The sequence below is a fragment of the Neolamprologus brichardi genome, chromosome 20 (assembly GCF_056152115.1).
Source record: "Neolamprologus brichardi isolate AB-2024 chromosome 20, ASM5615211v1, whole genome shotgun sequence".
NCBI lineage: Eukaryota > Metazoa > Chordata > Actinopteri > Cichliformes > Cichlidae > Neolamprologus > Neolamprologus brichardi.
The window spans coordinates 34547434-34689674 of NC_142123.1; the positions used below are offsets into that span (position 1 = coordinate 34547434).

Genomic DNA, 142241 nt, shown 5'->3' on the forward strand with positions numbered 1-142241 from the left:
TGTCTTTGTATTTATATATATGTATGTATATATATATAATATTCTGTAACTCTGTAACTTTTGTCGGTGCTGTGCTTTTTTGGAAACCGAATGTCCCAGAGGAACCCACCCGAGGGATTAATAAAGTTTTATCTTATCTTATCTTATCTAAAAGCGTGCTTTTGCAGCTCGGAAGTGAAACCAACTAGACTGTTTGATCGAAACTTAAAGTGTGGTGTGACGTAGAGCAAGTATATAAATAACTAGGCTTCCATTTGTGCTTCAGACCTGAGCTTGTGTGTTCATGTGTTAAGGTCTCCATATCCGGATATGTAAAATAAAGATCATTTTTTAAAGTAAAAGGACGACTTTTGAGCCGTGTCTTTCTTGGCCCTGAAGAATCCAAAAGAACCGGAATTAACAGGAGCTAGAAAAACTAGGACAGAAACCAAAACACAAACAGTCATAATCCATGATAAAATCAAAAGTAAAAGTACAAAACACTGAGTCACTGACCCAGGATCCTGACAGTGAGTATCTGATGGGCTGAATGCATCAGCATCTGTCTCACAGTTTGATTCACTGCTAAATCTATCAAAAGCTGCATGTTGCAGGAGTCCATTTCTTTTGTGTGATAAGACAAGATGTGTGTGTGCACATCTGTACATGTGTGACTTTTGCTAAATTTTCTAAATTATATTCTATATTGTGTCACTTACACAAACCTGTGTGTGTTATTTTCAGTATATTACACAAAGTGAGAATGAAATTAGGAAAACAGGTGAGACTGATTGCTGCTCAGGATATCTATTTATTTATGTTTATTGTGATATGAAATCATATTGATCAATACCCTCCAGCAGTGATGTCATCGAGGCTTGACATCCTGCTGGAAGTGACATCAACAGTGAGGATGTGACATCATGATGTCGAATGTGTCGGAACATAAAGGAGCAGTTATGGAAATCTGACACAAACAGAAGATCTGTTCCCTCCACATCCCGCATCATTGACAAAATCTCGTTCTGTAAAGAATCAAAATAAAGAAACAGAAATAAAATCAGAGGTCTGTGCTGTAAACGTTTTCTTCTTCTTCTCTAATGTAAAAAGAACAAACACAGTTCTTATAAAGACCTAAGATTACATGACTTTAGTCAATATAAAAACCAAACACATTTCATCAACAGTCCCACTTTCAGTTTGTACCTCCACGGTTTATCTCCATACAGTCTTCTCCTCCTCCTGCGTTGTCTGGTTGTCCACTGCCCCAGTTTGTGAAGTCAAACTGGGAACCATCACTCCACATCCACACAGTTTCCTGGAAGAATAAAGTTCAGTTTGTTCTGATGTACTTTGATGCATCTATGCTGAGAGTGCAGACATGAGACCTCTTACACCACTCGAACACAATGAAGGTTCATTTTGTTTGTGGAGGTAAAAAATGAAAAGAAAAGTCAAGTCAACAGCAACATCTGTCTCCAGGAACAAAGTCCTGATTAATCCGTCTGTCACATGTTGACCTTTGAATCAAACTGATGAATATGAAGAGAAAAATATGAAAAATCAGAAACAGCTGCAGCTCATCCTCTTTATCTATGAAACACTTACAGTCTTTCTGCCTCCAACCCAAGCTCGTGTATATGACCCTGCTGCTGTGTAAATGAGCTTTCTGATGAAGGTGTACTCATCTGTGTTGTGGAATGAGGCCAGATATCCACCGAGTGTCTTACAGGATCTCTGAGGAGGAAGATGAGGTGCACAGAAGATGAAAAGTGTGAGAATGCATTTAAAATCAAAGATAAAGTGAGTTTGATGAAGGCAGCAAAGAGAGAGCTGATGAATAGAAGAGACACGAGGAGGGAATGTTTGCTCTGAATTCTGAACATCACTGCATGAACATTACTGCACTGCATGTATCAGCATAAAGCTGTTAAAGGCTGTGACGCCGCAGCAATAATCAGCTAAGAACAGAAGAACAAACGAGTCCTGTGTATTTACTCATGCACTTCAAACTGTGTGTGAATATTAATATAAAGCAAGTCTTCTTTCACTGAATGATTCTCACAGCAGGAAGCTTTTTATTAGAACATGTGTCATATATACAGTGAGTGACAGCTGCTGTTATTTCTGATGTACCTCAGCATCAGTCCAGTTCTTCTGACTGCTTTCAAAGATGAAACAGCGACCTCCAAACCCAGTCCAACCAGTAGGGCAGGAACCAGCTGCAAAGTAATTGTAAAGGTAGAAGGTCGATAATCAGATTAATAATTCTTCAAAAGACAAAGAAAATACTCAGCCGTGCTTCACTACTGAGTCTATTTGAATTTAAGCTGATCAGGTTCATTTGACATTATTCCTTCTGTGATACGCGGTCACAGACTCAGCACTCTATGCCTTCATAACTATCTTGGATGACTTCAACTACATCACTTTGAATGCTATATTTCCAACTTTCACACAGTATGTCGTCTGTTTTACCAGCTGAGAGAGAACTTGTTATGAGGCAACAGGCAGATACGTTGTGAGCCCCGCAGGACATTGAGTGTATCAGTGATTACATAACAGTCTGCACAGACTCCATTATCTCAGCTCGGACTATACATTGTTATTCGGATAACAAGCCGTGGGTGAAAGACAACATCACAGCTCTCCTCAACGATAAAAAGAGGGCCACAGAGAGGAGGTGAAAAGGGTTTTGGTTTTATTGAAGGGCAAGATCAGAGAGGCTATGGACAGTTGCAGGAGAAAGCTGGAGTGGGAACTCCAGCAGAACAACATGAGAAAGCTCTGGAGTGGCATGAAGATATGTCTTTGTAGGTTCTCAGTCACCCAGGTCACGGTAGTCTAAGGAGCTTGAAAAGTCCTGAAAAGCGTCACTGGACTCACGCCATTCAAAAGCAGAGCTGAGAGCCAACAGGTTGAATTTGTTCTTCTACAGATTTGACACTGCAGGTAACGCTCAGCCCCCGACTGACTTAACTGTAGTCAGCCTACAGTCCAAAGCCACACCACTCTCTCTCCCTCTTTCTCCTCATTGCACCTTGGCATACTGTGAAAGTCCTGACACTCCTGCTCCACCTGTAACTTTTACCTAGGACCAGGTTCAGAGACAAATGAAAGACTCCACTAAAAAAGTCTGAAAGACCAGACAGGGTGAGTCCCGGTGTCCTCGAGGCCTGTGCACCAGTGCTGTGGAAGACGTCATCCCTCTTTCCTGTACCAAACACGCTCAGTCGTGTCTACGCCCATCTGGACCAACCGGTGAGCACTGTGAGGGTCATGTTTTTGACTATCCAGTGCATTCAACACCATCAGGCCGACCCTCCTGGGTGATAAACTGATAGTGATGCAGGTAGATGCCTCTGCGGTGTCCTGGATTGTTGATTACCTGACAGGAAGACCACAATATGTGCGTCTTCAACACTTTGTGTCTGACAATGTGATCAGGAACACAGAGGCAACACAAGGGACCATCCTCTCCCCTCTTCACTTTCTACACCACAGACTTCAGCCACTGCACAGAGACCTCCATCTTCAGAAGTTTGCTGATGACTCTGCAGCGGTTGGATGCATCAGTGAGAGTGATGAGATGGAGTACCAGGCTGTGGTCGACTCCTCTGTCACATGGTGCGGCCAGAATCATCTGCAGCTCAGTGTGACAAAAACCCTGATTGTGGACTTTAGGAGGACCAGGAAAGCTGCGACCTGTGTTTCAAACCAGGGGGTCAACGTGGACATGGTGAAGGACTATAAATACCTCAGAGTACACATTAAATAAACTAGACTGGGTACTCTACAGTAAGGCCAGAGATATCTGTATTTTCTGCGTCTTTTAGCATGTTTTGGACAATGCTCAGGATTTTCTATCAGTCTGTTGTGGCCATGCTGGGACAACAGGTTGAGGTTCACAGATGCCAACAGACTAAATAAACTGATCTGCATGTAATGTAATGTTGTGGGGATGGAGCCGGACTCCCTTAAGGTGGTGTCTGAGACGTGGATGTTGTCCAAGATAAGGACGATGTTGGACGACACCTCCCACCCACTCCACGACATGCTGGCCAGTTAAAGAGCCAGCACGGAAGCCCACACGCAGAATAGGTGACAACAATACCAGGAACTCAGGAAACCGACTGGATGATGATGATGTTGAACAGCTGAAAACGTTAAACTGTGACTGTCACCAGTTAACATGGGCGTGTTTCATCAGCAGCAGGTGTTCAACAGCTGCCGGAGTGAACATGTCACGGTCCCCGTGTCTACCCAGCCGGCCCCGCAAGGCTACATGTGTATTGTTTCTCTCTCACTCTCTCCTCACCGCTCTGCCTGGGCGGAGCTCACTGTGGGCTCCCACCCTTGGCCCACACACCTGTTCGCAATTAAGCTGCCATTATCTTCCCACCATTTAAGGCCGGGACGCTGTGCTTCTGGTCGCTGGATGATTGTGCGAGACACGTTAGTGATTCTCTCAGCTCCCGTGAATTTGTGCTTGTTTTTCAGACTGTGAGTAATTTTCCTCTCCTGTGTGACAGTTTCCCTTCCTGGACCTGTGACTTCCCCACTATATGGACGTGTGAGTTTCCCCTTGGACCCACGGATCCCCAGATTGTCCCCTTTCACCAGGCACGTGCAGAGGGGGGGTGGGAGGGGCTTGAGCACCCACCCCTTCCCTGATGGGTGCCCAAAGTGCCCTTTTGTTTGTAATGTTTGTGTGCGTGCGGAGTCCTGTCTGTGCCCCTCAACAATAATGTTTAACTATTAATCCCATTTTTACTAAATAAAAGGATCTGGCTTGCATCAGACCAGTTGTCTGTATGACTGCCGCAGTACGTGCATCACATCTGCACACTATCAGTGCCAAACAGCCTGGTGGAGTGAGGAGCTGTAAAGAGAAGCAGATGCTCTGTTTCTAAACGTGTTTTAAGCTTGTTTCAAAGATTCTGTACAGCAGCTTTAAATGTTTTCCAAAAGCACACATACACTTATCAGTATTTCTCACACTTTTTACAGTGTGGACCACCTGATAAAATGTCAAGCTCTCCTAAGTACCACTATGAAAGCATGAAAGTCATAAATCTCACAACACAAAATTAGTATTATTACATTAGTAAAATTAGTATCTGCAGTAAAGATTTTTCATACATTGTATACATTCTACCACAGGCAACTGTAGAATGTTTTTTATATTTTTTATATTATTAACTATTTTTATAGTTTTTTATTAATATTTTGTACATTTGTACATTTCAAGGACTCTTCTGTGTTTGGAGTGTATTTTTTATGTATCTGTATTATATTAAACACACACATTAAAAGTGAATCTCTGTCCAAAAAATGCACTCAGTTTACTTTTTACTCACTATGAGCATCAGTCATTATTCTCCTCCATTAATTAAGGTTAATGTATGTATTTTTTTTTTTATTCCAATCCATTCTTCTTTTGCAGCGTTTAAATAACCTTTATCAGATTTGATGGTTTTGTTACAGACTTTAAAAAAAGTGTTTTGCTTTTCTTTCACAAATGTGGGATTAAATTATTAAAATGTACAAAACAGTGATGTCATGTTTTCTGACCCAGGCACAGAGAGACTTGATGAATTTAAGAATCTTATGATTTAATAAAGAAATTTGCAGACTTGCACAGAGATGGTAAAATTATGATGACTGATAACAGAGACGAAGACAACAGACGAGGACAGGGAGGAACAGGAGTTTAAATGCACCAAGGAGACAGTCAGAGAGAACTCGGGACAACTGGAGACTTTTAAGGATGCAGGGACTGACAGAGACGGGGAAGACGTCCTTGTTGCCACCTCACAACAGTGATATAGTATGATGCGATGCCATATTAGATTCTTGATGAATGTGTGTTGTTGTTATTCAGCCTGGTGCCCCTTTTTAACTTTGAGCACCCGGCCCTTTAAACGTCTCTGCACGGCCCTGCCTTTCACTGGTGTTGTAAATAAACTCTGTGTTTAGAAACGTCAACCTGCTCTGCGCTTCGGTCCTTGCAATCGAACGTGACAGAACAGGTGTATGCAGGTGAACTCAAGAGTCGGTCGGGCTGGTTGGTGGTGGCATGGAGAAAATATCAGCTCACATTTATGTTACACAAACACAGAAGTTGGAGACGAGGAGAGAGGTTTTTGTTTTTGTCTTTTTTTCTTGTAATTAAAATAATTTTATTGCAGATAATTATGATCCGTATAGTCTATGAATTTGCACGAGCTGCAGATAAAGACTTTTTTAATCTTATTCAACTTTCAGACCCACTGGCAAACATCTGGAACACAGAGAGTGGAACATGTAAACAAATATAACCAGTTAAAGTAAAAACCAGTAAACCTGAAACTCCCCATTAAACTGACAACATCGTCGCCACTGCTGCTGTTATCAGTGGTTTGTTCAAACCCTGATGCCGCGTGAGCTTAATGTCGTCATACGTTTTATTCAAACGCTGCTCCCAGGGAGGTTTCTGCTGCGGGCCTGTTTTTAGTGGAAAATCTGGGAGAAACAGTTGCATTTCTATCGTGATGACAGAGCTGAGCATTAAAACACAAAACATGTGTCAGGATTTTTTTTATAATTGAGTTATTCACTCGATGAGTAATATTGTGGCGAGTACAAGCTCGTCCAGATGAACAGAATCAACTTTTTGATGTTTTCTTCGTCTTTGTTATTGTCATTTTCTGTTTTTCATCTAATCTTTTTCTTTCTGTCTCCACATTATAATGTTTTCTGTCCTTCTTGATTTTCTGTTCGACTTATGCAAAAGCACCTTTTGTTCGTTCAAATGACTTTGTAAACACTTTTTGAATTCTGTTTTTAAATGTCAGCTGATTTTAATTTTAAATGTCACTTTGATTGGTTTTATTTTTATTTTATCATTATTTTATAATATTTGTATTTATTTGATGACTAAATCACATTTTTGTTATTAAGTATTGTGATAATGATGTGCGTGTTCACTCAGGATCTAAAACCAACTGACCAAATCTTCGTGACTGATGATTTTTCTGATGATTCTTTTCAGCACAGAAAGCTTCATCTTTTAAAAATGATGAATAATTTTCATTTTCATTCACTTCAAAAACAAGTCTGAATGTACCGACCCTAAAAGATTATCTTTAGAAGTTTATTATTTGAGTTACTTACCCTGACAAGTGTAAAACACCTCCAGGTACTTATAAATGCCACCACACGGGTCTACTAGGTTCCTTGCTTCAACAGTACAGCTGTTTTTCCTATTACAGCTGTGAACTCAGGTCAAAGGTGAATCAGCAAAAATTCACTGTGTCATCTGAGAGAAGATGAAAAGCTGAAGAATCAGAGTCAGCATCTGTACCTGTCAGTTACATAGTTCCTGTTTTGTGACCAGGAGCACTGAACATTTTGGAGCTGTTTGACAGGACGTCCATCAGAGCACGTTGTGTTGTCACGGCGACCATAATTAGCCCAGGAGACGACTATAATCTGTCCTTCATCTGAGGAAGAGTTCATAGAGTCAAACTGTAACCATGGTGATATTTTTATTACGTGAATACTCAAACGTACAAAGAAAGATAAGTTGTGTTCTCACCACACTGAAGGTTTGACTCAGATCCTTCACATGTTACATTGCGGCCTGAAACAGACACAGATCCATCAGAAACTGTAATCATTCATGCACAGATTGGGTTCATTAGTCATTTCTAATCACAGGTTTAACAGAGTCGTTACGTGGGAAGCAGTCGTAGGTGGTCTCCAGGTATTTGCAGACTCCAGGATCATAAGTAATGTTTGACTTTATGTCACACTCTGTTTTTCCATCACAGCTGCAGGGAGACAGAAACAGCTGGTTTAAGCTCAAAGATATGAAACAAGTTACTTTCAGGTGATCATTTACTTCCTGTTAGTTTGAGTAAAGCTGTTCAACAGGTTTTAGTTTGTTTCTTCTTTTGAATCAAAGGCTCACTTCTACCATCCCACAGTGCTCACCTGTTCCTCACGTTGTTCTCAGTGTCACTGTGAGAGCAGGTTACTTCACCTCTACATTTGTACACAGCTGACGTCACAACGATCATTCCACCCACTGTTATACAGACACAGTATGAGAGAAAAGGAACAACTCAACACAACATGCAATAATCCAGGTTTAAGGCTTCAGTTTCAGACTCAGATGCTGCAGATCCATAAATAATGAGGATTGTTCCTCTGTACACCACCACAGTGGAGATTACATTAACTCTGATTAAGGAGAAAACTTTAAGTCAGTGTTTTTGTTTCTAATCTACATCAAATGTTTCTGAATTTTTATACACAGTCCAACATCCTCAGAGCTTTTGTTAAAGAATAAATGCACTGTTGGTTTGTTGATCAGGAAAATACCATTTAAACTGAAAATAAGCAACTGTGCATAAAAAGGCTGTAAACTATAAACAGTTAATCCAATACTTGTTAAGTTTGTTGAATTTAGCCTGAGAGTCTGAATTTGATCTGCAGTGAATTCTTGGACACTATTTTCCATCTTACCACAGCTCAGGCGATGAACACTGAGGCCGTTAGAGGTGACCACTCTCCCTGTGGATATGGCGGTCACAGGAGGAGGAAAGGAAACTTGAGCTCTGATAAAGCCTGAAATAAAAAATAAATGTATAATAATGTAAATGTATAATGTAAAATAAATGCTGGGCTTAAACCCGGGTCATCTTTTCAGAAGCCCGGGGTCTTTTGGAGTGTAATTTGTTTCATAGTTAGAGGCCTGACTGACAACTGTATAAAACAAAAACTACACACAATAATCGAAGCACATAGTGCACAGTCGTAAATTCCCCCTAATTTTGGTATCAATCAATCAATCAATCAATCAAGGCTTTATTCGCCACATGCAGGTGTCCCTGCAGTGAAATTTGAGCAGGTACCAAAGCAAATCATTGGTACTGTACAAATAATGTAAATATGACAGTTTATCACAAAAGATTGATCTCAAACTGATCACTTGACCCATATTGACTCTATCCAATCCTTTAAATCCAGATTAAAAGCATATCTATTTGATTTGGCTTTCCTGACCAGTTAAAACCCTTTTAAATTTTTAACTTTTAAATCTTTTATTAAATTTTATTAAATTTATGATTTTATTATTAATTTCACTGCTGTTTTTGTCTTCTTAGTGGATTTTGTATTTATCTAACTCTTCTGGTCTGTTAGTGCCTGATTTGTACCCTGTTATTGACTTATGTTGACTCTCCATATTACTGTGAAGCACTTTGGTGTGCTTTGGTTTTTAAATGTGCTATATAAATAAAACTGTATTGTATTACGTTACTTGTTCTTCAAGTGAATCAACAAATGGCGAAATGAAAAGCCGAACAACAACAACGCTGTTTCTTTAGAGAGTCTCAGCTTACATGTGTGTTTATTTCATATTTGTGAGAACGCCTCACAGGCATTCACACATTTCTGCTCAATGATAGAATTTCTGCTATGTTTGACTATTTTTGCTAGATTACAGTATTTCTGCTAAGTCAAAGTATTTCATGTAAATCATAGCATCTCCACCAAGTCACAGTGTTTCTGCTAAATCATTGTATTTCTGCAAATTCATAGTATTTGACACTGCAAAGTATTTCTGGGTGTGGATGAGGACGAGGGGTGCGTTTCCTTCTGAGGTTGGAACCCCCCCTCCAGACCTGCTCCTTAAAGAAGTGGAGTGCCCCCCCCCCCTCCAGTTTGCAATCCAAAGCCTCTATCCCTGATTTCCTCACACATGTCAACAAGGAGCCCCACAACATCCATAACCCACCCCACCCGCCCCAGCAGCCACCAGACAGGTTTCATTTCATTTTCACTGGAAACAGAAATAAGATTTTAAAAAGGTGTGTGTGAAGGATAGAGTACAGATTTTAGATCACACAAATACAATATTTAGTAGTTACAGACAGAAGAAGAAGAGGTGAGCTCTATTAATGAGAAAGTTAACAGAAAGGCTCTTTGTGACCAAAATATAAGAAGCAGTAAAACAGCATTTACCTGAAGTGATGAGTGAACAGGTTGCTGCCAGCACTGAAAGAGACAGAAAGAAAGCTCAGTGTCAGACTGTGTGTTTGATATCAAGTTTAATTCACCTCAAAACATGAAACAGAAATGAAAACCAAACAGGAGAAAGCTGCTGCTTTCATTCACACCTGGATTCTTTGAAAACTCTTTCTAAACAGCAGATTTCAATGACACATTTATTCTCTTCATGTTTCCAACTTTTGTCAATAAACTTATTTGTGTTGACAGTTTGAACTCTTCAAAGTAAATGATCAGCCATGAATTCCTCTCAGGACTCTGTGAAGCCTAACTGTCCTGCTGAGGTGATGCAAACATGTATTTAGGATGTTAGATTAACTGATCCAATAAAGCAGAAAGAAAAGCATGTCACAGTACAGCACAGTGGAAAGCTAGAAAAGGATTAGACTGAACATGTGCAGCTGATTTCATGTAGAAATAAAGGATTATCAGTGTGTTGTACTCACACAGTGTGCTGCTGAGTCCGGAGCAGAGCATCATGTTAGGAGATCTGGATTACAGTGAAGAGCTGATGGAGGATCAAACACAGAGCTGCTGGATTTACTCTGTTTCAGTAACACCTGTGATGTATATGCAAAGCACAGCCAATGGAAAAGCAGAGTATCCTCCTTCTCACGTGCAGGATGTTGGATGTTTGGAATGGAAAAAGTATGAGAAAAAGAAAAAAACAGGATGTGAATGTTAAATAAAAACAGGGTGCAGCAGGAACACAGCAGGAATATATTTGTATGGAAAATACTCATATTTACATGGAACATCTCCACATGTCTCTCTGGTCAGAGACCACAAACGAGACAGTGTTTGTGATGCTGAGTCAACAGTATGATATTGTAAGTGTTTAAAGAGAGGTTTCCATTGACTGTGACTGTGTGAAGAGCTGTTGAAAAAGTTCCTGAAAAACACAACATGCCATTGTATGGCAGCTGCACCATTGTACTAAGGGTTTGGAGCAGAGAGAGAACAGGGCCTTCATAAACACCCAAACCATCATCCAGGAAACCTGAAGCTGAAAACGCCGTTACACCTGTGTTTCAGTGAGTTGTTGAAAAAGGCCATGCCAACTCTAAAAAAGAAAGGACTCCGTACAACCGTCGAATATTTGGCTAATAATGCTCCAAAGTCTGAAATGTGAATTCTGAAAAACACACACACAAAAAAACTTCATGAGGAAAAATTTAAAAGTAGAATGGGAGGCAGAGCCTTCAGTTTTCAGGCCCCTCTTCTGTGGAACCAGCTTCCAGTTTGGATTCAGGAGACAGACACTATCTCTACTTTCAAGATTAGGCTTCAAACTTTCCTTTTTGCTAAAGCATATAGTTAGGACCAAACACTCCACTCCACGGTTGCCCCGTTGGTGGTCCTCCTTGGGTCCTCGTACTCTGGGGCCTGGATCTCCTCCATACCTGCTTCATACCCTGAGGGACGGGGCTATGGCTCCCCACACTCCCTAGCAGATCGTTACATGGAGAAACCTTTGGAATACAAGCGTTGGAATACAAACATTGGAGCTCTGTTTGTCATTCTGGCTACAGACTCAAGTTTGTTCTTATTTTCTTAAAAATCAGTGATGAATAGTAAAATGTTCTAGCTTTACTGAGAGCTTTTTTTAATAGTCACTTGGAGTGATTATTTTTCCAGGCTAAATGATGATCATCTAAATTAGTAAGATGGCATTTCCTTTCACCATTAAAACCCAGAATCCAGGATGTCAGGCTTGAACTGAAGACTCATCTTCTATTGTTGGAAACTCACATGTTAAGGATGACAATCACATAACAGGGCAGGAGTAAAGCAAACCGCATACGAGGACTCCCTGAGACCACACAGATGAGAGAACAGTATTGAGGGACAACACGAAATTAAGAAATGAAATGAAATTAGGCAATGTGTGTTGCAACCGTATCCTGTGCTGCTCAGCCTGAAGCAGAGCAGCATGTTAGAACATCTGGATTCCAGTGAGGAGGACTCTATTTACACTGTTTGGATTAAAGCTGTAATTTATTTGAAAAACATGTAAAACACAACAATGACAACATTTTCCTTTGCAGACCAAACATAGAGTTAACAGCACTAAATGAAAGGTTACATAAACTTGGCTCTGCTCACCTTAACATGATGCAAATTACCTGAAGAACAAAGGAGCAGAGCCTTACAGGAAACCAGAATATTTCAGCAGAAATGAAATCAGGGGACACGCTGGCCATGATGTGCCCACATCCCCCTTCACCAAACACACCCACGGTTGGATCACGTGACCCCGAATCCTCCCTTAGATAAGCTGCAATAGGGATTGCTTATCAAAGGGAGGATGATGCTGCACTGAGTGTTTCTTCTTCACTCACTATGTGTTTGTACACATCTCTTTATTAGGTATTATTAACCTCTGTCTCTCTTCCACAGCATGTCTTTATCCTGTCTTCCTTCTCTCACCCCAACCAATCACAGCAGATGGCCCCGCCCCTCCCTGAGCCTGGTTCTGCTGGAGGTTTCTTCCTGTTAAAAGGGAGTTTTTCCTTCCCACTGTCGCCAGGGAGGTTGTTCCATCCTTGCAGGAGTCCACTCTGCAGGTGGGGGAGAGACATAGGAGAGGTGGAGAATAAACTTAACCTGGGTGTCTGTTGTCTTGTGTAGTCTGGGAGATGATTGAATGTTGGGGTGGGTACAGTTTCCTCTGCGGTGGGGTAGGGTGTGGCTACTGGGTGACCCCTCGTCTGGGGATCCTCAGCCCTTCCCATGAAGGTGGCACGGATGCCCTTCCGGTGGTTCTCCTTGGGCTCTTGCACTCTGGGGCCTCTGGGAGTTTTTCCTTCCCACTGTCACCAATGTGCTTGCTCATAGGGGGTCGTATGATTCTTGGGATTTTCTCTTTTTACCATAGGATCTACTTTACAATATAAATTGCCTTGAGACGACTGCTGTTGTGATTTGGCGTTGTATAAATAAAATGTATTCAAACTCAACTGAATTGAAAGCTGAAGGCTCTGCTTCCCATTGTATGGAGCAATCACATGTAAACCAGCAGTCTGAGAGCGAAGTGCTCTATTTGTCATACGGCACTGTAAGGTCATTAGGATCAGATGGGGCCTGATTATTCAGGACCCACAAAGTCACTTGGAGATTATTTTTCCTGGTTAAATGATGATCTTCTAAATTAGTGAGATGCCATTTCCTGCGCAGCTTTTTCCAAGACTCCTTTTAGTTGTCGTGCAATGTTTGAATAAATCCTGTAAACTATATGCAAACCCATTGCCAGTTGACGGTAATAGACAGGGTGCGGCAGGAGCTGGGAACACATTTGTATGGAAAATATTCTGATTTGCATTGAAAATCTTTGTTCTAACTCACAAAGGTTAAAGTGTTTCGGTCCGTGGGTCGAAAGCTGTGATGAAATCAGCTCGTTGGAAAAACATCAGTAACCAAAGCTGAATTCCAAGAAAAATTTGAAGTGTTTAGAAAAAGTCATCCGTCATCAGCTGTGACTGTTTTGAATAGTTTTAATCAAACCTGTGATCTCATATGCAAAACACATAAAATTTGAAAAGCAGAATATCTTTCTTATATGGTGCAACTAAAACTACTATAAATGAATGGTTACGTAAACCTGGCTCAGCTGATCTTGACATGATGCAAATTACTGCAAGAACAAAGCAGCGCCACAGGAAACCAGAATATTTAATAAGAAATAAAATTAGGAAACACACTCACCATGAGCTGCCTGGACCCATCCCATTCCTCAACATACCCCTGGTTTAATGAAGCAGTCACCTTTTTAGTGATAGATCTGTGAAGGTTCTCAGTCATCCAGGTCATCGTAGTCAAAGGAGCTTGCAAAGAAAAGCGTCTGGACTTCTTTAAGTTGCTTGAAGACGTTTCACCTTCATCCGAGAAGCTTCTTCAGTTCTAAGGTCAAATGGTGGAGAGTCCCAGATATAAACCTAGTGGGAGTTTCCCCCCACAGAGGGACAAAAGGACCCCCCGATGATCCTCTAATCGGGACTCTCCACCATTTGACCTTAGAACTGAAGAAGCTTCTCGGATGAGAGGTGAAACGTCTTCAAGCAACTTAAAGAAGTCCAGACGCTTTTCTTTGCAAGCTCCTTTGACTTTTAGTGATAGAGTTCACATTTTTCAATGATCAAACAATAAGAACAAAAAACAGGTTGAAAAGATGAATAGTCATAGACAGGGTCAAGCTGGGAAAAGATTTGTATGGAAAATATTCTGATTTGCATAGAAAATCTCCTCATGTCTCACTGGTTAGAGACCACAGAGGAGACAGTGTTTGGGACTGTGGCTCAAAATGTGGAATGAAATTTATTCACGGGGATCAGTAACTAAAGCTCAGTTTCAAACGACACTGGAAGAGTTTAGAAAGAGGTTTCCATCAAACTGAACTGTGTGAAAGACTGTTGAAGTGATTTTTCAGAAACACAACATGCCACTGTACAGCAGCTACACCATCATGCAAATGATTTTACCCACACACAGGGCAGGGCCTGTCATAAACACCCAAATCATCATACAGGAAACCTGAAGCTGAAAAAGGCTTTACACCATTGTTTGAGTGTTTTGTGACAAAGGTGGCTGTAGCTCAGGTGGTAGAGCAGGTCACCTGATGCTAACCCTCATGCTAAGATGCTAACTGCTCTGTGACGTGGACGAATGATGGACAGAGCATAACAAAGTGCTTGTGTGAGTGACGCAAGTTGTACAAAGTGCGACATTTGAAAGGAGCCACATTTGTGCAGTGGCGGTCCTAGCCTGTTAGGCGTCCTGGGTGAACACCCCCTCTGGCGCGCCCCCCCCCCCCCCCCCCCACACACACACACACACACACACACACACATACATATGAAGAGGGAGAGAGTATGCATAGTATGCAAACGGCTACTAAACAGACATCATACTTCGTCATACAATGAGAACAGGACAAATCAACAATTGACACTGACTAATTAATATTATATTATTGTATATATTGTTTGGAGTTTAGTCTGTTACTGTTGCTATTTTTACCATTTCTTTTTGGAGCAACTGTAACCCACATAATTTCCTTAGGGATTAATAAAGTATTCTGATTCTGATTGTGTCAGGATGACCTGCCATTATCCAATGACACATCTGCTTAACTGCATCTTTTGCTCGTTCCTCCTTGTAGGAGCCATAATTAAATGTATTGAATTTTAAGGATCACTGGGTTTTCATTTGTTTGGTTGCTATGGAGATGTGTAACGGGAGTCACGTGGGTGCTAGCGGTGACATTAAGAGGGCGTTGTCAGTCTGTCTTTCACTGGTTTGATTTTGACAGAGAGGAGGGCTGGGTAGCCGTAGTTTTTGTTGACCGCAGCACAACAAGTTTCCCCTTGTTGCGTTAGAGCCTGTGATGTTTTATTGCTCTGTAAACTTTTCAAGCACTTTAATAAACAAGCAAGCAATTCCACCTCTCGCATTATTGCGTAAAGTTGACAGCACGTCAGGCAAATAGGCAGGCTCCATCCCCGGCCTCTAGCGACTGTGGAAGTCGCTACACTCCTCCTCTTCTTTTCTCTGTTTTTAAACTTTAAAAACGGGGTGTGTGTGAGACTTTAAATCAACAAAATATAAATTATAAATTTTAAATTGTTATTGATCCCTTTACCCCGAGTCCTAAAGTGTATTTTTTTTTTTTACTCTTAAATATTTATTGTTTGTTTACTTGCACTGCTGTAACTGGAGCCTCGTCGTCTCGTCTCTCTATACTGGACTGTATGTAGCTGAGATGACAATAAAGTTTACTTTGACTTCAGCAGCGAGCAGGCGCACCGAGGGCTCTCGCTCACTTTTCACATATAGAATTTCGAAAAAACATCGGTGCAAATTATAAGTCTGTATCATGATGTCTGGTGTTTTCGTGTTTGTTTTTATTTTGTTTTTATTTTGTTTTATTTTGCGAGTTGGTTATTAGATGCTGCTCCAGCCACCAGTGAATCCCTCGCCGCCCCGCCCTCTCCTCCCTGTGCCGCAAGCAGCAGGCGCACCTCGCAAATGGAGGCGCCCTTACTCCCAGCAAATGGGCGATAGAAAACCGATCAGTGCCTATGCCATTCCCAATATGCACTCGCATGATGTCGGGGCAGCATGAATACGAGCAATTTTTTTTTACCGATGCCCGTGATGCTGCCCCCCACCACGATGCCGCCCCGGGCAACCGCCCGTGTCGCCCGTATCTAAAACCGCTACTGCATTTGTGGAATGTGATGTTGTGGACCTAAAATGGTGACATCATATGAAGGCAGGTTTAACCAATAAAATAAAGCACAACTCAAATTTAGTATGGAAAATGTGAAACTAAGGCCAGGAGCCATGTATACTATTAGCTGAGATACAGGCAAGGAATACGGACACTCCTGGGTCTTTTTAGTTCAATGGTAGTTATCTGACAAGGTCAAAGGGGAAGACAGCACTTATACATACACAGAAGGGTAATGGGCAGATAGGATACACCTGGAAAACACAGCTGAACAGAATTATAGAAGATGAGAAAGAAAAGTAGAGACAAATATAAGGCATGTGCCTCGTATGTCTACTGGGCAGTGACCACTTGTAATTGTTTTTAGACTGTGAGGACAAGCTTTGTTGGTACCACTTTACAATAATTCAATTCAATTCAATTTTATTTATATAGCGCCAAATCACAACAACAGTCGCCTCAAGGTGCTTTATATTGTACAGTAGACCCTACAATAATAGATACAGAGAAAAACCCAACAATCATATGACCCCCTATGAACAAGCACTTTGGCGACAGTGGGAAGGAAAAACTCCCTTTTAACAGGAAGAAACCTCCAAAAAATGTATTTCAGTGTTTGCTATTATCCACACACACACACACACACACACACACACACAACAGCAGCCCCTCTCGCTCAGTTTTTGCATTTGCGCTCGCTCGCAATGTATTGCTCGCGCTCTCAACATTTCTGCCCGTGCGCGCTCAACTCTTTCTCTACACCGTTATATTTGTGCCACAAAACCAGCCAATCACAGACTTGGAGACAAAAAAATCTGATTGGCTGTTTTGGTCTCCAATCAGCTCGAAATGACGAAATGCAATATCCCAGAATCCATTTCGTCCAAAACTCAAACGAGGCAGTGGCGGAGGAACACAGAGTTGTGGAGTTTGAAATATTACTCTTTCTGGGTCACAAAATAAACTTTGAAGATATTTTCATGCGAGGATTCTTTCTGTGTAAACTTCAAATATCTGCTCGATTCATCAAGACATCACATATTTGCATAAGTGCTCTAACGTTTTCGGAGATGCCTGTGCTTGTGTGTTCGTGTGTTCAGGCCCCCATTTCCGGAAATGTAAAAATAAAGATAATTTTTTGAGCTCGACCACTGAGTCCAGTCTTTCTCTTTTCCACAATACAGGGGCCAATGGAATCAAACACAGTGAAAAGTGAAGATGGAAGGACATCAAGGGGGCTTGAAGTCTGTTTTATATGACAAAGCAGGACTCTGATGTCTTGTAATGTAACAGGAGTAAAAGAGGACCGAGTATCAGAGGAGAGCAAATTGAAAGTTTGATATTGAGAAGATGATGGAGAGATATCAGACCTGATGGCAGTGACCTTATTTCTGAAATAGTTCATAAACTCATTGCATTTAGACGTTGAGTGAACTGGTGCACAAGGAGCATCAGGAGAAGCATTACTCTCGATTGTTTTAAACAAGAGAAAAATACTCTGTTCTGGCATTTTCCACATGTCATTTAGTAAGAGGATAGATTCTTTAAGGTGTAACCTATAAACCTCAAGCTTGGAAGCTGTCGGGTGAGAAGGGGGTGTTTTACTTTTATTTTAGCATCAGCATCAATATTATATCAGAATCATTTAACAAGCATTGCATTAAACATTAATTGAAGCTATTGATATTACATTAACATTTGTATTACAGTGATTGCTATAACCTGGTGTTAATCTTCTACTTACAGGTGTCAGAATAATCATATTATCTCTCATTGCAGGTGTAAACATGATCACCTTATACACATTGCAGTTTGTTGCTCATTATACAGTTGTGCCCGAGTTAATAAAGGTCAAAAACTTCAGTCGGCATTATGACTGGCTGATCCATGGTGTGGGATGACTTTGGGCCCAGGAGGTTGCACGCGCTTACATAACACTGATATCATGTGATTCTTTGTGATTTTTTATCTAGTTATATCTTTTCATTAAGTTTTTAAGTAGTGGTAGTTAATTAAACCAACATTCATTTAATATTGCATGCCTGATTCAGCGTATTATACACAGGTCAACTTGATAATTTGCAAAAACCTTGCAGCTGTAATGTTGTGTCTCCATAAGGGACAGTTGAAGCTAAGGAGATGAGTGGGAGCCAGTGTCTGTCCTCGAGACGAAGAGAATGTTCCTTTGCTGTGTCTAAAGTTGTCAATATTGACTGTATTGTACCACCTGTACGCATGAGGGGGCGTTCTAATACCCTGATTTTCATAAAACAATGGTTGTGTGGTGTCTGAAGCGAGATTTGATGCTGTCTGCTGTATGGTGTCCATCTCCCACGCGTGTGTTCATTAAATCATCGTTTGACTTGACCCGGCTGGACCAGTGTGGGTATTTTTGGTTTTCCTCCTGTATCCATCCTCAATATTTGAATCCGTAACAAAGCCTTCCACAAACGTTCTAGCTTGTGACAATATCTCCTGAAATTACAAATGTTTTCCTTTATCCAAGAACAAGATTTCAAACATAGCACAGTACTTTTTTTCAGAGGTGCCACTATGGGCTCATGTTACTTAAAAATTAACACCACAGCCTTAAAAAACTTTACATAAAACTATGTCTGTGAAATTTTCTGTTGATTGTTTGAAATAAAAAAGTGAGATAAGAGCCCAGACAAAATTCTTCGGGAGGTGCAGCCGTTAGGGGTGTGGTGTGGTGTGGGGGGTATTTTCAATCCATAGCCATAACTAACTAACTAACTAATTATATATATATATCATGTTTAACCTGAGTATCAAAAGACCGCGGGGGGGGGGGGGGGGGGGGTGAAAACAATATGCCAGGAGTTAGCTGTGCTCACGGACTCTTATCAAGCCTTGACCTCCCGGTCAGCTATCGCGCTGGTGGATAACAGAGCTCTCCGAAAACGTGGAAGCACTTTTGCAAATTTGTGATATTTTGATAAATTAAGTAGATATTTGAGCATTACACAGCTACATTCTCGCCTGAAAATATCTTAAAAGGTTATTTTGTGACCAAGGGCAGTCTGGGGAAAAGGAGGATCACATTTGTTGCTGGTTGTCGGAGCCTGTGCTACTTGTAAGCGCGGCAATGGCGGAGGAGCGCGGCTAAAAAACTTATTACTTTTTCTGGGTCACAAAATAAACTTTTAAGATATTTTCAGGCGAGAATGTAGCTGTGTAACGTTCACGTATATTATATTATTCAGGTAAATATTCAGGTTACCACAAATTGTTTTTTCATTTAGTTGAACTTGAAATGTTTGTCAGTAAGTAAACAGTTAGTACTGTACAGTCAGAAAATATCAAGTTATTCTTAATACTGCAGACTTGCAATGTATAAGTTGTCTTAACAGCTTTACTTAGTTTTTTTGAGGAAACGAGTTTCCTTAATTTTTTTGGGTTCTGGGAACTAACAAGGCTGTACAGTGTACTCAAAGTGAGTAAGTTGCCCTAATTTGGTCATCTTACGTAACCTTGATCCAATTCTTTTGAGTTCTGGGAACAAATGAGCTTGTACAGAGTACTCAAAATAAATAAGTTATCCTAATTTAGTCATTTTTAGCTAAGCTTTACTCAATTTTTTTGAGGCAATGAGTTTCCTCAATTTTTTGAGTTCTGAGAACTAATTAGATTTTACAGTGTGTGCGCACCTCTACACCTGTTACGCCGGGCGGTGACTTCAGGGCTAACTGAAGCTAATATCCATGGTAGTACATCACCTCTGCCATCAAAACGGCGGTCGGACGACAGACACAAGGTGAGCATGAGCCATCAGACCGTTGATTCCGGGCTTGGAACTGAAGTGCAGCGTCGGCACCAGGTGACAGTAGCTGAATTAGTCGTAGGCACCGGGAATCTTCCCACATCCAAGAAGGTAATCTTTGGTACCTTCTCAGTCGCACTTGGACACCAGCCCTGGTTCCCCTCCTTCTTTTCTTCGTGTAGATCACAGACGTGTATGAGTGAGATTGCGACACTGACAGAGAGAAACACAAGGCTTAAATACACTGAGGGATAATGAGGGAAATGAGAGACATGGGGGAGACACAGACCTTCAAAGTAAAACAGGAAACAGACCAACTGAACATGAAAGCTTAAAAGAGACTGGGGGAGACAGAACATAGAGGCCTGAAACGCAGGACAGAAAGGCACAAAGAAAGCACAGCATGACACAGGAAGCCATATAACAAAACCATAACAGCCATAATCGAACCTGGGGTAATAATAATAATTAATATATTGACCAAAAAAGGGTTCAGAACATAAACCATGATATAAAATACAAAAGACTAAAAAATACTGGGTCTTTCAGTTTTCCACCATAAAACGTTTATGCAAATTTGAGACGTCAAGCAGAAGGCTTGGATGTTTGACATGATATAACCAGTGTGTTTGTGTTTATCTAGTCTACCTTTTTCTGACTGACAGATTTGTATATTTTATTGATCTGTGATTTTTACTTGTAAGTATCATTAGTTTGGTCAGAGGACTTTATAAAGTCTGCCTTTAAATGTACTTTTATTGCAAAATGTGCTCACCTCTTAACTCCTGATGGTGACCGGTTACACTGATTTACTGCACCATCTTGTGGTATAAAGCTCTCAGGTGTGTGTTCCTTTTCTTTCTTTTCTGCCTTAGAACGAACATTTCCTCCCTGGCATTGCAGGGTCCTGATTACGTTTCCATGCTCTTCAGTCCACACAGTGCAGTCCAGAAACAGCAAACTACTATCTATCTACCTAACTACTATTGCTTGTATCTTCCCTACTGAGTGCTATGTTTCTGTCCACTGAGCTGATGTGAACTGCATGTTCTTGGGGTTTGATTTTGACCCAGGTGTCCTCCATGGAGCTGTAGCAGTGGCTAGCTGCTGTCCCTTTGAAAGAGCCAGGAGCCTTACTTACTTTATATGGCACACCCATGTTTGTGTCTGTAGAAACCCTGGTTGTATTTAAATATGTGGAGGTGAGGCAACCCGTGACAAGCTTACTAGGGTGTATATTAGACTTATTAGTTACTATATACAGTAATGGATTCCTATACATTTCATCAGGTGACCACTTTTGTTGTAAGATTCAGATAATTATTTATTCAAAGTTTTTAAATGACATAACAAAGAAAAGTATGTCTTTGTGCCCCCCTCTCCCTGTTAATGCCCTACCTGCCCCCCTGGCAACACTTTGCTAGACCCGCCCCTGCACAGTTACCAGCTGTCAGCTGTAAAAAAAGGATCCTGGTGTTATCTGTCTCTCAGAAACAGTTCATAACTTGAACTCATCCATGTCACCTAAAAGGTAAACCTGTTTCTCCATCACAGCTCTGATGATTCAGTAAGGACGTCTCCTGGTTTCATCTTCATGTTTCCCTCTCACCACATATCCAAACCCACATCATGACCAGCAGCTTTACAGCTGTGGCTCCAGCAAACATCAGCTGATACTAGAAACTAATATTAAATAAATTCTAACAACAGCTGATCAAGCTTAAACGTGCTGCTGTTGTTTATCTGCTGGTCTCCTCTTTCTAGCGCAATAAACAAATAAGAAAGACGGACTTGCGGCAGAAAAGCCGATCAGCTGATCATTGATCGGTTTCATGTTTGAAGTAATAAGAGGAGAGGGAGGGGAGAGAATGAGAGAAGTAGATGCAACTGAGCAGCAAAGACAGAATAACTCCAGCTTTGTGTCTATTTTTTAGTTCTAGCTGACTTACGGGACAAATCGCTTCCTTTTCACCTTAGTATGGACTTCCAATGGCCAGTCCAGCTGTGGCTCAATATATCAGTTGTTAAGCTTAACGTGGAAATACTCTGCAAACATTCAGGGATGAACTTACACACTTTACTTCTCTGGGATAGTTTTCGCCGAGATGAAATGTAGCGGTAAGGAAGCATGTAGCGAGGCTCCAAATGCTCCAACAGACGCCGACAGGTCTCACAGACAACAGCCGCTCTATCACGTGACACATACTGCGCCGATGCGCCGAGCTGGGTTACGCCAAGTAGCACGTTTTGTGAGGTGATTTTGTGATACTTCGGATCGAATTACATTTTTTATTTCTCTCTGATATCTGATACAGTAATTTAGGTCAGTATCGGACCGATGCCGATACGTAATATCGGATCGTCCATCTTTAGTTTCTGATAACATGATCAGACCGACTCTGTGGAAGAGTTAAAGATCTACGACATCAGTGTGTGAAGTAAGTGTGACCTACACACACTTTCAGCAGCGAGCTTCCAGTACAAGTCTACGCTCAGAGGCCTGCTGTTACTGTAGGCTAGTACTTGCAGTTACTGCTCTTGCAGCACTGTACACTATAATGTTGCATAAATCTGGAGTGCATATGCTGTAAATACACTACTGGACATTGTGGACGTCCACAGTCACACTTCATGCATAATGCACTTTTTATATGTACGGACGTGTGCAGGTACATGTGTGTGTATATGTATACAAATGTATATTTAGTGTGTAATGTGTGTGTATATGTCCATACTTATAGATACTTACAGATATTTGTTACTCACATAGTAATAGTAATGGTAGAATAGTTACATTTACGTCTTGCATATTTCCAAAACCCTCTATCATAGTCACATGTATGCTACTATTGTATAAAGTCTATTACTTATTTGGTATTTGTTTGTATTTTTCTTCTGCTATCTGTTCCTGAGCTGAGGTAACGCACAAATTTCCCCGCCGTAGGATCAATACAGTCTTATCTTAATCTTACTTCATAAGTCTGTCTTTCTGAAAGACGCTGTGCAAAGTCCTACTGTTCTGTTTTAATGTGTTGTGGGGTCTTTCCCTCACAAAGCGCCTTGGGGCGATTGTTGTGTTTGCTGCTGTATAAATACAACTGAACTGAACAGAACTTCAAATTTCATGCAATGTGTGTTTTGGCCGCTGTGGCTACAACTGCAGCTTCCACCAGTGTGTGAATGTGCGAGTGAATGAATAGTGGAATTGTACAGCGCTTTGACGGCCCCGAAAAGCGCTGTATAAATGCAATCCATTATTATTATTATTGTTATTATTATTATTTGTACTATCAAACTATGAGTACTGTTAGTACCACAGAGTCCATGACCTTGGTGTCCTCAATGATAAAAAGCTCCTCTTCACATCCGACCGTTTCAACAGAGTCACGTCAGAAATTAGTCAGATCCCTGTCACATTTAACTCACACCATCCAGTTGATACGTTTCATTATTATAATATTGGAGGCAAATTTAAGAGTGAAGCAGGCGTAAGAATACAAGGGGAAAAAAGAAGAAAACATTAAGACAATCAGTGTTAAATCAGTTTTACATTTGGAATCATTTATTTTCTGAAACGTCTTAAAGGCCAAGTGTATATGGACACCGCAGACCACAACTTAACAGGTCTGGAAAGAAGATGTTGAATGATCAGGATGTTGAATGATCTTTTTCTTTTTGATTCATAATTGATTCATCACACATTTTCTTCAAAGAACATAGACGCTATAGATGCTATTTGGATGTCAGCGATTTCCTCCATTCAGTGATCTGGAAAACCAACTGAAAGAAAATTTATGTCAGAGAGTTTCATTACTGAACCCCAACGTTTTAGGAAACAGGATCAGTGCTGAACCACCTAAAAGCACAGTGTGTAAGGGCAGATTCACATTTCTCTCTAACTGTTAAATGAGCTAAACTTTTTGTTGTTATAAATGCTCTAAAGAGAAGTCTGAGGCACTTACAGTGACAGCTATAAGCCATCTCCAGGTACTTGTAGGTGCCAAAACACGGGTCTCCAAACACAGAGCTGCTCACTTTGACAGTACAGTTGCTTTTCCCGTTGCAGCTGCAGATTCAGGTGAAGGTGAGTTGAAATATGTTGTGTGAGAAGACAAAAGGCTGAAGGAAGAGAGTCTGCATCTTTACCTGTCAGCTAAATTGCTTATGGGCTTTGAGCATTGGACATTTTGGAGCTGAGAGGCTGGAAGATTCAAAGAGCATGTGGTCGAGTCACGGCGCCCGTAATCAGCTCCATGGATGAGTAAAACCTGTCCTTCACCTGAAGAAGAGCAAACGTTAACCTCATTTGTATTTTTACCGCATGAATCCAAAGACTCACAAAGAAGGAGAAACTGTGCTCTCACCACACTGAAGGTTTGCCAGCGAATCGTCACAAGTTACACTGTGGACTGACAGAGAAATAAAGCACATTAGAAACACACACATTCACAAATTTGAATACACTGAATATTAGTTTCTAATCACAGCTGTAATGTACTTGCTGGGAAGCAGGTGTAGGTGGTGTCCAAGTATTTGTAAATGCCGGAGCACGGATCAGAAGTACGGAAGGAGTTTGTACTTATTTCACACACCTTCTTGCCATCACACCTGCAGGGAGACAAAGAGGAGCTCTCGTCTTTTCAGGTGAGTTAAAGTGATCGATTAATGATTCCTCAGATTTGTTTACCTGCTCTTGACGTCTTTCAGAGTGTCTATGTGGAAACACTGTGTATTTGCAAGCTGATCTGCAGGAATGCCATCACTGCAGATTTCTGCATCTGTCCGCCCGTACGTAGCTGCCTGCACGATGATCACTCCATTATCTGTTATACAGAGAACGATGACGTTCAAACGGAGGGAATCACAAGGAATGCATGAGGTGTGCAGCACAAGAGAAACAAATAGAGGCTTTTTATGTTTTCAATAATCAGAAAATGTCCTCCTGTAGTTCTGTGGTGTTACAAGAAGTCTGAAAGGTCACATCAGTCACAAGCATAAACTGTAGTTTCACTGAATAAAGCACAAACAGAACCTAAACCTTAACAGGTTTTTTTGCTCCTCGGGTAAGACTGAGCTCAGTTTCTCATAAACACAGAGGCAGACTTCTATTTACAACCTGAGGAGTCGCCCCCTGCAGGACATTAGAAAGAATGCACATTACATCAGAACTGGGTTCACTTTTGAGTGAGAGTGAGGAGCTATGAAAAACATTTTTATGTTACCACAGCTCAGGCGTTGCACATTGTCAAGGCTGTCACAGGTGATCACCCTCACTGTGGACATGAAGGTCGGTGGGAATGGGCCCATAGGTCCACCTGGGCCCATAGGTCCACCTGGGCCCATAGGTCCACCTGGGGCCATAGGTCCACCTGGGCCAATAGGTCCACCTGGGGCCATAGGACCACCTGGGGCCATAGGACCACCTGGGGCCAAAAAGCCTGAAATGAAAAATGTAAAAAGTCCATAATTAGTGAGTCTTGGATAAATGTATTATGCTACAGCAGGGTCTTCATAAACAAATATGAATGGATTTGAAATATAGAAAACACAGGCCAAGTGGGAAATAATCCCAGTCGACTTAATGTCACCTTCATTATATGTATTTGTATTTTGTAACACTCCTCTGAACCGGCTGAGGAATGATTTCCTCCACATCAGTCGCTGATGGTCTGTCACCCAGCAATTTTGTGTTATTTTGTGTTGTAGTTATGCCCGTGCTTTTCTCTCCCCTATCTGTTCCCACGTGTCCCTGCGTTCTGTCTCTCCCCAGTCTGGCATGTGTCTCATGTCTGTGTGCACACGTCGTCAAGTCCGTGTTGTCATGTCTACGTTCCATTATGTTTCCTGTTTTACTTTGAAGGGTTCGATGTTTCCATGTTCAGTTTTACTTCCCCTGTAGTGTCATGTTCATTTGTGTCAGCTGTGTCTCTCCAGGTGTTTCCACTCCCTTCATTGCCCTTCGGTCTTCTTCGGTTCAGTGTCGGGTCATCTGTTTACCTTGTGTCACGTCACATCATAGAGTTTTTCTACAACTGCTCAGGTTCATGTTTGGTTTATTTCATGGGTGCGTTTTGCATGTCCCTGTTCAGCTTTATGTTCTGGTTTTGTATCATTGTTGTCATAGTTTAGTTTTTCCCAGCTTAGGTTAGTTTCACCCTTGTTTCACTTTGCTTTTCTGTCGTGTCTGCTTTTGGGTCCACACTGCAAACATACCGGTCTCTACAGGTCTGACTGGTTTTCAGTCACTGAAGCCTCCTGCTGGGTGACTCATGCACAATAATGAAGTGATGCTATTCAGATAATGTAAGAATGTTTAACTGTGTCGTTCCTGGTATGTAACCTGACTGGCTGAGCATGATGGAAGCGAATCAGACGTAAGTTCTGGACAATGAAGACCAGTCCCCATAATTCCGATTATCTAAAAGTGTTCCCACCACTAGTTTAACACCAGTTTCACAGGACACTGTTCTCTGTTACCGAACTGCTTTCACTCAGAGCTTCAATGAGTCCGAGTTTCCAGAGTTTACCTGAGGGATTTTTCCTTAGTGGTGGTGGACTGAAAACTTATCAGAGGCTCATGTAGTGAGTGGTGTATTAAAATCAAATAGCACTATAGTGTACAGGCATGAAGCAAAACTGCTATGCAAATCTAGGCTCTCTCTTTGAGTATGAAGGAGTGTTAGAGCCAGAAAAATATTGTTTATTCTGAGAGAAAAGAAGAAACTGGATAGGCCGACATAAGGATGGCGATGGTTACAGGCTCGTGCAGTAAAGAGGACGGATGTCGTATCACAGACACAATCAGAGCCGATCAGGTTTCACTAACTCATCTACATGCTAAAGTATGAGGTTAAAAGGACGTTAGCATAAAACGTATCAAACATTCAGTGATTACCTGAAGTCACGAGTACACACGTTGCTGCGAGCACTGAAACATAAAAAGAGAAACCTGGGTGTTAGCCGGCGTACAACCTACAGCTGATTTACTCGTTTGTCTTCTGTGTTACTGTAAGTTAACAGTGTTTCACATGGACCTTAACACATGACATGAAAACGAATAAAAAACAGAAAAACTGGATACACAACTTACTGATAAAAGACAACAAAGTCGTGTAAATGACACATTAAAGGAACAACTTTTAGTGTGCAAAGACTTTCCTGTACTCACACAGTGTGCTGCTGAGTCCGGAGCTCTGCATGCTGTTAGAGCTGAGCTGATGGTGGAGCACACAGGAACCTGGACTATTTGTACTGTTTCACTGAGAATCTATCTGCACACCAGGCAAGCAGCCAATCAAAAACCTTCCCTCATGATGTGCAACAAACTGAAACAGACAATAGAATTTGACCTTAGATAAAGCCCACAGGGCACACACGCTGAGAGAAACATATCTGATGGAAAGGTGAAACAGACCTGCAACTTGACCTGCTTGGAAGGTTTTGGATGTATGCTCAGCTTAATGTGGGGAATGTGTCACCTTGATGGCTCCATTCAGGCACCGACCACGCTGCAGCTGCAGCGCAGTGCTGGAGGTGCAGAGCATAGTCCAGCCTCTGAGTGGTGAAGCTCTGCTGGAGGTGGGAGATGAAGACCTCACAGACCGAAGCCTCTGTCAGGTCCTCACGCCACATTTAGGTGTGCCAGCTCTGTCTATCGTCATCCTCTCTTCACCCTAACGCTGACTGTAGGATAACGTTTTTAGTTTAAAATGATCATTTATTATATGTGAATGTTGCTGTTTTGCACAGTCCAGACAAGATTTGTCCTTGATGCCATGATCTGAAGGAACATCCTTTATTCAGTGATAATAAAACAGATGTTTGACACCAGGACGGAGCTTTAATGTTGTGGTCACATTAGCCATAGCCAGACACTGGCAGGCAGGTTTATTTCCATTTCACATTACAAATACAGAGACCAATGTTGTTGTTTTAAATAAAAAAGCAAAAACTTATAATTATTTGATAGAAGATGTTTATTTTTGTAATTTTTAAAACAGTCAGATAATCTCCATCTAATCCTGGACAGGAAAAAAAACAATCACAGGTGTTTGAAACGGACTCAGCTTCACTGTTTTACTGCATCATAGGAAAAGTCATCAAAAGCACTGAAGCTGCTGAGAGACCCATGAAATGGTTTTGCTGGTCAATTCCCAATAAAATGTCATAAAACTGCCTTTTAAATCCGTTCATGTTATATCTGCAAAAGAACAGACAACATCTCCACGTCAGATCATGTCAGTCTTTGTAGTGTGAGAACATCAACATGATCATTTAGGCTGCTTACACTGACAGATGTAAGCCACCTCCAGGTATTTGTATGTGCCAACACAGGGGTCTCCAAACACCGAGTTACTCGCTCTGATGGTGCAGCTGCTCTTCCCGTTGCAGCTGGAGATGCAGCGCAATGTGAGTGAGCGCAGGCATCGATGTGCATTGAGAAATATGAAAGTAATACCTGCAGCCACAGTTTAAATCAGTAACAGGAGGAAAACAGTACCTCTCAGCGACTTTGCTGGTGGGACGGGAGCAGTAAACATCTTGGACCTGAGAGGCCGGACGTCTGTAGGAGCATGTGGTCTGATCGTGGCGTCCATAGTGAGCCCCGTACACGAGGATAGCCTGCCCTTCACCTGACGAGAGAAGACGAGCAGAAAACAACCCAGCAACGTTTTTTCAAATTAAACAAATTTAAATTTGATTCAAGTCATATAAATCATTTAACATGGGTCGAATTCATGAACATAACAAAATCACACATTAACAGACAGTAACAGATGATTTACTTAATAAACACTAATAAGAAATTAAAATGTAAATAAAATAAAAACAAAAAGAACTGCAATAAAAATAGAAAATCTTCACCTGAAAATGATCAGAGCTGAGACACAACAGATATAATGACTCTTACCACAGTGCAGGTGTGCAAACGAGTGCTCGCATGTGACCAGGTGACCTGTGGAAGCAGGTCAGATTAGATATGAAAGCATTGAAGAACACTGGCTCTCAGCGACATGTTGAACCTGCTGTTTGGCAGCCTCAATGTAAATAAAGCTGGAAGTTTAGGGATTCGTTGCTTTCACTGTCCCTTCTTAACCCTCAGGGGGAAAATATCTTTGTGTCATGTTTGTACCTCTCTTCAGTTTGACTCACAGATCCAAGCAGCTGTTACCCACTTTTCTTCAGAAAGATGAACTCTTTCTTTCTGTTAATAACCTAAACGTTTGCATGAATGAAAGGATCCTGAACGTCTGCGTGCACAAGTGTAATCATATTTGTGAAGTACAGGATCAGAAATATTGTTGCTCACATATACGCGCCTACATGAACTTCATGTTCTCTAGCAGATGTTCCACATGCTCTGTCTCCTGCTGCTCACTTGGGTTTGTTAATCAGGGTCTTCTCATGATTCATCTGATTGGTGCGTTCTCACTCACTGGCTCCCTCCTCAGATGACATCATCTACCTCAGGAACAGTCTTCACATCCCAGCTCAAAATGTTTTCATGAGCTTTAACATAATGTCATCAAAGCAGATTTTATGTTTTACTAAATTATAATGAAAAAGTCATTATTCGTTGTTTTCAACGTATTACTTGGTTTTGATGATTCATTGAACATCTGCTGTGTTTAAATGTGTTGACTGACTTGACTTAGCGTTAGCATGCTCACATAAATCAGTCACAAACTCTCTGACCTTCTTTCTGAGCTCTGCTTCCTTCATAGTTTCATGGTCATGTGATACTGACTTGCAGGTAAGCAGGTGTAGCTGGTCTCCAGGTATTTGTAGGTGTCGACACAAGGGTCAGGACTTTGGACGTCAGTCACGCTCAGTTCACACACTTTCCTCCCATCACACCTGAAGGAAACACATACATAAAAAAAGCAGTGCTGGATGTTGGTTATTGTTTAACTGTGCTGCTTTTTTACACATATTTCTTTACTTTCTTTATTTTGCTCATGTAGCGGCTGTAATTGAAAGATGAACAGCAAAGGCTCGGTTGGCCCATAGAGAATAATTATTATGTTAGCATAGCTAGCTATAATTAGCTCAACCTCGTGGACGCTCACATGTAGCTGACTGTAAGCTGCCACATTCACAACAGAAGTTTAGGATCCTTTCTCTTGTACCTCCTCTTGAGGACGTCCACGGTTCCCTGCTGAGAGCACTTGGTGTTGTTAAGCTGTTGTTGAGGTCTGCCCTCACTGCAGGTCTCTCCGTCTGCACGTCCGTACAGAGCTGCTTCCACACTGATCACTCCATTTTCTGTCACATCGAGTGGATCAGAAACGAGAGCATTTAGTTTAAAAGCAGTGTAAAAATCTGATATCATCGTGTTGGTGTTGTTCCAGGTTCAACATTGCAAGTGACCAATCACATTGTTGTGACGTTATTCTTTGGCGCGCCAAGCCATTCGTGCATTTATGAAATTCCAATGTTGCACGGACAATATCAATTCTGCTTAGCGTTTATTAAAGGGTCAGGGCCCGTTGATCGGCAGACAGAGGCAGTTTCTCGCAGCTTAAATACAGTTTTTGGTTTTACGGCGGTTTTTCCCGAAGTTGCAAAAGTATGATGTCACAACATTCTGATTGGTCACTTGCAATGTTGATCCTGGAACAACATTTACTATGTCGATCTGGGAACAACACCAACACGACGATATCAGATCGTGCAGGTATGAACGTCTCCTGCCCTGATAGCAGCTGGGGGAGGACTATCCTCCGCCTGTGAGCACTTTGGCACGGGTGAGGTGCCCACGGCAGCACCGCTGCTTGTTGAGAGTAAGAGTGATACGCGTTTTCACGTCAAAAAGTCATCATAAATAAGTCTCCAATAATACCAGAAAAAGTCGCCAGATTTGTCGCTAGTCGCTTTTTAGAAAAAAAGTCGCTAAGGGGGTCAGTTTCAAACTGGTCATGTGGCCATATCTGATTGGTAAAAGAGTCACTGGAAACTCCACTGGCAGCATGTCATCTAATGTGTTAAACTAATTTTTTTTGTTTTTTAAAGTAACGAGTCTAATTTTGCAAATGTAGCGGAGTAAAAGTACCGTTTTTCTTCACAAATGTACTCAAGTAAAAGTAAAAAGGTACTTTAAAAGTACTTTTTTTCATTAAATGTAACGGAGTAAAGGTAACTCGTTACTACCCACCTCTGGTTACACCACACACAGATTAGCTGCTCTGTTCTGCCTACTGAGAAACAGTGTTGCCAACTCCTCAGTAAGAAACATCACTATTGGCTGTCCTAAAAGTAGTGAGAAGTTGCTACTTTTAGAAGTTGTTTTAGATAAAAAGTAGTTAAGGGTGTCGGACAGCAACAAAGTCCCTAAATTGGCAACACTGCTGAGAAACTGGACACTGGATCATTTGCATACTTAAAGTGATTGGATGTTTAGCTGAGGGGAGGGTGAGTGTGTGAGCCTGCACACAACAGAGGAAAAGAGCAAACAAGACTTAAACCCGATCATCTCATTTGTACATTTCCCGGCAGATTTTTTCAGCTACTGTAGTAAATCTTGTCCAAAATCAGTTTGTGGATAATCTGTTTTTTTTTCTCAACTTCCAAAAGTTTGACTTAAGGGGGCAGGAAGTTTGTTTAAGGGGGCATTGCCCCCTCTTGCCCCAGTGTAGAGCAGGCCCAATTTATGTATTTGTTTAAAAAATGTCTCCAATTCAGGACGATGAACCTTCAGATGAAAAAAAATGTAAAAATCATCATGAATCAAAAATCATGAATTCCAAGAGTTTCATTGACTGAGTGAAATGTACAAGCCGGTTTTTCACATCCCCGCCGAGTCGCTTTGGTTGTGCAGGTGTAAACATGCATCGTACCACAGCTCAACCTCTGGACAACGCCCATGTGACAGGTGACAGCTTTCTCCATGGAAGCATCTGAAGAACAGATATGAAAATGTGACATGAGGTGAGCTCTGTAATGATAAACTGGATCTTGCACCAGATGCTGTTTACCTGCTCCGCTGAGCAAACAGGTCGCTGCCAGCACTGAAAACAAACGTCAGTGTTTTATTCATTGAGCAAGAGAAAAGATTTAAATGAAAATGATTTGATCATCTTTTTGAAAAAGCAGAACAAACATGCGTGTTGTATATTAATATTAAGGCTTTGATGTTTTACCTTTTTTCCTGCGTCTGTAACTGAAATAAAATTATTTTCACAATAATGTTGCTTCACCCTCACATTGTTATCTACTACCATTCTGTGAGGTATCTAAGTCACACCTTTAGCAGCGAGTGTCACATGTGTCATAAAATCACAGCCTCATCCAAGTGTCTGTCGCCTTTCATGTTAACCATAAAGTGTGCTCAGCATTTCACTTCAGCTCAGAGAACGCTGCTTACAGCCTCGCAGAGCTGTCAACAAGTGATACACCTGGACTCATCCAACATCCAGAAAACCCACATACATATAAAATAATATTCAGAAACAAACATTTTAGAATTCAGTCATTAAACATAAATATAGAAAATCATTTGTGTACTCACACAGAGTCCAGCTGAGCCTTACACGGAGCATGGTGCCAGTGCTGGTGAATACTGGTGCTGTTGGTACCCGACTCAAACACACCTCTATTTATTCAGTTTGATAAGGAACTTTTAAACAGTAGTTTGACCCTGTTGGATCCTACCCAGACGCATTAACTGGAAACTCAATTTAAAGCAAGAATCTAGTTTAGTGGGTGTAAAAGATGATAAAACAGAACAACGTCCAGTGTGTGCTCCAAGGCTCTCAAAAGGAAGGAGACCAGAATTTATCATACACTTAAAAGTTGTTTTCAAAGAATGTCAGTGTTCATGTGAGTGACCTTTAAACGTGCTTGTAGACGGACTTTAGGACTTTGAGGACGCGCAGGAAGAGACGCTATGCCAGTAAATGTTTACTTGGCAAACCGTCACATGCGGCCACCCCTCCATGAGCCTGGTTCTGCCAGAGATTTCTTGTTTTTATTTCCAAACGTCTTAGGGGGTTAGTGTTGTGAAGTTTAGGATGTGATTAGGTTGGGGGTGGAGTTGGGGGGTTAGGGTTTGGTGTGTTGTGTGAGGATCAGATCATGCTGGCCTACATCCCTTACAAGGGATCACGCTCAGACTATTTTTCTCATTGTTGCAGGAGAAAGGTCCTGCTACACAGCAGGCCAACAGCAGTCCAGGCTCCACACGGACAGAACAGGTTTATATAGACCGGTCCTGCATGTATTTACCCTCTCTGTGCCTGGATTCACTTCAGCAAATGTAAAAATTTTGCAGCTTTTTAGTTTAGAAACATTTTCTTTCATATGCAGGTTTCCTTCAAACACCTTCAAACACAGAAATGATACAGAACTAAAGTAAACTGGAAAATATAAACTAACCTTAACAAAGAAACACAGCATGAGGGACGATGCGACATGGAGCAGAGGGAGACTGACATAAATACACAGCAGGTAATGAGGGAAGTGGAAGCACACAAGGAACACAGCTGAGGACAATTACACTCGACAGCACGGGGAGGACACACAACTGCAGGAAGTGACTGAGACAGCCTGGAGAGAGAGAGGGAGAACATGAAGGGAAGAGGAAAACATGGAACACAAGGAGTGGGAGCAAAGCACAGTAACTCACATCACTATATAGACAGTCACACAGTGGGAGACACAGAAGGCAACAACACAGGGAGAACATCTAATAAACAACACTGTACAGAACAACCTGGAGTCCTCGACATAATGCAAAATATGACAGAAAACACAGGGAACTTAAACCGCTGAGTCAAAATGACCCAGGACCATGACAGTTACCCTTTTTAGGCTTCAATAATAAAACAATATTGGTCATTGTAAAAGTACAATTTCAAAAAACAAAAAACAAAGGATCAGTAAATAAAATGAGGCCACTTGGCTTCAGTTCTCTGACAGAAACAAAGCAGGATAGTCAGAAAACTGTGAACAAGATGTGTGCAACACCACAAAGTGTTGTGTTCTTTTTTTGATCATTTTATGTTAGATTATGAAAATATAAAACAAAAACAAACCCCCTCAATAAACAAAAACAAACAGGCTCAGATGCATCACAGAAAAAACAATTCAAATAAACATGCACTTCACAAAACACCACAGGGTAGAATACCAAATGCTGGAGTCGATGAGAGTTTACAAATCTGGCCTTCGGTTCCACACATTCAGAGGAGAATCCTTTGAGTCTTTGCTGAACTTTTCCATTTGTATTATGGACATCGTATCTGTTACCCTTAACTGAAAGGAAGGAGGAGTGGGGGACTTCCATCCCCTCAGGATTAGCCTGTTGGCGGCAATCAAACCTAATTCTAACGGCCACTGCACTGTAACCGGGAGTAGCTCTGATGTCTGAGAACATCCAAAAATTACAAGTTCAGGTTCACGCTGTAAGGGCTTCATTTATCCCTCGGAAGACCAGTCAAATATTTTAGACCAACGTCTGTTAATGAGGGACAAGACCAAAAGGCATGGAACAACGTAGCTTCTGCCAATCTACACCTGTCACACATTGGGAAGATAAACCTTGTGCAGTCTGACCTTAGAATAGTGTAACCGGTGGAGGATTGTAAATTGAATTAATTGGTGTCTGCTGTTCAAAGAGCAAGAATGCTCCGACAGAAGAGTTGCAAAGTCTTTAAACTGTGATTGGATGTAATGCCTGACCTGCAGATATCGATAAAAATGTGGATGTGCACTCCAAAAACTAAAACTGACATTTACTTAAAATGTTTGAGGCAACACTTTTACACTTAAAGATATTGAGTAGATTGGAAACCAGTCAAATCTGTTCAATATACTTAATCAATTGAATAACTAAAGCTTAAACATATTAAGCTGAAATAAATAATTGTAGTTTTACACAAACATGAAAAAACTGAGTAAGTAACAATGACATGCTTGGTCAATGTAACTGAAATATAGATGGTCAGTTACTCCAAAATTTTGTTCCATTTACTTAATATTGTAAACTGAACGTAATCCAAATTGTACTTAACATTATAAATGGTAAATGGCCTGTATTTGTATAGCACTTTACTAGTCCCTAAGGATCCCAAAGCGCTTCACACATCCATCCACACACCCATTCACACACTGGTGATGGCAGCTACATTGTAGCCACAGCCACCCTGGGGCGCACTGACAGAGGCGAGGCTGCCGGACACTGGTGCCACCGGGCCCTCTGACCACCACCAGTAGGCAACCAGTAGGCAACCGAGACTGTCAGGGCCGGGGCTCGAACCAGCAACCTTCCGATTACAAGACAAACTGCCAACTCTTGAGCCACTGGTAGTCTAAGTCTGAAAAAACAAACAAACTAGTATGTAGTTGTTGCGTATTTCATAATACATGTATGAAAAATGACCACATGTTAAACATTTTTCCAAATGAAAATGTAATTTTTATAAACATGGCAATAACTCAAAATAAATGAGCACTAAAAAGACAAGAGGGGGGGGCTATGCCGGGTCATCCAGGGTGTCCTGCTGCTAGAACACTAACGCTCTGATATTAGCAGAAATTGTTGTGTTCTACCCTGACACATGTTAGGTTACGAAAAGTCTTGAAAGACTAATACACAACGGCAACATCTCTAGGTTTCACTTCTCACCCAAGCATGAAATCCCAGGTATTTAACCACCAGTGGGCTGACGAGGTGGCTCTTCTGTGTTGTGCAATCCACTTTGCCAGAGTTTGTTTGGTTTCCCCGATGTATAAATCCTGGTAATGCTAGGACTCTGCAGTCTATTTACACCTATGGGCCAGTGGACACTCTTTCAATGATGTCGATGTCCTGTATGTATGTAATGTACATCCTGGTGTATCAGTGGTTGTTGATCAATGGTCATGAGAATTTGCATAATTATGATGAAGGAGCTGACCTCCCAGCCCATTGTTCCTTCACTGGGCATTATGCAAATGTCCTGTTTATAAGAAACCTGCAGTCAGCTGAGACTGAAGACGTCACTTGGACGACACATTTCTCCCACTGAAAACGTCCAGATGAACAGAATTGCAGTTATATAGTTGTATAGAAAGTTACAATTTATATTTGCATTTGAGTTATAAAAACGATTTACTAAACAGGTCTGTGGTTTTTACAGTAAAAGTATAACAGTTTCCTACACTGAATTTATATTTTTCATATGATTTGAGATCAACTGTGTTAATACAGTACATCAAAATGAAAAGAAATATATGAGGTAGAGGTGGACAGATGAGTATTCAATAAAAATCAATGCTCTGTGTAACTTTAATAATAATAATAATACATTTTATTTGAGGGCGCCTTTCAAAAGCACAAGGTCACCTTGCAAAAGAACAAAATTAATAAAAGGAGCAATAGTCATAAAATCCATAAAATAAGTTAAAATTGCAAAGCAGAATTTGACATCAGGTAAAATCAGCACTAAAGCAAATAAGCCAGTTTAAACAGATGTGTTTTGAGCTGTGACTTAAATATGGAGAGGGAGTCAATATTTCTTAGTGCAGGAGGAAGAGAGTTCCTGAGCCGAGGAGCAGAGCGACTGAAAGCTCTGCTCCCCATAGTGATGAGACGTGTGGACTGAACAGTAAGATGAATAGCAGATGAGGATCTGAGAGGGCAGGAAACAGTGGTGATATGGAGCAGGTCACACAAATATGAAGGAGCAGATTTATGGACACACTTATACGTGAGAAGTAAGATTTTAAATTTTATCCTGGCTTCTACGGGCAACCAGTGAAGCTGCTGAAGAACTGGGGTAATATGACGGAGTCTCTTGACGGAGTAGAGTTATGACCCGAGCTGCAGAATTTTGAAGAAGTTGGAGTTTATGAAGGGACCTTTTAGGGAGACCAAATAGGAGGGAATTACAGTAATCAATACGGGACGTAATAAGACTATGGACAAGGATGGCAGCAGCATGGGGAGGAAGGAAGGGACGGAGTCGGTTAATATTACGTAAGTAGAAGTAAGCAGACCGGGTTATGTAATTAATGTGAGACTGGAATGAAAGAGTATTATCAAGTATGACACCCAAACTCTTAACCTGAGGGGAGGGAAGGGTGTGGAAACTTTCAATGTTAATGTAAAAACTGTGGGATTTGGATAAGAACCAGGATCTAATCTCAATAAGACAGTCTGAGAGGGAGGTAGGTGGGAGGGATGAATTGGGTTTCGAGGAAAGGTAGAGCTGGGTGTCATCGGCATAACAGCGAATATTTTTGGAATATATGACCAAGAGGGAGCATGTAAGTAATGAATAAAAGAGTCCCTAATAATGAACCCTGGGGCACACCAGCAGAAACAGGATTGAGAGTTGAAGACTGGGATTTAAATTGGATAAACTGAGAGCGGTCTGAGAGATATGAGGTGAACCAGGCAAGGGGGGTGTGACCAATGGATGCTAACCGGTTCAGGAGAATATTGTGAGAAATGGTATCAAACGCCGCACTAAGATCAAGAAGGATGAGGATGGATAGGAGACCAGAATCAGCTGCCATCAGAAGGTCATTGGTAATCCTTAACAGAGCAGTTTCTGTGCTGTGATTGGGGCAGAAACCAGATTGAAATCGTTCATAAAGATTATGGTCATTGAGATGTAAATGAAGCTGGGCGGCGACAACTTTTTCAAGAATTTTATAAATAAAGGGGAGATTTGATATAGGGCGAAGATGATCAAAGTTATTGGGGTCTGCACCAGGCTTTTTGAGAGTTGGGATAACAGAAGCATTTTTCAGTGCTTCAGAAACAATTCCAGTGTTCAGGGAGGAATGAATAATATTGGTTATGAGAGGTGCTAACGAGGGAAGACAGGCTTTAACTAACACAGTGGGGAGAGGGTCAAGGTGACAGGTGGATGATTTAGATTTTTTAATGAGATTAGATACGTCAGTTATGGAGGGAAGAGTAAAGCTTGAAAATAAATGACAGGAAGACAGTGGGGGAACCAGGAAGTCTACTTCAGAGTAAGGAGCTCCTACAGAGTTAAGTTGATGGTGGATATCTGAGATTTTACGAGTGAAAAAAGAGATAAGAGAGTTGCCATCTCAATTCATCTAACTTCTGCGACGCTCTAATGCTATTCTTCACTGAAAAAATTCATAAAATACACCAGCCTATTAATCAACCAAAGACCCAGACAGACTTTTAATTCATTTGAAAGCCTGAATCTTAGCCTCGTCCACCCCAGCTGTAAAACTCAGAAACCAGCCTTACTTGTTATCATCTATCATCCACCTGGGCCTTACACAGAGTTTCTCTCTGGTTTCTCAGACTTTATATCTGATTTAGTTCTGAGCTCAGATAAAATAATTATTGTGGCTGATTTTAACATCCAAATGCTAAAAATGACAGCCTCAACATGGCATTTAATCTGTTATTAGACTCAATTGGCTTCTCTCAAACTGTAAAAGAACCCACCCACCACTTTAATCACACTCTAGATCTTGTTTTAACATATTGTGGTAGACCACTAGAGGGCTCCACTCACACCCAGTGTTGAGAAAGTGTGTTGCTGTGTTTTTTGGCGCAATGTATGGAGTTGACCAATGTATGGAGTTGACCAATGTATGGAGCTGACCTCTGACCACCACCCGTTGCCTACTGGTGGTGGTCAGAGGGCCCGGTGGCGCCAGTGTCCGGCAGCCTCGCCTCTGTCAGTGCGCCCCAGGGCAGCTGTGGCTACAATGTAGCTGCCATCACCAGTGTGTGAATGACTGTGTGAATGGGTGAATGTAGTGTAAAGCACTTTGGGGTCCATAGGGACTAAGTAAAGCACTATACATACTAATACAGGCCATTTACCATTTGACCATATAAAGGTGAAGTCAAAGTAGTGAAAAACAGCCAGTTCTACCAATAAATCATGAAAAGTAAGGTTTACATTTTTGGTGAAAAATGTGTTCATGACAATGCAGATTTTGTGTAAATTTAATTCAATTCAATTCAATTCAATTCAATTCAATTTTATTTATATAGCGCCAAATCACAACAAATGTCGCCTCAAGGCGCTTCATAGATACAGAGAAAAGCCCAACAATCATATGACCCCCTATGAGCAAGCACTTTGGCGACAGTGGGAAGGAAAAACTCCCTTTTAACAGGAAGAAACCTCCGGCAGAACCAGGCTCAGGGAGGGGCGGCCATCTGCTGCGACCGGTTGGGGTGAGAGAAGGAAGACAGGATAAAGACATGCTGTGGAAGAGAGACAGAGATTAATAACAGATACGATTCAATACAGAGAGGTCTGTTAATACATAGTGAGTGAGAAAGGTGACTGGAAAGGAAAAACTCAATGCATCATGGGAATCCCCCGGCAGCCTACATCTATTGCAGCATAACTAAGGGAGGATTCAGGGTCACCTGGTCCAGCCCTAACTATATGCTTTAGCAAAAAGGAAAGTTTTAAGCCTAATCTTAAAAGTAGAGATAGTGTCTGTCTCCCGAATCCAAACTGGAAGCTGGTTCCACAGAAGAGGGGCCTGAAAACTGAAGGCTCTCCCTCCCATTCTACTTTTAAATACTCTAGGAACAACAAGTAGGCCTGCAGAGCGAGAGCGAAGTGCTCTAATAGGGTGATATGGTACTACAAGGTCATTAAGATAAGATGGGGCCTGATTATTTAAGACCTTGTATGTGAGGAGCAGGATTTTGAATTCAATTCTGGATTTAACAGGAAGCCAATGAAGGGAAGCCAAAACAGGAGAAATATGCTCTCTCTTTCTAGTCCCTGTCAGTACTCTTGCTGCAGCATTTTGGATTAACTGAAGGCTTTTCAGTGAGTTTTTTGGACATCCTGATAATAATGAATTGCAGTAGTCCAGCCTGGAAGTAATAAATGCATGAACTAGTTTTTCAGCGTCACTCTGAGACAGGATATTTCTAATTTTAGAGATGTTGCGCAAATGGAAGAACGCAGTCTTACATATTTGTTTAATATGTGCGTTGAAGGACATATCCTGGTCAAAAATGACTCCAAGGTTCCTCACAGTGTTACTGGAGGCCAAGGTAATGCCATCCAGAGTAAGAATCTGGTTAGATACCAAATTTCTAAGCTTTTCAGCGCCGAGTACAATGACCTCAGTTTTATCTGAGTTGAGAAGCAGAAAGTTAGTGGCCATCCAAGTCTTTATGTCTTTAAGACATTCCTGCAGTTTAACTAATTGGTGTGTGTTATCTGGCTTCATGGACAGATAGAGCTGGGTGTCATCTGCATAGCAGTGAAAATGTATGCTATGTCTTCTAATGATGCTGCCTAGGGGAAGCATGTATAATGTAAACAGAATTGGTCCTAGCACTGAACCCTGTGGAACTCCATAATTAACCTCAGTGTGTGAAGAGGACTCTCCATTTACATGCACAAATTGGAGTCTATTAGATAGATATGATACAAACCACTGCAGTGCAATACCTGTAATACCTACAGCATGTTCTAATCGCTCTAATAGAATATTATGGTCAACAGTATCGAATGCTGCACTAAGGTCAAGAAGGACAAGCACAGAGATGAGTCCACTGTCAGAGGCCATAAGAAGATCATTTGTAACCTTCACTAAAGCTGTTTCTGTGCTGTGATGAGCTCTGAAACCTGACTGAAACTCTTCAAATAAACCATTCCTCTGCAGATGATCTGTTAGCTGTTTGACAACTACTCTTTCAAGGATTTTTGATATGAAAGGAAGGTTGGAGATTGGCCTATAATTAGCTAAGACTGCTGGGTCTAGAGATGGCTTTTTGAGTAAAGGTTTAACTGCAGCCACCTTGAAGGCCTGTGGTACATAGCCGATTATTAGAGATAGGTTGATCATATATAAGATCGAAGAATTAATCAATGGCAGAACTTCTTTGAGCAGTTTTGTAGGAATGGGGTCTAAAAGACACGTTGATGGTTTGGAGGAAGTAATTATTGACGTTAACTCAGAAAGATCGATTGGAAAAAAAGAGTCTAACTTAACATCAATAGAACTACAAGTAGCTGTAGATAATATTACATCTGTGGGATGATTATTGGTAATTTTTTCTCTAATGATAAAAATTTTATTTGTGAAGAAGTTCATGAAGTCATCACTAGTTAACGTTAAAGGGATGGTTGGCTCAAAAGAGCTCTGGCTTTTTGTCAGCCTGGCTACAGTGCTGAAGAGAAACCTGGGGTTGTTCTTATTTTCTTCAATCAGTGATGAGTAGTAAGCTGTTCTGGCTTTGCGGAGGGCTTTCTTATAAAGCAACAAACTATTTCTCCAGGCTAAATGATGATCCTCTAAATTTGTGACACGCCATTTCCTCTCCAGATTACGAGTCGTCTGCTTGAGGGTACGTGTTTGAGAATTATACCACGGGGTCATGTACTTCTGATTAGAGACCTTAGTTTTCACTGGAGCTACAGTATCCAGAATCGTACGTAGTGAGGAGGTGAAATTATTAACAAGATAATCGACCTCTGTTGGGGTAGCGTTCAGATAGCTGCTCTGCTCTGTGTTGGTACAGGGCATTGACGATGATAACAGTGGCTGGATTATATTCTTAAACTTAGTTACAGCGCTTTCAGAAAGACATCTACTTTGATAAAGTCCACTCTCCACTGCTGCGTAATCAATTATTGTAAATGTAAATTTTATCAAGAAATGATCAGACAGGAGAGGGTTTTCAGGAAACACTGTTAAATGTTCAGTTTCTATGCCATATGTTAAAACCAGATCTAGAGTGTGATTAAAGTGGTGGGTGGGTTCTTTTACATTTTGAGAGAAACCAATTGAGTCTAACAACAGATTAAATGCCATGTTGAGGCTGTCATTTTTAGCATCTACATGGATGTTAAAATCACCCACAATAATTATTTTATCTGAGCTCAGAACTAAATCAGATATAAAGTCTGAGAAATCAGACAGAAACTCTGTGTAAGGCCCAGGTGGACGATAGATGATAACAAGTAAGACTGGTTTCTGAGTTTCACAGCTGGGGTGGATAATGTTAAGCATCAGGCTTTCAAATGAATTAAAAGTCTGTCTTGGTCTTTCATTAATTAATAGACTGGTGTGAAAAATTGCTGCCACACCGCCCCCTCGACCTGTGCTTCGAGATTTCTGGTAGTTAGAATGACTCGGGGGGTGTTGATTCATTTAAGCTAACATAATCATCCTGCTGCAACCAGGTTTCTGTAAGGCAGAGTAAATCAATTTGTTGATCATTTATTAAGTCATGTACTAACAGAGACTTGGAAGAGAGAGACCTAATATTTAATAATCCACATTTCACTGTTTTACTCTTTGGTTCAGATGTGGATACTGTATTGTTGTTTCTTTGTAAATGTTTAAGTTGTTTGTTGCTGGTTTTTAGTTTGTTTTTTGTCTTTTTGGAAGCAGACACAGTCTCTATGGAGATGGGTTTTTGGGGGGGTAGCAGGAGGAGAGAAGCTGCAGAGAGGCGTGTAAGACTGCAACTCTGCTTCCTGGTCCCAACTCTGGATAGTCATGTTTTGAGGGGTTTAATAAATTTGTCCATATTTCTAGAAATGAGAGCTGCTCCATCCAAAGTGGGATGGATGCCATCTCTCCTAACAAGACCAGGTTTCCTCCAGAAGGTTTGCCAATTATCTATGAAGCCCACATCGTTTCTGGGACACCACTCAGACAGCCAGCAATTTAAGGAGAACATGCGGCTAAACATGTCACTCCTGGTCTGATTGGGGAGGGGACCAGAGAAAACTACAGAGTCCGACATTGTTTTGGCAAAGTTGCACACCGATTCAATATTGATTTTAGTGACCTCCGATTGGCGTAACCGGGTGTCATTACTGCCGACGTGAATTATGATTTTATTGAATTTACGTTTACCCTTAGCCAGCAGTTTTAAATTTCCTTCAATGTCGCCTGCTCTGGCCCCTGGAAGACAATTGACTATGGTTGCCGGTGTCTCTAGCTTCACATGTCTGAGAACAGAATCACCAATTACCAGAGTTTGACCCCCAGCGGGTGTGTCACCGAGTGGGGAAAAACGGTTAGACACATGAACGGGTTGGTGGTGTACCTGGGGCTTCTGTTTAGGACTACGCTTCCTCCTCACCGTTACCCAGCCTTTCCCCAGCTGCTTGGGGTCTGCCGGGGAACAGCTAGCGGGGCCTACGCTATCTTCGGCTGCACCAGCTACAGGGGCCTGGCTAGCTAAGGGTGAGTGCAAGGTGCGAAGCCGAGTCTCCAGATCAGTAATCCTGGCCTCCAGAGCTGCAAATATGCTACATTTGTTACAGATATCATTACCGCTAAAGGAGGCCGAGGAGTAACTAAACATCTGACACAATGAGCAAGAAAGTGCAGAAGGGACAGGTGAAGTAGCCATGGTGCTAACGGGTCGGCTACGAGCTAAGCTAGCGAAACAGTACAGAGACAGTGAGTGACAGTGAGTGAATACTTTGGCTATAAATTAGGTAGTGAGTACACAGAAAGTGTGCTTCGGATGAAGCACGTGAAGATTATACTGTGAAAAAAAAGAATGTATTTAGAAGTTGTTAATTAAACTGCTAAGCAAATAAGCTACTCAGAAACACCACTGTGTTTGAGCAGGAACAGGAAGTGATACTATACCACAGAGCGAGCGAACACCAAGTGACAGCGCCACCGACAGGAACCACAGTGCAGGAAAAAAGGCTAAATTTAAGCATGTAACAATTTAATTTTTTATAACAATAAAAGTTAGAGTGTAAAACTCAAATTAGACTGTATGTTGCTAGTATGTAGCTTCCTAGATTTTATACTTAAGGCACATAATTATTCATTTTGCAGGTTGTACAGCACATGAAAAATGTTTTATTTGACTGTAATATTTAATTATGTGAGATAAATAGGGTTAGATAGGGTTAAATAAGAAATTTAAAGAGTATGTTTATATAAAACAAATTCATACTTACTCCATTTTATGTATTTTAAACATATTTAATAGATATTACAGAATGTAGATGGATATGTGAAAAGAAATGCCTTTGATTTTGCCTTCTTAAGTAAATTTCTCTAGATCAGCCCCTGCAGCACAAACCAGGGCAAAGTTCAAGCATAACGGAAGTTTCATTTCTCATATATTATGTTGATTATACTCATATTTCATTAGAAGTTTATATATAATGAACTACTAGCAGAATCACATATAGATATACTGTTATAGCACTCTGTGTTACTTTAACCATGAAAAGGCTGGATAGTTGTCCATTATTTCACTCTTGGATGGAGATAAGCTGGGGGTGTCAATCTCCTTGACATTTTATATGAAACCATATTTGTCAATACATCCACCAGCAATGATGGAAGTGACATCATCAATTCAGATCTGTCAGCACACGAAAAAGCAGTTATGGATCTCTGACACAAACAAAAGGTTTGTTGGCGTTACACCATGCATTGTTGACATAATCCTGTCCTGTAAAAACGGTTCAAAATAAAGAAGAATAGAAATAAAATAAAATATAAATAAAATCAGACGTCTGTGCAGTAAATGTTTTCTTCTTTTCTAATGTAAAAGAAAAAAACAGTTCTGTTAAAGACCTAAGATTACATGATTTTAATTTGAATTAAAATAAAAATGGATTTCAAAAATGAACCCAGATTCAGTTTGTACCTCTATTGTTTATCATCATACAATCTTCTCTTCCTCTAGCATCATTTGGCTCTCCTTTGGCCCGGTTTGGGAAGTCAAACTGGGAACCATCACTCCACATCCACACAGTTTCCTGAAAGAATAAAGTTTGAGGTCTAGGGAGCTTGGAAAGAAAAGCATTTAAGTTGCTTAAATGCTTGAAAGCAACTTAAAGAAAAAAAAAAGAAACACTTTTCTTTCCAAGCTCCTTAGACTACGATGACCGGGATGACTGAGAACCCTCACAGAAATAAAGTTTGAGGTTCACTTTGTTCTGATGTACTTTGGTGCATTTATGCTGAGAGTGCAGACAAGAGACCTCTACACTTCATGTCTGCTGCCAGCAGCTACTCACTAGTAGCTCAAAGACAAATCTCAGTTAACACAAAGAAGAACACGACTAAGTCTTATATACAAAACACAGACCTGGATTTGACAAAATTATGAAATTTGAATCAAACTGCTGAACATGAAGAGAAAAATATGAAATATTAGCCAACAGCAATTTTATTGAATTTAGTTTCCTGTTTATTGTGATATGAAATCATATTTATCAATAAATCTTCGAGCAGTGATGTCATCGAGGCTTGACATCCTGCTGGAAGTGACATCAGCAGTGAGGCTGTGACATCATCATGTCAGATGTGTGAGGACACGAAGGAGCAGTTATGGACCTCTGACACAAACAGAAGATCTGTTCCCTCGACATCCCGCATCATTGACATAATCTCGTCCTGTAAAGAATCAAAATGAAGAAATAAAATCAGAGGTCTGTGCTGTAAACGTTTTCTTCTTCTTCTCTAATGTAAAAAGAACAAACACAGTTCTTATAAAGACCTAAGATTACATGACTTTAGTCAATATAAAAACCAAACACATTTCATCAACAGTCCCACTTTCAGTTTGTACCATTAGAGTTTATCTCCATACAGTCTTCTCCTCCTCCATAGTTGTTTGGTTCTCCACTGGCCCAGTTTTTGAAGTTAAACTGGGAACCATCACTCCACATCCACACAGTTTCCTGGAAGAATAAAGTTCAGTTTGTTCTGATGTACTTTGATGCATCTATGCTGAGAGTGCAGACATGAGACCTCTTACACCACTCGAACACAATGAAGGTTCATTTTGTTTGTGGAGGTAAAAAATGGAAAGAAAAGTCAAGTCAACAGCAACATCTGTCTCCAGGAACAAAGTCCTGATTAATCCGTCTGTCACATGTTGACCTTTGAATCAAACTGATGAATATGAAGAGAAAAATATGAAAAATCAGAAACAGCTGCAGCTCATCCTCTTCATCTATGAAACACTTACAGTCTCTCTGTCGTTGCCTCCAACCCAAGCTCGTGTATACGACCCTGCTGCTGTGTAAGTGAGCTCTCTGATGAAGGTGTACTCAGCTGTGCTGTGGTATGAGGCCAGATGTCCACCGAGTGTCTTACAGGAACTCTGAGGAGGAAGATGAGGTGCACAGAAGATGAAAAGTGTGAGAATGCATTTAAAATCAGTCAAAGACAGAAACTCTTTATATCATCAGTGATGCAGCGACAGCTGCTGTTATTTCCTAATGTACCTCAGCATCAGTCCAGTTCTTCATGCTGCTGTTAAAGATGAAACAGTGACCTCCAAACCAAGTCCAACCAGGAGGGCAGGAAGCATCTTCAAAATGATTGCAAAGTTAAAAGGTCAGTGAACAGATTAATGATTCCTCAAAAGAAAGTAATTTCTCCCCATAAACTCCTACTTTGAGACCGACAACATGTTCCAATCTTGACAGAAGAATGTTGTGGTTAACCGTGTCAAAGCAGCGGAAACCACGGAATAGCCAGAGTCAACGGTTAAAAGAAGATCATTAAAAACTCTAAGTAAGGCTGTCTCTGTGCTGTGGCGAGGTTTCAAACCAGACTGAAACTTTTTGTTAATACCATTTGCATCTAAAAAGGCCTGAAGTTGTTTTAGAACTACCTTTTCCAATATTTTGGAAATAAAAGGGAGTTTGGAGATCGGCCTGTACTGCCTGAGAGCATTAGGGTCAAGATTTTTCTTTTTCATAGTAGGTTGCACAACAGCATGCTTAAAGACAGACGGTACACAACCTGATGATGATGATGCATTCAGCAGAGATAAGATACAAGGACCTATAATATTTAAAGCTGCCTTAAAGAAACGAGAAGGAAGAATATCGTGCGGGGAACCAGAGATTTTGAGATGATCAATTATATCTTTTAAAGCAGAATAAGACACTGGCTCAAACTGTTGAAACACAGTCAAGCATTCAGAGACTAGAACTGGGTCTAAAACTGATGATGAATGAGATGGATGAGAAGCCCTTAGAGCTGAGACTTTTTCAGAGAAATACTTTAAGAATACTTTAACAGACTTTTGATACTTAGATAAAGAATTATGGAGGATGTCCAGAGAGACGTGGAGTTTGTCTTTCCTCCATTTTCTCTCAGCGCGACAACATTCACGCCTAAGGGCACGAGTAGCATCATTTAGCCAGGGTTGGCGTGAGGATTTGGCACGTCTAATCCTCAGAGGTGCAACAGAGTTAAGAATGTCAGCGCATGTAGTATAAAATAGTTTAGCAAGCTCATCCGCTGATAAATCCCCATTACAGTTAGCATCAGAGAGGGGAGAGTCAAGGAAAGCATCAGTGAAGTGAGCGATTGACTGGGAGTTAATCATGTTTGCCGCACAGGACCATCAGTGTTCAATTCCACATTGCTCACTACAGTACTAAACAAAACCAGGAAGTGATCTGAAATCCCAGTGTCCTTAATGTCTGTGATGCAAATGTCCGTGGTCGTGTCCAAATTCATGGGCTGCATCCTCCTGAGGACCCGGCCTTTGCGGACTACGTGGGCCGGGTCCTCAGAAGGTCGGATAGACCAGAAGTAAACGGCTGTGAAATGGGACCGTCTAGAACATAAAGAACACACTGTTGTGTAGAACAAGTCGTTCGGATCCTCAAGGTTTGAGATTTTGATAGGAGTTAGGGTCTTGGATTTAGAAGCAGTTTTTTAACACGTGCATCAAGGCAGATTCAATCTAAAATGGCGCTGGTGAAGTCGGCTGCCGTGCTGGATGCTCTGCCCCAACTTCTCCACTTTCTGCAGTTTTTCGTCACTTTTTGCTATATCTGCCATAATCTTGCATGGGCATCATGCAAAACACACAAATTCGCTACAGTAGAGACACTTTGGTTTCTATTGGTCTACAATACACGAACATTTCACCATGTTTAACTCCGGACCCAACCTGGCCAAAGGAGATCCTGAGAGAGAACAAAGGACGCGACCCTAAGCGACGGCCTCGAGGTAAACGAGCCGGCATCAGGAACAGGCTACGGGCTCGCGCACACCACGCACCCATGCCCAGTATCCTGCTAGCCAATGTTCAATCCATCGAGAACAAGCTTGATGACCTCAGAGCCAGAATCAAGTTCCAGAGAGACATTCGGGACTGCAACCTCCTCTGCTTCACCGAGACTTGGCTGAACCCAGCGATACCAGACCACGCCGTGCAGCCGACGGGGTTCTTTTCGGTTTACCGTATGGACAGGACAATGGAGTCGGGGAAGAAAAGAGGTGGTGGAGTGTGTTTGATGGTGAACAACAGATGGTGCGACAGCACAAACATCTACCCACTCACACGCTCTTGCTCGCCCAATCTGGAACTTTTGATCGTTAAATGTCGCCCTTTCTATCTCCCTCGGGAATTCACTGCGGTCATTGCCTGCACTGTTTACATTCCGCCTCACGCGGACTCGGACACTGCCTTATGTGAGCTACATGAGGCTCTCACACATCAACAAACACTTTACCAAGATGCCGCACTCATTGTTATGGGAGATTTTAACAGAGTGAATCTCAAACGGATATTTCACAACCTTCACCAGCACATCAACTGCCCCACCCGGGGCACTAGGACATTAGACCACTGCTACACCCCGTTCAAGAACTGTTACAAGGCTCAACCCCTGCCGGCATCTGGGAAATCGGACCATGCCGCCATCCTCCTCATGCCTGCTTACAAACAAAGGCTAAAGCAGCAACCACCAATCAGGAGGGAGGTCGCTCGCTGGACGGACCAATCAGTGGCCGCGCTGCAGGACACACTGGATGACGCAGACTGGGACATGTTTCGGCGCAGCTCTGATGACATCAACATGTTTACGGAAGCGGTTGTGGGATTTATCGGGAAACTAGCGGACGACACAGCAGAAAGAACTATCATCCGAACGTTTCCCAACCAGAAGCCGTGGGTGGATAAAAACATCCGCGACGCTCTGAGATCACGCACCGCTGCCTACAATGAAGGGCTCGTCTCCGGTAATATGGACCTATACAAGGCTGCGTCCTACAACGTGCGCAGCGCGGTCAGAAAGGCAAAGCGGAGCTACGGGGAAAAACTAGAGTCACAGCTACGACAGTGCGACTCTAGGAGCCTGTGGAAAGGACTGCGGACTATAACGGACTATAAACGACCAGCTTCTTCAATGATGAATGCCGATGCTTCACTGGCTGATGAGCTGAACACGTTTTATGCTCGCTTCGACGCCGCAGCAATTAAAACAACAAACGGCTGCGCGCGCTCGGAGCGCACCAGTGAAGACAATGCATTCATCATCACAGAGCATGCCGTGAGGAACACCTTCAGGAGGGTGAACACCAGGAAGGCAGCAGGACCAGATGCAATCCCTGGCCGGGTCCTGAGAGCCTGCGCTGACCAGCTAACACCGGTGTTCACGGAGATCTTCAACCTCTCCCTGGCCCAAGCTGTGGTTCCCACGTGCTTCAAACAGTCCATTATAGTTCCTGTTCCAAAGAAACAACAGCCCGCTTGCCACAATGACTACCGTCCAGTAGCACTGACCTCAATTGTGATGAAGTGTTTTGAAAGACTGATGAGAGATCACATCACTTCATCACTTCCTGCCACCATCGACTCACTTCAGTTTGCTTATCGGACTAATCGTTCCACAGACGATGCCATATCTCACCTGCTCCACACATCCCTGAGTCACCTGGACACTGGCAGAGGGAATTATGTTAGGATGCTGTTCGTGGACTACAGTTCAGCATTCAACACAATAATTCCCTCTAAGCTTTTCACCAAGTTGACGGATCTAGGACTCAGCTCATCACTGTGTCAGTGGATCCTCAACTTCCTCACAGACAGACCCCAATCAGTGAGGGTGGGAAAACAAGTCTCCCCCTCCATCTCACTCAGCACTGGAGTGCCTCAGGGCTGCGTTTTAAGCCCCCTGCTGTACTCACTGTACACTCATGACTGTGTAGCCACATCAGACTCCACCTCCATTGTCAGGTTTGCTGACGACACTGTTGTTGTAGGCCTGATCTCCGACAACATCGAGACGGCCTACCTGGAGGAGATTAGGAACCTGGAGACCTGGTGCCAGGAGAATAACCTCCTCCTAAACATCAGCAAGACTAAGGAGCTGATCGTGGACTTCACCACAAAGCAGGCGAGGAATTACAAACCCCTCATCATCAGTGGCACGCCAGTGGAGAGAGTGGACAGTTTCCGATACCTGGGTGTCCACATCACTCAGGACCTGTCATGGTCCTGCCACATCAACACCCAGGTTAAGAGAGCCCGTCAGCGTCTCTTCTTCCTCAGAAGACTTAGAGACTTCCATCTGCCACTGAAGGTGCTCAAGAACTTCTACTGCTGCACCATCGAGAGCGTCCTGACGGCAAACATCATGCGCTCAGCCGAACGCATCATTCAATCAGAGCTCCCTGACCTGCTGTCCATCTACACCAAGCGGTGCAAGTCCAAAGCTAGGAAGATTATGATGGACCTCTCCCATCCCAACAATGGACTCTTCTCACTGTTGAGGTCTGGGAAGCGCTTCCGCTCCCTTAAGGCCAAAACAGAGAGAATGAGGAGGAGCTTCTTCCCCCAGGCTATTCGGGCCCTGAACCAGGTGTAGGACTGTACTCTCCCACACACATCACTATAAGACTGGACTCTCACACACATCACATCACCACACGCACCACCACACAGTTCCTATAATTTCCTATAATTTATAATCTTATAATCTCTCTCTGCTGTTTGCACATTTTTATTTATTTTTATTTTTATTTTTACTGTAAATTCCTAAGTTAATTTGTAAATTTTGTAGTAAATTGTAAATACTGTAAAACTTTTTTCTGTCATTTAATGGTCGGGCATTGCGCAGCTACAAACATTTCACCCCCATGTCATACTGTGTATGGTTGTGTGTGTGTGACAAATAAAATTTGAATTTGAATTTGAATTTGAATTTGAGATTTAAAAGCGTTTTGATTGGCCCGTGAAATTCAGGTTTCCGTTCGATTGGTGGATTTCTCTTCAGCAGACAGGTGGTTCAGATCTGGGCATTTGCAGTTAGTTGATGACTTTTAGAATCATCTTTTTTGACTGGATGATTAAAACTTAAAGCATTTACCTGTCTGTCCCTGTTCTCCCACATTTCAGCGATTTTGATCATTAAAAGAATATAAACTTTTAATATTCATTCAGATGTTTTGTGATTCTAAATTTTCTTTAGTCATTACTCAGCTTTTGTACATTTTAAGGATGTTCAGCTACTTTCCAACTTTGAAACTTTTTCTGTGTGAACTTTAGATTTAAACAGTTTTACACTTTAGCCTTCAGCCTATTTCAGCTCATTCAACATTTTTAACTTAACATTCAACAATTATGTCATTTCAGCTCAAAACATTCAGCTATCAGCATTCACACTGCAGTTTCTTTAGAAAATGCATTTTCTAGTTTGTTAAGCAGTCACGCAGGATGCGCAAAGACACCTGGAGCTTGTTTTTTATCCATTTTCTCTCTGCACATCGACATTCGCGTCTGAGAGCACAGGTGGCTTTATTAAGCCAAGGTTGACGTGTAGATTTGGTGCGTTTAGTCCTTAGTGGAGCAACAGACTCAAGAATGCTGGAGCATGTTGAGTTAAAAAGGTTAGCTAGCTCATCAACTGATATTTCCGCACCGAGGTTTGCCATCATAGAGGACCAAGTTAGTAAAAGCGGAGAAAAAGTGAGCAGCAGTCTCTGACTTTATCATGCGCATATGACGCACAGGTCGCTCGCTGTCCAACTCCACGTTACACACTGTGGCATTAAACATAAATAATCTGTTATACCACAGTCCTTGATTTCTGTAATCCAGACATCCAGACCATATGACAACACCAGATCGAGTGTATGACCCTTTTCGTGAGTTGGATCCCTCACCAACTGAGTGAGATTAAAAGTGTCAATAAGGGCAAGGAAGTCTTTTACTAGTGATCCAGTCTCACAGCATACATGGATGTTAAAATCACCAGCAATTAAACACAGTCATATCCTAACATAAGACTCCCCAGTAAGTCAGCAAAATCGAGATCAAAATCCTTAACGCATTTCGGTGGACGATAAACCACCGCGCAGACAGCTGATGGAGCGCAGTTCAGTTCCAAAAGCTGCCCCTCAAAGCTGGCATATGAAACAGGTGGCAGTTGCTGACAGCGAAAATCGTTTTTAAATACTGAAGCTAGCCCTCCACCCATTGGCCCGAGGAGAGCTGAAAAACGAACAATCGAGGGATTTAGGATGAAAGTCCACAGTGACCTGGTGCCCATCCGAAGAGTGATCGTTGCTAACAGGAGTACTTCCCAGCGGACGAAGGTTACTGAGATTCATGCCACCTCTGTAGGTCCACACCCATCGCCAGACAGGTAAAGGCTTCGCTGGCAGGTCAGAGGGAGCAGGAAGTCCAACAGGCCAGATCCAGCCATGGCAGCTGAATCTGTAACTGGACTGGTCCCAGAGGGCTTGAAAAGATGGTAGCACACCAGTAAGAGTACGAGGTTTCTTTACTCCATGTGATTTCAGGTAAGCCTTGAAGCGTACCAGGACGCCACCTCGTTTTCCCTGTCTTCTAGAGCGCTTCCTGCGAGGCAGGGCAAATGGTGAGTGATGTAGGCAGACAGGTATGTCCGCCAAAAGTGCAGGAAGACTTTCTGGCTCACTTTCCAAATCAAGCATTCAGTGTTTTAGTGGCCGACGGTTCAGAAGAGTTTGGCGATCATAGACGAGTAAAGCAGAACCATCAGGGCAACATAGAAAAAGAAAGGTAACAACCAGCAGACACAACCCAAAGAGACGTGTCGCCGTGCACACTGGTGCCATCTTGGATGCTGCCAGCATAACTAAGGGATGTTGCTGACATATTCTTGAGATACGTTTCATAAATATATAAAATGATTTCAACCTTTTAGGGTCTGCAAAAAACTGATAACGTTTTGGTGTGATTTCAGTCTTTTCAGCACTTAAAGGTTAATCTTTCAAAAATGAGGAACAATTATAATTTTCATTCAAACAAATATGAACGTACAGACCCCAAAAGATTATTTTTATAGGTTTATTGTTTGAATAACTTACCCTGACAAGTGAAAAACACCTCCAGGTACTCGTAGGTGCCATGACATGGGTCTACTGAGCTTGGTGCTTCAACAGTACAGCTGTTCTGCCAGTTACACCTGTGAATGCAGGTAAAAGGTGAGTCAGCAGAAGCTGAGAGAAGATGGAGGGCTGAAGGAAGAGAGTCAGCCTCCGTACATTTTAGCAAAATATTCCATGCTAGAGGACCAGGAGCAGTAAACATTTTGGAGCTGAGAGTCAGGACGTCCATCAGGGCACGTGGTTTTGTCACGGCGACCATAATTCGCCCAGGAGACGACTATAACCTGTCCTTGACCTGAGGAAGAGTTCATAGAGTCAAACTTTTTTACATGAATGCTCAAACGTACAAAGAAAGAGAAGCTGTGTTCTCACCACACTGAAGTTTTGACTGAGATCCTCCACATGTTACACTGCGGACTGAAACAGACACAGATCCATCAGAAACTGTAATCATTCATGCACAGATTGGGTTCATTAGTCATTTCTAATCACGGGTTTAACAGAGTCGTTACGTGTGAAGCAGTCGTAGGTGGTCTCCAGGTATTTGCAGACTCCAGGATCATAAGTAATGTTTGACTTTATGTCACACTCTGTTTTTCCATCACAGCTGCAGGGAGACAGAAACATATGGTGGCCCCGAGGGGTCAAACGGACTGCAACTTAAGAAAAACAGCAAACAGAAAAACGCAGCAAAAGCACACAAAACACAACAGAAGGGAAAAAAGAAAGCAACTTAGACAAAATTAAACAAATATGAAAAAAGTTCATGAAAACGTTAAATTTGGCTGACTGTCGGCAAAGTTACGTGATAGTTACGTGGGCTCATTGAGTGCAGCACAGATAAGATCTTGGAGAAGCTTGTGGCTGCCGTGAACACTCAGAATAAGATCTCTGGATCACATCTTGGAGAAGCTCACTGTGGTCGTGAGATCTCAGAATAAGATCTCTGGATCACATCTTGGAGAAGCTCACTGTGGTCATGAGATCTCAGAATCGTCTCTTTGAGCACAAGAATGACAACATCACAGAGCGTAAGTTTGATAACATCATGGTGAAGCTCGCGGCTCTCCAACGGGAGATTGAGAGACCAGTGTTGGACTGTAGAACAGCTTTGAAATTCATATGAGCTGTTCGCACTAAAGTAAAAAGCACCATCTCTTCATGTGGAGACCCCTTTGGCGCCAGCTGCGGTCTCAAGGCTGGAGCCGAAAAACAACACCCTGATAACGACTGTGTTTAGACTGTTGTTCCCATTCCATGCAAGCCCACCTGGGTTGGCTGGCAGACTGTTTACTTAGCCTGGCAGGGTGAAGGACACTGTCACAGCTGAACTATGGATACACACACACACACATATACACTGATATGCACACACTCATCCCCCCTCCCTTTCCAAACGCCTTCGATGCTTGTTCCCTCCTGGGAACACGGCGGGTCTGAGCCCAGTGCTGGAATGGTAGCGCTGGGCAGGATGGCTGCTGTGTTTGCTTCGGATTACTCCTCACCCCCCACCCGACCCTGTGGCTGTCACGTGCTCCATAATGTTGTGCTGTGGACATTTATGTGCTTTCTGTGCAGAGGAATTTTTTTGTTTCCTGTTCTCATGCTGTCCTCCCAGGAGCCCAGCATGAGTAGAGGTCTCTTTTTTTCCTCTTGTACTTTCCCATTGTAGTGTATATTTCAGTGTTTTTCCATAAAAAAAGGAGGAGGGGTGAGTGCGTATTATTTGTCACTTGCATGTGACAAATAAAGTTTTCTTGATTCTTCTTCATTCTTGAAATTCGCGATGTTAGTACTTAATGCAGCTTAGGTTCCACTTGCTTTTAAAGCTTTAATTTGATGATGATGATACACAACGTTCAAAGATCGACTTTAATCTTACAGAGACAGTACGACTTCATGGATAATTAATGGCAGAATATCCACAGAGAGAACAAGCTGAAACATGTACAAAGGTTTTGAATACTGCCCAAACCTTAGCAGAAAGCCACGACGAACCATGACACTCAGCTGAATATCACTTTTACAGCCCAACACAAGCATCAGGACCAATCACACTAATATTAATGTTAGTTCGGTTATTTTACTGCATAAGCTGGTTCTGTTGGTGGTGTCCACCCAAACAGATGTTTATTTTAAGGAGGAACAAGCAGACAGTTCACTCGTTAAGTTAAAATAATAGTAGTTTATTCACAGGACACAAACATTTGGCCATTGTACTAACTTAATCACTTTGTACTTCATACTCCTTGTGCTATTTTTGTAGCAGTGTATACTAGCTGAGCCTGTCACCTTTCTGTCTGTCCTGCACTTTTCCATTCTCTTCTTCTTTCTCTGTGATTTTAAAAGGATGAACATGTATTTAGAAGTGGAACTTGTCTTTTAATCACACATTTGATTTCCAGCTTGAGAAATGCAAGTGTCCAGAGTCAGACTGAGGAACCCAGTGCTGCACATCATCTGTGGTGTCTCTGATGGGACAGAGACGACCCACCAGGACAAACTCAGCAGTATGTGAGGAAGAGGAGGAGAAGAAGACCAAAAGCAGCTGAGAGATGGAGGGAATAGACAGACTGATCCCTCTTTTTGGAGGACTACTAGAAAAGTTTCTAACTAATGATCTGTATCATGGATGAATTAGTCTTATTAGGTTATGTTCAAATAATGTTGTAAATAAAGTAATTTGTAGTACTCGGATACTTCAAGCTAAAAGTATAAAAGGCAGTATAAAGTTTTATATTCAATAAAAGTATGTATCAGCAGCAGAATGGAGCTAAAATAAATGTTTGTTTCAGTTCTATGAAGCTTTGAGTATTTTGGATTAGCAGCACTGCTGTGTTTGTTGCATCATATTGCTGTAATTGTTTATATGCTTTATATATTCTGAGGTAAGTTGATCTATAGTGTTACATCATATTCTATAATGATGCTATGTGTTTGTAGACTTTCTGCCCAGTTTGACCCATTTAGCAGAAGTCAGCCTGTTTAAGGCTCTGATATCTATTCTGTGTGACTTAAAGCAGTTATGACATGGTCTGATTTTCTCACCCAATAAAGGAATATTTCATATATCAATGTGCTTATTTTACCAGATACATGCTACTGATGAAATTTTGTGATTTTTCTTTTTACCCATTTAAGTAAGCTTTCGGACAAATGTAGTGGTGCAAATACAGTGGGACCCCGACTTACAAATACCCCATTCTCAGTTCAGTTAGTTCCTCCTGCTCCTGCAAAGTCATATCCTTTCCGAAAACTGCTGATGAGCTATGTGGGCCCCTTACCCAGTCAAGGCATTCAGTGGAGACTGAGGGCAAATAAATGTACAACTTCTCCTCAAGCGTTTTCAAATGTTTACTTATTATTTCACACAGTGTGGCAGTTTTGATATCACCTTGCCATTTCTGAGCAAGTGGGAACATGCCAAGGTTGGCATTTTCCAGATGTTGTTGCCAGAGATGCACCTTTGAACGGAATCCATTTATTTTATCTGTGCTTGTGAGCAGGTTTTCATCTCAGCCTTGTATTCGTGTGTTCAGTTCATTCAAATACAGAAATATATCTGCCATGTAAGCCAGCCTTAGACACCACTTGTCACTTGCAAACAGCTTTGCATCATTGTACCTCCCCTCACTCAAAAACACTTTTAGCTCTTCTCGCCGCTCATACACGGACCATTGGACCTCCGTGTGAAGCAATAAGGCTGTATGCTCCGCTCCCATTTCCTCGCACAGAGATGCAAATATGCGCCTTTTCAGAGGTCTTGTCTTGACAAAGTTCACCACGCGCATGACATCATCCAACACAGGAGCTAGGTCCGCTGGTAAAGTCTTGGCAACGAGCACCTCACGGTGCAGAAAACAGTGAGTAAGAATATCATCGGGGTGTATCGCTTTCACTCTGCTAACGAAACCTTTGGTGCGCCCAACCATGGCTGCTGCTCCGTCACTGCAGACACATGTGCAGTTTTCCCACTTAAGTCGTCCTTGTTCAAGATATTCGGATGTAACCCGAAAAATTTCCTCTGCTGTTGTTTTTTCTGGCAGTGCCTTGCAAAATAGAAAGTTTTCTCTGATGGAGTCTCCATCCACAAAACGCTCATTGGCCAAGAGTTGGGAATGTCCACTAATGTCTGTAGACTCATCAAGTTTCCCACTGAAGCATATCTTCTCCAAAACCACACTTTCGATGTCTGCAGACATGTCATTGATGCGTCTGGCAATTGTGTTATCTGAGAGCAGGACTTTGACTATTTCTTTAACCGCGCCCAGCATCTCATTCACAACGGCTTTGCAGGCAGGTAGTATTAATGTCTCTGCTACAGTGTGTGGTTTTTTTGGATTTGGCTATAAGTTCAGCCACTAAGTAGCGAGCTTTGAGAGCTCTTTCAGACACCTTTGTGTTTTTTCTCATTAACGTTACCCGTTTCTCAGCGTGTTCACGCAGGCGAACAAAATAGTCTGTGTTCTTGTTTTGAAGTGAGGGACGTTTGTGTGGAGATGGCATTTAAGCTTGCTTGGGACCATGGCACTGTTTGAGAACTTTTCTCCACACACCAAACATAACAGAGCACACCTATGTTTACTTAAAGAAGTCCAGACGCTTTTCTTTCCAAGCTCCTTAAACTACGATGACCTGGATGACTGAGAACCTTCACAGACAGGGTTCATTACTGTTGTGAGGGAAATCAATTCCATGTGTATTTTAATCACATATAATAGATGCTTGCTATCAGCTGTTTAGTATTAGCTTGTCACATCCGGATCTAGTTCTTCAAGTCATTATATCCCCCAGAAACAATCCAGTTTTTGTTTTCTATTTCAGTTTTCTTTGTTTTCTTATTTGTTTGTATTTTTTATTTCCGTTGTGTTTTTCTGCTGCTCATGTTTTCTTAATGTGCAGTCTGTTTTGCCCCTCAGGGCCACCGTAGGGGAAACAGCTGGTTTTCAGCTGATCATTTCCAACATGTTCTCATCCCAAAGCATGAGCCACCCAACCAGTCTGTATGTTATGCATTCGGAAACCGTTTGGAATCAATCTACAAATGTACATTTCTTTAATTTCTCATCATTAATCGCTTTGGAAAATACTATTCAATACGATTAAAAGTGTGGTTATGGTTAGGGCTGGAATACACGGCTGGAACGTGTGTTACCGCCGGGAGCGTCATTCCATTGGAAGCCACAATCCGGCACATATCATAAGGACATGGAAGGTTACCTTTCGCGTTCCTATGGGAGGTGTCGGGATGAGACAAATCGGATCAGTTGGTGCATGCACACTCATATCAGACAGATATGAGTGTGCATGCACCAACCAGCATGCTGTCTGCTGTAACCCATCATTTCCTAAGGAATTAATAAAGTATTTCTGATTCTGAAACAAATTACTTTCAGGTAATCATTTAATTCCTGATAGTTTCATTAAAGATGTTGACAGGTTTTTGTTTGTTCTCCAACAGTGCTCACCTGTTCCTGACGTTGTCCAGAGTGTCACTCTGAGGGCAGATTGCTTTATCTCCACATCTGTACCCAGCTGACTGCACAATGATCATTCCACGCACTGTTATACACACACAGTATGAAAGAAAAGGTACAATTCAACACAATAATTGCAATAATCCAGGTCTAAGGAATCAATTTCAGACTCAGATGCTGCAGATCCATTAACATTAGACGATGACAGTTGTTGTAGTTTTACTTCTGGAGGAGCTGTGCTTTTGTTTTTTGCTGATAAGCAGAGCGTGCTCGCTGCGTTGTCAGACGTGATGAAACTATTGAGGAAAAACAGGCGTATATCTTGTTTATCATGACTCTGGTTTTACGTCTGATTGTTGAACAATAGTAACGGACCGCGTCTCCTTGTTAGTAACTGTAACGGCGTTGTAACGACAGAAATAGTAATAAGTTAGATTACTCGTTACTGAAAATAGTAACGCCGTTACCGTCTCTACACACTGCTCCCCGGGCGATGGATTCGTAGCTGCCCACAGCTTGTGAAAGGGTTAAACGCAGGACTAAGCATGTTCCTACAGGATTAATAATGTATACATTAACAATGAGATTCAAGATACGCCAAATCCGATAATATTCGACACACCTAAAAGCAGAAATATCAGTAAAATACACAGGAAGTAATATGACTGAAATATTAATAAAAATAACTTAATATAATTAGTGAATAGGACACTTTTGTGGCGTTTGTCAACACCGTCAGACAAAAATTTGATGCTGCTGACAAAATACCCGACTTTCTCTCATAACACGTGTTTTTCTGACAGAAGCTTGTTTTTCATCAGCTGCTTATGGCCTCAACAATCGACCTAAATGAAGCTTTTCACAAAATAATATTTAAATCCTGCATTTCATCGACTTTGGTGTTGATGCAGTTTTATCACAAAGTTGTGCCATAAATGAAATGAAAACAAAAAACCTCACCATGGCATGTGTATCGAACAGGAAGTGGTAAAGGGGTCCTCAGAGTGTAAGCTGCCCACAATCATTCCTGATTTTTTTGTACTTTTTTAAAAATCTGATGGTGTTGACAAAAACTCTGGACACGATTTGAATCACTTAAAATATGCAAATAAATTCCAGTTGTACATTTTGATGTTATATAAGGTATTGACTTAAATACTCACGAGAGCCGTGATGTTTAACTTTACATTACTGTTAATGTTTCTCTCTATTTTAATATCATCACACCTGCTTGTGGACGGTGGGTTTTTAGGGTACTGGTGATGTTGTACCATTTAAAGTAAATATATTTGCATAACAAAACACAAAATCATACTTTTGTTGTGTAAACATTGCCTTGGTTTGTCTCTGAGTCAGCTGGGTTAACACTTGTATGCATATTTTAACCCCAAAATTGGGTTTTATCTGGCGGACATGTTTTTATCTCAAGAATCACTGAAGATGCAAGAGCCAGGAGCAACGCGGTCTTCAAACACAGCATTTTTATTTCCACATAAATGACACAAAGGCTTCTGTGGACAACGCAGAGACACCAAAGCGAATGTTTGAAAGAGAACTCACTGCAGTGACTTGTTGGACACTGTCGTCCAGCTTACCACAGCTCAGGCGTTGGACACTGAGGCCGTTAGAGGTGACCACTCTCCCTGTGGATATGCGGGACCCTGTGGGAGGAGAGAAAGTTCAGCTCTGATAAAGCCTGTGTTAACAACTAAATGTGTAAATTGTAAATTAATGACAACTGTGTTTCTTATATAAGGTCACAGATTGCAGTCTCTTGTTTTGAAAGCTTAAAATCCATCAGTTGTGTTCCTGATAACTCTGAGTCTGAGCAGCACAGTTACACAGTCACACATTTGGTTTCCGTGACCTGACAAGAACTTGTCTGAGGTTTCTGGGCCCTCAGACAAGAGGACAATTTCTTCTTTGCCTGAACTGTGTGTTTCCCAGCTCTCAGAAACTGTTTTCTTTCCCCAACCTGATGTTTTAAAGACACTTTGTGATGTTGCAGCTCTCTCTAAGACAGAATACAGTGTCCCTGCTCTTTACAAAATGATTTGTACCTGGACTTTTTAATTCAGAGACTGTGTGTTTCAAGATGTTTGTGATGCTGCAAGACTGATTCTCCCAGAGACTGAAACTGTCCCGGGGGCCCACCCAGAGTTCAAGGCCTCAGCCAAGTCTGGACCCCTGGAAACGTCTCCCTGCGTCTGCTGGGAGCTCAGCTGAACCGACCCAGCAAGCAGCACATGCCACAGCGCTGCCTTAACCTGGGTCACGCCAACATGAACCAGACGGTTCCTGCTAATCTCCACCAGAGTTCACCAGAGGTCTCCACACAGTCTCCCAAACTGACTGGTCTCTGCCACTGGCCTCATGACCAGCCTGCTGAACTGTTGCTTCTTTGTTTTGGAATATTTATCCGAATATTCCCAGCCCTCCATCCAGATTGCTCCACCCACCCTGGTCAGGTTTTCCTGTATTTGTTTAGTTTGGGACAACTGGAGGTCAACCCTTAAGGGGGCGGGGGGGTTCTGTCATAGTTCTGGGTCTGTGATCCAGTCCTAATATATTTGTTTTGTTAGATTCTGGTTTAAGTAATACTCTGTGTGGTAGGACTCGACTTATGCGGTCAAAGAAGTGCAGGAGACTGATGCTGTCCAGTGTAGCAAGTGATTTATTCACCATTTTGTGACCCAAACAATATTTACAAAGAAACAAATAAGAAACTCAACTCTATAATTAACTCAGTTCAAATAAACATAACTGAACTTAAATCAACGGAAATTAAGGTCAAACTGCACACAGCTACACTGACCCGAACCTTTTCCTGAAACACCTGAGTTCTTCTGCTTAAATCGTCCACTTAACCAAACAATTTCTCCTCTGGACTATTACATTCAGTAGGTAGATACGATGAACATGATTATATTCAAACCTCTACTACTCCTCTTTACTGGCAACATGAACTCTGTGGTGTAATCAATACATATTATACAATAAATCTACTTTCTTCATAAACCCTCTAAAATCAACTTTATTAAATTATACGAGTTCTTCCCCTTCTGCACTTGGTCTCTTCCTGTGACCTCAGATGAACCCAGAAGCTATAAAGCAGGGAGTAAAACTACATTTCCTCCTTTTGTTTCTGGAAGACAGGTAGGTAAGGTAAGTTCTAAACAATACAAATTAACATGTTAACATGTTAACTTAACAAACTTGTAGGAATTGATTTAAACCAAGATGTTATATTATATAATCTGCAAAAGTGCAAAACATAAACAAACCCGGGATAGTAGATGTTTGCCTATTGCAGATTACATGTGAAATATGGTTAAATCAAAACAAGAATGTTAATTAAGAATATAGACAAATGGTCTTCTCACCCACTTTGTCACACACTGTTTTCTGTTTTATGATATATTTGTAGGTTCGGCCTCCCGGGGTTGCTCGTTCCATGTGTGTCAGTCTCGTTGTCAACCAACTCATGTCTCTGTGTTTAGTGTCCTGGTCATCTTGGTCTCATCTATGTGTTCTCCTCTTTGTGTCAAGCTCGTGTCTCTTGAGTCTCTGTGTGTCTTATTTTGATAGTCTCATCCTGTTTGCGTTGTGTTCAGCTTTGCTTCCCGTCTCAAAGCCCTTTCTCAATTCTCAAGTACACGAGTCCGCGCTCGCGTTCTCGGCAGGTCCGAGCACGGACTCGCAATTTGTACAATTGGAACACCAGCGTACTTGATGATGTCACAGGTCCCCTCCTAGTTTAACTGTGATTAATATGTTATGAAGCTGAACTTTAATCTCAGCCAAACCGATTTACTCAGGAACAAAGAAAACACTGAAACCAAATATTAACATATTAAGTTAACTAAGTGACTTATACATCATGTTTAACCTGAATAGCGAAAGACCGCGGGGGGGTTTGAAACGATGTCCCGGGAGTCCCGACCTCGCTGTCGGCTGTGGAGTTGGCGGGTCACAGACGTCTCCGAAAACGTCGGAGCACTTTTGGAAATATGTGATATCTTGATAAATCGAGCAGATATTTGAAGTTTACACAGCCTGAAAATATCTTAAAAGTTTATTTTGTGACCCAGAAAGAGGAATATTTAAATGTTTTCAGCCGCGCTCTTCCGCCATTGCCGCGTTTGAGTTTTGGACGAAATGCATTCTGGGATATTTAGCTGTACCAAGTCCACACAAGTCACCACCGATGCATGCTCGATAAAACGGGCGGAGAACACATCCGGGACTTTTTCACGTTCTCACCTTGATGCGTACTTTAAATTAGAACAGTACTTGGTCTCCGACTGATGACGTATCACGAGAACGCAAGTACGCACAAAGACGCATTTTGAGACAGGCCCACCTGTTGCCCATCCTCCCGTTACCCTGTCTGTGTGGCTGCTGCCTCTAAACATATCCTGCATTATTAGCACTGTGTGCTGATCAGTGATATTCAATATTTATTGTTTACTGCTACTTGTGCTTCTGCTGGTTGTTGCTATGGTTTCCCTGCTGTGTTTTTGTTTGCTTGTTCTCTTCAGCGGAGGATCAAACACAATGATCACCTACAGCTTCCTTTCTCTCATCTGTTAACTCTCTTCCCAACTTCTCTTTTCTTCTTCTTTCTCTTTCTGCTCTGATTGTAATAACTTAAAATAAAAATAATAATAATAATCGAATAAACAATGACAATCAGGAGGACCAGTATGGCAAAAGCCGTAATGGTTTCTTGGCCTTCAGACAATAAGTCAATAATTCTTATTGGTAAAGTGCTGGATGATGACGCCTATGCTCATGCTTCTTCTTTGACTTCATATTTTATTATACATTAATTAATTATTATTATTAATACATTGGGATTTATTCATTCATCTGTAAACTTGGTGAACAATTTCCATGATGCTGTTTTACATGAAAGTTACTACAAAACAAAAGACCTGCTGTCCCGTCCCATGTAAAATGCAAATGCTCTGCAGATGCAAACCAGCTGATGCAAAAAACTGAGTGAATTAATTCTATGAAATGTTTGCACGGTACTTTAAATCATTGTAGTCTAGGAAATATACTTAATATCTTTTAATTTTCCACATTTTTAGGGGGGCTTTTAGAATTTATGTCTGAAACAAATCGGACCTGTACACTCTGAGATCAGTCTAAACATACCCAGACCTTTCCCTCCCCAGTAACAACAGCTCTGGGGGGGACACATCCCAGGTCAGACAGACACACTGAGGCATGTCCTGGGATTGGCCCGGGGGTCTTCTCACATTGACTGCCTGAAATGTTTCTTTTGAATGGGGATAAAACAGCCTGTGACTAGAAAACCCACAGAGCTCCTGTACAGGATCCCCAGTTAATGCTGAAACATGTTAACTGGCAGGAAATTTCCAGTAACCCTTGAAAATCCTCATGCGGATAAAGAGCTGGTCCAGAGTGAGCTGGTTGAAACTCATTTACCTGAAGTGATGAGTGAACAGGTTGCTGCCAGCACTGAAAGAGACAGAAAGAAAGCTCAGTGTCAGACTGTGTGTTTGATATCAAGTTTAATTCACCTCAAAACATGAAACAGAAATGAAAACCAAACAGGAGAAAGCTGCTGCTTTCATTCACACCTGGATTCTTTGAAAACTCTTTCTAAACAGCAGATTTCAATGACACATTTATTCTCTTCATGTTTCCAACTTTTGTCAATAAACTTATTTGTGTTGACAGTTTGAACTCTTCAAAGTAAACGATCAGCCATGAATTCCTCTCAGGACTCTGTGAAGCCTAACTGTCCTGCTGAGGTGATGCAAACATGTATTTAGGATGTTAGATTAACTGATCCAATAAAGCAGAAAGAAAAGCATGTCACAGTACAGCACAGTGGAAAGCTAGAAAAGGATTAGACTGAACATGTGCAGCTGATTTCATGTAGAAATAAAGGATTATCAGTGTGTTGTACTCACACAGTGTGCTGCTGAGTCCGGAGCAGAGCATCATGTTAGGAGATCTGGATTACAGTGAAGAGCTGATGGATTTACTCTGTTTCAGTAACACCTGTGATGTACATGCAAAGCACAGCCAATGGAAAAGCAGAGTATCCTCCTTCTCAGCTGCAGCAGGAAATAAAACTACTTTTACATTAAAAGTTATTTAAGCCTGGATCAGCTGACCCAGTGACAGCTGGGAGAGGCTCACATCTCATATTTGTTGATTGGTTAAATCAGTTTAGCAATTAGTGAGAATTATTTTTTAACACAATACAAATCACTGCAAACTGCAAAGGTTTTTTTCCAATGATTCAGTGACCAGAGGAAAGTGTTCCAAAGTTTAGGAGCTACAGTTTGAAAATGTGATCACGTCTGGATTTAAATGAAGAGCACAGACCTGATCAGCTCAGAGAGAAAGTGACACTCCCCTGTTCATTAACAGCGTCCTAACAAATGTGATGTGCATCAGATCTGCTGTGTTTGGATGAGACTGTAAGAAAACAAAAACAGGGTGTATGTGAGGGACCGAGCAGCCAAAGCAAAGAGGACACAGGCAAAAAAGTGTCTTCAAAAAGGGTTTTCTTTATTTAACCCTCAAAAAGTCCAAAATTAACAAAATTCAAAAACATACTTGGCAGGCCCATAAAAGAGGTCGACTAAATATAACTCCACGAAAAGTAATTTCCAGAAACTTAAACAAAACAAAGTGAGACACAACTTAACTCACAAACTGACCTAATTACAAACACACATGAGGGTCGCTTCTATAATGATTTGGCCAAACCATTTACACAATAGGGGGGAAACAAAAACACACTAATATTAACTAAGCACAGAATAACCTAACTAAACCTAAAACACCCTGCTCCTGGGAAGCCCAGGGTTGGTCCTGCTGAGCAGGCAGCAGTCCTCAGCCACGCCTTTTGCCCAGACAGGAAACAGCCACCGCCCAAACCAGGTAACTCAAAGAAAGAGAATCATAATTAATATAACAAAACATTTTAGAAAAACCACACAATGTTACTATGTGCGCCTCATAATACCAGTGTTGGGTTTAACCAAATGATTAATGAATTATATTAATGAAGAAACCTGCAAAGCAAACTAATAAAGTGAAAAATGGACACTGTGTGGCTGATGCCATCACAGTGCAGCATGAACACATTTGAATGGAAAATATCCTGATTTGAATCCCACAGATGTAATATCATCCACAGCTACTTTCAGTACCATCGATGTTCATTTAGACTCTTTTTCTCCAATCCATCTTTCTGACTTCAATAATTACTTCCTCCAAACCATCGACGTGCTCTGCTTGGGCTGCTGCCCCCGCGACCCGGCCCCGGACAGGCGGAAGAAAATGTATAGATGGATGGAACTGTAATAGATTACTTCAAGCTTTGATTGTAATCAAGTCATGAAGTTTTAATAATTTTGACTGTAGAAATCAGAAATTTGTATGATGAAGATACCCTTTGTGTATTATACAAACTGCCATTTTTTTGTGATATGAAAAGAATTTTGTGTATTTTTACAATTATTTGCCCCCAACAAAGTTGATACAGAAGAATTAGAGAAGAATACAGTGCACAGAGACAATTATAATCTAGAAGCTGTTTGATTTTGTTCATGACTGAGCTGCTTTTGGACGTGTCTGATTTTATCATCAAGTATCGATCAAGAATTTATCACCATTGCTTTTGTTTTACTAAGATTTAGTGATAATTTATTACTATCATCCAATGTAACTGTCTTAATTCATTAATTATATTATTAATATAAGTTCCTCATAAGTATCCCCAGAAAAATATATTAGTATCATCATCAAATAATATAAAGTTTGATCATTTAGACCTTAAACATGTCATTAATACATATATATATTAAATAACCTGGGGCCTTCTCCTGGCTTCACAAACTGTTGTCTTCTAGATAAATAACTTGTGATCCAGCTCAGTGCTCAGTTCCCCTCATCACAGAAAACTGCAGTTTATTTAATAGTATTGAGTGATTAACTGTATGAAATGCTTTCTTAAAATCAATCAATAGTCAGGCTGCAGATTGTTTTAGGTCCAGTGCATTTGTTGTTGTTTCCATTGTTTCAAGTTTGGCCAGTGAAGTTGATCTCGTTCCTCTGAATCCATACTGACTTTGGTTAATTAAATCATATTTATTATTATTTTTATTTATTTCCGGTCTATTGCTAAAAGGTTTGTCCAACATTTTTGGAAACTGGGAGAGTGGCCTGTAGTGGCCTACAGTTTGTGAAAAGGTGTTTGGGTTGGATAACAGGGTTCTAAGTTATTACTACTCAATTACCAAAGTAATAACCAATTAATAGCCAAGTAATATCATGGTAGCAACACTGGTTACCGCCGAGTAATATTACACTGAAATTTATATACCTGTACCTGGGGCTTTTACAGGAAAAACAATATTAATGAATCTTTGAGCAAAATTGTTACAGATGTCTATTTATTCATAATGCACTATAATAATTTGTGTATAAAGTAAAATAAAGAATTCATTGTTTTCCTTCTCTCTGCCCAGAATAACATATTGGAATATTTAATGTTTGTCTCTCTTCAACAGCATCCAGTCTTCCTTCTCTCAGCCCAACCGGTCGCAGCAGACGGCTCAAAACACGCTGTTATGATGCTTCGGTTTATACAAGTATCGCTGTACCTGTGCGCGCGCACACACACACACACACACACACACGTACAGTGTGTGCCTGTGTGTGTGTACCTGTGCCTTCCTTAGCTGCTACCTCTAAGCATACTGTGCATTGTCAGGTTTGCTGCTCAGTAACATTTGATATCTTTTGTTTACCTGCTGTCGTCTGTTTTTGCTCGTTTTCCTTCCAGACGACTTTTTAATGTCTTTTTCTTGAACTTCTCATCTTTTCCTCTCCTTTCCCCCAGTCATGTCTGCTCTGTTTGTAATAACTTGAAAGTTAAAAAATAAATGCATAAAATAAAAATAAATCTTAATAATTTATTTATTGATCTTAATTAATAATAATAAAGATCAATCAAGTGGACCAATAATATCCACTAAATAAATCCACTGGGCAATAATTCTGCCTGTGGCGAAGGCAAAGAAGAAGAACTTTTCATTTGTGTTAAACACGGATAAAGCGGATGAAGATGGATGGATATTTTTCCTTCTGTATGATGAGGTCAGCGCACAATGTTTTGTCCTCTTGGCTCAGGTGTCGTGTGTTTAAACATCATGGATGTTTAAACACACGACACCTGGAATAACAGAAGCAATAATACTTTAAGTTGACTTTACTACCAACTTCAAAATTATAAAGAAATAATTTAACGAATGAAGGAGTGATGTGGCTGAAGATAAACGGCATCACGTGGAAACTGCACAGAATCAGCTGATAAATCGCAGCTTTGATTGGTCCTTATGGGCTAAAATGGTGCATCAATGATTTGTTGTTGTTGAGTCTGAACTTTAACTCGTGTCATCAAAGTTATCCTTGATTTTGCAGTATGAATCGTTTCTGCAGGAACAAAGAGGTGAGAGGAGCAGAGGCAGTAGTCATGTTCATTTACTGTCATTGCAAACACACTTTGACACAAACAGGGAAACAAACAAAACGCCAAACTGAAGATCAGCTGCGTTCTTTCCTCCACCCGAGTCAGAAAGACAGGAAGCTGCTGCACAACCGTTCGTTTCTAACCCGGCTCACTGCTGCGCGTGTGGTTGGCACACTGAGATACAAACAGCTACAGAATTAAAAAAATAAAGGACAATAAAAGCTGAAATCTAACCGGCTTTAAATCACAATCAGACGTCTGTCGAGCAGAGAAAGCTTTCAGGGCTCCAACGACCTGCTTCAGACTTCAGTGTTCTCACTTTGATCCACAGACCTAGTGTTCATGTTTTTAGTTCAAATGAAACCACATCACAATTTAGCTTTTTAGTCTGAACCCAAACAGCACAAACTCAGCAGGTCGATGAGTCACTGAAGGTTTTCTCTGCTTCCTCCAGACTGACAAGCCGATCGCTGCTCAGCTGTTACAAACAAAAACAGCAGGACAGAAGACCCGATCGCAAAAGTCATGTTCAGAGGCGGCTCGTCCCCGTGCGCCTCTTCCAGCATCACTCTGGTTTATAGACCGCTCCTCAGGAAGTCCCGCTCTCCGTCGCGTTGACTCCGAACACGACTTCCTCCAGCAGCGCTGAGAGGTCCGGAGGTACCCGAGGAGACGGACTGAGGGGAGATCGGACGCTCAATCCCGGATCATCGGTGGATTCCTGGAAGCTTTGATCATAAATCAGAAGCATGCAGACACACAAAGCTAAAAGATTCCTACATAAAAAAGGGACTACGTTAAAAGTAAAGCCGAGCGTTTTCATGGTTAGCTAATTGCCAGCATACATAATGGTACTGTGGCACGACGGGAGGGGAGGAGTCAGCGTGGGAGAGGGGTAGCGCGTCACATCGGCCTTAAACCAGGAGACGACACTCGACATCGATCAGGTGCCGCTTAGCTCATCTGGGAGAAGACCAACATGAAGCGTTACCCTGATCCTCAACCGCTCAGCTCGACTGCAGGGCGGTTAGAGCAGCGGCGTCAACATCTGGAAACATCTGCAGATGGACGTGCAGACAGATGTGACAGTTTGAGGAGTTACTGCACATGTGGACACGCCTACGATCTACCTGCAGCCAAGCCTTCTCACATCATCACCATCAGGAGCTAAAGGTCGTTTTGTACAAGTTTATGGACTCCCTCCTCCTCCTCCTCCTCCTCCTCCTCCTCTTCCTCCTCCTCCTCCTCCTCCTCCTCCTCCTCGGCTGGTTCGCAGCAGCTGTTCCTGCGTGTGGCTGCAGTCGGCGTCTCCCTCCGAGGATCCCGGGGGCGTCACACCGCCGTGCAGCATCTGTTCTGGAAGAGCTGCTCGACCACCGTGGAGTCCGCCAGCGTGGAGACGTCGCCCAGCTCCCGTTCGTCGCAGGCGATCTTACGGAGCAGCCGCCTCATGATCTTCCCTGCAGACGGAGAGAGAGAGCTCGGCTTCAGCAGAGCGACTACCGCCGCGTCAGCCGCCGCGTCAGCCGCCGCGTCAGCCGCCGCGTCAGCCGCCGCGTCAGCCGCCGCGTCAGCCGCCGCGTCAGCCGCAGGTGAAAACGACACGTCTGAGCGTCGAGGAGGAACCCTCACACGTCTAACGTGACACAGAGCAGCTAGCTTCCTTACCAGATCTGGTTTTGGGCAGTCCGGGCGCGTTCTGGATGTAGTCGGGCGTGGCGATGGCGCCGATCTTCTCCCTCACTGTGAACACAAAGTATAACTCGCGTCAGATGATGAAGCTCACAGACCAACGAGCCTGACAGGAACGAAGCTTCTTGCAGTCCCTTCACCCACCTTGCTTTTTTAGCTCCGCCTCCAGCTCGCTGTTGTACATCACGCCATCTTTGAGCGTTACGAAGCAGTAGAGGCTCTCTCCTTTGACCGGATGAGGTCTGCCCACCACGGCGGCCTCGGCGACGGCCTCGTGCTCCACCAGAGACGACTCCACCTCAGCTGTGCTCAACAGGTGACCTGGAGGGCAGACGGGTCACCGTTACACCCTCGGGTGTCAGACGCGAGCGAAGACGAGCGCATAAAACACGCAGGAACGCGCCGAGACGTAAAACAGCTCAGAACAGACGAGAAGGTGCAAAATAAAATCGATTAAACCAAGTTTTTAAAAATGATCCTTTAATAAAAGAAACTTAAAATCAAATAAGAATTTGTTTTGTTTACAGATCAAAATCCCCGCGGCAACACACGGAGAGAAACAGCGCCCTCTGCTGCTCAGACAGATGTTTAACAGCTGGGTCGCGTCTTACCTGAGACGTTCAACATGTCGTCTATCCTTCCTGTGACCCAGAAGTACCCGTCCTTGTCTCTACGGCAACCTGCGAGAAAATGAAGGGGCGGGATTAAAACGTTTAGTGCAGCCGAGACGCCGAGTCGTGTTTCAGATCCACAGCAGCTGTGAAAGCCACACAGACCTGTGGCCACGCCCCTTTAGAAACACCTGGTTAAAGGATTCTGAGCTAATAATAAATATTACAGGTTAAACTTTCAAACGGTCGCTGCAGAGGCTTCAGTCCGACGCAAACACGAGCGAACACGTGAAAAGTTTGTTTCTTTGGCGCTTGCAGAGTCGAACACGACGCGCTGCTCACCGTCTCCTGTGACGTAGTATCCTGGAAACTTCTTGAAGTAGGTGCTTTCAAACCTCTCGTGGTTTCCGTAAACGGTGCGCATCACGCCGGGCCACGGCTGCTTGAACACCTGTGTGAGAGGGCGGAGACAAACGGCAGGTGTGACGCGCTCGCAGGAAGGACGGAGACAAATAAAGGCTCATGTACTCAAGGCTGACCAGGTATCCTTCGCTGGGCCCCTCCAGCTCCTCCCCAGACTCGTTCAGGATGGCCGGCACCACGCCGAAGAACGGGAGCGTCTGTGGGGACACGCGGGGGAGGGGCGAACGACAGCAACAAAATGAAAAAGAAAAAATATTTTTAAAAAGACAATAAATGGTGAGAAAACCTGACTCGTTTCTGTGTTTAATGTCTTTTTACTTCTCATTTAACTTCCTTCACTCGTGGACCATTTATCAGCACCTTTCCTCACTTCCTTTCATGAATTTATCTTTAAATGTTGTTGTGGTTTTCAGATTTACACGTTTCCTTTGTCTTGTTTGTGGTGACAGAAGCATAAACGATGCGTTTGGTCTCACCTGGACCCAAACGCATCGTCAGCACTGTGTTAGATGTAAAGTTTGAACCTTTTAAACCCAAAGTCTGCCAGAGCTCATCTTCATCTCCATAGTAACATGAACTGTGGAATAAACTACAAAAAAATAGAAAATCATTTGTGATTCTGTTTTTTTGTTTTCAGAGGTTTATCCCTCAAAACTGTAAATGCAAAAAGATTGCAAATATCCAAGCACGGGAAAGTTTTGAGCATCTTCATAGTTTCATTTTTGAGATGCACTAATTTTTATAAACTTCAGGAAAAACAAAATAAATATTATTGTGCACAATTTTCAAAAAAAACAGCATAAACCTGTTTTCTTTCGAGCCTCTCGGGAACTCGGGAGTCAAACATGACGTTCAAACACAGCAGGAAACCTCTGAAAGGCCCTGCAGGGGAAAAACTACGTTTCCCCCAAAAATGGCGTCACTTCTGGATCAGATCAGCAACGCTCGTCTGGATTATGATGATTTTGTTGTTGTCAGTGCTTTTACAAGATTTTTGCAAGAAGCCGTTTGTGGAGGGAAACTGAGCGGAGACTAGATGAGCAAGTACGACTCGTCCAGTTTCATATGCAAAGAAAATGATTGCGCTAGCAACGTGGTTGTAACTCTACTGGAGTCTAAAAACAGTTGTGCACAGTTAAGCGCTTAAAAGGGTTAAAAGCCTCGATCACTGTTAACCTTTTAACGTTTCTCCAAACACACATTTGAACCTAAACGTGTTTTCACATCATGTTCTTACAGCAGATCCAGGCTTCATGGGCGTGGCCGCGGGCAGAGGAGTCAGAACATGTCCTCCCTGAAAACAGAAAACCGCTTTAATCTCAGGCAGCCGGCCAGCAGGGGGCAGCACAGCCTCAGTCAAAGCTCAGCAGAGAAGCAGCAGGTGCACAAAGAAGCAGAAATGGAGACGATTCTAGATGAAGACGTTTGGAAGCGGCGTTGCTGAAACTGCAGCAAACCGTCACTCACCGTTTCCGTCTGCCAGAAGGTGTCGACTATCGGGCACCTCTTCTCCCCGACCACGTTGTAGTACCACTGCCAGGCCTCGGGGTTGATGGGCTCGCCGACCGTCCCCAGAACCTTCAGAGAGCTTCTCTTGTACCTGCAGACAAAGGCACAGGTGAGTTACCCCGCAGGCTCCTGGTGGAGGGAGGAGGGGCCTCGGCTCACCTCTGCACCGGCTCGTTTCCAGACTTCATCAGCAGCCTGATGGCGGTGGGAGCCGTGTAGAACTTGGTGACGTTATATTTGTCCACGATCTCCCACATACGGCTCACGTCGGGGTAGGTGGGCAGGCCCTCGAACTGACGCACACAAACACTCATGTACAATCATCAGACAGCTTTGGGTTAAACCGTCGCACACATCAGTGTTACGTCACACCTCAGCCCACACCTGTAAACAGGAAGTCTGAGCGCGCTCGCACACTCACCAGGACGCTGGTGGCCCCGTTGGCCAGCGGGCCGTAAGTGATGTAAGAGTGGCCGGTGATCCACCCGATGTCCGCCGTGCACCAGTACACGTCGTCGGGCTGGTGGTCGAACACCAGTTTGAAGGTGGTGGCGGTGTAGAGCATGTAGCCGCTGACGGTGTGGAGAACTCCCTGCAGGCGAGACGAGAGGAGCGAGGAGGGGTGAGGAGGGGCGAGGAGGAGGAGTAGGGAGGAGGAGGAGCGAGGAGGAGCGTTCATATGCAGAAATAGAGGCGTGTGGCAAACAAGGATTTGTTGCCCACTTTTTGATCTTGTTAATTAATTTAACTTTCGTTTAATTTGAAGTTGTAAGAAGTTATTCGGTTGATTTCTGATCATAATTTTCCACAAAATAAACACTTTAGTTTTAAACGATGAAGTCAGGAGTTCTAGAACAAACCTGTTTCCACCTGTGACAGTTTATGGTTCTAACATTCGTGTCTCTCTCTCCGGCTCACAGACACCCTGAGCGAGTTACTGAAGCTCCGCCTGCTGCGGTGTGAAGGTGATGATGAAGGTGATGATGAAGGTGGGCTTTCCTCAGACACACACACGCCTCATTAAGTGAGACGCAGGTGACCTACAGGTGTTTCCTCACCTTCGGCTTGCCGGTGGAGCCGCTGGTGTAGAGGATGAAGAGCGGGTCTTCAGAGTCGCACCACTCGGGTTCACACTCGTCTGAGACGCCACGCAGCAGAGCGTGCCAACACAGGTCCACCTCGGGGTTCCACGGCACCTGAACACGCACACGCACACGCACACACACACACACACACACACACCAGTGAAACTGCCAAAGTCGTGCCTGAAACCCGGTCGATCGGCCTGTAAACATTCAGACGAGCGGCTGTAAAATCTAAGACACCAAACAGTTAGTCTGACACCTTCAAACTACTGAAGACAGCGAAGAAGAAGCAGCTGTGAATCTGAGAGAACAGAGCCACAGAGAGTTAGAGTGGCCACGCCCACTGGTTTCCTGCGTGTCCATCAGACCCCGGGCGACGCCAGCGTTTTTAAAAACCACACAAAGGAACCTGAAGCCAAGATATTAAAAATACGTCCAACGATGAATTCAATGCCAGCGACACGTTTCAGACTAAACAGCTGGGAGATTATCTGATAACTAACGAGGATAAAACGCTCCTCCCACGCAGGAGCAAAGGCTGCAGCTCTCTGGGGCGGGGTCGCGTCCACCCGGGCACACGCAGCGGGTTAAACTACAGAGTTTCCATCTGGGAATGCCGAAGGAGAAAGCTGAACGCTGAGCGGGTTTTACAAACGTACCAATGTTTGATTCTCAAAGTTACATTTACAAAATAAATAAAATAAATTTTATTGTCTACGTTTCGTAAACTCACTGACAGCACACCTGACGGAGCAACACCACCTTCAGGTGACGTCTCCTGTTCCAAACACTGAGCTGTGTGAAAGCTCCAGATGTGACTGCAAAAACATCTGGACTATGTTCTATGTAAATGCTTTAAAGCTGTTAGAGCAGCGGACGTGAAGGACGTGAAGGACGCGTCGGCAACAATCGCTCCCGTTACTCCCAGTGCGTCCCTGCGTGGTCGCTCCGGTCCATCTCGTTTGCCTTTTAGAGCCAAAAACAACCCGTCGACGAGCCGCTTTCACGCAGGAAATCGACCCGGGTCTGATGTCACGGAGCTGCGGCTCCCACGATGCCGTTGTCGCGGTCGGACAGGGAGATACAGAGCTGACGGGTGAACGTCGAGTGGGCGGGCCTTGGGTGGGTTCCAGCTAAAATAAATCTGCTCAGGTTTACATGCAGAGGAAAGAGGAGCGATTACCACCCTTGGACCTGAATCTTACCTGGCTGTCGCACAGGTGAGCGCTGGTGGACGGGTAAGTAGCGTGAAAACACAAGGCCCCGCCCACATCTTTGTTAGCGAGGAAGAATCAGAGCTGTGTTTGTATCCAGAACTGGACCTGGTGCACCTCAAGGCTCTAGTTTGGGTCCTGCCGTGGTTGCAGTCCACATGTTGCCCCTGGGCTGTTCTCACGCTACGACCTTTCACGGTGCTGCAGAAACAGACTCACTGCAGCTGCTCGTCTGCTGACTGGCACTAACCTGAAGCAGCCTGTGACCCAGTGTTGGCCTCTCACTGGCTCCCTGTTCCTCACAGGAGCCAAATCTGACTTTTTGTTTTTAAATCACAAACCGGACGAGCCCCTTCTCACCTGTCTGAGCTCCTGTTGGTTTATGCTCCAGGAAGAACGTGAGGTCCAGGTCAGAACTAACCTTAACTACTCCTGGACTAAAGTGTGGTGGTGACAGACTCTGCAATAGTCTTCCTCTTAATATGTGACCTGCACAAACACTAACGTTTCAAATCATCACTAAAGACATTTTTATGGTCTGGCTTTTCACACATGTTGAACATTTTGGTTTTAACAGCCTTAGTTGTTGTTTTTATTTACTTGTTTTATTTATTTGTTTTCCTATATTTTACTGCATCATTGTTGTTTTTATTGATTTTACACTGTTAAGCACTTTGTGCAGCAGGAACTGTTGGTAATGTGCTATTACCATGTTACAAATGAACCCGTCACCGTTTCAACGTCACGTGTGTCAAAGTGAGAAACATCTGCACCAGATGTGTGATGACATCAGAGCAGCGATGCGGTTTATAACCCAGCCCACCTGATTACCCTGGGAAACAACGAGGGGCGGAGTCCTCCTGACATCTACCTGTGGTTCATGTATGTGTCGGTGACACCACCCATAGCTAACCACCGTCAGGCGCTGCTGAGTCATCAGTCGAGCGGTGCAAACAGCTCGATTGATGACCGTCTGTCACTTTATCGTAGCGAGCGCCTCGTTCAGCGAGCGCCTCGTTCAGCGAGCGCCTCGTTCAGCGAGCGCCTCGTTCAGCGAGCGCCTCGTTCAGCGAGCGCCTCGTTCAGCGAGCGCCTCGTTCAGCGTGCGCCTCGTTCAGCGAGCGCCTCGTTCAGCGTGCGCCTCGTTCAGCGAGCGCCTCGTTCAGCGTGCACTCTCACTGAGGGATGGCCAAGTCACCGATTATAGTCTTCATCCGTGTCTCCGGATTTTATTTTCCGGACAAACGGAGCTCTGATTCTTCCCGACTCGCAGCGTTTAGAGGAGAGAAGCGTTACAGCAGGTTTAGTAGACACGGAGGCGTCTCAGGGCGTGGACAACGTCCACAGGCGAGCGCTCGCCTCCGTCAGGACTCACAGGTGCACACCACGAGGAGTGTTTGCACAACAAAGAGAAAGTGTTAGTGTTAATCCACACTCAGAATTCACTTTTTATTCCAGCGAGCTTCAACAGTTCAGACAAAGACCCGACAGAAACCATCTTTGACGGGTTTCTCTAAACGCCACGCTGAATGATGTCATCATTTAATTTAAAATATTTAAACTCATTTCAGATCTAAAGAAAATCTGTTTTTATTGGTTTAATCTGAACTGTCAAACATCAGAGGAACAAACTGCTGCTGCAGGTAAAACAATAAATCAGCAACGAGAGCTTTTAGATCTTCTCAGAGCTTTTGAACGGACGACTGAAAGCTTCCAAACGCTCAGTAAGACTTGAAGCTTTCGCTCTTCTCACATTTATTGTTTTCGCTCCGCAGCAGATTCTGCAAATTCTTCTCAGAGTGAAACTCCCTCTGAAACAAAGAGTCGAAGCAAAGAGGTTATCGAGGGTCAGCTGTGAAAATACCTTTGGTACGGGACGCGTTTTCTTTACTCTGCCCGCCTGTTTTTCCTGCTGGGTGGGGGGAAGATGGAGGAAGAGGAGGAAGAGGAAGGAGAAGTAATGAGGGAGAAGGATTATTGAAAAGGAAGAACACAAAGATAAAAATCAGGATCCCCAAAATCAAATCGTGACAGTGACGAAGTTTGAAATGTCAGATTTAACAGAAAGAAAAGTCAGCATCCTGCAGTTCCTCTAGTGTCCAGCAGAGGCAGTGAGTCACGCCCACTCACTTCCTGGTTTGGTTTCCCCATCATAAAATTTTCACAGCCAATTTATAATCGGAATTTCCACAAAACTCAAACTCTGAACGACTACAACGGAGGTCCAATCAGACGGCTCAGTGGCCTCCATCTGCAACAGGAAGCACCGCCTCCATCAGGTCAGAAGTCACAGGCAGACCTGATGGTGGCGCTCGCAGTGACTCAGGTTAGGAAGACAAAACCTTCAGGTGTGTGGTTTACCTGCAGATCGGGGCACGGCCGTTTGGCGGGAGGCGACTGAGAGCCCAGAATCCCCTCCGGTTCTTTGGACAGGTGCTTCAGCATGATGCAGCGCCCGACCAGGAACCCTCTGCACAGACAGACACACATCCGTACGAGTCACTGTGACCTCACAAAGGTACGCAGCACCAGCTAAACTCAAGGCAGGGGTGAGTAGACCCCACACTCTGCACATAGAGCTCCCATCCATCAGCGTGTGCAGGCTCGATTATTCTCATGCAAACAATAAAAAGCACATTCATGCTGGAACAGCGAGCACACCGAGCAGCAAGGTCTCACAGCACCAATCAGAGCACGAGGACCGACTGCACACCGCGATGGTGGAAGACAGACTACAGGTGATGACATGCAGATACATAACCAGCCCAACACGGCTCGCTCTGCTGCAAGGAGCTGATAAGGAAAGCGCAGGTATCAGCGGCGTGCTGCACGGCTCCGCTTTAATACAGAACGAGAGGGCAGCAACGTTAAGACTCCTCCCACCTGACTGTCTCAGATTTGCCTAAATGAGAACCTTTATTATGTGTGACATCATCAGAGTCGACAGCTCAATAACGACGAGCTTCCTGCAGCTGCTACAATAAAGTTTAACACTCAGCAGGAAGTCGAGTCTGAAGGGTCTGTGACACACTGCGCCACGCCGCTCTGCTGGGACCAACAGCAGCCACGGTTGGAGGGGGTGGAGTCGCTCTGATAGGCTAAACACCTGAGTGTGTGAGCGTGTGTACATGTTTACATATCTTTGTGGGGACCAACGGCCCGTCCCCACGAGCTTGAGACTCAAAATGTGGTTTTAGTGTCAGGGTTACAGTGAGGTCATGGTTAGGTTCATGTCAATGACACGTCCTCACTGAGATATGACAACGTGTGTGTGTGTGTGTGTCTGTGTCTGTGTGTGTGTGTGTGTGTGTGTGTCTTACTTGTCTCTGCATTTCTGCAGCGCTTCATCAGCTAAGAGCTTCAGGTTGATCAGCTTATCTCCTCGATAGAAACCATCTACAGAAAAAGAAACATGATTTATCCTGCAGTCAGACACGCGCGCACACACAGACACACACACACACACACACACACGCACGCACAGACACAGAGACACACACGCACGCACGCACGCAGACACACACACGCACACACAGAGAGACACACACAGACACACACACGCACGCACGCAGACACACACACGCACGCACGCACACAGACACATGCAGACACACACACGCACGCACGCACACAGACACATGCAGACACACACACGCACGCACGCACAGAGAGACACACACAGACACACACACACACGCACGCAGACACACACACGCACACACAGAGAGACACACACAGACACACACACACACGCACGCAGACACACACACGCACGCACGCACACAGACACATGCAGACACACACACGCACGCACGCACACAGACACGCACAGACACACACGCACGCACGCACACAGACACACACAGACACACACGCACGCACGCACACAGACACACACAGACACACACGCACGCACGCGCACAGACACACGCGCACACAGACACACACGCACGCACACAGACACACACAGACACACACACACAGACGCACACACAGACGCACACAGACGCACACACACACAGACACGCACACAGACACAGAGACGCACACAGACGCACACAGACGCACACAGACGCACACACAGACGCACACAGACGCACACAGACGCACACAGACGCACACACAGACGCACACACAGACGCACACACAGACGCACACACAGACGCACACAGACGCACACAGACGCACTCCATTAGCTGGATTACAGCGTTGCTGGTTGCATCATCAGGGCTCCTTCAGCTCAGTGTCTGTAATAAATCTGTAATAAATCTGCTTTAGTGCAGCAAAGAGCTGAAATCAGCGTCCTCCATTAATCAGTCGAACCTCCGCGTTGGTCCATCAGCTGATCAGATACGCTCTGCGTGGTTTCTGTACGCTGCTGCGTCACTCGAGCACACGGACGCCGACAGCCGAAGCTGTGACATCAGTTTCGGCTGATGTCACAGCTACAGCCACCTGAGCTCAGGTGGCAGAGCAGGTCAGCCACTAATCAGAAGGTCGGTGTTTCGATCCCAGGCTGCCTGGGATCGGGGCTGGGATCGAACCTTGGGCAAGATACTAACCCCATGTTTGCCTACTGGTGGTGGTCAGAGGGCCCGGTGGCGCCAGTGTCCGGCAGCCTCGCCTCTGTCAGTGCGCCCCAGGGCAGCTGTGGCTACAATGTAGCTGCATCACCAGTGTGTGGATGACTGAATGTAGTGTGAAGCGCTTTGGGGTCCTTAGGGACTAGAAAAGCACTATACAAATGCAGGCCATTTACCATTTTACCATCAGACTGGTGGAGCTCAGCTTTCACTGCAGCTCCATCAGCGAGTCACTCCCCGTGTGCTTCACCTTGCGTCTGATCATCTTCACTACAGCCAATCACTCTCCCTTCCAGCAGAACTGATGGGAAATGCTTTGCTTTACGCAGCAGCAGGTTAACTTTAGCTTTACTGTAAAATCCTCAGCGCCCAGTCTAAGGACGGATCCTACCTCGCCATAACGTGCACACGGATTAACAAAGCATCAACTCTGCAGCTACGCCTGCACCGGTTTACCGAACCTCCACCTGTGCTGGTCAAAGCTAACGGCAGCCACAGAGGCAGCGGGCCTCATGATCTGCTTACAGCATGTGTGTGTGGCCAATAACGCAGCAGATTAACTGGATTATATCACCACTCTCTAATCCAGCTAATAACACTGATTATTGGCCCCAACTCAGCACCTCGGCCAGCGCCTCTCTTCACCGCCACGTCCAGCTTGGTGGTGAAACGCGTGTGCACGCTGCATAAAAGGTGGAAGCGTGAACTCAAAGGTGCACGTTTGGTATGAGATCATCAGGACGAATAAACGAGCAACATAAACGCTCCACCCGGACGCGGCGAGCGTCCCGGCGCCACCTCTGGGTGAAGATAGATCAATAAAGATGGAATGATTGGCGTGAGCAGCTTTTCCAGCTCTGCGACGTTTCGTTGGTCTGGATCTCGCTCCCCAGTTAATTCGGCCATTTCACCTTTTTTACAACCCACAAGTAGCTTATTGTCCAACCAAAGGAGGTCAGAGGTCAAGGTCAGACTCAACACTGCTACCTGCAGGTTTATGGATATCTGTAACGAGCGTGTTGCAGGTGCGTTGTGCAGGTGAGGCTGACCTGCAGTGATGAGCAGGCAGCACTGAGAGTCCACGATCCTCTCACACAGAGACTCTGCAGAGAAACCTGCGAACTGAGAGCAGCAGAGCAGCGTTAGCCTCCATCTTTAACTCAAACCACCGCCTTCACCGGCGTCTGCAGCTCACCACGATGGAGTGGACCGCTCCGATGCGTACGCACGCCAACATGGCGACCACCAGTTCGACCACCATGGGCATGTATATGGACACGCGGTCGCCCTTCTTCACGCCTGGAGACAAAAAAGAGAAGCGAGCAGGATTTATGACTCAGAGCTGAGAGGGGGCGGTGCCAGCGAGCAGGTGACTCACCCTGAGCTTTCAGGACGTTGGCGAACTGACAGACTCTCTGCAGCAGCTCCCTGTAGGTCACCGTCAGCTCGTCGCCGGGGTCGTTGCCCTCCCTGAAATCAGCATTCATGAATTAAAAACAAACAACAAGATGTAACGTTTCCTCACATCTCGATGCTTTCGTCCTCCGAGAGCCAATGAGCTTCAGATCAGGAAACGCATCACTAACACGCGACACCTGTCACGCGAGCTGATGTCACACGAGCTGGGCCTGTCACATCGATTTCTGTGTTTGTGACCAAAATCTTTGTTTCTGTGTTTGTGTTGCACTGTTTTACGCTCAGAGACCAGTGACACACAACTCCCACACAAACACAGGGTGTGATTGTTAGCATCAGAGCTGCTGAGCAGCCTCTGCGATGCGTTCCTGAGCCCACAAAGCTGAGAGGAAGTTACAGTGAGCGTCGGCGGGAGACTCCATGATGCACAGGAGTCGTTCAGGATCAAACCCTGAGCAGTCTCTCCTCTAGCTAATGTTAGCCAATGCTAGCTCGGCTAACCTGGCTGCTGGTTTCACATCATTTTAAATCAGCCAAAGTTAAAAACGTCACTGGATTCACGCCAAAGAGCAGCCGAGGCAACAGTCAGGCTGATGACGGTCGCTGCTGTTACTATGTGACAGGAATCTGCACTTTGTGTCTGTTTGATTAAAGAGGTTAAAGTAACTGAGGGACATCAACGACTTCATCAGGCAGGAAAACACTGATGTTTGTGGTTCACGCTCTCTCAGAACAGCAGGTCACGTCCATCCAGCAGCACACTCGTGTCAGCCTCCATGTAACGACCAACCACAGCAGAATTAACCGGTTTCCTCATATTTATAGATCCTGAAGGAGCCACACTGTGTTTTGGTGAAACTAATGATTGAATGACCTTTCACCCCAGACTGGACAAACAGGTTTTGGTGTTCCTTTAAGAAAAACAGCTCAAACCAACCAGAGCGAGAACTTCGAGTCTTGGCACAGACGCCTTTCAGGTTGAGCAATCTTCACATTGTTGAAGTTGCCTCATGAAAACTTTCTGCGTTTTCACAACACGGCGTCATTCTGGCCGTTTCAGGAACTTGCAACAGCGACACTCGAGGTCACATCCTCCCTCCCTCTCCTGCAGGCGCGTGCAGTTTGCAGGGATGAGATGAAGCCTTTACAGCAGACAGAGGCGGACAAGCTGCGACAGCTCTGCCTCTGCAGATTATTGAAGGCCGGGCAGCTTGCAGCTCGCCTCGCAGCTCGCAGCGTTGCAGGCTGCAGACAGAATAATGTGGCTCAGATCCCACGTGGACAAACTCGACTACAAACCAGCACCGAAAAACTGCAACTACAACCTCACACGCCTGCACACAGGCGCCCCCCTCACCCTCCTTTTAGATACACCTGTGGTATCAATTTAAACCCGACGTCGCCTCTTTTACAAACCTGTCCACGCTGCCTGGACGCCGGTGAATCATTGCTCAGCTAGTTCAGTTCACTAACCCAGAGCGTCACTCACTTTCATTAGACTGTGAAATAAAGCTGTTTGCTGTTCGGAGATGAAATTTGGCACAAACCAGGATTGAGGTTTATTTTTAAAAATTCAAACATCTAAAAATAAGTTAAATAGATTTCAGATCAAAGGCTGATTTTACAGAGAGGTGTGAAAATCTGTCAGTTTTACTTTCAGTGTTGAACTTAAACTTGCTAAAGAAAGAAAACGTTTCTTTCACAACAGGAAACTAAACACGTTTCAGCTTCTTTCTAGAGCTTCGTGTTTGCCACAAGAATGACATCACGCTCGGCGGTGAAAAGTTGACACGTTTCAGGTGTAAACGTGCTTCTTCTGGCGCTCGCTCGTTTGTCGTCCAGTACGGACTGGCATCAGCTGCACAACCAGAACCTCAGCAGCAACTGGGATTCCAATCTGCCTCTGTCTGCAGCAGCGAGTGCGTGTGATGGTGGGAGGGCCGCTCACATCTGAACGGTCTGTGACTCGCCTGCTGCTCTCAGCTGATTGGGGCTCACAGAATGCAGCTGTGCTGAGGTCCTGACCTCTGCAGACACTTCCAGGCTGATATCCGAGCTGCCGGGTTCGCGTGCCCGCCGTCGGGCTCACGTCCCTCTGGCGTGACTGATTGTGTGGAGGTGCTGGGCCATTTATAGCACCAGCACATTAACACTTTCTGCACACGTGTCTGTTTGTGCATTTTTACGCTGACAGGAGTCTCAGCAGCAGTTACAGCTCTGACATCATGTTTATATTTGAGCCACATCGTTTAATTCGATCGTTGAACGGGACCGCGCACGTTCTCGAGCAGCAGCAGCTGATGTTAACTTCAGTGTTTAACAAGCTAACGCACGCACTATGCAAGCAAACACTCCAACAAAAGGTCATGGCGTTTCTTAGCGCAGTCATCACACCAGCCTGTGTTAGAGGAGCGCACACGCACGCACACACACACACACACGCACACACACAAACACACATAAATACACAACAGTGTTGGATTTATTTTCAACACTTGGCTCAAACGTCACTGAGACTCCAGGAGCTGTGAGGAGGTTTTTTACTGTCTCACCCACTCGGGGTCCTCCCCCCACTCAGAGGGACCTGCTCAGGTGAGGTCTCACGCTCTGAGGAAAGGTCATTACAGGAAAAGGCCAAAAACCCTTAAAATCTGCGGAGCTTCGACTCCATAACCAGCGCTGAAACGACCCTGATAAAAACATTTATATATTAGCTCCGCCTTGTTAAAGCAAGCTTCCTTCTAGTTGGCTGCCCCTCACAAACAGGTGGGTGGAGCCTCTGACATCAGGGACTTCAAACCCTCTCTCACCCCAACCAATCACAGCAGATGGCCCCGCCCCTCCCTGAGTCTGACCCGGAGGTTTCTTCCTGTTAAAAGGGAGTTTTTTCCTTCCCACTGTCGCCAAAGTGCTCATAGGGGTCACATGACTGTTGGGTTTTCTCTGCATCACCTTGAGGCGACTGTTGTTGTATAAATAAAACTAAATTGAATGAAACTCTGAAGTCGAGCCTGGAGTTTTAAAAACATGACATGTTAGACTCGCTTCTCTCTGATTTGTTATGAATGTCTGAGCGTTTCCAGTTTAAATCCTCTAAAACAAACTGCGGTCAGTGATTTATGTGACAGGTTTAATGCTTCCTGCAGGGATCTCTCTGCTGCAGGCCCACAGGTAATTCAGCTCTGACAGGAGCAGAGACGTCCAGTCTTAAAGGTGATCAGCTGCACTCGTGTGGAAACATTTTATTACTTCGAGCATTAATCAATAACCAGATTAATCTGTTGGATGACGCTCAGCAGACTTTGGACTGAACCTTCTGGATGTTTTCCAGAGATTGGTGGATAAAAGCCCTCCAGGCTGCTGCTTTCAGAAGCTCTCACAGCTCTGCTCACAGCTCCTCTGTGACATCACTCGTTTCAGATTCATGGTTGATAAACCAAACCACACGATCTGTTTGAGAGACGGAGACAAAGGAGAGGACGGCGGTGTACCATGTGCCCGTGCTCAGTCCTGTTAGTGTTGCATCCGCCCCAAGAACGAATGGCTGGCTTGACAGTCAAAGTTCAAAGGTCATGAGAACAAGATGACGCAGGAGGACGTGCAGCTTCTCAGAGGCCAAAAGCATTTTTAATATTTTATATATTTGAGCCTGTTGTATTTCCTTTTTTAAATATGAGCTTTTATTACATTATTTCTATGTAAGTGTTATTTTATTCGTCGAGTTCCTGTATCATCATTTTTAACTCATTGCTCTTATTAAGCCATTCCAGGTGTGTTTAATGTTTTGGCGTCTGTAGCACAAACATCTGGGATAAAGTCGCTCCTCATTGGTCGAAGCGCCTGTGAGCTCACTGTAGCAACCAAACAGCAGCTTTGCTTTGTGCCAGTGGAGGTAAGACTGATGGAGAAACTCTGTTGTTTGGCTTTATTCACACCTGAGATTCACGATGTCGCCCCCGCCCATGAACCAGCCCCCGCCCATGAACCAGCCCCCGCCCATGAACCAGCCCCCGCCTGCACGTGTCTGCCGGGGTCAGGGACTGGCGTCGTGCCTCTGTCCTCGGGGCGGACGAGCAGACTCAGCTGAAACGGCGAGTGTGAGTTCAGAGGGAGAGTCCTGCTGGACCGACAGCCGTCATGAGATGAAACTGTTTTTGTTCTCCAGCTGTTTACCCCGACTCACCAGTTTACAGGAACCAGTGATAAGAACACAGCTGACAGTGCTCCTTTTATTTTAGTTATTTATGGGGGGGGGGGGGGGGGGGGGGGTGTTTCTTGATCAGAGTAGACACACACCTCCATAACCATGCTCTCATAGATCTGCTGAAATCACAGACACACACACACTGACCAGAAGAAGGCGACTTTATCGGCGAGCTTCTTCTCGTGGACGTTGCGGTCGAGCAGGTTGTAGCAGATGTTGGTGGACGCTCCCTCCATGCACTTGATGTAGATTTCTCCTTTGGTCACATCAAAGTTGTAGTCGAGGAACTGACCCGTGTGCTTGGTCTTCCAGAAGAAGTCCTTAGCAACGTCGCCCCAGAACTCTGCGGGACAGGAAGTGAGAGCGATCAGAGGGAGACGCATCAGTTTGCACATGAACTGTACGACTATTACAACAACAACAAACAGTAAATAAACATGGGGTTGCGTTTCCTTCAGTTACACACCCCGACGCATCTTCCATCACCACAAGCATCACTCAGTCTGTGACATCATCGTTAGCGTGGAAATACTAATGTACCCTTACACTGTGTTATTACTGCAGTAACATCCTGGTACAGTTTATTATTCTCTTGTTGTATCACATAATTGCGTGGTTACATTATAACTGCAGTGTTACAGTATTTTACATCCCGTTGTTCTTCCTGAGGACAGTTTACGTTCCAAGTAGAGTTTATGCTCGTTACAAACACAGTTCATATTAAATATGTCTGCCCTCCTGACGCACTGCTCTGATGTGTTTACAGTTTGTTTTTAACACACACACACAGGAAAAGGTGTCGCTTACAGCAGAGCCTATAAACACAGCCAGCTTTAATCACTGTTAATAATCAACCAGCTCAGGTGAAACTGTTTAACAGCTGCTGCTGCAGCCAGACGCCGCTTTGCAACGTTTTCCTCTAAAAACTGTCACCTGTGACGTGCATGAAGCTGATATCATGCTTTACACACCTCCCTCCAGGAAACCACCTCAGCAGGTAAAACTGCTTCCTTACTGCCACCAAACTAAAATAATCTCAAAGTTCATGTCTATGGGTTACACTAAACTACACTTATTACAAACAGAACTTTCAAGTCATAAAGAGAAGTTTCATGTTACTTTTGCCCAAGCGGTCATTTAGCTTATGAAACAGAACAAAGATGACATGAGTCCACAAATATTCAGTCTGATGAAAAAAGAAAAAGGTCCTGAAAACTGGAGTATTTCATCCAGAGACCTGGTGACATGTGGATTTTTAAAATCATTTCCAGCTCATTGGTTTTATTCTTGGACTCAGCTGAGCAGCTTTGCATGATTTTATGTGACACTCTGCTACATGTTTAATTTTATAGATACTGAACCTTTTCAGCTTCTTCGGCCTATTGGTGTCAAAGTTGTTTCCCATTACAATAAATGGATAAATGCTTGGATCATTCATTGTCACCCTCACTAAACTTTGACGGCTTTAACAGCAGCCTGCGTAGCCACGATGCCAACACGCTGTTGTGTTTCCAGAGGTGACCACATGTGGATGAGAGGGTGGAGTCAAAGGTATCACCAAATGCTGCATCCTTGGACCGTATTAGTGCATCAACCTGGAGCACCGCCTTCTCAGATGGTCTGTTAGTGCAGTGACCTCACAGCAGACATTACTGGTCACATGATGTCATTACAAAGCTCCAAAAGGCTCCAACAGCACAAACACAGAGGTCCAGTTCTGGGACTCTATGGGTACCGACTCAGTGCTGGCGCCTCCGCTGGTCACTAGGGGAACTGCAGCTTTCACACCCAAAATCTTGTGTTTCTTTTTGTATTTAACTCATTTCATCTTTTTAAAACTTGGATTTGTGGTTTTCAGCTAACTGGTAAGACTAAATCGGTCTCCATGGTCTCTGGCTATGATGTCACTGCACCTGCCTGATCGCTTGAATCCAAACCAAAGAGCGGAAAATGTCACAGATCAAAGGAGAGCACAGAGGGCACGCGCAGGGAGCTGTGCATCTGTACATGAAGACAGGTCTACACTCCATCCCCGTGCGCGTGCACTCCGGGACTATCTGCACCTGCCCATTCACACTTTATAAGTTTAGCTGACTGTACGATGACTTTTCTGCACTTCTGCTTGACCCCTGACCCATCACCTGTGTCACCTGGGGTCGCAGGTGTCGTCTTTGCTACCTGAGCTGCCGTTTTGAGGACACTCACCGTCCGGGTTATCCACGGACTTCATGTAGAGCTCTCTGTACTTGCCGAAACTCGGGACGTGAGCCTCCTTCATTTCCTCGGAGCCGTGGAACACGTTCTCCCGCGGGGGCTTGTCAGGGATCATGTCTAAAACTCGAGCCGTGAGCTCAGCTTCCAGAAGAAACAACGGGTCTAGCGGGCAGGTGTCCTTCAGCTGCAATTAATGAATGGTGGCTACGAGGCTAGCAGGGTGCCAGCTAACAGCTAGCAGCAAAGTTCATTTAGACTTCCTTGTTCTGCGGGAGCTTTTTTTGTTGAGCTTCCGCTCAGACTTTGTGTGCAGAAGCCGAGCTTGAACCGTAAACTCGCAGGTGCGTCTGTAAACCGGATCCCAGGTGAGTGTGGGTGCAGCTCCCGTGGACTCTGTCCGCTCCTCTCGAGGAAAGTCCTGCAGATCGGACACGGAGCAGCTAACAGGCTAACGCGCTGAGCTAACAGCCTTCAGGAGAAAGAGAATTCACACGCGTGCGCAGAAGATTCCTCCCGCTTCAGCGTGTAAAGTGTGTTCTGGATAAATGTGGGCAGCAGGTGGTCCTCTGGCCGAGCAGAGCCTGTGTGGACTCTCCGGAGGAGCCGCTGAGAGGGTTTCGTCTCTGCGCTGACAGGTCGCAGCTCCTTCTTTTTCTTCTTCTGCTCCAGGAAAGCGTGTGGCGCTGCGCGCTGTTTGGCTCCAGGGGCAGCCAATCAGAGATCAGCGCTGATTCGCGGACTCACGGAACTGTAAGAATTTACAGTGCTAACAATAATAAACAGGGCTGATGCTGCATTCATGTGCTTCTAACATAGGGTTTAAGATAGTAAAAGTTTTGTTAATTCAATTTTGGCTCAGTCTCGGTACTGTGCAAAAGTCTTGAACTTACACTGTGCTGGGAAAATGAGAAATAGGTAAAGCGATGAATGGAAACCAGTTTAGAAGCCAAAAACAGAATTTATGTGATTCTAATGACCGTCAAGTCGGACAGGTGGTGTTGCACGGTGAATCCAACTCTTATAGATCCATGCGTTTTAGCAAGAATTCAACAACAGTGGCTGAAATGCAGCCCAGACTGAGCCTCCAAGGGGTGTTTACAGGCGGCTGTGGACTTTCACTGTTGTTCCTCCATACACACTGACCATGACATTGATGCATCAGTCCATCAGGGCTGGTCCATTGATTTTGATCAGGCTAGTTCTCAGCCTTTCTAACTTCCTGACAGAAGCCTTTCCATTGAGGCCTCTTCTGATGAGGCTTCGGTGAACAGTGGACGATCAGCTGAAGGTCCAGATCATCTCTCAGCTCCTGTGTCGGGTCTTTTTCCTTTTATTAAGGACGTGTCTTTCAGGCACCGATCATCTGCTGTAGAGTTTTTGGGTCTCACACTTTGATTTCTTAAGGACGCTCCATACTGAGATATCCCAGGTTAACAGCTAACAGAGAATCACCTGTGGGTGTAAAAATACAATTTCCTCCCAGACTGTTATCTTTGTAAGTTAGTTAGTTAGTTTACCTGTGACAGAGCTTCATGCTTAGAATTACTCAAATATATTTTGCAATTCCAGAAGCGGAAGTGAATGGAAGGGTGGTGTTTTGGTGGAGTTTCATTTTTCCTTAGATTATCGATAACTGTCCAATGCTGCACCCTTGTGGGCACAGCTGTGTATTACAGCAGTCCCTCATATCATATTTTTATCTATTTATTTTTTAAGTATTTGAGTCAATCCGGCAGCATTTCTCTGAGACAGGTGAGAGGTCTCAGAAGCTCATGACCCGTTATTGATCCTCATGAAAGAGAAAAATCTTTAATTATACATTTATCACTCAGTCTCCTCCTAATCAGAGTTTTTATTCTGTAGGATGATGAGCGGTGGCTCGACAGAGCTCTATTTGTCAGCCTGGCTACAGTGCTGAAGAGAAACCTGGGGTTGTTCTTATTTTCTTCGATCAGTGATGAGTAGTAAGCTGTTCTGGCTTTGCGGAGGGCTTTCTTATAAAGCAACAAACTATTTCTCCAGGCTAAATGATGATCCTCTAAATTTGTGACACGCCATTTCCTCTCCAGATTACGAGTCATCTGCTTTAGGCTACGTGTTTGAGAATTAAACCACGGGGTCAGGTACTTCTGATTAGAGACCTTAGTTTTCACAGGAGCTACAGTATCCAGAGTCGTACGTAGTGAGGAGGTGAAATTATTAACAAGATAATCGACCTCTGTTGGGGTAGCGTTCAGATAGCTGCTCTGCTCTGTGTTGGTACAGGGCATTGACGATGATAACAGTGGCTGGATTATATTCTTAAACTTAGTTACAGCGCTTTCAGAAAGACATCTACTGTGATAAAGTCCACTCTCCACTGCTGTGTAATCAATTATTGTAAATGTAAATGTTATCAGGAAATCAGGATATTATACTGTAATCAGCTCACCAGCCACTTTATGAGGTACACCTTGGTAGTACTGGGCTGGACCCCTTTAATACTTCATGGCTCAGATTCAACAATATATTGTGGTGACATGACATCATCATGACATCATCATACAGCTGCAGCACCCATAATGAGAATCTCCTGAACATCCCAAAGCTGGACTGAGATCTGTGACTGCGGAGGTCGTCCGAGGACAGCGAACTAATCGTCATGGTGAGGAAAACAGTTTGGTCTTAGCTTTGAGCTGTCGGAAATCTGGGATTCATAGAGTATTCCGATGACGCCGTCACAAGCCATCAGCAACCGCCCCTGGGTAGGCTTAAACGATGCTTGGCTGGTCCTGAAACCCCCCAGCAGCAACCTGAACACCACAGATGCGCTTCACACACCAGTGCAAACACTACAAAGCTTTCCTCCAGTTAAACCAAGGTCAGCTTCAGGTGGGGGCTGTGGAGACCTTTACTAACACATGTACATCTTTGGCCTTTAAGGATTCAAGATCTTTGTGATTATCAGCGTTAACTGAGAATCGAACCTGAAACATATCTGCAGCTCATCATCATCATCATCATCCACTCACAGACAGCTGCTGAGAGCAGAAGGAGCCTCGTCGTCTCAGAGCTCACATCAGCAGCTGGAAGCTTAGAGGCACATCTGGGACGAGGAGTGAGCTCAGCTCCTGCTGTGACTCACACCATCGCTGCTTCAGGAGAACATCTGGACCTCCTGCAGATGTTAGACTCAAAATCCAGCAGACAAAAAAAAAGTGGGAGTGGTTTTTAACAAACAGCTGAAGGAGCGCGCTTCTGTGGAAAGGAGGGAAAACAGCCGACTCAGGCGTGGAAATACTGTTTTATTGTCTGTACGAAACTTTATTAAAGAAGTATAACAAACACAGAGAGAAGCCCGGACAGAGAAGACTCGGGTGGCGCTTGGCCCGCGGCGTGCACGTTTATCGGCACAGACCGTTAAAAAGGGGAGAGAGGTCAGAGGTCAGTCAAGCATCATTACCTTTAAAGCGAGTATTTCCCTTCGCTCAGACACGTTCTGTACCGGACATGAAACACCACCACAGTCCTTCTAACACTTACAGTGACACACTTATCATCGTTCAAGCAGACCGCAGTCCGCGTTCAGACGTGAAAGACAGAAGCGCCGTTAACCTGGTCACCTGATGTTGGCAGTACTGAGGAAGCAACGCTGCTCTTCCTCCAGCGTGATGCTGGGACCTCGCCCTCAGAGGTTCTCCAAGAACAGAGCAGCTGTGTGTCCAGGTGAAGATGCTCCGTGCCGGCTCTGGATTGGCTACTGGGACCACAGGGGTGGAAGAAAGGAACCATTACCTCTTTTCTACCAACTCTGTGCTGCTGAGAGCCCAACATGGCGGAGGGTCACCGGCTGAAGACGTTTATGCTACTGAAGACAGCGGTAAGTGTGGACGCAGCAATGCCGCCATGCTCTTCCTGTTTTGGTTCAACATCAAATACCTCAGAGCACAGAGGAGCATGTTTTAGCTCACTTCCTGCTCCTCTGATCCCCTCAAAAAAAAATTGACACAAAGTCACAGTTTCACGCCGACGTGTCGTTTTTTCAGTTCAGAGCTTCCTGTGAATTTTACTGAAGGTGTTTACTGGTTTGGAGGGGCGGGGCTTAATGGGGTCAGCACCTCGAACTTCCCCTGAGAGCATCAACTCACTACATGACAGACTGACGTCGTCTCTAGAGAAGCTCCGCCTCCAGCTCCTCACGCCACCAGCTTTAACGTGACGCCAGCAAAAGTTTCAACAAATTCATTCGGACAAACGTGCCAAAATAAAGTTCACGTAAAGTTTAATGTTTAATTGTCTTCACCCCCACCCATCTCCACCACCTCTGCCCGGCCGTCAGGGCTTCTGATCCAGCCTGTTTTAACTCCGCCCACTCGTCACTATGACGGAGCTAAACGGCACACGCAAAAAATAAAATTAGAAAAAAACGCAAACAAATAAAAAAAATTAAAAAGTTCTTTGACTTTTTTAAAGGATGCAGAAATGTCTCTTTCCAGAAAGAAAACCAAATCCACGCTCATGTCCCTCCGCCCGTGAGAGAGCTGTCACCGGCGGATGGAGACGGCAGAGGGAAAATAGTTCCTGCATAAAACGGCTGACGAGTGCCTTTTCTTCTGCGTGGTTCACCTTCTTCTGGAAAGAGACATCGCTGCAGCTTTCAAACCTGCTTTCGTGCCTTTATGAACTTTCACATCTGTCGCATTAATCAGAAGCCAGACTACAACTTAAACTAGGAGACTACTTCAGTTTTCCTCCTCAGGTCCGAAAGCAATAGCGTGCTGCAGCACAGACCAAATAACTAGCCGGTAACCCCCCCACGAGGCTCCGAGGCTCCGCCCGCTCTTCCAGAAAATACATTCTGAAAAAGATGGAGAAATGAACAGATTGGAGGTCAAACGCTGAAGGCAACAAGCAGGAGAGCGGACCGAGCCTCAGCCGGATACTTTTGGGAGCGTTTGATGGAAGACGGACGCCAAGCGTTTCCCCACAACGACCTCCAGACTGACAGTAAACGCACAAACAGCGCGCACACACACACACACACACACACACACACACACACACACAGAGTAAAGAAAGATTAAGGCCATCGATGGAACATTTCAGAAACTGGACGACAGAGCGCTGCAGGGACGTGTCTGCAGACACGCGCTTCCTTCAGCACGCTAAGGAATACGCTTAAACCCGGAAGCAGGACACGAGCCGAACGTTAACAGGAAGCGTCCGCAGACAGACCCGATCGGCCGCGAGCCCGAAGGAGCCGAACAGGCGTTTAACCCGCGCGCAGAGATTGAAGACGAGCAGACTGCTGTGCAAACCAAAGAGGGGGTCGTTTAAGGTTACAGCGAGTGCATCACAGGGGCGGAGTCAGTGACAGCAAAGCCTGAGGGTGGAGGTGCCACACCCTCTGCCCCCAGCTGCTCAGTCGGGTTTCGGCTCGGAGTGCACAGCATTTAGATTTTCTGTGATGTTTAAGGGCGCTGCAGGAAACAGACAAAACAATCTGGTTTTGGTTCTGTTTTACTAAACGTTGGCGTGTTGATCAGAAGGCTGCCAAACACGTCCTGCAGTTTGTTAGGAAGCCGGACGTGTCCGATGTGCTACGAGGAACATTTTCAGTGTGAGGGAAAAATCTCTGCGCTGACGTGGCTGCGATCAGAAAGGTGAACAACACGTGGCAAACACAAAAACACAACCAGTGGAGAGAGGTGGGAGGCGTGAAGAACAGGAGCATCAATTTACAAAAGCTCAGCACAGATAAAGATGGTGGAAGAAGGCCAGCAGACGAGCCGGCGGCGCCGCGTCCCAGACTAAACCTGCACAAACCTCAGCGGGTTCGCTCGGAATGTGTCGGGATTAGTTTGGGAAGTGGGCCGGGTCTGCGGAGGAGGATCTCCACGCTTCAAACACACACAGACAGACACACACACACAGAGAACATCATCACCATGTTTTCAAATCAAAGTTCGTTACAAACACCAGATATGTTTGTTGGCACCATCCGGTTTTGGGAAAGATGGAGTAACAGGAGAGAGGCGGGGCCGAGGCTTCGCGGTAAAGGATGTTTGTCGAAGGTGAGACGAGGGAGAAGTCCAGCAGGTATTGGGGGGGGGGGGGGGGGGTCAAGCTGAGGCCGGGTTCGGCGCTGGATATAAAAACCAAAGGCTCGGCTTGATCGGGGTGTGGAGGCGGGTCGGTGGGCGAGGACGTCTACGAGAAACGTTGCTGCAGTCTTGAATATTAAAACTCCTCCTGATCCTCAGCGTCCGGTATGACGAAGCCCTCCTGGACACAAACGCAGACGGGACACAGTTTTAGGCTCAGCACGACATGTCACTTCCTGTTTGCACTACAAACCAATCATGTGCCGTGCTGCATTATATCAAAAAAAAGTGTGTGTTTCCAGTGAAGAAGCACTTTTTAAATGTGTTTACAGTCAAAGTGCCGACGTGTGTTTAGGATCGTTCCCGAGGAGCTTTTGGACGTTTTGGGATCGCCTGCGGCCGAGAGCCACGAACGAGTTCAGGAGCGCATTTAAAACATTAATCTGCATAAAAACAATAACGATACATGTGTGTAACTGAAGCAGCAGCGTGGAGGCTGACACAGGGAGCTGCATGCCTCTGCAAGAATCCACAGCAGCTGTTCACACTGCAACAAATGGCACTTCCTGTGAGCACATTTCAGCCAATCAGGTGTGAGGGATGTCTGGTGTGTCATCTCTGAGCTGCAGAGTAAAAATGGATCCTCCGGTTCTGTAATTTTAGCCACGTGATTCATGAGTTAGTGAAAGCTAATCACTCACGTCTGTGGCGTAGAGGATGTCGACGATCCTCTGCAGCGTCGGGTCGCCCTCGCCTTCCTTCTCCTGGCAGATCAGCTCGATGTTCCTCAGCTTTCCAAAATAAAAGTCTCTCTCCTTCTCCATGTCCTGGATGGTGGATTTCAGCATCTCCACCTGTGGACGAAGATAAAGACACCTGATCAGCACTCCTCGCCTCGCCGTCGTCCTTACAGAGGCGACAGTCTGCCCTCTGACCTCATTGACGAGCTCAGCCACCTCCTCGTCGTTTCCTCCCGTCCCCGCCTTCTTCGCACTGACCGGAGCCACCTTGGGCGCCACCTTAGCCACGGGGGGCCTCTGAGGCGCTGAGGAGAAATCAGAAGGTCACCAACACGATCAAAACGTCAGCGCTTCTAAACGTGTCTGTAACCGTCACCCATCTGAAATCTGACCAATCAGACGAGTCGGCTCTTACCTTGATTGAGGGCCTTTTTGGGTGGTTTGTTGAGGGCTGACGTGGCGGGGTTGGGCGTGGGCATGGCGTCCTGCCCCTGTCTCGCCTCCACGGGGTCGTACTCCTTTCCGTCGTAGTTGGCGTCGAAGAACTTCTTGAACCACTGTACGAACTCGAAGTTATCCTGGAACTTCCCCTTCACCAGTTTGTCCACCGGAATGATCTGGAAGAGACGGAGGAATGGCGCCAGGCGCCAGGCTGTTAGCGGCGCTCTGACTGCAGGGTTTACATAAAAACTCAAGTTTCATCACTTTTGTCTCTTTGACATTTAAAGTTCGACGGACATCCTGTGAGTCCCTCCCTGGACCGACACCGTTAAACCGTCTACAGCAGCGGAGTCCAACTCCAGGCCTCGGGCGCCGGTGTCCTGCTGGTTTTACATCTCACCCTGGGTCAGCACACTTGAATCAGACGATTAGTTCATGACCTCTGTGGACGTTATTTAGCCATTTACATCAGCTGATAACGCCGGCCCTTCGAGTCTGGTTTGTTTCTGCACCAGCTCAGCACCACCTCTCGTTCCAAACAAGCGCCTCGACACGAAGACTCATGAATTCAACGTTCTCGTCTCCGCCCGTCGAGCTGCAGCTCTTTGGACTGCACACGTCTGAAGCACAGTGTTAAAAACTTTCAGGAAGGAGCTCAGAGATCATCCCGAAAGAAACACGTTTGGATCCAGAGGACAAACTGAGCCGACATTAATGAAGCTCAGTTTGCTAAAAAAGACCAGAGAACAGGAAGCTCTAGAAACAAAGAAACTTCCACGAAGGCGAATAAAAGAGAGAAAGTCAAACAGAGACTTTCAAAGGTTTGAGGAGCTTTTTTCAACCCTCAAAGATGTGCAGCGAGCCGAGCACAAAGCCGAGTCCGGTCTGCTGTAAGAACAGGTGTTTGGTTACAGATCACAGCTGTTGGCGAGGGAGCGCCGCGCTCCTCCGCTGCCTTTATGTTTGCGCTGTCTTTAAAGCTTTTAAATAGCGTCAGTAAAAAGAAACACAAAGCAAATGTGCACATTCAAAGCTCGCTGGGACGTTTCCTGAGCCGCGCCAACATGTCCACACTCCTCTGCTGCTCTAACGGGACCATCACTTCCTGAACTTCATCCTTTATTCATTCGGACTGAGAGCATAAAGTCATCAGGTAAGCGTTTACTGAGCTCAGAGATCGGGAGGGCGCTCGTTTGCGCTCAGCTCCGAGAAAGTGGGCGTGGCGTCAGTGGTGGCGTCTTTGCAGAACAGCGCTCGGAGGCCGGGGGTCAGCCGGGATCAGCCGCAATTCCTTGCGTTCACGCTGTACGCAGGATTTGTGTCGTCGCTTCAGCTGAACGACTTCACTGTGGCAGGAACAGTGTAGCATGTAATTAGCTGTGAATTTCCCACAGAAACCAAATCCTCGCTAATCCTCAGTGATTCACGTCGCTCAGGCCGAACACACCCCTGCTCCAGTTACGCCAATGCTTCCTGCTTCACAACAAAAGACCATCACTAGGAAACCACAGGAAGGAAATTCATTATGAAAACAACCCAAACGCGAGCTTCAACGTGAGCCAATCATCGCAGTAAAAGTGCTTTAAACCACCTGCTCCTGTAATCCTTCATGTTTTAATATAACATCAGTTCACAGCAGCAGGCGTCTCTCTTCATGCTGCGAGGTAAAGAACCAGCGGCGTGATGTACCGCGAGCCAAACGGCTTCACGACAGAGCGGTGCGGTCTGCATCCGTACGAACACGGTTACAGCCGTCAAACAGAAACGTTTAAACACGTTATTGTCTGCATCTGTGAAACGGATGACCTCAACATCTGAGGATTGTGCGTCACCGCCAACAGAAACTCATCAATGAGCTGCATGACTTACTTTGTCGACGGCCATCTTTTTGAAGGCCACCTGCAGAAGCTTGAAGTTGTGGATGTACTCGTGCTCGAGCTTGGCCCCGAACTTCACTTTCTTCAAAGGCACAGAGTTGGGAAACAGCATGTCCATGAACTGGCAGTAAGCAGCACCTGGACACAGGAAACACTTTGACTACAGGCGGCGAGGAAACACCGCGTCAACGGAGGCGTCACACACAAGAAATCAAAACTGACAAACTGCACATTTGATTTTAGAAATAGCTTTTATCGTCTCTTTCCTGTTTGCTGTGTGATGTGACCCACACAGTGATCACACGCTAACGGCTCAGGATACGGAGACGAGAACAGCGTGAGGCCACAGAAAGGTTAGTGTGACTGAATCTGTTCAACGGTGACCTGAAAGGGTCAGAATAGGGTTTGTAGACTAATTAGATCATGTGATCATCACCTGACGTACGTTTAGGTGTCAAATATGAAGGCGGTCCCTCAGCGAGCTGCAGATTTAAAAGAACGGCACAAAAAGTCCTCGCTTACCTGAGCACAGCATTTCTATCTTGGTGAGGTTCATCTGTAGAGACTCGTTGATCCACACGAGCATGTCATGGCGACTTAAGTTGTCGCTGGTCACTGAGGTCGAGTACACGTTCACAGCCATCGTCGGTCACCTGACCACACACACACACACACACACACACGGTGACCATCACACCGACAGCTCGTCGGGTTGTTACTGTCACTTTAAACCTGCTCGATCAGGACCTCGTCAATGAGGATGATTAGATAAATCCTCTACTCTGTGGAAACGCTGCACTTCTTTTTGAATTAATTTGCTGAAAAGTAATTGTTTTGGTTTGTCAAATTTCAGAACAAAGGACATGAAGTGCAGTTTGATCACAGTAAACTCAGAATTTCTGTTTTTCAGACAAGACAAACAAAAAAAAGCACGACTTCCTGTCCTTTTGTGATGGAAACGTATGAAATGTGGATCTGAACCGACCCTTTGGCGTTTGCTCGTACTTGCAGGCCCGTCTGCGTCAGATAACGAGCTGCAACCTTCAGCCAACATTTAATCTGCCGCTGAGGACGAGACTGCAGGCACACCCAGATACAAACCTCCCGGATGAGCACAATTTAAAACTCAAAGCATTTTATCTACAGGAGCAGTCGCGGTTTTCTGAGTCAGCGGCAAAAATCACAAACTAAACAGACAGCAGTCCCGACGATGCCTGTTTCAGGTATGTCCTCTGCAGCTGGAGGTCAGTGCTACACAATGTACAGATGTGGTCAGCTGTCACATCTTAAAGGCCAAAACATGTGGTTATTGTAGGAGTCATCTGTAAGCAGCCTTCACACCAAGAGATCCTCTCAGGAGAGGAAGCTGAATGCCATCGAAGACCAGCAGAAAATCTACAGCAGAGCAAATGCTCCTGGGCAGGTAGTAAACACTGACAGGTCCATCAGCTGATTTCATTTAGTGACATCACTGTGAATGTTGCTATAAAAACTTGTGATTCAGCAGCAGTGTCATCATGCTTACAGCTGTTTACAGGAAGCTGAGCAGACAGTGGGCGGAGTCACGTATGGTGAGGTACCAACCAGGTGTGAAGGTTAATAAACAGACATCAACAGCCAACAACCATCAAATGTCAGTCTGAAAGTAACAGTGACGTTTTTGTTGGGTTTTTTGTTTTCCTTATCACAAACAAACCATCTTCCAACATTTATTCAAATATTATTCAAATATCATCTCCAGTAAGTGCAGATCAGCATATTTCTCAAAGAAGAAAAGTTGGTTTTATCTTTGCTGTTAAATTCAGATTTTCGTTTTCTTTATTCAGAGGAACAAAAATAAAGTTTTAAAGGTGGGCCGTGGCCCCTGTAGCTGACCAGATGAGGCCGGGCTCCTGAGCTGTGAGGAAGTGACCGTTAGCCACACGCTGCTAACATTAGCGGTGATCACCAACGTTAGGTCCGCGGCTCCAAGCACCGAACGGGTCAGCCTCCGGCTCACTGGGAAGACACTGGCCGAGCTCCGCTATCTGACCGTTAGCTGTGTTAATATTAGAAAGCTCGGTCATCGGCTAAACGCGCCCACACCGGCTGGCTGAGTCAGTCACCTCCCGGACCTGCAGGCGGTCCCCCCGCCCTGAAGCACCGCCCGGTTAGCTCCCGTTAGCCTCGGCCATTATTGAGTCAAACCTCCTCGGATAAGAGCCTTTAATAGCGGTTTAAACCGTCACTGTACCGGCAACTGCCAGAACTGGAGCTCGGCCCCGGGGTGCCCGGTCCGAGGCTCCGGGATCGCACGGTTCTAGCTACATGCTAACACTGAAGCTAACAGAGCGCGCCGCCGTTATCCAGCCGCTCCGGCCGGCTTCAAACCTACCTGCAGCCGGTTTTCTTTCGCGGTTGTCGAACTTGGAGCTTTTACTCTTCTCAGCGGGGAATGTTTCTCATAAAAAAACAACCTGCGCTCGTTTCGACGTTTGTTCCTCTTCTGCTTTTTTCTTCTCTTCCTCACGTCCACTCTACCGGCAGCGGAAGAAGCGATGCGATGACGTCATACGTAAAGGGAAACGCCTAAACGTAAGGACGGCGGACGGAAGCGGAGACGTCAGAACAAAATGGTCTATGGTGAGGTCATTATTCATAAAAAGGATTATTTTCAATAAATTCATCATTCACGACAAAAACATCCTCATATTATAGGAGCAGCGGGTCAGGTTTACGTCACTCAGTGACGTATCGACATCCCAATAACCATAGTAACATCATTTTCCTCCTGTACACACAGACACATGTGCACTCCCACCTCCTGCAGCAGCAGGCCTTCACTCTGCTATCACAGGAAGCTGAATAATGGAAGAACAGCCTAGATTACATTTACATGGAGATTTTAGGAGCTTAACGCCAAATAAAGACCACAAGAGAGAAGAGATGAACTGATTTTACTGAAAAACGGCCACCACCTGAATCTGTTGGTATTAAAGGGTCCAAAGAACCACAGCAAAGTAACCGAAATCTTCATCGTCTCAGTTCGAACTTCAGCAGGTCGTCTTCACCGCGTGTGAGCTGCTGCCACACGATTGGCCGATAAGACATTTGTGTCATGGGCAGTTGAAGAGGCGTACCTAACAAAGTGGCAGGTGAGTGTATTTATTTATGCCATGTCCCCTGCTCTCACACAGCTGCTAAAATCCACCAGGACTGCACACCAATGTTCCCTCTAATGTTTCACGTGTCTGAGCGAGCACACAAACTCCCTGAGCGTCCCTTGGACCACTGTGAGCAACAGCAGACGTGTGCACTGTGGTCACGCCAGCATCGAATCCATGCAAGTTACATGTTTATTAAAATAATCAAATTACAGCATTTACATTTATATTAGACTACATTTAATTAACTGCTTTAGTCCACTTACAATGAAAATTTTAAAAAAAATCTTGTTCATGACCTGTGTAGTATGTTAACACTATTGGAAGTAAAAATAACTTGAACTCCAATTTTGAAAACACAACTTTCTTTTATTTTATTTTTTTATTTTTATTTTTATAAAGCTCTGACTTGTATTATGAGTCTGTGGTTTGGGAGAGAGTCCTGTAACTCTGTCTGCAAAATACAGTAAATAATGACCAATGTTGGGCAAATAATTATATAGTTACTTCTTCAAAAAAGTAACTGAGTTATGCAAACAACAAAGTTTTTTGCAGCTGTTTACCTAAAAATGCTGCCAAGGCGTTTTTTAAATAAACATTTCAAACTATTTACAGAACAATCAGCTGTTCTGCATCAAATCTGATGCCACACAAATTATTTTTGCCTCATTGTTCTGACACACATAACAAAACTATCCGGTCGTTAAGTCTGACGTCACTAGCCGTGTCTGGGCCTAAACTCCGCAGCAGGTCCATATATCAAACGATCACTATGGCATTACTGAGAGTTGAAAAACTGTCTTTCATCTTTAATAAAATGATCAGCGTTCTGCTCTACCAGGTGTAACAACTGAGTTTAACATCCAGGCATCCATGAAAACAGAATTTATGACATTTAACGGAGTTAGAAGTTAGCAGGAAGTTAGCTCGCTAGCTTCTATTTAAATACAATATAGCATGTCCTGACTGCGGGGTTTTGGAAGCAAATTAAAACGTACAGCTCTGTTATCACTTCCAACATAAATGAAGACAGAAAACTAAACAGCAGTGACGTTTGTAGGGGTACTGAAGTTTGGCTAGCTGGCAGTGTTGGGAAGGTTACTTTTAAAATGTATTCCATTACAGAATACAGATTACATGTCCCAAAATGTATTCTGTAACGTATTCCGTTACGTTACTCAATGAGAGTAACGTATTCTGAATACTTTGGATTACTTAATATATTATCATGCTGTTTACAACTACGTGAATGTACTATTGCTGTGATTTATTACTGTTACTGAAGGTCCGCGGCTCCGAACCGTAGTAAAGGGACCTCTGGCTAATACGGTGGGTTCTGTGTCGGCTCGTAGCCGAAAACTAGCTTTACTTTGTTGTCTGGGTCAACTTTGCTTGCGAGAGACAGAGAGAGGCGTTGAAAGGCTGCTCCAACAGAACTTATTGTTTCAGAGGAAAACACGAACACGGTGTACAGTCGAGTCTTAATAGCTTACTTACAGCTGGGCTCGTCAGGCACACTTCTTGGCTGCAGTGGTTATTATTATATTTACATGCTTCCAGCTCCCGTTTTTGCTCGATGACAGCTCGTACTTTTCCTTTTTCTCCCTCCCTCGCTCACAGACACATAACGGGTATGGCAGTCCATTCTCCCTGCAGCACGGACTACACTGCCCATGATGCTACATTCTTTAGAGCTATACCTGTAGCATTCTGCCTATTAGCCTAGCACAACAACAACAAAAAGGCCTCTCTCACCCAGGAAACACGCAGAGAGAGCGTCACCCTGTAACCATGGCAACCGTAACGCTGCCGCCTGGAACAACAGAACGTAGCTGTCAAACAAACCCAAACAATCCTGACCCGCGACAATATGAAACAGGGAAGTACCGCCGTGTAATCCATTTATTTCAACAAAGTAACTGTATTCTAAATACCACCTTTTTAAACGGTAACTGTAACGGAATACAGTTACTCATGTTTTGTATTTTAAATACGTAACGGCGGTATATGTATTCCGTTACTCCCCAACACTGCTAGCTGGTATATAATGATGTGCTACGTAACTGCTAGCAACACAGCTATGTTAGCATAATATAAACAAGCTAACTTTTTTTCCACTCGATAAAAGTCAACGTGAGTGTTCTCGGTGGTCAGGAACAAATGTAATCACATGGCAGGATGCTGTAAAAGGACCAAACTTCAGCAGGAGAACAACTGAGATAATCCATCCACAATACGAGGTTAGTTATTCATATACTGCTGCATGGGCTGGGCTGTAGCTACATCCTAAGGTTTTAAAAACTGAGCTTAGATAAATGATTAGCGGTAATAAAAGTCGAGGGAGGTCAACAGTGATCACTGACTGTTTTAGGAGCTTTTTGTAATTAAATAGAAGAAAATACAAAACATTAAACATGTTAACAACACAAAAGCCATATTAAACGCAGACTACTTTAGGCCCGGAAGTAGGATTTGTCACGTCATCACTTAACGACCGGATTGACTACACTACACACTAACTACACAAGATTTGCACTGAACGTCGCAAATCTCTCACATCTCAAAACACAGCCGTCACTCCTAAAACTAGAGATGTGCAGATCAATCTTGAAATATCGATTCCTCCGATATCAGTCATTTATGTTCTAGAATCGATTCTCATATTAAAATATCGATATTTTAGTAATTTAGGGTAAATTTGTAGTTTATCATTAACAGGAACACAGTGGAAAGAAACTATATCATTCGGATCGTCTACACTGGAAGGAACTACTTCCGCCAGCAGGGGGGATAACTGCGCCTTCTCGTACCAACGTATCAACATGAAGATGTCTATCCGGGTATTATCTTACAACTGTCGTGGTCTACGTTTGGGACAGAGTGCAGGGGATAGAGCTCGACGGATTGTTGTGGACAGTCTGCTTGCAGAATGTGACATTTTATCAGAGGTGGGTCGAGTATCCAAAAATTTTACTCAAGTAAGAGTAGCATTACTTTAAAATATTATTACTCAAGTAAAAGTGAAAAGTAGTCTTCAAAAAAGTTACTCGAGCAAGAGTAAAAAAGTACTTAGTGAAAAGACTACTCAAGTAGTGAGTAACTGTTTGAAATGTCAGATTTATTTTTTAAATAAATGCTATCAGACAAACAAAAATAAATAAATATACAAATTTTAGTATTTTCAACAGGAATATATGTAAAAACATCAACAAAATAAGGCACAACTATTCTAATTTCCAGATTTCAGTTTTTCACAACATAAAGCTTTTTTCACCAATACCAGCAGTAAATAATATAAATATATAAACAGTGCAAACAATTTCCAGTGACAAGATATGCTGTGAACTTTATATTCATGTTTGCTCCAAATGGCACAGCAGCCTCAGAGAAAACAGAACGAGGCATCTACAACATACCAGGCAGCTCAGTTTACCATAAGTTGTATGGGTGTGCATCTATTTCTGCATATTTAGCAAAAATAAGACTGACATCCAGCTAACCACAGCTAAAAAGAGATTTAGAGAAAACTTACCGTTTCCTCAGGTTACACGAGCTGAAAAGTTGTTGTTTTGGCTCTCGCTGCAGACACCGACGCTGAAGACACAGCTGTGCTTTTGTGCTGCTTTTAAGCTAAACATTCTTTGTATGTGAGGCCAAAGGTGTTCATCCTCTTCAGCTCGAGCGTAGACTCTGCCATGTTTTCATGTTTCTTCTTTCCGTGTGTCGCTACTCTGAAACGCTTGGGCCACTCTGCCCGCCACAGTTTCAAACTGGTCATGTGACTGCATGGCCACATCTGATTGGTAAAAAAGCTACCAGAAACTCCACTGGCGGCATGTTATCTAATGTGTTAAACTAATTATTTTTTAAAAAGTAACGAGTCAAATTTTGCAAATGTAGCGGAGTAAAAGTACCGTTTCTTCTTCACAAATGTACTCAAGTAAAAGTAAAAAGTATCGTGCAAAAAAGGTACTTTAAAAGTACATTTACATTACATTACTCAAGTAAATGTAACTCATTACTACCCACCTCCGCTTAACAGTTACTATATACAGTAATGGACTTCTATACATTTTTAATCAGATTAAAACTTTGGGTGTAAGAGTCAGATAATTATTTATTCAAAGCTCGACATTTTAAATGAGAATAAGAAAGAAAAGTATGTCTTTGTGCCCCCTTTTCCCTGTTCATGCCCTATCGGCCCCCTGGCTACACTTTGCTAGATCCGCCCCTGCACAGTTACATCAGCTGTAGAAAAAGATCCTGGTGTAGAAATAATATTAAATAAATTCTAACAACAGCTTATCAAGCTTAAACGTGCTGCTGTTGTTCAGCCGCTGGTTTCCTCTTTCTGGTGCAAAGTGAGACAAAAACTAAGAAGACAGACGATCAGCTGATCATTGATCAGTTTCATGATTGAAGTAGCAGCAGGAGAGAGAGAGAGAGAGAGAGAGAGAGAGGCAGTCGCTCCATATATCGGTTGTTAAGCTTAACGTGGGAATGCTTTACAAACATTCAGAGATGAACTTACACACTTGCTTTACTTCTCTCTGGGAAAACTTCCTCGGAGATGAAATGCTGGTTTGGTAGCGACGCTACAAATACTCAACCAGACCGCCGACAGGTCTCGCACGCCACAGCCGCTCTATCACGTGACCACACTGCTCCGACGAGCTACGGTTATAAGCCGAGTTACGCCGTGTCGCAAGTTTTGTGAGCTGCTTTCGTGATATTTAATGGATCGGATTACATTTTTTATTTCTCTCTGATATCCGATCCAGTAATTTAGGTCAGTATCTGACTGATACTGATACGTAATATTAGATCGGTCCATCTCTAATAGATATATATAATTTTTTTTACCTTGTTTTTTTTGTTTGTTTGGGGTTTTTTTTTTTTTTTTTTGGGGGGGGGGGGGGGGGGGGGTTCCTGTCTTGTTTTGATGGACATCTGTCTGCCAATAAAGATTGAATTGGACCCACTGCTGCACATCATCTGTGAGGCTTTGCACCCCTGATGATCCACCAGGACAAACTCAGCAGTGTGTGAGGAAGAGGAGGAGGAAGAGCCAGCAGCAGCTGACAGATGGAGAGAATAGACAGACTGTTCCCTGTTTGTGAAGGACTGCTAGGAAAGTTTAACATAACTGTCTGTGCTGAATCAGTCTTATTAGGTAATGTTCAAATAATGTTGTCATCCAGTGTTTTCAGTGTGGGAGAAAGTACTCAGGGCCTTCAAGTTACACACTATGAAAGGCAGCAACAAGTTTAATGTTCAGAAACCTAAAGTATGTATCAGCAGCTGAATGGAGCTAAAAATAAAAGCTGTTTAAGGCTCTGATATCTATTCTGTGTGACTTAAAGCAGTTATGACATGCTCTGATTTTCTCACCCAATAAAGGAATATTTCATATATCAGTCTACTCTTCATTCTATCAGACACAGTTATCACAGCTCGTACATTTTCTTTATACACATATATGTAAGCATTGAGCCAAATGTAGTAATGACAACATATTAAACGAACAATATTTGTCTCTTATATATAATACATCTATATATACACTGTCACAGATACTTGTCTTTGAGTGAAGATTTAAGGTGATAGGAAATATAAATAACTGCAACTTGAATCTTTGACCCAGAGTTCAAGCTCACTGCTGTTATATATCCTGTAAAATATATATCTCATAATTAGGGATGGTTATCGTTTAGGTTTTATCCGATACCGGTGCCAAACCGGTACTTTTGAAACGGTGCCGGTGCTTAAACGGTGCTCAAACCGGTGCTTAAAGAATGGAGAACACAAAATTGGTCCAAAAACCTCTCATGTTCAGCTGTTTTTTGTAAAAAGATAACAATGTTAGCCTTTTCTGCAGCTATGGGGCATATATGGTATCACTCTTGGCTGGAAGCAGCTTAATCAATGGAAAAAACACAAACTTTGTCCAAAAACCTCTCATGTTTAACTGTTTTCCACTTTTTCTTTGGTCATTTTAGCCTTTTTGTCCAGGGTGAAGGGAGTATCTGCCATCAAACAAGAAGACAGCCGCATGTAGCTATGATGGTGTTTGCTAGTTCACCTTACATGCATTAATGTAATAACGTGGTTAGCCTACTCAACGTAAATTACACACGAACAACATTAAGCTACTCACGCAGAGAAGAACGGCTGCTGCTGCATCATCATCCTCATCATTTCTGCTACACTGGCAGGGCTAGGGGCCAGGACTCTCCTCTTCGGGTTTTTGGGGGATGTTGCTAACTCCGGGTCCGATAACAGGCACCACAGCCGCAGTAGATGTGCTCGGTGTGAGGTCTCGCAGCAAGCTATCAAATACGGCGCATTTCTCTGCTTTTAAAAAAACGCTATGCGTCGCCAGGTGTTTCATCAGATTTGAGGTGTTACCTCCTTTGACAGTATCACAGTATCAGCTTAAAGCACTTGTTGCAGCTGCTGAGTTTGCATCTTTTGCTGTGAAGTACAGCCAGACTTTGACCGCTTCGCCTTGGGCGTTTTTAATAGTGATGGGTCGTTCGCGAACGAAATGGCTCTTAGAGCCGACTCTTTGAAGTGAACGACGCGAGCCGGCTCCTTATTGGGAGCCGTGAGGTTTGTTTTTTTTCTTTCTTTCTCTCACCCTCTCTCTCGCCCTTTTTTCCGCTAAACTCCGCAAGCGCGGCCTGTACTTTGCGCTGGGCAGAGGGGGGAGGGGCGTTAGTTACACTCGCAGCAGCACAGGAACAGAGCCAGAGAGAAAGAGAGCGAGGGACAACAACGTCACATTAGAAAGGTATAGTAATCATCTACTATTTTCAGTTGCAGATGATAAAGGATTCAGAAATCATGCAGGCCCATATGACAGAGAATGTGCATCTTCTTTTTGTTTTAATATTTTAATTTATATCTAATTATGTTGTGGTTTGCAGTGTTTTATGTTGTTTCACGTTAAATTTGTTTAAAAGGAAAAGGCTGAAAATTTAAATAGTTAAAAGTTTAAAATGTAAATAGTTGTTTTTTTGTATTATATGATTTATTTATTACATTTTATGTGGAGTGAATAAATAAAGTATATTTATGGTGGCCCTTAGAGACAAAGCACGTACAAACTCCAAAACACGTAAAAACTCCAAAACGCGTAAAAACTCAGACGCACTTACAAACTCCAAAACACGTAAAAACTCAGAAGCACGTACAAACTCCAAAACACGTAAAAACTCAGAAGCACGTACAAACTCCAAAACACGTAAAAACTAAGAAGCACGTACAAACTCAGAATCACGTACAAAAGACAACAGAAGTGCTCCAGGATGCTGGGCGCAGTGTTGAGCTTTTGTTACCTAGTGGCTACACAAGCCAGGAAGTATCAACAACTGGATTTGGTGTGTGGTAGTAACAGGTAAATGAATTTTTTTTTAATTATTTGAATAAATATGAGTGCTTGTCTATAAATACACAAACAATACACACATGCTTTCAATTGTGTAATTTAAGGGATCTAGGTAGCTCTGTTTTGGAAGTTCAGTTAATGCTAGAAATGTGTTTTGGAGTTTGTACGTGCTTTTTGGAGTTTGTATATGCTTTAGAGTTTGTACGTGCTTTGTCTCTAGGGGCCATACATAAACATATATAAATAAAACCACTTTTTTACATTAGTAATTCCTTTTCTGCATAATTTTATATTATTGTTAATGATTAAATAATTAAAGCAACAAAACAACCTGAAGAGCCGGTTCGGAGCTGAAAGAGCCGGCTCTTTTTAGTGAGCCGAGCCGAAAGAGCCGGATCTCTAAAAAGAGCCGGAAATCCCATCACTAGTTTTTAATCTGAAGCTCTGCTCTAAAAGAACGTACGTACCTGGACCCGCCTACTATCCTCGGAAACGTAAAATGATTGGCTAGAATCTAAAGTGTGTCACAGCTCAGGAAAATAAATAAAGCACTGAAATGTGCGCTGCTTTTCTGTCTGGTTACTACCGTTTATGTCAAAACCGGTGCCATCATGGCACCGGATACCGGTACCCATCCCTACTCATAATAATCTGACAATAAATATAATATTGTCCATATTATATTTACATTACCACAGTGAGATGATTTTAGTCTCATGAACAACATCAGTTGTTCTGCGCGTACTCCGAAGCGTGCGGTTGCTAAATTGGGACACAGGCACTGAAGCATTCTGGGAGTTTCGTGAACGTGGAAATAAGCACAACAGCTCTGTTATACCTGAGAACATAAAACGCAGCAAACCAAGTTATTGATAACGCCGCTGATTACATCACCAGCCTCTGAGGCAAGGACGCTGCTGCCTCACCCGCCCTCGTTTCACAGGTGGGAGGGACTAAGATGCTGGAGTCGAGGACTTTGACAAATGAGACAGAAATGAGCACAGCTGCTCTGTGAGCGCCACCTACAGGCTGTAAGCTGCACTGCTGACAAAGACACAGACGCTTCTTCAGAGTGAGATTTGATTTATGTTCTTTCATTGAAAATTAACAATTTTAAATAAAGTTACTTTAACATTTCATTAATCAAACAAAGAAAAAAACGCAGGTGATGATGTTTCACTGTGATTTAAACGCTCGAGCAACATTTGAACAGTTTGTCACGTCGGCTCGGTCTGGTTTTCCTCGCTCGCCTCAAATCCCTGAGACTGAAGTCAGAGACGAGCTGAGGTCTTCACACAGACACGAAATCTCTGATAGAAAAACTGCAAACCAAACTAATACAAATCTAGTCAACATCCACAGATCCTGTGTGAAATATTAAGAACATACGGTGACGTGTGTCACGGTCGCACTCATAGTTTCACTGATTTACATCAACAACAGTAGAATTAAGGATTGAGGCAGAATTAAAGGAAAGCACCTGGTTACAGCTTCATTGCAGAAGAACAGTTCATCATCAACGAGCACCTCAGTAACAAAGTCAGCCTTCGAGTCATCACAATTTTATTGGAGGTAGATTATAAACACACCTGAGCGCCCACACCTGAGCGCACACACCTGAGCACACACCTGAGTGCACACTGGGTTCCACGGCCTGTGTTTGAGTTTGAAATGCACGACTTCATAGTTTTTAAAAAGGAGGAAAAAGGTGATAAATAAAGAGTTGACGTGTCCTCAGCTCTGCTGATGCCAGAGTGTCGTACCCGCCGCTGTCTGACACAGGTAACTGAAGACGCAGGTGTCAGATTCCTGCTCCCAGACACTGCAGAGGGTCAACATGTTCAAGTAAAAACTTAAGTAAAAAAAATCTGTTTAAGTAAAAAAAAATCTGTTTAAGTAAAATAAAAAAAAATCTTTTTTTCTCCTGGAAACAAGAAACATGATTAAAAATCGTTTTTGTAATTATCCTTCACCACCAGGGGGCAGCGTGCCGACACACTCAGTACTTCCTTTCAGGCCCGTCCTCATGGCCTTTTTCACAGGACTCAATAAAGCTTACGCTTACTCACTGCACCATCTTGTGGTATAAAGTGGTATTACCTGAAAGTACACCTGGAATTAATTGAACCCAAATGTTAACATGAATGAACCTGCAGAGGGCTCCTTTGAACTGTATTAAGAGGTTTAAATTATTTTGAAAAACGTTGTTGTGCTGCTGAATCTCTCCAGCAGTGAAAGGCTCATCCATCAGCGCCGTCCTCAGGTGAGAAAGCACAGATACCTGCACACAGACTGACATGTCAGCACGGTGTCGCCTCCTCCTAACTCGACAGCTGCTGCTCTGCAGAGGCACTGGAGGACTGTGAGGAGGGGGGGGAGGAGGTGGCAGCTGTGGTTAGAGGAGATAAGTCCTCACAGGTGAAGTAGTCCTTCAGGGGGGCCAAGAGGTGACGGACGACGGGGACACACCACGCCTTCCCGAGCACCTTCTGCCGCTGCTGCCGGTTCATGTCCCGCACATCGGTGTAATGTTTAGGGAACCCGAAGACTCTGCAGGGAGGAAGGAGGACACCGTTAATAACCCACCCATGAACAGGACCACACTGCTCGTGGCTCAGATAGAAACTCAGTGGATCCACAGAAATCTGCCCACAGGCTGTTCGAGACGAGTGGGCGTTACAACCAGCCCGCTACCTTTCCAGCTCCGTGATCCACAGTTTGTCCTCTTTGCCGTTGTAGAGGACGGGAAGCTTGTTGACATTTTTTCCTTGTTTCAGGGAGTTCGCGTTGGTGGTGATCGTCCTCACCTTACACATCTGGAACACAAGCATGAGAACGATCATGTGGCCGAGCAGCTGTGGATGGATCGCGGCGAGGAGCAGACTGAGTCACTCACCGTGGCCTTCCTGCCCAGCTCCAGGCACTCCTGCAGGTCCAGCTTGTCGCTCTGGGTGGCTACGATGGGCCTGCGGGTGAAAAATAAAACTTTATTTAAAACGCTTATCCGGCAACGCATTTGAACTTTTTTCCCTTTTGGCCTCGGAGAATCTCAGTATTTTGCTCTTATTTTGAAAGTTTCGTTGCTGCTAACCGCCACAGCCCTTCCTGTCTGCTCGGGTCGCTGCGGCCATCCCGGTTCGGTTCTGGAGGATTCGCGTCCGGGAGCGAGCTAAACCGTTTAAGCTCGAGCAAACGTCACTCGCAAAAGACAAACTTTTCCATTGGAAAACTTTTATCTTCCTGGACTGAGGAAACACGCCCTCACCGAGCGTTTCCCTCTAACGATCTTAGCTTCAGAGTTAATCACAGCGATTCATCAAAAGCTGCCGTCCTCTGCAGCTCAGCACAAACCCCACGATTCATGGAGGCCGCACTTCCAAAGAGGAAACATGAAATATCCGACTAATACTTTCCACTAATATTAAAAAGATGCTAAAGCTCACGTACCTCCTCATTCCCGGGATGTTTCCCCAAAAGTAGCGAGCTCTGCGGGCCGGCGTTACATGCATGGCGTCCACCATCACTGGGTTACACTGACGGAAAAACAAGACACAGTTTACACCTCGTCAGTTTAACGAAGGAAGCACACAGGAAGAGGAAGAGGAAGGGTGATGGATCCAAACTGCAGTGAGCGCGTGCAGACCTCCAGGAAGCGGCAGATGCTGATTTTGTTGCAGGTGTTCATGGCGACCGTGTTCTCGTACAGCCAGAAGAACGGCCGCGGGTCGTCCTCTTTGGGCTTCAGCCACTGAAGGATGCGGTAGTAATCAAAGAAGAGCCTCCCGGTGCCCTCTGCAGGAGGGAAGAGGAAGTGACACAGGAAGTGACACAGGAATACCAACGACCAGCTCAGCCACCGACACCATAAGTTCAGAACATTGACACCCGTGTGACCGGACGAGCTTCAGAAACGTACCGTAGAGGCCTTTCCTTAACGGGTTGACGATGGAGAGGTCGTTGCAGGGGCTGCCGCCGATGAGCAGGTCAAAAGGACCCCACTGCTCGAGCTGGAGGAGCAAAGAAGACGTGGTGAGAAAAGGGGGCGGGGCCATCAAACACAGTTAAATCTTCTGTCTCAGCTCAGAAAAACAAACTGGAGACGCCCTCTCAGCCTGTCCGCCATGTTGGTCTCCTGCTCGCACGGATACGCTGCGGAGACGCCAAAATAAAACACAGACATACGCGTTCCTGAGTGATGTGCCGGACGTCTCCGATGTGGACGATCTTCCCGTCGTGGTTGGCGGTGGCAACGGCGACCGAATCCTCGCAAACCTCAGAGGCGACGTATTTGTCTATCTTGATGCCCAGGACCTTGAGCACGTAGAAACCTGTCGAGACGCGGAGGAAAGAAGGGTCGGTGTGGAGAAGCAGGAGCGTACGGCTGTTTCACCGGAGCAGACGGGCAGGTAAAGCTCACCTGTGCCGACGCCGTCGAACAGCGACAGGACTCTGACGGGTCGGCGGAGGTTTGCAGGGATGGACGGGTAGACGCGGTGAGGCTCCTGCAACAAGACAAACTCAGCATCACACAAGAGCAGGACAGGAAGTCACGCGTGACTCATAACACGGGGTGCTCCGATGTAAAAGAAGTAACCCTGAGTGGATCTGATGCCGACACCAACATTTTATTTCTAATTTCTATTTATTTTGAAGAGAATTAAAGTAAATGTGTCACCAACATAGTTTAAACCTCTGCACAAACACATAAAACAACAGAGAACTGGTCCTGATCCTGCTGCGAGTGATGCCTGCAGTTCACTACATGGCCACAGGGGTCACTGTGACAGAGGGCTGCAGGGAGCTGTGTGCCGCTGCTGGCACGCCCTCTCATTTTAGTGTTCAAGGAAAAAACAAACAAGAAAACTTTTGTTTTTTTATTTCAAAGCTGCAAACAGGAGCACGTTTCCCTCTGAACTCACTGAACTACCAATAAACACAAATAAATAACCGTCCTCTGTCCTGATGCATTTTGTTCGTATGTAACAAAACAAACACACACTTTAGTGTTCACATGAGTTTGTGACGCTAACACAGCCTCAGCATGTTTGTGCTCATGTTGCCTTCATATTCAATCATTTCTGAAGAATTTATTTTAATATTGCACAACAAACAAATCATTTCCACGGCTGCGAGTTCGGCCTCCTGCGCTAAGCAAACATTACTTTGATAACTGGAATAAAAATGAACTTTCTGCCACGATAGAAAGAATCTGCTGTGCGAGGACCTGAGAAAACCTTTGTGTGGCAGCTACAGTTTCCATTGTTAGAGTCGAGATTCATTTATTGTCGCGTACACAAAACAAAACACAACAAGGGTTACGCAGAGAAATGAAAGTCTTACTTTGCAGCTTCCCTTCACACAACTAAAAAAGTCATGATGAGTAAAACTGCTCGAAGGTCTTATTTGTGAGTGTAATCAGAGTCTAACCCAGAGATAAAACACACAGCGTGTGCAATAATACGTGAATATTTAAAGATACGTGCAAATTTACACTTATGCATAATTTGCAGGGAGCAAGAAGGTTGAGTTCAGCTCCTCCATCAGGTCTTTCTGTGTGGAGGTCACATGTTCTCCCTCCCACAGTCCACACACATGCAGTTAGTGGGGATAGGCTAAATCACACCGTCGGTGTGAATGTGTGAATGGTTGTCTGTGTGCCCCGCCTCCTGCCTTAAGACGGCTGGGATAGCCTCAGCGCACGCCACAACCCTGGAAAGGTTACGCGGAAGCAAATGGACGGATAATTATAATAAACGCTTTTAGTAACGTTGTTAGTCCCCAAGCAACTGCAATGATCAGATACCTTGGGGGAGTTTTTTTGTTTTCAATGTCGTTTAATTTGCTGTGTTATTGTCGATTTTTCACGTGTTCGTACAGGATATTTTATTTGTTTTAATGTTATATACTTATGTGCTACATGTATTTTGACTTTTGTTGCCATGGTGGCAGGTCTCTCTTGGAAATTAGATCTCAATGAGATTTTACCTGGATAAATAAAGGACTAATAAAGTCAGCAGGTACAGGGCAGCACCTTCCTGCACACAGATCTTTACAAAGGCTGGTTTCCACTCACAAACTCCATGCCGCTGTCATTGGTGAAAAACTCCTGCACGCGGATGCTCCAGTCCTCTCTGGGGATCAGCGCTCTGTGGGGTCTGTGAGCCTGACACAGGTAGCAGATCCACGGGTCCTCCAGCTTCAGCGAATCGAACGTTCCCGGCCCGACGAGGATGTTCAGACAGTCCTCGCAGTAAGACCTGAGGACGGAGAGCAGAGGTTCAGAACGGAGAACGGGCTCGAGCGGCGGAAACACTGAAAGAAGCTGAGCGCAACCTGCAGCAGCCATCGTTGCCACACAGCAGGACGTCCATCCCGTAGCAGCAGATGGTGCAGTAGGACTGATATCCGTCGCAGTCGTAGCGATATAAGGTTTCTGTGAAGTTGTCCTGCAGGCACACAGACACCATCACAGACACCATCACAGACACCATCACAGACACCATCACAGACACCATCACAGACACCATCACAGCCACTCAGAAGGAGCTTGAACGTGTTGAACAACACACAGAAACAAAGAAAAACATCTGCTCAGTTCTTTAAAAGCTCTGCAGGATTTGCGTCTGCATCAGGTCGACGCTGTAACCCGACACCACAAACCACAGCAGCGTCCGTGCAGCTGTGCACCAAACATCTGCCAGCTGTGTTTGACACATCTGGGTTGAAGTGACTTTAAAGCGCGTGCTGATGGATGCACGGCTCCTTCCTCACGACTGTCATGGAGTCGAGCAGCTCCTCACCTTACACTTCAGGCACAGGCCGCCTTTAAACAGAGGGTGGAAGATCTCCATGTTGTCGGTCCCGCAGCACAGACAGTACCCTGCAGACAGCACACGATCAAACACACGAGCTCAGACACGCAAAGACTCGATGCAGCGCTGCACACTCACCTTCGATGTCCAGCTTCATGTCCACGATCGTGCTGATGATCGTCTCTGAAAGGAGCAGCGAGAGAAAGAGTGAGCCGTGTTCACACCTGCTCAGTGAGAGCTGACAGTGGAGGCTAACCGCCGCATCGCTAACCGCCGCATCGCTAACCGCCGCATCGCTAACCGCCGCATCGCTAACAGTTGCACCGCTAACAGCCGCATCGCTAACCGCCGCATCGCTAACCGCCGCACCGCTAACAGCCGCACCGCTAACCGCCGCACCGCTAACCGCCGCATCGCTAACCGCCGCATCGCTAACAGCCGCACCGCTAACCGCCGCACCGCTAACCGCCGCACCGCTAACCGCCGCACCGCTAACCGCCGCACCGCTAACCGCCGCATCGCTAACCGCCGCACCGCTAACCGCCGCACCGCTAACAGCCGCACCGCTAACAGCCGCCGAGCGTTACCTCTGTGCTTCTGGTCGGGCTGTGTGTAGGAGGCGGTCGGCTTGTTGACCTTGTTGTGGAATTTGGTGTAGATCTTCTTCTTGCTCGGCAGCCAATCAGACGACGCGTCATCGTTCAGCTCGCCTCGCTTCTTATGAGCCTTCCTTCCTCTCCATCCCGTCTTACTCTTCCCCTTTCTCCATCCTCCTCGCCACTCCTCCTCCTCTTCCTCTTCTTCTTCCTCCTCCTCTTCCTCCTTCTTCCCCTGTCTCCCCATCTTTGACCCTCCTCGAGCTTCCTTCCGTGCTTTGGGGCCGTGCGCCGCAGGATGACCTTCCTTTTTGTTTGGCGTCGCTGGCTTTGAGGCCTTCCCGATGGAGCTGCAGGACAGCCTCTTCAGGCACACCTCCACATCTTTCAGGTTGGTGCTGGAGGAGTCAGGAGAAGAGGAGGCTTTATGGGGGAGCTTCTTCATCACCCTCGACCAGCAGTCTGCAGAGGGAAACCAAACATGTGATCAAAATACATCATAAATAAGACGGAGCACGTCAAGTCTGTCCTACTCTGAGCTCCTCCTGTACGACCCCTGACCCCGTCTCCATGACAGACACAGAAACAGGCGTTCACAGGTGACTCAGTCAGGGCAGGTAGTAGAAAATGGTCTGATTCTGAGGTTAGTATCAATGTTCTCACCGTTCTTTGGAGCGTTGGGCTGAAATCCTTCAGGCCCCGACGGCTGGAAGCCTCCCAGCGCCCAGTCCAGCATCTGCTTCAGCAGCTCCTCTCTGCCCTTTGGAGGAGGACAGAACTGCTTCTGACAGCGTCGAGCCGCCTCCTGGTGCACAAGAAGGAGGAGGTCACATACGAGCACGTTCCCATATTTAAAATAACATAGTAAGGACATGGCGGTGTTGTGGAATCTCAGGTTCCTTAAAGTTAACTTAAACTTTACAAAACGAGTCCAGGACTCTCAAACTCCAGGATTCCTCCTGTTTGAACAAACACACCTGCAGGGACAGGTAGACGGCCTCCTGGTAGGTGTTCAGGATGTTGAAGGAGTCGGCACAAAAGTTCTGGGTGAACGCAGCGAAAGGTTTGAGATCCTGCAAACTGACCTGGGATCAGAGAGAAAGCATCCGTCCACCGCGGGCGTCACAGGAGAAAAGCACAAACACAGATTTTACTAATAATTTAAACACAAGACAAAGAAACGACCGTCTGATCACGTCTGAGAGGGAAGGACTCAAACTCAGGGCACGCACGCACAAACGTGCACACACAAACACACGCGCACGCAAACACGCACACACACAAACGCACGCACAAACGCACGCGCACAACCCCGTTCAGCTATCTTAGTGAGGACCTTCAATGACATAATGCTTTCTCTAGCTGCTTACCCTAACCATCAAAGATCAATACCTGACCCTAAACCTGACCATAACCTAACTGTACCCCTGACACTAAAACCACATTTTGAGCCTCAAAAAGGCTTCAAACTTGTGAGGACTTGTGTGTGTGTCCTCACAAGTGACTGTTGGTTCTCACAAAGATAGCTAGACAGGAACACACACACACACACGGACACAGAACTAAAAGCATTTCTCTTCTTAATCAAACATAATGAGTCTAACATGAGAGAGAGAGAGAGAGAGAGAGAGAGAGAGAGAGAGAGAGAGAGAGAGAGAGAGAGAGAGAGAGGAGGTGAAGCGGGACGTCAGGTGACTGTGTGTCAACAGCCGTGATTGGATGTCCTGAGAGGACGAGCGAGGGACTCAAATGAGAATAAACCAGAAGCTCCAGGTCGGTACGTCCACTGTGATTGGCTCTGGCACCAGAGGAGACGCTGACACTGAGCTCACTGGTTGGATCTTTGACCAGCTTTGTTCTGCTGGTTTCTGCTGTTACAGTATAAACTCAGCAGGATTCGTCTCCCTGTTTTCCTCGTCAGAGGAGGCCCGTCAGACGTCTTCATCAGTCTGCACTCTGGGTACGACTCACTGCATCAGAGCCTGGACTAAACAGCTGATCCACACTTCCTGGTTCCACAGGTCGACAGCGTGGTGCGACTCACCTGTGAGGACGTCTTTTGTCCGTACCACTCCACCAGCGTCTTCCCCGGCGGTGGAGTTTCTCCTCTGCGCGGCAGGACGACGGCCGGCCACAGCGCCAAGCTCCCGACGTAACCCCAGACCAGCTCCCCCTTCAGGACAAAACACACTGTTAGTTTCTGTTGCCATAGCGACCAATGTGTGAGCAGGTGGTTTCACGGTAAGCTAAACTGAGTCGACACCAGCAAACACACTTTCCCATCGCTGCCTTCAACAAACGCTGCAAAATAAAAAAAACTGCCACACGGCGTGAAAGGGCTGAAACTTTCTGATGTCCTTAAACGCATCGCTTCATGTGACCGCCTCCTCCAAACTCCGTTTCTCTCCGTTTGACTCAGTTTTCTGTTATTTGTTACCAATAAACTCAAACTGTCCCTGACTGAGAAGAAAAGTTTGGTACTTGTTGTTAAACTGAAACGTTCTGCAGATGCGTCGCGGCGGCTGCAGTGAGACATGAACATGGTAAATACAGACAGTGCTGCTAGCTGCTGCTGTGAAACGCCTTACAGGTGACTGTTCCCGCGCCGATGCTCGGGTCGGCGTGGCCGCTGAATCCTCGTCATCGCTGCTCACGACAAAAACAGACTTGGCCTGACGATTTCTGTGACCTGCAAACGAGACGAACAAATGCTGTCAAACAGAAACGGGCGTTAGCGCTCGGCGCTCTTATTGCACTGGTGGGACATTTCTTACTGAGCAGCTGCCTCGGTCTGTCGGCCCGACACATTCTGGAAGTTTCTGTAACATCCACCACATCTGGATAAAAACACGCAGTCACTGATTAACATCAACGAGGCGTCACATCAACTTCCTGTCAGAGCAACTGCGGCGTCGGTCCTACCGGAGGAGTTTTCTGTGTCGCCCGACTCCTCCGTGCTGCTGTATTCCCTGGAACGCACAGGTGGTCTGGATTTGGACCAGTCGCTGTCCTCCGATGAGCTCAGTTTATCCGCTTCCTGTTTCCTCTCATTATCGTAAGCTGTCTGGTGACGGACGGGTATCTTCCTCCTGCGGTTGTTGGGTCTTCTCGCCCACGTCCCCGGCTCAGGTAAAGCTTTGGAGGCTTCTCGGCTGTCAGGAAAAGTCTTGGGGATGTTCGACACCTTGGGATTAAAGCAAAGACAGAAAAAAGGAAATGATTTATCCCTTCCCACCTGGGTCGTGTGGTCCACTCACATGGCTTTGACCTCTCACCTTAGCAAACACCTGAGTCCGGTGCAGCGAGCTCGGCAGGGCCAGGAGGGTCAAAATGAGCCTGTGCAGCGTCGAGCCGGGGCTGACTTCACTCACCATCTGCAAACAGACGCGTTGTCTCGGCTCACACACAGATTTATTCCAGTAACCAGACGTGTGGACGCTCAGGCCACGCTGGCGCGCTCACCTTTGCCCAGGAAGTAGCTTCTCCGCTTCTCGTCGCGTGAATCAAACTGAGGTAGTCGTCCTGAAGTCGATCGGCTTCTGAAGAGGCGGCGTCACACAGACGCAGCTCTACCGCCATCTCTGACAGCACGCTGCTGGATAGCTTATTCTGAGGACGGGATGTTGCATTGCAGAGTCGTTAGCAGCCGTTACAGACGGCGTCTTATTAGAAGAACACAGCGTAACAAAGTGACCTTTAACCCTTTAAGACCTACCATAGAACCAAGTCCGCCAGAGATTATATTATATGTTTACATGCTGTGGAGCCATTTTTGGGAGCATTTCAAGTTGCTATACAACAATACAACCATTACAGCCCAAATTTTAATAATATGTCTGCATTAAGTGCATAGAAATTACGTAAATTGCAAAAAAGTGCAATAAACTACAAAAAAATGTAAAATCGTTTTTGTTTTTTAACATATATTTCTAGTTAGAGAAATTTAAGAGGCTTATCCCTCAAAACTGTAAATACAAAAAAGTTGCACAAAATAGTTTCCCACCACAGGAAATTTATTTTGAGTGTCTTCATAGTTTTATTTTTGAAATACACCAATTTTTATACACTGCAGGAAAAACGAAAATAAATATTATAATGCAAATTTGCAAAAAAGCAGCATATGCATCAAAATAAACTATTTCCAGCAGTGCAATATGAGTCCTAAGCATCCCAGAAACCACACAGAAAGTCATAAAGTCAAACATAACTTTTAAAAACACCAGTATAGGCTCATGAGGCCCTGATGGTAAAAAACTACATTTCCACGAAAATGACGTCACTTCCGGTTTCGGGCAGGTCATGGCGGACATGCGATAGTTTGCGCTGACGTCTATTCCAACGTAGGAAGTGTTATGAACAGCTGGTCGGATCGGCAAAGCCTGTTTATGGAATATTATGTTTTTGTTGCTGCAAGTGCTTTTTATGCAGTTTTTGCAAAGTTATATGTGGAAGGAAACTGTGACTGAGGACAAGCTGATGGTATAAGATGTAAGTACAACTCCTCCGGTTTCATATGCAAAAAAAATTATTGCGCTAGCTCACGTGGTTGCAGAGCTACCGGGATTTAAAAATAGTTACGCAAAACGGAGCGTGCCCGCTCCGACCGGTTTTAAAGGGTTAAAGGCCTGAAAGTGCACAAATCCTGCAGCCTGACAGCAGCTCACAGGAGCATCTGGCTAATCTACCCACAGCACACATGTACTGAAATCTGGATTCTAAGCAGCTCATCTGGAAGCTCTCTCTCTCTCTCTCTCGCCCTGGTTATCGTCGCCGCCCTCAGGTCTAAACGTCGTTTGAATCGACTATTCAGGAAAGTCAGAGACAAATATCGTGTGCATCATAATTTTGTGTAAACCAGCTTTGATTTCACACTCGAAGGTGATTCATGATAAAGTAAAATGCAGATTAGAGGAAGGAATCCCGACTACGGGAAAATCCTGCTGCCGCCGCTTTTCTTAGACTACGAGGAATCAAAGCGGCGACCTTCAGGTCACCGGCTCCGCCTCCAGCAGCACACACACAAAGACGTCTTACGCTGACTCTGTGAGGGTCTTTCTGGACGAGGGTGATGTTCCTCAGCGCCGAGTCTCCGAGCTGCTCGGGAACGCTCTCGACCACGCTGCGCAGCGCCGCCTGGTAAAACACCCGCGCGTCCTTCATGAAGTCGGCCCTGTCCTCGTCGTCCAGATCCACGGCCGGCGTGGCCTGCAGGAAGTTTCTGACTCGAGCGCCCACTTTCACCTCGGCCGCGGGCAGCAGCTTCGCCTCGCTGCCGAGCAGCGTCACGTCTCGCCTCCTGAGAAAGTCGTCGAGGGCGGCCGGCTGCAGGACCCTCGCCGCATACGAGTGAAGCAGCACGAGCGTGAGCTGCAGCTCCACGCCGACATTGGCGGAGCCGTACTGCTGCAGCTCCTGGAGCGCCCGGAGCGGCTCCAGCGCGTAGGCGAGGAACAGGAAGTGCAGCTCGACTTTCGGATCGGTCAGCTGGACGACGATTCGCTGGGTGCTGATGCGCTCGGCGTCCACGGCCAGCGCCTCAAGTTTAAAATACTCCACCAAATCCATCCAGCAGCCCGCCATCTTCTGCACGGCGTGGATGAAGAACAAGCACTGCGAGGAGACAGGGCGGGACAGGTCGTGGTGCTCCACGCTCGCAAACAGCTCCTTCAGGCTGTCGTTGATGGCGGCGCCGGTGGGGCAGTGACGGTGGACGTCTTTCACCAGGTTGACCACGTGACTGAAGGAGGTGAGGAGTCCGGCCTGGCACGCTCGTCCCGCCATCCCAGGAAGGCCGCAGAGCGAAACCAGGCTGGGGCTGAAAAGCCGGAGCTGCGCTTCAAACCTCCGGCTCACCTGTGGGGGCGGAGCATCACAGTAGAACACAGCCAGGTTGGCGAGAGGAAGGCCAGCCTCCGTCAGCGCCTTCATCAGAAGCTCTGAGTCTGACTCCGCGGCTCCGACTGCCGAATCCACGCTCAGCTGCACCGCGAGCAGCGGCCTCACCACGCTCGCACCCGAGCACCCGTCGAAGTAGCCAATCAGGACGATGCTCGTCCTCCGGCCCCCGCCCAGCTCCACCCCGACGTGCAGGTACAAGCAGTACGGCGTGCTGCGGAGCGCGTTGATGATTTGGCCGGTCGGCGTCAGGTCCACGTCATCGCGGCAGTATCGTTTACTGAACCGCAGCAAGACATCGCCCTCGTCCACCAACGAGTCTGTTGGCTCCGCCTCCTTCACCTGCTCAGGCCGAACACACTCGTCTACATTTGTTACCGACTCCATCGTCAGGTCCACCACGTCGTCCTCGTCGTCGGAGATCAGCGAGATTACATCCTTCGCTTTTTCTTCCTCTGTGGTTTTACTGTCCGTCGTCACGGTGACGGCGAGTTTCTGATTCGGCAGGAGAAAGGCGCCACCTGCGGGGGGGGGGAGGAGAGAGCGAGCGTTAGGCGACAGCTCTGAAGGTTCACATATTAAACTTCTGACTTTAAAACGAGCAGCAGAACATTAAAGGTTTAATGTCTCCGGTCGAGCTGACGATCGTTTGTTAGCGTTTCAAACCCAACTTTATAAACTACACATGAAAGATATCATTAAACAGCCTCAAATTTATTAGTGTTGTCTTGTCACTATTTCACTCTATGCAAAGTATAAAAATAATATATTTTTCTAGAATCGATTCTCATATTAAAATATCGATATTTTAGTACTTTAGGGTAAATTTGTAGTTTATCATTAACAGGAACACAGTGGAAAGAAACTATATCACTCGGATCGTCTACACTGGAAGGAACTACTTCCTCTTCGCCTTTCATAGTCATGTGTGAAATACGGCTGCATAGCTGTGTGGCAGCCCCTGGCGTGCGCACTCACAACAATGGCTGAGCGTAAATGGAGTCATGTGTGGACGTATTTTACCTCCACAAACAGCCGAGACGCGGTTTGCGATGTGACAGTGAGGTTTTGTGGCAGCTCCACTGACCTCGTCAAACACCTCAGAGTAAATCATATCACAGAATATGACGAGCTTATGTTGAGGCGAACTGAAGAGGAGGAGAGGGACAGGTGCTGCTGATGTCCTGTAATCATTATGAAGCTATAATATTACAATTACATAATACAATGAAACATCAAGTTTTTGTATCGGTATCAGATCGGAAAGGAAATCAGAATACACTACATCCACACACTGGTGATGGCAGCTACATTGTAGCCACAGCCGCCCTGGGGCGCACTGACAGAGGCGAGGCTGCCGGACACTGGCGCCACCGGGCCCTCTGACCACCACCAGTAGGCAGCGGGTGAAGTGTCTCGCCCAAGGACACAACGATCGAGACTGCCCAAGCCGGGGCTCGAACCGGCAACCTTCTGATTACAAGGCGACCTGCCAACTCTTGAGCCACGATCGCCCCTGGTATCGCACATCACTGCTTTACGGTACCTCAAAAACGACGGACGCTTGACAGGTTGCAGTTTCCTGCCCGGACATGCACCAGGCAGAGACGGCTACACAGGAGCCCAAGAAGAAGCACTTTTACCAACAGAGGGGGTACGTCTGTGATTCGGTTACATTTTGGGTTCAACGGCACCAACACGGAGCAGAAGACGCCCATTTGTAAGCGATGCTATAAAACTATTCCCGCGCCCGATGACAACACAACAAATCTCTTGTATCACCTACAGAAGGCCCACGAAGAAGAACCCAGAGAGTCCGAGCTAAACCAAGCTGTGGGACGACCGGAGCAAGTTGGGAAAGAGAAACTAGACCAGCTGAAGATACAGCAGCCTTTCACACGAGGCCCGTGTGAGAAAACGTCCCAGCGCCATAAACAGATCACAGGCGCCGTCTCGCGTTACATTTGTAAAGGCGTGGCCCTGTTTACGTAGTTGAGAAGCTTTCGTGACCTCGTCAAAGTCCTCGATCCGAGGTACGTTACGCCCGGTCGTGAGCACTTCAGTAAAGTCGAGTTGCCTCGCTTATATGACGCCAAAGCAGAGCAGGATGTTTGTCGTGCATTAAGCTGCTGACCTGTGGACGAGCAGAGATACGCAGCCCTGCATGAGCGTAACCGTCCTCTTCATCAACAGAGACGCTGCGCTCGCTGCTGACAGACTGACCACATGACCACACTGGAGTCATGTTAGCCCAAGGTACGAGTCTGCCGTCGCTACGTATTTAACGTGCATAAAGTACATTATGTGCGTATATACGTGCATGTAGTACTAGTATATACACATTAGTTTTACTAGCATATATGCATGTTAGTAAAACAAATATTTTAATCTGTTGTTCACTTTAAAAAGCTCATTTTAAATGTATGATTTTGAAAATAAAGTGAAGCCACAGCTGTTTTCCTTTGATGCATTTATATTGCTGCACTAAAACGCACGTTTCTCATTTGTTCCTTTAAATCTGCAAAATAAAGCTGGAGAAAAGTGAGCGATGACATCTGTCACACTTCTCAGAGAATAAGTGGAAACATCGTGATATATATATATCGTTATCGTGATATAAAATAATACATATCGTGATAAATATTTTTTCAGTATCGCCCAGCATAGTTTCCAGCATCGATTTCCCTGAAAACACGCTGTGCGACACCTGTGCGAGACACACCTAGGTCAGCAGGAACCAGGCTCTGTCCTCCTCTAGCTTCCAAGGCGTTGTACTCCCTGCCATCATTGTTCTCGTCGAAGAAGATCTTGAACCACTGGAGGAAGGTCAGAGCCACGGCCGAGTTCCTCTTCATCAGCGGCTCGATGGGGATGTGCTAGGCAGAGCAACAGAGGATCTTTAGGTGCGTGTTTCCATCAAAGAACGAGCGCTAAGTCACCCTGTTTCTAACACAGGCGTGCAGCGAGCACTCGCTTTAACGTCGGGACCTGAAAGCGCAGCAACACTCACTCTGATCACTCCGGCCTTCCTGAAAGCCGCCTGCAGCAAGGTGAAGTTGTGCAGAGAGTGCATGATGGTGTCGCACTGGAACTGGACCCTGGAGAGGTCCAAGGAGCCGGGAAACAGCCAGTCCATCAGCTGGCAATAAGCCGCACCTGGATACAAACAGAGCAGGAAGTACTACACATCATTTACGTCATTAACACGGCTTTATCTTTACACTGATCAAACTGGCTTTTCCTCGTTGCCTGTCATATATGTCCTGTTCCTGTTGCAGGGAAATGAGTCCTCGTCAGAGGGACAGCTCAGAGTCAGATACGGTTTCAGCATGTGCAGAGGACAGAGGCTGAAGATGAAGCCGCCAAGCAGGAGGAAGACCTCAGGGGAGGTTCATGGATGTAGAAAAGGAGGACAGGCAGAGGGTTGGTATGACAGAGGAGGTGGAGGCAGATCATCCACTGTGGAGACCCCTAAAGGGAGCAGCCGAAAGAAAAGAGTCCAAGGAAAGGAGGAAAGAACAGGAGTGGTGTGCGAGCGCCTGTTGGTTTCTGTCAGCAGCCCAGCTGCTGCACTCTGGGCCAACCACAGATGGGCTCAGGAGGACGGAGAACTCCACGTGAGAAGTAAGGCGGAGGCTGTTAGCAACGTACCAGCATCAGCCATGCCTGTTAAAACACACCCACCTGTGCATGCCTGCTCCACCTTGGTGAAGCTCGTCTGTAAGGTTTCGTTTAGCCACGCCAGCAGCTCGTAGCGGTTATACAAAAACGTCCCGTTCAGGGTCACGTGCACCGCCATCTCCGAAAGGCACCTGCACACACATCACAATGTTTTTAAAATCATACATCAATGCTGCAGCCCTGCACAGACTGGCGACCTGGCCAGGCTCTACCTGGATTGTGCATTACACAAGAGCCTGATGAAGTCAGAGTGACATTTACACTCATGTAGTAATATTTTCCTGTAAGGCCCCAAAACGAGCCCACGTGTTTGCACACATGTCTGTCCAGAAGGTTTACTAACAGTTTGAAAGAGCCCGATCCGCCTCTGCAGACCTCCGTCACAGCGTCACGGACACCGGGGTCACACAGTGCTGCTTCAGGGACTGACTTCTTCCTCTGTAACAACTTCTCCGTGAAAGCGTTGCATTTAGGGTCCCATTAAAATGTCGTTTACCTCACATTCAATCTATAAAATGGAAACGAACGGAATGAACACGAGCGCATTCTAGGCGAAGTTGGAATTCCCGAGTTTCCAGCCGGAAACTGTAACGTCCCCTCAAGTCTAATTTCCAACTCGGCGCAGCCCTGCCCACCCCGAGTTAACGATCATGGCTGCGTTTACGTGCGAAAACAAAAACACTTCGTTGTATTGCTAAAGACGCAATCTTGCGACAGACAAAACCTTAACACCGGGACGCACGCATCGGAAATTCCAAAGTTACGGGAACGCAGCACACATCCACAGTGGCCTCTACACCAATCAGAGCAGAGCGGGGGTTATTCTAGCCAATAGAATCAATGGAAGCGGCACCGATGCGCTCTTAAATTTGCTTCCGGAAACTAACACGTGGGGCTGCCGTCGGAATAAAAACAATCTGATCTCAGGTCAGCTGGAGTCATGCTGGCATGTGTGATAAAGTACGGCTAACAATAAAATAGGAACTACAGCAGTTAACGGCAATAACGCCGCTACCGTTTATAAATTGTCTCGGAGTTTAAGCGGTCACTCGGTGGTCAGCTACTTTTGTTCACATCCCTACTTTCATTCAGCTGACTTTACTCTGAGATCCCAAAAAGATGATTCTGTTCATCTGGACGTTTTCAGTGGGAAAAACGTTTCGTCACACATCCAAGTGCCAGATAGTTTCCAACCTTATAAACAGCACTTTTGCACAATGCCTTAAACTAGCCCACTGAACGAACAATGGCTGTGAGGTCAGCTACATGATCACCATTTACTCAGAGACTTTAATAACACAGCGAGATATCCGCATTAGCTCGCGACGCTAACTCACAACATCAGTACAAGTTTACAGCAAAGTCACAAACGGCCTGTGCGCTCCCGACGGTTTATTCTAGAAGAAATGCACAGTTTTAGTTTAAAATCATGGTGAAACCTTTAGCAAATTCATGCAACAAGCGGCTAACAAACATGGTGGACTTACCTTCTCTGCTCAGCTCGCTCTGACCGATTCAAATACCAAAGAAGTCAGCCTCGACGACCCCCAAAACCCACCCAGCCCTCTGCCGGGAAAAAAAAGCGGGTGTTTGACCAAGTCACTCAATTTAAAAACAGCCAGAAGTGTGAATAAAATAAAGGCCCACGCCCTTTAACACCACAGGGGTCGAAATTTAACTTTAAATACCAGCTAGCCAAACTCTTTGGTTATGTTAATGTCGCTGTTACTGAAACATCCGGTTCTACAGTTGCTAGCTGCAGTTAGCTTTAGCTCCTAGCGTCACACTAGGCGACATCGGAGTTAGCAGATTTTCCGGTTGGCTGTTCCGACAGCGCTGCTCCACGTAAACATAGCTTTTATTTAAGCTAACCGTTTACACTATCGACAGAGTAGTACAATTGTAGAGGTCTACGGAGAAACCCCAACAATCAGCACTTTGGCGACAGTGGGAAGGAAAAACCTTTAACAGGAAGAAACCTCCAGCAGAGCCAGACTCAGGAAGGGAGGAAAAAAGACACGCTGTAGATGAGAGCCAGAGAGTGATTAATAATTCATAATTAAATGCACAGCGGTGTGTAAACACATAGCATGTTATTTTATCTTATTCTATTCTAGTGTATTTCTTCATTTTTGCTGTTTGTAACTTTGTACTGTCCACTTTCTGCTGTGACCCAACAAATTTCCCACGTGTACGAGTAATAAAGGTTTACCTTATCTTAAAAGGGGTGAGAGAAGGATAAATACTCAGTGCATCATGGGACTCAGCCTACACTTTTGCAGCATAGCTAAGGGAGGATTCAGGGTCACCTGATCCAGCCCTGACTTCATGCTTTAGCCAAAAGGAAAGTTTGAAGAAAGGAAGGCGATAAAAGAAAAGGATAGGGAAGGAACAGGGAGGAGACAGGAGAAGGAAAGAGGAAAATACAATCAGTGGGTAGAGGAGAAAACAGGGAGCATCCTCTCGAGAGCATGGAATAATCCCCAGGCCACACTGCAAAGAAGAGTGAGTGGGAGCTAGCTCATAGTGGCTATGCCTCCAGAAGGAAGCAGAACAAGAACTGGCTCCTCTTACCAAGAGAGAGGTTCAACAGCATCACAAAATAATATTAAGGGCTTCTCACAAAAGGATGGCTGAGTAGGATACTATTGGTTAAAAAATGTCACTAAGCACCACGCAGGGCGTGGCATACGAAAGCATGAATTGCTCTCAGCTGCAAGGGCCGCACCACTGAACAAGCAGGTGGTCAGTCAGTGGTTTCCAGTCTATGACAACCTGCTCTGCACTCCCAGCCTCGAGGGCATGCCTTCCCATATGTATGGAAGTGCGACGAGTCTGGTCCACAAGACCAGTACTCCTTAACCAAGGTGCTTGGAGTGGTTAGCCAACCATGTCTGGAGGTCTGTGCAGGTGAGAAAGGTGAAACTACCACCTGCATGGCAGCCTTCAATGCAGAAGGCATTTTCAGTCAAACTATGATTATGTTTAAAGGGAAGCGGCTACGATGTGAGTGTCTCCAACAGTGCCCTGAGAATGTTACTGTTCAGGTCTCAGATAATGCCTGGATTAATGCTGTCTTCCTAGAATGGGATCAGTTGTTTGTTCAGTCATTACCTAAGGATGATGCCAGAGATCTAGATGGACTTGCAGATCCCAGACACCACCAACACAACCAAGCAGATCCCAGACACCACCAACAATCAGATCCCAGACACCACCAGCAATCAGATCCCAGACACCACCAGCAATCAGATCCCAGACACCACCAGCAATCAGATCCCAGACACCACCAACAATCAGATCCCAGACACCACCAGCAATCAGATCCCAGACACCACCAGCAATCAGATCCCAGACACCACCAACAATCAGATCCCAGACACCACCAGCAATCAGATCCCAGACACCACCAACAATCAGATCCCAGACACCACCAGCAATCAGATCCCAGAACCAACAATCAGATCCCAGACACCACCAGAACCAGCAAGCAGACACCACCAGCACCAACAAGCAGATCCCAGACACCACCAGAACCAGCAAGCAGATCCCAGACACGCCCTGCATCAACGAGCAGATCCCAGACACCACCAGCATCAACAAGCAGATCCCAGACACGCCCTGCATCAACGAGCAGATCCCAGACACCACCAGAACCAGCAAGCAGACCCCAGACACCACCAGCATCAACAAGCAGACCCCAGACACCACCAGAACCAGCAAGCAGACCCCAGACACCACCAGCATCAACAAGCAGACCCCAGACACCACCAGCATCAACAAGCAGATCCCAGACACGCCCTGCATCAACAAGCAGATCCCAGACACCACCAGAACCAACAATCAGATCCCACCAGACACCACCAGCACCAACAAGCAGACCCCAGACACCACCAGCAATCAGATCCCAGGCACCACCAGCAATCAGATCCCAGACACCACCAGCAATCAGATCCCAGACACCACCAGCACCAGCAATCAGACCCCAGACACCACCAGCATCAACAAGCAGACCCCAGACACCACCAGCATCAACAAGCAGACCCCAGACACCACCAGAACCAACAATCAGACCCCAGACACCACCAGCTCCAGCACCAACATCCAGACCCTAAAATCCCTCAGCCCCATTCATCCCCCTGCAGCGGTATCTGAGGTGCCCTCAACCTTTACATTCTTGGATGGTTGGATCTGAAGAAACAACAGTCAACTCTGAATGTGTTCCTGAGATAGAGATGGTCTTTAACCTGTTCACACCAAAGGAAGAGCCATCAACCTGAACTTGTATTACATTCAGTGATCTGTGTGCCCAACCAAAACAACAGAGGACTGTCAGAAAGAGGGCCAAACCTCTGTCATTTGTCTTCACAAGCGATGGACACGTAGACTACGTTTCCACCAAGGCAGTGCAAACTAAAAAGATAGAAAAGACCAGAAGAAGCAAAGGTGCAAAGAAGGATGACGGGCCCTGATGACGGGTCTATGGAGACAAAAGTGACCCACAGACCAGTGGGGAGTGGATCAGCTGTGGGGACTGCAGCGCCTGGTTCCATGAGACGTGTGGAGAAGAAAGTGGCATCTACGCTGACGATGGATTCTTCTGTAAAGACTGTCTCTAAAATAGAACATACAGTTCTTATGAAGTGTTGTAATAATTAACTAATTCTAGTTATTTTTAATGCCGGCGTTTTTATTCATGAATTATTAAATCAACACTTGAATGTGTTCATACACATTCACGCCAATAAAGATTGAATTGAATTGAATTGAATTGAATTTTACCCACTTTACCCTAAAACACTGCTCATCTCAAAAATGTTTCAAACGCTATAGGACCTGAATAATTATAATTTATGAAATTAAGTCAAGGTTTACATATTGAAAACAACTCATTAACAACAAAAACACAATTCAGTCTCACTTAGTGCTTATTTTGCAGTTTACCAAATTTGCCCAAAAATACTAAATTTGCCAAAAAGTGTCCCAGTTTAACTGATTTCACCCTGGAGATAGTGTCTGTCTCCTGAATCCAAACTGGAAGCTGATTCCACAGAAGAGGGGCCTGAAAACTGAAGGCTCTGCCTCCCATTCTACTTTTAAATACTCTAGGAACAACAAGTAGGCCTGCAGAGCGAGAGCGAAGTGCTCTAATAGGGTGATATGGTACTACAAGGTCATTAAGATAAGATGGGGCCTGATTATTTAAGACCTTGTATGTGAGGAGCAGGATTTTGAATTCTGGATTTAACAGGAAGCCAATGAAGGAGAAATATATTGCAGAATTTTGGATCAAATAAAGTTTTTTTTAGGGAATTTTATAATGATAATAATAGTAATCAGTTACAGTAGTCCAGCCAAGAGTAATCAAGTCATGAACCAGTTTTTCAGTGTCACTAATTGCTTCCTTGGCTCAGTAGTTAGAGTCTCAGATGGTCTCACCACCTCTGACTTCTGACCTCAGCTCGGTTTTTGCCCTCGCACCGTGACCAATTTTGGCGTGGAAGATGATGTCAGCGTTTCAACCACCTTTGGTTCCTTCAGGTTCTCAGAAGTTGTGGTTTTAGTGGACTACAGACGTCAATCTTGTCTTTTTGTGAGATAAATCACGATCTCTGTCTGTTCTGGGTTGAAATTAATAGCAATCTTGTCTGTGAGAGATATTTAATTCTTTGCCTCTGAGTTACCTGGTTGTGCTCAGAGGACAACACATCTACTCTGATTGGGACAGTTTCCTGATGGGGTTCCACAGGGTTATGTGTTCGGACTGCTGAGTTATTATTACAGTGAGCAAAAGCAAAATAAAGTCTCAAAATTACACATGAAATTAACCAGCTTAAGAATTATTTTTTTCTAATGGTAACTAGATCAATATTTAAGTCACAGTGCTGCTTGCTGATCATCACCTCTCTTCCTAACCTAGCTCCAACAACTCTTTCCCAAATCTTCCTGGTGTGGCGCATCAGCTTTATCCCTCTGTAGTGACTACAGCTCGGCTCGGAGATTGTGTCAAACATCTCAGAAAGAAAGCCACTGCACTTCTTTAAGTTTAGCAAAGACGAAGCTTCTGAGGTGAAACGACTTCACAAAACGTAAAGCAGTCCAGCCGCTTTCGCTCCACACTCCTCAGACCACCATGAGCGGGATGACTGCGAGCCTACAGACCTCAGCCTGGTCACAAAGCTCTCTCTGCTACACACCTGCCTCCACCTCTGCTCTAAGATTATGTGCGATTCAGAGCCAGTGGCCTGGCTGTCTGCTGCCGTCTGTGATTGGAAGAAGAGGCTTGGAAAGGAAGTTATGACCGGCTGTGTGAAAGTGAAAGAAACTCGAAACAGACGACTTGAGCGCCCTCTGCTGGAATCAAGTTAAACAGCAGCACAGACTCGCTGTGATTAACCAACGAAATTAGTTTAATCGGGATTTTAAAGAGTCTACTTAGCACAGCTGTACACTTCCGTTTGTGTGAGGCTCACTGATATCGCTGCTGGGTGGGGGCACAGACCCTGTTTACCTGTCGGAGCTGTGGCGCTGGCTTCCTGCCGGTGTGTGATTGGCTTCCTGCTCGCTGGGTGTGTGCTGGTCCATATCCTCTATGAGGACCCCGCTGGTTGTTTGCCGTGCTCTGCAGAGCCGCCGTCTCAGTTTGTCCCAAACATGCCGTGGTCTCCGGGTGTCTCCGGCAGGACTCGCTGACTCTGTCGGGTGTTTCCGGATTCTCCTTCCTACAGGTGAGCGCAACTGATGTGCGCAGTAGAATCATACTGTCCTGCTAACGCTGCCCTCGTTGGAGAGCCCAGAAGCAGCTTCATGTCATGTTTGATGTCCAGATAAGTGACTCCGAGTTTCCTGCGTTTATTTTCCCGAGCCTCCGCCCCGCTGCTTCCCACTTTACCTCTTCCTCTTTTGTCTCCTCCCAGTGGAAGCTGCTGTGGATGGTTTGGCCCCTGCTGAGGGGCGAGTCTAGGTGGCTCCGTCTGAACACCGGGACGTTTTCATAACTCACCACGTCTCTTTAGCTTCCGCTGCGTTTGATCGATGACGTGTTTTTCCTAAAAGACGCTCAAAGTTCCCGCTGATCGCTTCACTTTATCCCACCGTCAGTGTCACACAGGTCACGCACAACGCTGACGTTTCCGGATAAGTAACCACTCGGCTGTGTCCTTCATATGTTAAACACGCAGTTACTCACCCCTTTAAAACGCACGCACACACACACACACACACACACACACACACACACACACACACCAAAGCTGAGTTATAAGTTCACGTGTTTAGTGTTGAAACAAATGCAGACAACATTTGAGATGACTGGTTCTCTTCCAGGTGAGATGAAGGACAAAAGGAGACCTTTGAGGTTGTGGAGATTGAAGGTTTATAAAGAAGCTTGAGAGCCACCTGTGCAAGCTGGCTTTCATGTACTTTGAGGTGTTTGTGCTGTTTCAGCTGCCAAGTCTCATTTTTATGAAGATGAAAATAAATAAACTTATGAAGCATTGTATTGTGATTCATGTAAATAGTTAACACAGATAATTGTCAACATGATTTGAAAAACTGCAAAGACATCAAGTAAACTGAGTGGACTCTCTCACTGTAGCTTTGCATGACTCACAGCTCAGAATGATCAAGGTTTGCACACCAGGTAGGCGGGGCTTCTACCCTCTCTCTGTGACATCATCCAGATCCAGGAGTAGGAAAACTGTGATAAACTGAGTGTTTAGAGCCCCCTGCAGTCCGAGCTCTGGGCTCACTGTCGTCACTTCCAGTGTTTGTTTGTTCTCTCTCCCTGAGCCTGGTTGTTTCCAGAGATTTCTTCCCGTCACCAGGTGCTTGCTCTTTGCTCGTGCTCTTAACCTCAGTGTATAAAATGTGTTAAGGTGATCTTTGTTATGATTTGGTGCTATATAAATAAAACTGAATTGCTGTACATCAGCTGTGGAACATCAGCTCATATGCTGCAGCAGCGCAGGCCAGCTGATCACCGCTTCACAAGCATCCGTACAGAAAGGCTCCGCCCAGATTTGAACCCAGGACCAAGGCCCTGTGCTGCCCCACAGGTTCACGAAACAAGTCATCATGTCACTTATTTCTCAGTCATCTTTTCTTCATGCTGAACTATCGGACCTGATCCTAGGATCCGCCCAGCTACCAAATCCCACTCTAACCCCTGCTGGCACAGCGTGAACGATCCCTGTGACGCTGCACCAAACAAGTCAATACATCATTAGTGGATGAAGCAAAAAGAAGCATCACACTGGGCACGGCCATATTTAGGTTTTTTCTGCATTTTATTGAGTAAAAATTATATATGCTGCTATAGAAAGTACACAAAAATACAGCAATGTTTCCTCTAATAAAATAAAGTGTAAAATGGGGTTTTTTTTGGCTTTTTCATAAAAGATTTATAAAAAGGTAAAAGAAAAACTTTCAATGGGATTATAGGTCACACACAGGCGTCACGTTTCATAAAAAAACATCAATAACTTCTTATTAATACGAGCTACTCTGCACTAGAACATTAGAAAGCGAGCTTTATATGTGTTAATATAAACTATCATATAAAATGTTTAAAAAAACTTTTTTTGTTTTCCAGCAAAAACATTCAACGAGTTCAGCAGTTATTAATGAAGCATGTAAACATGAAGCTTTTGGTTTGTGAAACTCAGGAAAAACATCCTGGCGGCACTCGAAGTGACCTTTGAAGCACCACAGCTGTAAAAGAGCCTGAAAGTCAAAAAGGGTCTTTACAAAGACTTGTGCATTTTTCAAAATAAGACGCAGTTCTTAGTCAAATGTGAGTTAAAACACTTGTAAACCTTTCTATCGATACAGTACGCATGAACACTGAAAACACAAAGTTCCAGTGATAAAATAGAAGCTGTTTCCACAGAGAGCAGACGGCTACAGCATGAGCTCACAGACGTGATGGTGTAGGAGGTAATACCCGTTCACTTTGGTGACGGCCTTAAAACAGCATTTCAAAGTGTTCCAGTTAACAAAAAACGAACAAGTGTTTCAGGACTGCTACCCATAGATGGCGCTGTGTGGGGGCCGCGCTGAAACGCGCTTCACCTGCGTCGCAGTGGCGTGGAACTTCTTTTGGGAAATCGACGATCTAGAATAAAGTAGTCACGAGAGTTCACATCATCACAGAAACACAGGAGTCGGATTTGGCTGAAACGTGCTTATCAGAAGCGCCGTAACAGAGACCGCTGAAGACTCGCTGTCGAGGAGCGTTTCCAAGAAAACACACGTTCTCCACACAGACCAGGAAATAGCACCGCGACGGTTTCTCGTTACGTTTTCTGGAAACATCGTCAATGAACAGCAGTTGTGACCTTTCACAGCCGAGGCGTGGTCACCAGGGTTTCTCCCTCTCGGTGGAAGAGCTGTGAGGCCGCACACGAACGCTCAGAGACGCGCAGCCTTTCCTGGATTCTAATAAAATGGCATCTGCCTGTTACAGTAACAAAACATCTACAGTAGCACGAACGTCATCACTGCACTCATCAGCTGTCTGCAGACATTAACAGAAGACGAGCCCCTCTCTGCCTTTCAGCTTGTTTCAAGTATCCAAAGAGATACTGAAGAGATCGCCGTGACAACATCCTGAGCGCGCCCACATCACGCTCGCTGCAAACTCAAAATAAAACGCATCTTTTCATACACCTGTTCAACCTTTGACCTAAACGCTTGTTTTAAGGCTCTCCTTCCTGACAAGCACAGTCTGCTCTGATTGGTCAGTTTGTGTGATAAAGTGATACTTTTTAACCACCTCTATAAAAAGGAGCTGTGAGGCCTGCTCCGATTGGTCGGATTCCTCCGGAGCTTGTTACATATGTAACCAGCAGACTTTTCTGTGACTTTTAACTTTGTATCCAGGCCATTGTTATCGTTTGTTTTTCCAAATATTTTTACATTCAAATATCACTGATTAAGTCAGGTGACATCGCTGTTACGCTCCAGAGTTTTAGCTCTGAATGTAGAAAGCTTTACTTTGGTGTGAATAGCTTCCTATTTGTTCCCTTTTTTGAAATGTACACGAATGTTTAATTAGCTCTATGAAGTTTTTGGCTGTATTCAAACATTCAAACACAATTTACCACCAAACGAACACTAAACTTCTTCTTTTGTCATTTATTCGAGCGTTCCTGACTACGCACCGGTCTAACGGCGGTCACACCGGCGAGTTACGTGGTGACAGAGAAAAGTCTGGACTGGCGTGTGAGGCAGTTCAGCAGCAGTTTTCTTTGGGTTCGACTTTGCAAACCTTTAACATGCAAAAACCTTTGAACAGACTGAAAGACGGAGGAACAACGAAAAAGTAAAATACAGCCACTTGAAACTAGTGTGCTAATATAAAAAGGAATAAACAAAAGTACTTTTATTTCCTAAAATCAACAAACTCTATCAATATAAAGTGATCTAAATATAAAGCTAAACCCCGTCTCATGTTTCCAGGTTAGCTTCAGGTCAGTAGCTTATACCGATCAACTTCCCCAATGAGCCTTTCTTAGTTTGGTCCTTTAAAAACATCCTGCAGCAGTTTTACTGTCGAGTGCACTCGCGAAGTTTGGACCAGAAGCCACAGCATCGTTACGGCGAGCTGACCTTGGCGGTAAAACAGGAACAGGACGTCAGCTCCGCCTTTGGTTCAAGTCACTTTTAAAGTGTTTTTGTTTGAGATTGAAAGCTCGCTACTACGCCGTTCTCTGTCTTCTAAAACGTCTAGGTGTCATCTTAAAAACGATGCGTTTAAATGAAGCTAAAATCCTATTAAAGTCACGCTACAGTCCTAATGTTAACAAAGCGAAGGCGTGGGTGTCATCGCTCCCTGTTAACTCCCCGATGAATGGCGAATCGCCCTACTGGCCTCCTTATCCATCTCACCTTTGCTCACCTGACTAGACTCCGCCCCCCGTTTCCAGGGCAGCCAACGTCTTTCCCTAAGCTGTGAATCTGTGTTAGTGTGTGTTATGTGGATCTAAGGCAGAATCCAGGCAGCATCTCGAACCGTTTCCCCGCCGCGCTGATGTTTTGTCAAACCGAACATTTGCCTTCCAAAATGTGCGACGGAGGGGAGGAAACGGCTGCTGACGGTTCTGGATGAAAAAGCTGGTGTGTGTGTGTTTGCTGGTGATGGCGGCTTTCTTCTTATTCACAGGCAAAGTAGTCTTTGAGCGGAGCGAACAGATGCCTGATGACGGGGACGCTCCAAGAGCGGCCCAGGAGCTTCTGCCGGGCACCGCGACCCATGTTGGACACGTCAGTGTAGTGGACGGGGAAACCAAAGATCCTGCAGAGGGGAGAAGACCAACGATATATTTAAAGTTTTTGTGCACAGTGAGAAAGAAGAGCGAGCGAATGCCGGTGTCGTCAGCACGTTAGCTGGGATGTTTCGCATCACAGCGTATCTGCCAAAAGCAGCAGCGCGAGTGTTTCCGCTCACCTCTCCAGCTCGGTGCACCACAGGATGTCCTCCTTCCCGTTCATCAGCACGGGGAAGTGCTGGTCTTTCCCCTGTTTGATGGAGTTGGAGCGAGTAGTGATGGTGCGCACCTTTCCAAACTACGAGACAACAGACGCGTCGTCAGTCTAGCACAAAATACCTGCACGTGGAGATGTTTCTTTTCACGTGTACGTGACCGACCTTTGCCACTCGGCCGTGATCCAGGCAGTCCTGCAGCTGTAGCTTGTCCATCCCTGAGGCGCACAGAGGCCTGAAGCACAGGAGAGATCACACTGTTCACTGCGTCTGCCCTCACAATGCCGGGCGAGTTTGTGATGAAGAGCATCTGCTCACCTGTTCATCCCCGGCAGGTTTCCCCAGAAGTATCGAGCGCGGTGAGCAGCAGAGACCTCGATGGCATCGATCATCACAGGGTTACACTGCAAAGCAAGGTTGATAAATAACTGAATACATCCCATAATTACTCATGAACACACAGACGGGTTTTTACACCACGTGAAAAATGATCCAGATCATCAGACATTTTTTTTAAATCTCAAAACATTTTTAAATATGTCGAGTAAATGATGTGAAGCTCGTCACAGGAGGAAGGACAGAGGCGTCGTCTTCTTTTCATCTTTGACTGAATCTCAGCGTTGTTTCGACGTCCTGCAGATTCAGTTTTCAGACTTGTGCAGGGAGCAAAGATGTTTCTTCCCGACGCTATCATCATCTGTATATTCAAGTTATTTGTTTTCTTATGTATTCGAGCTCTCAAACTTGTCCTGAATTTACACCCAAAACATTTCCACCCTCCTCCTCCTCCTCCTCGCAATCGTGGCTCAAGAGTTGGGCGTTCGTCTTGTAATTGGAAGGTTGCCGGTTCGAGCCCCGGCTCTGACAGTCTTGGTCGTTGTGTCCTTGGGCAAGACGCTTCACCCGTTGCCTACTGGTGGTGGTCAGAGGGGCCGGTGGCGCCAGTGTCCGGCAGCCTCGCCTCTGTCAGTGCGCCCCAGGGTGGCTGTGGCTACAATGTAGCTGCCATCACCAGCGTGTGAATGTGTGTGTGACTGATTGTAGATTAAAGCGCTACACAAATCCAGGCCATTTACCATTTAACTGCCAGCTGAGTCTCAGGTTAGCAGCACCAATGTTACGTCTGTAACTCACACCACAGACCAGGCATGTAAATCCACTTTTAATATCTACGGTCATAAATTAAAATAATTCAGCTCAGTTCCAGTTTCTGAGGATTTATATTCATATAATTTCACGATTTTGTGGCTCCTGGGTCACTCGGAGTACGTCACCGTGGCCTCGGAAACAAGGACGCCGTATGGACCAAATACACTACAACAGATTTCAGGGCAGTGGCTGTTTGACCATCTGAGACATGTTGAATCTACGTGGTACAAATGTCCACCTGAACAGATGTGTGACTAACAAACAGACAAAATGAACCAATAAGATCACCCCGCCGATGGATGGAGAAACTGCCAACAGGCAGGGGGCCTGAGGGCACCTCTGTTACAGCTAACAATGCTGTGAATGCAGCCATTCCCCAACTCTCTGTCAGTGGGCTTTGATCAATGATCATGAGAATTAATGATCATGTAAATGACCTCCCAGCCCATTGTTCCTTCAGTGGGCTGGTTTCAGTCATTATGCAAATGTGCTGTTTATAGCAGCGGTCTCCAACCCCCGGGCCTCGGACCGGTCCGTGAGTCGTTTGGTACCGGGCCGCGAGAGTTGAGGCTCAGGTGTGAAATGTATAGTTTTCAGGGTTTTTATCGGTTTTCAGCGTTATTTTGTTATTGTTTTTATCGTTTACTCGGTTTTCCTGGGTCTTTTCACGTGTGTTATGAATAAATCTTCTTTTTTTGGTACTAGTTTTATTTTGTTGTATTTATCCGCGACACCTTAAAGGCCGATCCGTGAAAATATTGTCGGGCATAAACCGGTCCGTGGCGCAAAAAAGGTTGTTGACCGCTGGTTTATAAGATTGGGGAAACCTGCAGTCAGCTGATGATGATGAAACGTTTCTCCCACGGAAATGTCCAGATGAACAGAAACAACCTTTTGGGACAAAATATGAGTAACTGTATTCTGTTACAGTTACCGTTCAAATAGGTGATCATCAGAATACAGTTACTTTGTTGAAATAAATGGATTACATGGCGATCTTTTCCTGTTTCATATGTTAGGCTATCCCCGCTCTATTTTTGGTAATTCCAATCATTGCTGGAAACCCAAACAAAACACGCATAAGAGGCTCTAATGTAAGCGTCCTGTTAATGTTGGTGCCATCAGTTACACAATGGACCCAGAGCCAGCACAGCAGAGCAGCAGTGCGCGGGCAGGACTTGGAAATTCTTCTTCATATTTAAAGAAGAAAGGGAGGAAATCTGAGCGTGCAATGCAAACTGTGTTTGTCAGCAACCAAGCTGCTCTCAGCGTCAAAAGAACAAGCGTCAACCTAAGAAACATCTGGAAGTTCTTTATAAAACCTAAGGTTAGCCTACTGCAGCTAGCTTGTTGTAGTTGTGGTAGCTACCTGGGTTATGAGTCACTTCAGTATCTTTGATGCACTATTGCTGTGTGACTTATTACTATTACTGACGGCTACTCACTACCAAGCTAACACTGTTAGCAGGCATTAGCTGAGGCTGGTTCATAGACTGTTAGATTTGATAGTTAGCATTGACAACCTGCTAGCTGCAAATAATCATGTGCAGTTCTAAAAGCAATACCAACTAGATTTTTAAATCTTAATATATTAAGTAATCCAAAGTATTCAGAATACACACTCACAGTGGGTAACTTAACAGAATATGACCAAACTACATGTTGGGGCATGTAATCTGTAATCTGTAATCTGTAGTGGAATACATTTTAACAACACTGCCTCCAGAAACCTGCAGCAATCACACGTTTGTCACAACGCACTTGTTGGAAATGTTGAGGAAGCAACTTTAACTCCATCTACTGCACAGGCCTGCTCTCCACCCATGTGACTGACCTCCAGGAACCGCGAGATGTCCCTCTTGTCGTTAACGGCCATGGCGACCACGTTCTCAAACATCCAGAAAAATGGGCGGTTCTCGCCGTCCTTGGGCTTGGCTTCGCTCAGAAGTCGATAAAACTCGAAGAACAACCTGCCCGTGCCTTCTGGAGAGACAAAAACCATCAACAGTCAAGAACGCTAAAATCTAACTAGGAATACGCAGGCAGAGAACATCAGAAACAACCTTTAAAGAGTTAAACTATCACGCTGTGTGGCTTTAAAAGAGAAGAAAATTACCAAAACACACGTTAAATATACCCAGGATGCACTCAGGGACTCACCGTACAGGCCCTTCCTGGCAGGATTGACGATGGAGAGGTCGTTGCAGGGACTTCCTCCGATCACCAGGTCAAACGGACCCCACTCCTGAATCTGAGCGAGATGACAAAATCAGACAGAACACGGTTCCTGTTTTCAATACGACAGGATGAGTTTAATGTTTCGGCCAATAAAAGAGTTGAAGTTTAAAACTAATCTGAATAAAAAGAGTAAAACAGCTGATTAAATAACGTTTAGGTAAACATGAAGCAGCAGAGTGTACGTTTGTCTGATTCGAAGGGTTGTGCCTCCCTGTGTTCATATTAGAGATGCACGATACCACTTTTTTATGTCCGATACCGATATCATAAATTTGGATATCTGCCGATACCGATATGAATCCGATATAGTGTTTTTTAATCAATAAAACAGTTTTTTAACATCTTGCTGCATTTTGTATAAGTTTATACTCAGGTTTAAATAAACAACAACACTAAAGCTATTCTGTTATACCTGTATGTAAAAAACACACTGCACCCAAAATATTTCATAGTTCAGCAACACTGATCAATCTAATAAACTTAAACCTGCTCCATCCTCCCTATTCTGGTGTTTTAAAGAGCACTTAGCAGAAATATTAAGCAACCTAACTAATAGGGTTGCAAACTCCCAGCAAAAGAAAATAGGGAACCACCCTCCACCTCATGATGCTTAATCGATGTAATCAAATTTAATTTGATGCAGGGTGAAAAAAAATGCACAGAAATCAATTATTTTTCAAGAATAATTAAATAGATTCAACATCTTTCTTCAACAGAACTGCAGACTGCACAGATGGTTCCCAAAGGAAAAAGTACTATAGCTTACTAGGGTATATTAGACTTAACAGTTACTATATACAGTAATGGACTTCTATACATTTTACATCAGATTAAAACTTTGTTGTAAGATTCAGATAATTATTTATTAAAAGCTCGACATTTTAAATGAGAATAAGAAAGAAAAGTATGTCTTTGTGCCCCCTTTTCCCTGTTCATGCCCTATCGGCCCCCCTGGCTACACTTTGCTAGATCCGCCCCTGCACAGTTACGTCAGCTGTAGAAAAAGATCCTGGTGTAGAAAGTAATGTTAAATAAATTCTAACAACAGCTGATCAAGCTTAAACGTGCTGCTGTTGTTCAGCCGCTGGTTTCCTCTTTCTGGTGCAAAGTGGGCCAAAAACAAACAAGAGAGACGGACTCGCGACAGAAAAGCCGATACTCAACTAATCAAAGTGATGTCATGAAAAAAAACGAATGACCAACAAAACATTTTTTCTGTATGAAACGTTTCTCGCAGTTAGATCCATGGTTGCTAGGCAACAACAGCACGACAAAGGCTAGACCGTCCCATTTCACTGCCTCGCACTTCCAACCTTCTCGGTCTTCGGAGGACGCGAAGGCCGCGTCCTGCAAGGCTGCAGACCCTGAACTGGGACACAGCCAGAGTGTCCGTATAAGGAGCTTCCTGTTTGGACTGTTTGTGATAAAGGTATTACATTAAACTCTGGGTTACTTACTGAAAGTTTCCTGAGTGGGAACTTCAGCCATATTTGACTATAAATGTTGAGGTAAATCCACAGAGAGCTAAAGCTTTATGTTAATGCTAAGATGATCAGAGTTAAGATTCTAGATCATCTAAGATGTTTTTCACAATATTGGATTTTTTCAAATACTTGATGCAAACTGATAAAAATAAAGTTTTTATTTATTTGTGTAAATAACCTCTTGTAGCTGTCGCACCACCTTCACAGCCCAGCAGGGGGCAGCAGACTGATTCTGTTTCACTGGTTTTATTTCAGTAAATTTGAAACAGACTGAAAATACAACAAAGCAGAAATTCACACGGACGTTGTCCTGCTTACATTCTTCTTGGTGATGTTCCTCACATCGTGGACGTACTTGATCTTTCCTTCATGCCTGACGACGCCCACTGAGATGGAGTCCTCGCACACCTCCGACGCCACATACTGACCCACCTTAAAACCCAGATCTCTCAGGACCAGGTAGCCTGGAAACAAAAACGCTCATCTTTACATAGGAACACACACACACACACACACACACACACACACACACACACACACACACACACACACACACAGTAGCGGCTCTGAGCTCCTCGCCCGTCTCTCTGAGCCCGGCCATCCTTCAGAGGAAACACATAACTTCACCTGTGACCACACCTGACCACAGGTCCACTACACTGACTGCTCTCAGCAGTCGGCGTCCGTTAGGATCTGTTGCCGGTGTGTCGACACCGCTGTTCTCCACCTCCACGTGTGACTGCAGCTGGTGACGGCGGTCCTGGTTCTGCTGTGTACAGTCGCTCGAACCAGAACATGCAGCAGGTGGAGAATCTGTCCGTGAGCCGGTACGTGACCAGCTGCAGAACAACTTGGATGATTTGGAGTCAGTGTGCAGGGAGACTCTCTGCAGAGGCGGCTGATTATTTACTTCAACAAAACACCCCCTAAATATCTGCAGAGGGGAAAACGAAGCCCGAGCTCGCCTTCATCCTCACCTGTGGCAATGCCGTCAAACAGGGACAGCACTCTGATTGGTCGTCTCTGCTCTGCAGGGACTGCTGGGTAAATCTTTGGTTTCTCCTGAAAGGCAAACAGAAAACAGCAGAAATGAGACCTGATGCTCAGAAACCAAACGCAGCGTTCGTCCTGCTGCTCCGCCCGTTCACGCGAGCGGCGCAGAGCTACCCGTGGGATTTCATCAGGCGTGCTGATAAGATCAGATAAAGATACGAAGGAGAAACTCACAAACTCCTGTCCGTTATCGTTGGCGAAGAACTCCTGCAGCTTGAGGCTCCAGTCGTGGCGTCGTTTGAGGACGCCGTACCGCAGCAGCGGCTGGCACATGTAGCATCGCCACGGGTCTAGATAGCGCGCCTGGTCGGACGCACCCGGGTCCACCAGGATGTCCAGACAGTCCACGCAGAAACACCTGGAGGGAGCAGGCGGAGAGGAGGTGAGCCGAGGGAGGGGCAAAGAGCGGAGATGGTGTTTCCTGTTCCTGTCCGTCGGACCTGCAGCAGTTCACGTTGCCGCAGAGCAGAACCTCTCGACCGCCGCAGCAGACGGTGCAGTAAGACTGGTAGCCGTCGTCGTCGTACATGTAGGACATCTCCAGGTACACGTCCTGAACAGGAAACGATTCATGATTTATTCAACCAGGAAGCCCCTTCAGATTAAAAGCTCGTTCGTGGCAGACCTGAGCAAACAGCTCACTGTTAGGTAATGAAAGATCAAGCTCTCTGACCTTTAACCTCTCCTGGGGGGGACAAAAAGCTCTTTCTTCTTTTTAAATCAAAGCGTTGTGCTGCGTTGCCCTGAGGGCGTCAGCGTGATTAATAAACGATACGTGGAGTGATGACAGCAGGAGGAAGTCTCCGCACGCTCTGTGGTCAAAGCCCTGACAGCTGCAGCTGAGTGTCGTGCTGGCGTTTTTCAGGGTAACCATTTACTCGACTGCGCGGCGCCACGCTGTTTTTTTCTCCTGGGAAAATCCCACGCTGCCCACGCAGGAAGTAAAAATCATTTTGGCTCCCAGACGGTTTAATGGGAGTTACCCGTTTGCATGTTTGTGAGAATCAGATAATAAACACGGTGTAAATGTTAGCAGCGTGCAAACACGCGCTCGCTCTGTCATTATTATCACTATCAGCAGTTTCTAATCAGAA

General features: G+C 44.7%; 7 protein-coding genes across 15 annotated transcripts in view; all 7 read right to left on the bottom strand.

Annotated features, from left to right (window-relative positions):
* Window positions 1–7126: 7126 nt before the first annotated feature.
* Window positions 7127–10575, bottom strand: LOC148097080 (L-rhamnose-binding lectin SML-like). Its single transcript, XM_087833474.1, has 8 exons — window positions 10482–10575; window positions 9991–10023; window positions 8491–8592; window positions 7957–8050; window positions 7699–7793; window positions 7559–7603; window positions 7325–7463; window positions 7127–7232 (listed from the first exon to the last, which is right to left on the bottom strand). The coding sequence occupies exons 1-8, from the start codon at window positions 10513–10515 to the stop codon at window positions 7127–7129; spliced, it is 648 nt and encodes a 215-aa protein (XP_087689600.1). The 5' UTR covers window positions 10516–10575.
* A 13115-nt stretch (window positions 10576–23690) lies between these two features.
* Window positions 23691–32823, bottom strand: LOC102798712 (rhamnose-binding lectin-like). The gene is made up of 14 exons (XM_087834181.1): window positions 32554–32823; window positions 31883–32053; window positions 30176–30311; window positions 29794–29903; window positions 28957–29001; window positions 28546–28678; window positions 28333–28436; window positions 25268–25483; window positions 24733–24868; window positions 24544–24653; window positions 24410–24454; window positions 24192–24324; window positions 24008–24111; window positions 23691–23825 (listed from the first exon to the last, which is right to left on the bottom strand). Exons 1-14 carry the CDS (start codon window positions 32582–32584, stop codon window positions 23806–23808), a joined length of 1494 nt encoding a protein of 497 aa, XP_087690307.1. The 5' UTR covers window positions 32585–32823; the 3' UTR covers window positions 23691–23805.
* An 11403-nt stretch (window positions 32824–44226) lies between these two features.
* On the bottom strand, window positions 44227–64585 carry LOC148097081 (L-rhamnose-binding lectin CSL2-like). The gene is made up of 12 exons (XM_087833475.1): window positions 64552–64585; window positions 64061–64093; window positions 60199–60264; window positions 58595–58688; window positions 53639–53733; window positions 53499–53543; window positions 53283–53421; window positions 53106–53203; window positions 46232–46317; window positions 45973–46107; window positions 44644–44755; window positions 44227–44445 (listed from the first exon to the last, which is right to left on the bottom strand). The coding sequence occupies exons 1-12, from the start codon at window positions 64583–64585 to the stop codon at window positions 44378–44380; spliced, it is 1005 nt and encodes a 334-aa protein (XP_087689601.1). The 3' UTR covers window positions 44227–44377.
* Window positions 64586–65058: 473 nt separating this feature from the next.
* acss2 (acyl-CoA synthetase short chain family member 2) lies at window positions 65059–87740 on the bottom strand. Of its 3 annotated transcripts, none has more exons than XM_087834018.1 (19): window positions 87072–87740; window positions 85014–85209; window positions 80625–80716; window positions 80442–80545; window positions 80296–80368; window positions 77984–78059; window positions 77025–77133; window positions 76528–76572; window positions 73423–73560; window positions 72786–72956; window positions 72524–72657; window positions 72323–72455; window positions 72093–72149; window positions 70972–71052; window positions 70775–70883; window positions 70433–70501; window positions 69966–70142; window positions 69798–69872; window positions 65059–69589 (listed from the first exon to the last, which is right to left on the bottom strand). In XM_087834018.1, exons 1-19 carry the CDS (start codon window positions 87193–87195, stop codon window positions 69462–69464), a joined length of 2091 nt encoding a protein of 696 aa, XP_087690144.1. In that variant the 5' UTR covers window positions 87196–87740; the 3' UTR covers window positions 65059–69461. The 3 variants fall into 3 exon arrangements, with proteins under 3 accessions (XP_087690144.1, XP_087690143.1, XP_087690145.1); XM_087834017.1 differs by having other exon boundaries at window positions 76528–76575; XM_087834019.1 differs by lacking the exon at window positions 76528–76572.
* A 2617-nt stretch (window positions 87741–90357) lies between these two features.
* Window positions 90358–98780, bottom strand: mapre1b (microtubule-associated protein, RP/EB family, member 1b). Its single transcript, XM_006809674.3, has 7 exons — window positions 98596–98780; window positions 96744–96874; window positions 96214–96359; window positions 94319–94520; window positions 94099–94208; window positions 93865–94017; window positions 90358–93344 (listed from the first exon to the last, which is right to left on the bottom strand). The coding sequence occupies exons 2-7, from the start codon at window positions 96862–96864 to the stop codon at window positions 93300–93302; spliced, it is 777 nt and encodes a 258-aa protein (XP_006809737.1). The 5' UTR covers window positions 96865–96874; window positions 98596–98780; the 3' UTR covers window positions 90358–93299.
* Window positions 98781–108395: 9615 nt separating this feature from the next.
* Window positions 108396–130335, bottom strand: LOC102794963 (uncharacterized). 4 transcript variants are annotated; one of them, XM_087833393.1, is made up of 26 exons: window positions 130250–130323; window positions 123742–123869; window positions 123068–123213; window positions 122780–122933; window positions 119197–120578; window positions 117625–117771; window positions 117438–117536; window positions 117085–117346; window positions 116937–116999; window positions 116751–116851; window positions 116207–116335; window positions 115140–115247; window positions 114826–114967; window positions 114154–114624; window positions 113705–113749; window positions 113555–113634; window positions 113088–113200; window positions 112828–113011; window positions 111172–111256; window positions 110937–111082; window positions 110671–110761; window positions 110398–110546; window positions 110202–110287; window positions 109651–109720; window positions 109449–109570; window positions 108396–109304 (listed from the first exon to the last, which is right to left on the bottom strand). In XM_087833393.1, exons 1-26 carry the CDS (start codon window positions 130321–130323, stop codon window positions 109076–109078), a joined length of 4806 nt encoding a protein of 1601 aa, XP_087689519.1. In that variant the 3' UTR covers window positions 108396–109075. The 4 variants fall into 4 exon arrangements, with proteins under 4 accessions (XP_087689519.1, XP_087689516.1, XP_087689517.1 ...); XM_087833390.1 differs by lacking the exon at window positions 130250–130323 and adding an exon at window positions 125226–125583; XM_087833391.1 differs by lacking the exon at window positions 130250–130323 and adding an exon at window positions 124082–124430.
* A 1681-nt stretch (window positions 130336–132016) lies between these two features.
* The window catches only part of dnmt3bb.1 (DNA (cytosine-5-)-methyltransferase 3 beta, duplicate b.1), a 35374-nt gene continuing 25149 nt past the window's right edge, over window positions 132017–142241 (bottom strand). For 3 of the 4 annotated variants that reach the window (XM_087833383.1, XM_087833382.1, XM_087833381.1), the window contains 10 exons: window positions 141588–141700; window positions 141322–141505; window positions 141072–141156; window positions 140413–140558; window positions 138533–138623; window positions 138207–138355; window positions 135542–135627; window positions 135389–135458; window positions 135188–135306; window positions 132017–135034 (listed from right to left, as the gene is read on the bottom strand). In XM_087833383.1, coding sequence (XP_087689509.1) covers window positions 134893–135034; window positions 135188–135306; window positions 135389–135458; window positions 135542–135627; window positions 138207–138355; window positions 138533–138623; window positions 140413–140558; window positions 141072–141156; window positions 141322–141505; window positions 141588–141700 — 1185 coding nt within the window. In that variant the 3' untranslated portion in view covers window positions 132017–134892. The remainder of the gene's footprint in view (window positions 135035–135187; window positions 135307–135388; window positions 135459–135541; window positions 135628–138206; window positions 138356–138532; window positions 138624–140412; window positions 140559–141071; window positions 141157–141321; window positions 141506–141587; window positions 141701–142241) is intronic. The other variant, XM_087833384.1, reaches the window with a different exon arrangement.

Coding starts and splice junctions, on each gene's coding strand:
- LOC148097080 (XM_087833474.1), bottom strand. CDS start 10,515: ATGATGCTCTGCTCCGGACTCAGCAGCACACTGT. Junction 8,593..9,990: donor CTGTTCACTCATCACTTCAG/GTAAATGCTGTT, acceptor TTTTTATTTCAG/GCTTTATCAGAGCTCAAGTT. Junction 7,604..7,698: donor CACCTACGACTGCTTCCCAC/GTAACGACTCTG, acceptor TGTCTGTTTCAG/GCCGCAATGTAACATGTGAA.
- LOC102798712 (XM_087834181.1), bottom strand. CDS start 32,584: ATGCTCCGTGTAAGGCTCAGCTGGACTCTGT. Junction 32,054..32,553: donor AAGGCTCAGCTGGACTCTGT/GTGAGTACACAA, acceptor GTTTGTTTTCAG/TGCTGGCAGCGACCTGTTTG. Junction 23,826..24,007: donor GATGGCTTATAGCTGTCACT/GTAAGTGCCTCA, acceptor ATTTTCTTTCAG/TTGGTTTTCCAGATCACTGA.
- LOC148097081 (XM_087833475.1), bottom strand. CDS start 64,585: ATGATGCTCTGCTCCGGACTCAGCAGCACACTGT. Junction 58,689..60,198: donor TGTCCAACGCCTGAGCTGTG/GTAAGCTGGACG, acceptor TGTGTATAACAG/TGCGTGGAATGATCATTGTG. Junction 53,544..53,638: donor CACCTACGACTGCTTCACAC/GTAACGACTCTG, acceptor TGTCTGTTTCAG/TCCGCAGTGTAACATGTGGA.
- acss2 (XM_087834017.1), bottom strand. CDS start 87,195: ATGATCCCTGACAAGCCCCCGCGGGAGAACGTGTTCCACGGCTCCGAG. Junction 70,502..70,774: donor ATACTACGTCACAGGAGACG/GTGAGCAGCGCG, acceptor ATTTTCTCGCAG/GTTGCCGTAGAGACAAGGAC. Junction 69,590..69,797: donor ACTGCCCAAAACCAGATCTG/GTAAGGAAGCTA, acceptor CTCCGTCTGCAG/GGAAGATCATGAGGCGGCTG.
- mapre1b (XM_006809674.3), bottom strand. CDS start 96,864: ATGGCTGTGAACGTGTACTCGACCTCAGTGACCAGCGACAACTTAAGT. Junction 96,360..96,743: donor GATAGAAATGCTGTGCTCAG/GTAAGCGAGGAC, acceptor TCCTGTGTCCAG/GTGCTGCTTACTGCCAGTTC. Junction 94,209..94,318: donor CAAAAAGGCCCTCAATCAAG/GTAAGAGCCGAC, acceptor ATTTCTCCTCAG/CGCCTCAGAGGCCCCCCGTG.
- LOC102794963 (XM_087833393.1), bottom strand. CDS start 130,323: ATGGACCAGCACACACCCAGCGAGCAGGAAGCCAATCACACACCGGCA. Junction 116,852..116,936: donor CAGACCGAGGCAGCTGCTCA/GTAAGAAATGTC, acceptor TCTCGTTTGCAG/GTCACAGAAATCGTCAGGCC. Junction 110,762..110,936: donor GGCACATCACTCAGGAACGC/GTATGTCTGTGT, acceptor TTGCTCCTCCAG/CTCGAGCAGTGGGGTCCTTT.